General features: G+C 37.0%; 11 protein-coding genes and 3 long non-coding RNA genes across 24 annotated transcripts; 4 read left to right on the forward strand and 10 right to left on the reverse strand.

The window, feature by feature from the left end:
* Positions 1–20,733: 20,733 nt before the first annotated feature.
* Positions 20,734–22,601, reverse strand: LOC147485241 (remorin 4.2-like). Its single transcript, XM_086570526.1, has 2 exons — positions 21,803–22,601; positions 20,734–21,161 (listed from the first exon to the last, which is right to left on the reverse strand). The coding sequence occupies exons 1-2, from the start codon at positions 22,433–22,435 to the stop codon at positions 20,970–20,972; spliced, it is 825 nt and encodes a 274-aa protein (XP_086426652.1). The 5' UTR covers positions 22,436–22,601; the 3' UTR covers positions 20,734–20,969.
* A 2,575-nt stretch (positions 22,602–25,176) lies between these two features.
* Positions 25,177–33,276, forward strand: SVR3 (elongation factor family protein). Its single transcript, XM_086573468.1, has 14 exons — positions 25,177–25,599; positions 26,150–26,259; positions 26,900–27,103; positions 29,453–29,629; positions 29,746–29,898; positions 30,203–30,292; positions 30,762–30,896; positions 31,009–31,125; positions 31,263–31,414; positions 31,491–31,575; positions 31,745–31,839; positions 32,206–32,371; positions 32,455–32,650; positions 32,758–33,276. Exons 1-14 carry the CDS (start codon positions 25,374–25,376, stop codon positions 32,889–32,891), a joined length of 2,040 nt encoding a protein of 679 aa, XP_086429594.1. The 5' UTR covers positions 25,177–25,373; the 3' UTR covers positions 32,892–33,276.
* A 352-nt stretch (positions 33,277–33,628) lies between these two features.
* LOC147485243 (peptidyl-prolyl cis-trans isomerase FKBP42-like) lies at positions 33,629–38,185 on the forward strand. Its single transcript, XM_086573469.1, has 6 exons — positions 33,629–33,968; positions 34,064–34,153; positions 36,113–36,297; positions 36,475–36,600; positions 36,698–36,841; positions 37,743–38,185. The coding sequence occupies exons 1-6, from the start codon at positions 33,818–33,820 to the stop codon at positions 38,079–38,081; spliced, it is 1,035 nt and encodes a 344-aa protein (XP_086429595.1). The 5' UTR covers positions 33,629–33,817; the 3' UTR covers positions 38,082–38,185.
* Positions 38,186–38,393: 208 nt separating this feature from the next.
* LOC147485244 (zinc finger AN1 and C2H2 domain-containing stress-associated protein 13-like) lies at positions 38,394–40,111 on the reverse strand. Its single transcript, XM_086573470.1, is given in 3 exon segments — positions 38,394–38,685; positions 38,688–39,350; positions 39,870–40,111. Coding segments are annotated over 3 exon segments (867 nt in total). The 5' UTR covers positions 39,969–40,111; the 3' UTR covers positions 38,394–38,580.
* Positions 40,112–48,689: 8,578 nt separating this feature from the next.
* Positions 48,690–61,520, forward strand: LOC147485245 (disease resistance protein RGA2-like). Of its 11 annotated transcripts, none has more exons than XM_086570758.1 (12): positions 48,690–53,472; positions 53,722–53,919; positions 54,540–54,639; positions 56,364–56,435; positions 58,540–58,875; positions 58,947–59,104; positions 59,354–59,487; positions 59,570–59,707; positions 59,789–59,860; positions 60,710–60,936; positions 61,122–61,172; positions 61,248–61,520. In XM_086570758.1, exon 1 carries the CDS (start codon positions 49,307–49,309, stop codon positions 53,420–53,422), a length of 4,116 nt encoding a protein of 1,371 aa, XP_086426884.1. In that variant the 5' UTR covers positions 48,690–49,306; the 3' UTR covers positions 53,423–53,472; positions 53,722–53,919; positions 54,540–54,639; positions 56,364–56,435; positions 58,540–58,875; positions 58,947–59,104; positions 59,354–59,487; positions 59,570–59,707; positions 59,789–59,860; positions 60,710–60,936; positions 61,122–61,172; positions 61,248–61,520. The 11 variants fall into 11 exon arrangements, with proteins under 11 accessions (XP_086426884.1, XP_086426885.1, XP_086426883.1 ...); XM_086570759.1 differs by having other exon boundaries at positions 53,744–53,919; XM_086570757.1 differs by lacking the exon at positions 54,540–54,639 and having other exon boundaries at positions 59,354–59,707.
* Positions 61,521–62,504: 984 nt separating this feature from the next.
* Positions 62,505–65,230, reverse strand: ATAB2 (RNA binding protein). The gene is made up of 5 exons (XM_086569743.1): positions 64,419–65,230; positions 64,236–64,305; positions 63,560–63,731; positions 63,108–63,251; positions 62,505–62,833 (listed from the first exon to the last, which is right to left on the reverse strand). The coding sequence occupies exons 1-5, from the start codon at positions 64,928–64,930 to the stop codon at positions 62,574–62,576; spliced, it is 1,158 nt and encodes a 385-aa protein (XP_086425869.1). The 5' UTR covers positions 64,931–65,230; the 3' UTR covers positions 62,505–62,573.
* LOC147485247 (folate-sensitive fragile site protein) lies at positions 65,162–69,220 on the reverse strand. Its single transcript, XM_086569744.1, has 11 exons — positions 69,074–69,220; positions 68,935–69,002; positions 68,578–68,659; positions 68,417–68,500; positions 68,127–68,166; positions 67,982–68,027; positions 67,777–67,835; positions 67,098–67,165; positions 66,690–66,779; positions 66,534–66,586; positions 65,162–65,587 (listed from the first exon to the last, which is right to left on the reverse strand). The coding sequence occupies exons 1-11, from the start codon at positions 69,127–69,129 to the stop codon at positions 65,502–65,504; spliced, it is 732 nt and encodes a 243-aa protein (XP_086425870.1). The 5' UTR covers positions 69,130–69,220; the 3' UTR covers positions 65,162–65,501.
* A 687-nt stretch (positions 69,221–69,907) lies between these two features.
* LOC147485248 (Leucine-rich repeat protein kinase family protein) lies at positions 69,908–73,919 on the reverse strand. Its single transcript, XM_086569745.1, has 2 exons — positions 70,854–73,919; positions 69,908–70,531 (listed from the first exon to the last, which is right to left on the reverse strand). The coding sequence occupies exons 1-2, from the start codon at positions 73,198–73,200 to the stop codon at positions 70,206–70,208; spliced, it is 2,673 nt and encodes an 890-aa protein (XP_086425871.1). The 5' UTR covers positions 73,201–73,919; the 3' UTR covers positions 69,908–70,205.
* Positions 73,920–74,543: 624 nt separating this feature from the next.
* On the forward strand, positions 74,544–75,433 carry LOC147485249 (uncharacterized). Its single transcript, XR_015201756.1, has 2 exons — positions 74,544–74,902; positions 75,095–75,433. It is a non-coding gene; the product is annotated as an uncharacterized LOC147485249 (long non-coding RNA).
* An 11,123-nt stretch (positions 75,434–86,556) lies between these two features.
* Positions 86,557–96,780, reverse strand: LOC147485250 (uncharacterized). Its single transcript, XR_015200822.1, has 2 exons — positions 96,588–96,780; positions 86,557–86,742 (listed from the first exon to the last, which is right to left on the reverse strand). It is a non-coding gene; the product is annotated as an uncharacterized LOC147485250 (long non-coding RNA).
* Positions 96,781–99,873: 3,093 nt separating this feature from the next.
* On the reverse strand, positions 99,874–101,042 carry LOC147485251 (MLP-like protein 43). The gene is made up of 2 exons (XM_086571604.1): positions 100,805–101,042; positions 99,874–100,201 (listed from the first exon to the last, which is right to left on the reverse strand). The coding sequence occupies exons 1-2, from the start codon at positions 100,995–100,997 to the stop codon at positions 99,927–99,929; spliced, it is 468 nt and encodes a 155-aa protein (XP_086427730.1). The 5' UTR covers positions 100,998–101,042; the 3' UTR covers positions 99,874–99,926.
* A 3,916-nt stretch (positions 101,043–104,958) lies between these two features.
* LOC147485252 (UDP-glycosyltransferase 92A1-like) lies at positions 104,959–106,954 on the reverse strand. Its single transcript, XM_086573367.1, has one exon. The coding sequence runs from the start codon at positions 106,692–106,694 to the stop codon at positions 105,207–105,209; it is 1,488 nt and encodes a 495-aa protein (XP_086429493.1). The 5' UTR covers positions 106,695–106,954; the 3' UTR covers positions 104,959–105,206.
* A 6,585-nt stretch (positions 106,955–113,539) lies between these two features.
* Positions 113,540–114,408, reverse strand: LOC147485253 (kirola-like). Its single transcript, XM_086571308.1, has 2 exons — positions 114,387–114,408; positions 113,540–113,814 (listed from the first exon to the last, which is right to left on the reverse strand). Exons 1-2 carry the CDS (start codon positions 114,406–114,408, stop codon positions 113,540–113,542), a joined length of 297 nt encoding a protein of 98 aa, XP_086427434.1.
* Positions 114,409–114,789: 381 nt separating this feature from the next.
* Positions 114,790–115,863, reverse strand: LOC147485254 (uncharacterized). Its single transcript, XR_015202223.1, has 3 exons — positions 115,689–115,863; positions 115,149–115,199; positions 114,790–115,012 (listed from the first exon to the last, which is right to left on the reverse strand). It is a non-coding gene; the product is annotated as an uncharacterized LOC147485254 (long non-coding RNA).
* Positions 115,864–144,179: the final 28,316 nt, after the last annotated feature.

The following is a 144,179-nucleotide window of genomic DNA, read 5'->3' on the forward strand; positions in this document are numbered from 1 at the left end:
TTTATCTTGAGGAACTGTGCTGGTCGAAGGAAGGTGCCTCGCAGCCCGCAGAACAACGCGCATACCCGTCTCCTGAGTACCATCTGCCTTAGTCAGCTGACAATACCTCTTGTCCAGCTTGGCATACTCACTACAGGCCGTGGTATACGCGCTTTGAGCTTTACGAGCAACCCGCTGACATCGCTTAGCATACTCAGTGACTTCTGCCACCTCCATTTGCAGATCAGCCATCGCAGCTACCAACCTAGCGTTCTCATCAACAGCACCACGGTGATTCGCAGTCATCGCGTCAAGTTTCCTCTTGTCGGCCCCCCAGGCAGCTCGCAAGCATCCTAGCTCGACCTGGGAGTTGACGTCATTATCAGCACGTTGCACAGCGTTCTTAAGTTTATCATACCCAGCCAGAAACTACAAGGACAGAAACATAATCAGAATCACTTAAGAAACAAAGCGACAAAGCTGATAGAGAAATACTCACCAAACAACTCGCCATATCCATAGTCCCCAACAGCGTGTCCATGTCTTCATCTTCGACCTCAGCTCGGTCCCCATCTAACACGATCCCCTTCGCCAGACTAGTCGCCTATGGGCCGAAAGGAAGCTGCAATCGAACGTTTTCACGGACGCTTCTTCCCCTCCCCCCCACGTAGAACTCACTCCCCGCCCCCAACATGAGGGAAACTCTCACTAGCGACGTGACGACCTTTGCTCCGTGTCGTTGCTTCCACGAATTTTCTCCGCCGCGAGGCGACTGAACACAATGCCGCCCGACGAGCCGACCCGACCCTTTGATCGCTTTGCTCTTCCGCCACCGACACAAATAAAACGGTCCCCATGCATGAGGATTCGGAACTCCATCTCCTCTATGAGCGGGGGAACTCGCTTACAAAATACGGCACACCGAGCCATAATGAAAGCTACACACGAAACAAAATAAAGACGCCAGAGCAGCCGGTAGCTTCTATGTCACAACCTAAACGAAAGCAAGAAAACGCATTGAAAGGGGAAAGCGAGAGAAAGTCGGCGGTAGTAAGGAGAGCAGCGCAGAGCAAAAAGAAGAAGGGCAAATGCCGTTGCTCTCCCTAGACCGGTCGATTTATACTCACGAAAACGTCTCTTCCCCAAGGCACCATTATGGCATCGAGACACCAAACGCCAACCAACTGGCGGGGCATCATTTCCCACCCCCCCGATCGCCCATTTTTCGAAAATTACGCAATGTAGTTCGTGGCCGCCCGGTCTGAACGCCCCGGCGTTCTCATCAAGCTGAACGACCTGCGACATTTAGTTTATACCAGCAGGCACACGCTTACAAATATAAACATTCCTCTCATACACAAGGCCAGGCATAAAGGGCAAGAGCAACAAGATTCACATTCAAACAAAGAGCGACCTAACGATAAAAAGGACGCCCCAGTTCATAGATTAGCCGTGCTGCTGAGAATACTCAAGAAATCCAGCACAAGTAAACATCCAGTATCATAATCAATAACAAAGAAGAAAAGCGAGCTGCCCAGGTCAACCTAGGAAACTAGCTCTAGTGTTTACGGCCAGAGGCCCATTACAACCGCATGTAATAAACAGATGTCTAAACATTTTCGCCCAAATCTTCTCCAAGAATAACATTCAAAACAGAGACGGAGCTTGGATCCCTGGAGGACGCCACAACTGCCTCAGCACCAACCACATGGAGATCGCTGGACCCTTGAAGCTGCTCACTCATCAAACCAGTAAGGGGGGGTGGCAAGACTACAGGGACAGGGGCGGCCTCTTCAGTATCCACTTTCGAATTAGGTCGTCCATTTTCCTTTCCAGCTCCTCCACCTCAGCACGGATGGCGAGATAGGCCTCTCTGGCTTGCAGAGTGGAAGTCTTACATCGTTCAGCATAAGTGTTCGCCGCGGCTAGTTGGCCCCTCAACGCTTCCACCTCATGCTTCAACTCGATTGACTCGTTCACCGCAAAGGTCCTCTCCAGAGTCATGGCATTGCCGCGGCTTTCGTAGATTAAAAGCTCGTCCCTCAAATGACTCAACGTCCGCCTTCTCCCAAAGCGATTAGCCACGAAAATCACCGCGGCGGCTCATATTATATCACGTTATTATCAAACGACAGCGTGTAACGCGATAACACAATCAAGTAGAACACAATGGTTACTTACCAGGCACATAGCCTTGTCCATCCCCCTCAGGTTCAACTCCAGCTCCTTAGCATCCAGGTCATTCCTATCACCGTCAAGGGTCATCCCCTCCAACAAGCAAGCAGCTATGGGTGCGGACTTGTAGCTGCGGTCCGACCTCCTCACATAGCGCTTCTTCCCGATTACCTCGTCGATGTACATCAGGTTGCGCCCAATCTTTTCCAAGATCGAGTGACTCTTACCGGTATCTCTTAGCCAACCTTTCCCTTCATCTTGCCGGAGGGATCTCCAACAACCCCGGTCGAAACCGGGGCGTCCTCACCTAAGACACCGAAGTCGGGCATCGGCCTCGACCTCGAAGTTCGCGAGCCGCCGCTTCCCCGGTTAAGACTTCACCCCCCTGCGGTTCGAGCCACCCTCGCGAGCCTTCACAATCGATATCCGGAAGGTCAAAGGGAACGTCGTCCACATCAAAGGGCGTCCTCTCGACCCGCTTCCCCTCCCAAAAGACTTCCAACGGGTCGCTTCACCCAATCGTTACTGTCTTCCCCGCGTCACCGAGGATTTTTACGCTTCTCCATCACAACTTTCTCCGTCGTCTCCCCACTCACGTTACCCCGCGCTCTGGCTTTCTGCTTCTTCCTCTTCTCCCGAATGGCAGGTCCTCCGCGCTCTTCAAAGAAATGCGCAACTTCCGGTAGCTTTGCCTGTTTTTCAGCTCGCGACAGCCTAGCAAACTTCTCAATCACCTGTCGACTTGACTCCTTTTTTAGGCAGATATTTGCATAGGCAACAAGACAACAAATTCAGTAAAAGTTCAACAAAACCAAGTTAACCTATTCAGACAACGCGCTGCTACCCACCAGTAAAGTTGCATATTTTATGGTCCACACTGAACCCTCTAGCACAGTAGCGTCCTACAAGGAGTAGCGGTCGTTTGTCCCACGACTCGTTACTCTTACCATCCAGAACACCCGACAGCGTAGCTCGAGTTTGAAGGCTAAAGTTTAGCGACCTAGATCGCTTTACGAGGTAGTGCTCGATAACATCAGCGACCTCAATTCGGTAATCACCACTGGCGTTCAAGAGGTCAAAAACCTTAAATAATCGCCACGTGTTACCCACAAACTGAACAGGCGCCTTGCCCGCGTTTCGAACTCAAAACCAGCTTGGAGAACGATATCGTCATGTGCGCCCTCAGCTGTCCCTCACAGATTATCACCCCATGATTTGGTGGGGTATACCTATCACTATACACCAGAGCGTTCTGACCAGGCTCATGGATCTCCAGATCGCTCACGGTTATCCCATACTTCTTTCTCAGATATGGGAACGCCCTCAAAGCATGTCTATCCATAGCCCTAGGCGGCAGGCCGCTTGAAGACGACGACCCCTCACCGCGACCTGAAGTGCTAGCTTCAGCAGCTACAGACGCAGATTGAGCCACATCTTCCTCATTGCCAGCCCCCTCAGCCGCCTCGCCTTCATTATCACTCTCAACCATCTCACACACGGACTCATCCTTCTCATCACCTTCGTCATCCCAGCCAAGAGAAGCTTCGCGAACCTCATTAGATCGAGTGTCATCGGAGTCCGACATTTTCTCTTCTAAACCTAACAAATCTAGCTACTAGTATCTAACAGAGTATCCTAACAACTCTAGCACAGAGGCTTAGCACCAAACAAGAAGAACATGTTCAAAAATGGCAGAGAACTAACCTGAAGGATGATGCGGTAATGAAGTTAAATCTACCGGGCGGCGACCAAATGAAGTCTCAATGAGCAAGTGAAAATTTTGAGCAACCGCCCCTCAAATAGCTGCCCGACTTCCAACCAACCGCCCCGTTTTTCACATCCCGAAAAAGCGGGCGCCGCGTTTTTTTCTCTCAGAATCGCCAGATCCTCGCGTCTTTGCCGCGTCAAACGTTAAGCACCCACTAGCTCACATGGTTAACACGAGCCTTTCCTCATAGGTCGTTGGAGATTTCCACCTCTCACATACTCCACGCCGAAGATTCGCTTTCACAACCCACCGAGAGGGGATCGTAGGGAGCGATATTCTATATCCAAAGACGCGCCCTAACATGGTGGAAATGACACATCGACACGGTATCCGTTCGCATCCAATGAGCTAGTAGAACGCTACAGACAGATCGCAGTATCACGCGAGCTACACGAGGAAGTGACACGGATTCCCTATCCATAAGCAATCATGACTAAAGGTGTCTTGACACATATCTTGACCGTCACCGATCCGCGCCGAGAAGCTACTTGTACAGACTGCCACTCCACATCATTACAGCAGACCTAGGAGGGCAGTACCCACATGTGATCCTAATCTCCACCCCTCATTTGGGACATCCTTAACACGTGGAGAGCAAGGATACACTCTCACTCTCTATAAATACCTCTCCTATGAACTACGCCAGACCTGATTCTACTCTCCCCAAAAGAACCCAGAGTAAGATACGTAGGCAGTTCGCTCTCAAGTCGAACTCGGTCTCATCCAATAATCTATTCTAGTCCCCCAGTGACTGTTTGTAAGGGAAAACCATATCACACCTTTACAAGCACTATCTTGCTTTACAACTATGCTTGAAACCTGGACAGAAGGTTTGCTCCCTTATGCAGATTGCAGTAACACGATAGTTTTCTCTTGTTAAACATGTTTACATCTTCCAAATAGGTGTTGGACGTGGGATGTGGAATTGGTGGGCCACTCAGAGAAATCGCGAGATTTAGGTAAACCATATACCATGAAGAGTTGCATATTTCTATACCATAAAATTCTAGAACCATTTTGTTCCTATGAATTACGTTTTGTTTCCTCCCACAGGACACAGTTGTTTTCTATTATCTTTGTAAAGACAATGAACCATGCATTAAGCTAAATCTGATAGTTTTAATTGATGAATCATTAGAATGAGTGCTACTATGTAGTTTATAGTGACTATGGATGTAATCTGGTAGTCGGTAAATCACGTTTATCAGCAGGACATATTTTTCTGGTAGAGTGGTAGACATAATTAGCCTTGGCTTTGATAGGCTCTTAGGCTTAAGCCTCGTGACCATGACATATTTTTCCTACTTCATTTCAAATGGCATATGGACGAAGGCTTTTGAGGAGTTTAGGGTTGTATTATCTGGGCACCTTGTGTATATGTGGGGTAACATGTATTGAGAATTAATATCAGAGTGACTAGCTTGGAAACAGGGAAATAACTTGTTTTGTCTGTTGATATGACTCTATATTCTCTCAACTTGACTACTTGTCCACTATTTGAACTTATTTTTAAATTTAAAGAGGAAGCGCCAAGACAAAGCTCTTGAAGAAACATAAAATGGATTACACGATAGGGAGAATACATCAAAAATTTCGAATGGAGAGATGACAATAGGTAGGTTGAGGATGGTGATCAAACTTGATTTTACTTGTACATGCATAGATTTTTAAACTTTCTGTTTTAGGAACCTTTGCCTACTTCTCTAGACTTAGGCAGACTTATCTGTGCTAGTTAGTGCTGCTCACCTGCTCTTCGCCTTTGCTAATCTAAGTAAAGAGGAACTTGATTTTTATTTTTTTATTTTTTGCTCTATGAGAGGAACTTGATTAACCAGCTGAGCTATGCGGCCTAGCATATATACGTTGCTTCAAGAATTGGTTCTATCGATGTATAGAGAGTTCAAACCGATGCTGTGTGCTTCTAGATGTGGATACTTAAGATTCAGACTCACTGAATGAACTTGACAAGTGGAACTTTTACAATATGAAACAAGGCAACAGATTGAATGTGTGCCATAAACAACTCAAGGTAATCAAACAAAATTTCCTGTTAGATATGTAGACATGCATGCACAATGTGAATATATAGTGCATTATCAGAGCCTTCATAGTTCATTATTAAGAAGCCCTTATTGACTGGTGCGCGCCCCTCTCCTTTTCATTCCTTGCAGTTTCCTCTCTCCTCTAGCTAAGACAAGAGAGATGTTGAGTGCCGCTTTATAAGGAGGGAGATGTCGTTCTACCCAATTCAACTTACAAGATTGAGAAATGGACTTACAGACAAGCGAGAGTCACATTTGGAGTTGGTTTTTGAAACATGAGAGCAAGGGATAGCATTACACATTCAGAAATTTGTAATTTCTTCCTTGCGTTTGCGGATTGATGGAAGGCAAGCAAGTAACACCGCCTGGGGTCACAGCAGTTGCCACCATAACTGGACATAGCGAAACCATGTTTTAATATGCTTTTGCAAGATGTACACTAAAGAGTCCGTTTGTATGAATATATATCAAACTGACAGCTACTTATCTTTGATTGTTTAATGGCTAGAATTATCTTCGATTACAATAATCTATCCTACATATTCTAATTCATTATATTCAAAACAGAGTTTGATCTAACTCTGGAAATTTAGTAAGGATGCACTTTTGAATAAGAGATGCAACTCAATCAAACCTGAAAAGAATGAGGGCAATATGACTGTCATTTACTTTTATCGAACAGTTCTAAATTCACTTAAGATTAATAGTCTCGGCTATATAAGCTACCACGGGGCTACAGCCTACAAGGAACGTATCTTCAACGATAAAGGTCCCTTTTACTTTTCGTCGATTTAATTATTATGTTTCTGAACCATTTTGATCAGTTCATAAAACAAGTTTGGTTCAGAATCTTGTAGTTTAAACCATATTCAGACTGCAAGAATTAAAACATATAGATAGCTGCACAAAATTCTATCAAAGGATAAACGATGATACAAAAGAAAGAAACAGAGAAAAAGTCGTAAGAAATCGGAATACGGAGAAGAAGTAGTAACTTTAACTCACTCTGCCGATTTTCCAAGGTAACTTGGCAGCAAAGAAATTAAGTTTTGAGTCCGAATTGGAGAAGTGCGTGAAATGGATGTTGCATAGAAACTAAGCAGAACAATCCTTATTTTTCGCTTGGAGAATAAGAGTTTGTTGGGAAAATACACGTTATATGATTTTGATTAGGAGTTCGATCAATATTAGTGTTGAGAGACTTGATCAAATGGATGAAGAGGACATCAATATAATGATGAGAAACTAATCGGATGGATAAAAGGACACCAACACATTTCGGAATCACCAGAAAAGATTATTCACCGATTGACATGGAGATCAAACGGCCAATGGTAATTGCTTGGAGAAAACAATAGCTTACAGAAGTACAAACTAACGTACTCTTCTCAGATACCTCTTCTAACTAGGACATGTAGAAATGCCGACATCACCAAGTGTACGTACGTCTATAAATATACGACCACCTTATATCCTTTCTCACAAAAGCCTCTACAAGCTATAGTTAGGTTTAAGTACAAGCAAAACTCATTAGGTTGAGAGCAGATTATAGAAGAAGAAGTCAGAGTTGCTGTTTGCTAGTATAGAAAAAAACTGATATTTTGTTTACAAGTAAAGATGATCCGCGTGGGATTTCGTTTTGTTCCTAGCGACATCGATCTCATATGTTACCTATGGGAGAGAGTCTATGGAGAAGGTCCACAAGGGATAATGAAGAACATCATTGTGGAACGTGATCTTTATGGAAGCGAATCGCCAACAGAAATATTCAATGGGACTACGGCGACAGAGTTATATTTTTTTACAGTCCTCAAGAAGAAATTTAGTCATGGAGTGAGAATGGATAGAACCGTCCGTGGAAAAGGAACGTGGACGGCACAGTACAATGGCAAATCAGAGGGAGGATGCAAAATCCCGGCGATTTATGACCCTAATGATAAATCTGTAGAAATAGGATATCGGAAAAATCTGAGTTTTACGCCAAAAGGTGAGAAAGCAAGGTTCACAGTGAATGGTAAGAAAGAAAGTTGGGTTATGCATGAGTACACTTTGAAAGAATATCCACCTGGCAAAGACGTTTTCGCTCTTTGTAGGATCAGCAAGGGAAGGAGCGATAAACGCGCATCTTCAAGTTCATGTGCCTCTGTTTCTTCCGAAGGGCTAGAGGAGAATGATGAATACCAAGCAAGAGAAAAACGTCCCAGGACAACTACAACATTGGCGTCCGTACCACATATGCCTATGGCAAGCCTAGACTCTGTGAAGTCATATCTGGCAGACGGCTCATTAGGATCAACTTCAGGAGTGGTCGCAGTGCCATTGGATGGCGGACTTATGCAACAAGCTGGCGATGAAAATTTTGCATCTCAAGAGGCTCCTGAGCCCAGTGATATGCTAGATAATGCCTATGATCCTTCAATATTTTGTGAAGACCTTGATTGGAATTCTATGCACCTCAGTGAACTTCCAGCGCTCGAACAGGATCCTCAACCTGTTAACATGCTTATGGACTTCAGTGAACTTCTGTTCGAAGAGGATCCTCAACCTGTTAATATGCTTGGCGGCAACAGCAACGTTGATTCGACATTATTACACAGTATATTGATGCCGAATTTTTCCTAATAAACGCTATTTACTTGTAACAAGGAAATGTACAAAAACATGTTTATATTATAACATGAAAGAGTTCAATGTTTATATTAGTCTTTTGTTTTTCCCTTTTGTATATCAAATATTAGTTAGGGAGCAAGCCAATGTGGGTAAGGGAAGGTGTTAAAAGATGCTCACCTTGAGAAAACAGTACAAGCAGGTGACTAACAGCATGAAGTACATCGACATTTTGAGCATGAAGTACGTCGGGCGACCCAAACAAGCAGCGGATCGGACCACCACTAAAATTCACGAATTGCCAAGGGCGAACCAAGAACCTATTGCATGAAGTCACTCTTCCTCGTCCGAACCTAGACTTAAACCCCTCGCTTACCTTTCAACCACCGAACCCTTTCTGTGTCGTCTACGATTATATGCCATGTTCTAAATCGATATAAAAGATATTGATGTTAAGTACGTGTCTCTTTCCTTTATAACACTTATATTAACGAGTTATCCTACATTTTGCGCAAGTACTTTTAAACAAAGAAATGATCTCCGTAACGTAATCAGATGGCATCAAGTTAGAACTGGTTTCCATCTAACTAATGGTTTCAGAGAGAGAACTTAAAAGCACTGTGTTACCACTCAAACACAACCTTGCTGTTTGAGAAGGCTTAAAGAAATCAATACCTCTATGCTCAGGAAGCTAGCTTGGAGCTTAGAAACTGAAGACACTAGTGCACTGATTGGGTAGTCTTTATGTGAGGCAAATATACGAGCTCGGCTGCCATGTGGTTTGACACAAAATACTCTTCTATGTGGAATGGCATCGTGTGGGCGCTAAAGCAAATGGGTGAACACCAAGGATCGGTCATTGGCAATGGAAAATCTATTGTTGTAGCAGCCTTTGAAGCTACGAGAAAAAAGTATGAGCAACAAAGATGGTCAAAATTCCTTTGGTCAGCTAAAGTCCGCCCTAGTACAGCTGGTTTCGGTTGGAAAATCATGCATAGAGATGATAGACTACGAAGTATGAAATTCAGGTTGGCCTCGAGTTGTTGCATCTGCTTAAAGGAGTGTGAATCTCAGAATCACATCCTCTTGTCTTGCCCTTTCGATGCTAAATGTTGGAACTATACTTTGAATTTCTTCACTACGCGCGGCCAGTGTACTAAACATGGAGGCCGGATCTAACTCAAAGAAGTAACGGCATGAGCCCACTACTCCAGGATCTATGGAAAGCTGCTGCTATATCTATCTAGCTTTGTGGCAATCTGGAAAAATAGGAAGAAAGTCCTATATGACAAGGGGCAGTCCAGCTATGACTTCTACCGCATACATATTAGGAAAGCCATATACAGAGCCTATAATATGTCTAAAGGATTTATGGACAACTCAGTTCATGAGTTGGCTATCCTACACAAGTTGAGATTGCAGATGAATTATAGGAAAACCCCAAAGATGAGTGAATGCTATTGGCTGCCACCTCCACTCGAAGTCACCAAGATAAACACAGATGAATCTTCATGGAGAAATCCAGGTGATGCAAGTTGAATTGGGGATCTTTGTTTAGAGAGAGCCATGGTGTTATACTAGGAACATATATAGGTGGGCTGGGAGTAGAGACAAAATATGAAGCTGAGTGCATGGCCATAGCTTTTAGCTTAACCAAGGCAATTCAGTTAGGATGGAAGAAGATCTGGATAGTGTCAGACTCAAGTTCTGCAGTGAAGGCCTTCAACTAATTAAAGGCAGGTGCACTGGAAGGTAAGGATCCTATGGAATTCCTAGAATTCAAGGACAAGGCAGACTGGTTATTGATTTCATTTGGCTGGAGAGAGGTAAACTTTGGAGCAGCCTCATGCGCTAAAAAAGGTGCACTTCTCCCAAAGGGTAACATGTTAGTACAAATTTAATAGTGTTTAGAGGATCATGAATCACGTATTATTTCACATAATATACATAATATAAAGAATGTAAATAATGAATCAATAAAATATTGTACCTTAATCCATAGCAAAATTAATGTGTAGAATCCGATAATGAATAACAAATCACCGTTTCTCTTCTAATGCCTTTATAAGCTTTAATGTGTTGATTGTTGTAGTAGTCGAGAAATATGGGGTTAGTTTCTCCTCTTATATAAAGAAAGTCCTTTAGTCTTTCCCCTTCCCATAATTGGTGGAGTAAGTCATTTAACCTTCTTCTCTTAATTAGCCAATGCAATTAAGGCATGAGTGTTAAGGAGTAACCCACACATCAATTTAGAAACCGAAATTTTATAAAGTTTTTACTTGTTGACCACTTTATAGAGGATATGATATAGCGGTCTTTAGACTATTATATCATATCTTACATTCTCCCACTTGGTCTATATGACAAAACTATATAATGATTTTATTTTATTAAACGTTTTGTAAAACAACTTGTGTGGGTTAACAATATATAAAACAACATAATTGCGATCGCGTTTTGAAAATATATCCAATACATGCCTTTACATAATTTGGTTATCATAATATCATTATCAAACAAATTACTAATGTGAGTCATGGCGGTATTATGTCAAATATGCACGTGTGTGACATCAATTTCCTTCTATATATACCACGTCACTAGCAACTTGCTTAATACGATCCATAAGTGAGAAGTTAGGCAAAAATTTTATTGCCTATTAGTGTCTAATAATAATATTTTGTTTCATTCATAATAAGTACGTACTCCCACTAATGAAACAGAAATGATAGAAACATGATAATTGAGCTTTTTAGGTGTTCGATGAAATAAATATAAAATATCAATCAAATTAACCATCATAACGTCATGGTTATATCAAATACTCTTATTGTTGACGTTTCATAATTGTTCGTGTTTGATAGAAACCGAATGGTTAATGGATCAATTACCATAAGTTGGTGCTATTATCATCAGTATACACTCGATGTTTCAACATACAATCCATAAATGATTTCCAAATCCAATCATGCACCTAAATCTTGGGTATAACTCTTGGAGAAGATGTGCAACATAAGTTTTAGTAATCCAAGCTCTAAGATAATATGCACACTATATATCATAAATTGTGGCCTCAAAACAAACCACAAAATCAGCAGTAACAAGACAATCTGTTTGATCAATCTGAGTTTGAACATTCAATCATAGGAATATGTGATAAATCATCATAAATGTGAGCAGATAGTCTCACCTATTCATATAAAGTACGTTAGTAGCTGAACAAATCAATATAGATAATCTATAAGGAAGTTTACTAAGATATATATGCTTTCTGAGACAACTCCATAATTGGTCTCTTCAATATTCTTAGTTTTGTGTAATAAACCAAAATCACAATTGCTTAGCGTAAAAGTCATAAACATACAATATTGAAATTATAAACTAACTCCCATTAACCTTCAAGTATATACAATCTAAACAGTATTTTCCATGCAACCGAAGGAATTAATGATGTCGTTAAACTTAAGCTATCATTGTAAGAATTTTGTTTGTTCATACATATTATGGCTCTTTTGTTTGCAATACTTACATAAAGTTTCATGAAGGAAGGCGGTTTTACATATATTTGGTGTAACTCAAATTTAAAATGAGCTATCTAGCCATGAGATTCTATATAGAGTCATTTTATGATACAAATAGAGACTCATAAAATAATCAACATCTTTCTTTAGGATGAAATCTTTAGAACAAATCCATCATTATTTCTCTCAATATTACCTGTTCTGTCGAGCTTAGTCTTGAAGCTAGACTCAACGAACTTTCTTGTATTCTTTAGGCAATTCGAGAAGATCCTAGACGTCATTATGTTCTGTATATTTCAACTTTGCTTTATAGTGTTAATCCATTTAGTAGAATCAATACATACTGTGGCCTATCACCATAGTATCCGCTTACCGATCTCCTATGTGTGCAGTTCATCCTCTCGGCTATACCATTGTGTTGCGGAGTCTTGGAAACGGTCTACTCATGACGAATCTCATAACTCTTGCAATACTTTTCAAATAGCCCAATGTACTCACCCCCCATTATCTGAGCGAATACACTTCAAAGATTTCCCTGTCTCTATTTCCACCCTGTTATAGAAAATCTTAAACACGCCAAGTACTTCATCCTTGGTCCTCAGACTATATGCCCTTATCTTTCTTGACGCATCATCAATGAAAGTCAAGAAGTACAAAGCTCCCTCATGGGACTTCACTTTCATAGGACCACATAAATCTGTGTTCTCAAAGACATTGTCCTTTCTGTGAGAGGGGAATCTTTGGAAAGACACCCTGTGTTGCTTTCCTACCAAACAATGAGTACATCTATTTAAATGCATACCTTTGATGTTTGGCAAGGCCTTTTGATTGGCAAAAACTTCCATACCTTTTTCTCCCATATGACACAGTCTCTTATGCCATAGTTCAGAGGAAGCTTCTTCTTGTGCATCATTTAACTCTGCTTTACACAAACTAGCATGTTTTTTTTTCCTTTGGCTACTATAATGGAACCTCTGCTCAGTTTTCATACCCCGTTACCAAACGAGTTTTAAAAGTCAGCATCATCTAACTTCCTGGCAGAAATTAGGCTTAACCGAATGTCAGGGACATGTCTTACATCCTTGAGTGTCAAGGTATAGCCGACATTGGTTTCTACATGAACATCCCCAATGCCTACAATCTTCGAGACTTCATTGTTGCCCATCTTTACCTTACCAAAATCACCCGATTTGTAAGTAATGAAGAAACTCTTCTGGGGTGTGATATGGTAGGAAGCACCTATATCTACCACCCACTCTGTATCATGCATGAAATGCTCAAGCATAACTCGTCACAGTCTGACACAATTCCTACTTCACCTTATGAAGCGATGTTTGTGGCGTCTCTACTCTCTACCAGTGGTGCTTTCTTTCAACTCTAACTTGTTTTCATGTACGGTACTAGTCTTCTCATCCTTTTTCAATTCTATGCATTCATACTTGAAGTGGCCATGAATACCGAAATGATTACACGACAAGTCTTTTTTAGGAGATCTGCTCACGCTCCTAGATTTTCTTTTGTCATCACCTCTAGAATGAGATGGTTTTATGCTTTTGCCTATCTCGTGCTTTTTTGTAACAAGGATCTCTGAGTGACAGAAGCTATTCTGTGTGTCCTTTCTTGTCTTCTTGTAGAGGTTTTCTAATATCTTCCACAAGCTGAAAGCGGTGGTCTCTTAGGATACAAGGCGGATTACATTGTTGTCAATCCGTTGTCTAATACACCCAATTGCTTTTTCATCAAACGTCTTCCACTTAGCCGCTGCAATTGCGTCCGGTTTTACTCCTCTATTCTCAATAGGTTGTGTCAAGTCCTTGTAATAGAGCAAGTCTTCCATCCTGGCTTTCCAAATAGTGTAGTTATCTCTATTTAGACTAGTCATGCGAGTGTTTACAGAATGATCCATCTTAACAAACTATTTTAACTCAAACCTCATCTCAGGAATTTTATCATACACCTTCTGGGCAAGATTTGGATAACAACCTTGTTGGGCTTAATCCAACCTGTCTCTGATACCAATCATACCACTTGTTGGGAAAAACGATACCAATTAATCCCCACTAAGATAGCTTGTACTTTGACAATCTACTATTCCAATAAAAAATATAATCTTTCACTACAACCAACAACCACAATCCTAATCTATGGATATAACTATCACAAACAAGCAATAGAAATATAAAACAAGTAAAACATACCACAACACAAAAATGTACTGTGGTTTGGCCAATGATGTCTACTTCCACAAGAGCTAATCCTTGTATAAGTATGGGAAGGAAGATTACAATCACTCCTCTCAAGTCTCTCCACCTTACTTGATCACTCATCTCTCTTTACAAGTTTTTTTCTTTGCAAGAGTTTTCTCTCAATTTTGATTGCTCTCAAAATTGGGTTTCTATTTCAAGACTTAGTTTTCCAAAACCTAACTTTTGGTTTTATAGTAATCTGAAATTTCTACAAGATCACTGCAAAATTTCGTGGTTATTCTTGTAGGAAAAATCGAACCGACTTATTCAGGGCATGAGCGTGCATGCACTCTCTCAGATAGGCAAATCTGAGAGCACGCGAGCTCTCTTATTTTCCCAGCTTCAAACTTCCAGTAGACATATTTCGTGAGAGGGCTGGAAAAAAAAAACTATCTTCTTTTTCACGGCAAGGGCGCGGGCGCGCCTTGGTCACGACCAATCTGAACGCGTGCGCGCTCAGATTTCTACACACGAATAGTACCAGTTTCTCTCCTCTCCTCTTCCTCATCCTAATGTGATGTTATTGTAACTTGTAAGTCTGCAAGGCTCTAACTTCTAACCACTGGTAACAAAGAGCGTACGGGGAAAAAAATAAAGCCCGACACGCATGGTCTAGAATAAAGGGCACCACTTAATTTCACTGTCAATGAGATTTTCATTAAAATACATGGCTGTGAGGAATTTAAATGTGATAAGTTCCTAGAGATTATGTAGCTCAAAAGTGGGATAACAGATTGACTAAATTGATAGTAATTGACTGTTTGTGGTATTGTCGTGGAGCACCTACTCAGTAACTCAGACAGACGGACCACCAAAAGCCCTTTAATGTTTAACACCTTAAATCAACTTCTACTCTAAATTCACATGTTTTTGGTAAAATACTCTAGATTCCCATGCCAGCAGGAAGGGATCGGTTTACTCTCCCAAATTTACACATTTTGGTAAACTACTCTACTGGTTCATGTTTTGCTCAGGTGGCAGCTACTTTGGAGTTGAAACTGAGAAATAGACCTTGTACAAAGCCGAGCCATACAAGAAGTACTCCTTTTTCTTTCTGCTGCACTTCGTACTTTTGTAGTCAAACTGGAAAAACTAGCTCCACTATAAGTCTTGGTCTTCCATCAAAAATGGTCAAGAAAGAAAATGAAACTATTTAGTTTCCTTTACTCCAGAATTCTCCAAATTTAATGAAGAAATCGATACTTCCAATGAATTCCACAAAACCTCTAATAACAATTTGTAACATTCCATGTGAGGGGCTTATTCATTCAAAAATGTGATTGGAAATTGGAATGGGCTCTAACTTTTGTGAGGAATTCCTTAACTGTTGCATCTTTTTTTTTTGAACAAAGCTTATGGTTAAGGAGACCCCAACCTATATTAAACTCTGATATAAATCTTGCCAGCTTTGTCCTTCTCGACAATTTTCTTGAGATACTCATCAAGAGGAGGTACATAGTACAAATACTCTTGACCTCTGCCTAGACTTGCTACATAGTCTGCTGCCTTATTACACTCCCTATAGACATGGTTAAAACTAACATACGAGAGTGTTGCAGCAATATCTAAAATGACATTCGATATATTGAGACACGTCCATGGTGGCTTGTCTTTCCTGTTCAGAATCTGCACTGCCTTCAGAAAATCCGATGCTACCATTACTTTTTTTTTATCCATGAGAATACAGCCCTTCAGTCCCTTATAAATTGCATTTAGTTCTTAGAATAAAACAGACCTTGTTTCACTCTCCCCATTGTAACATAACAAGGTATCTCCATCAACATTTCTTACTAACCCACCATATCGTGCTCCCTCAGCAGTTAGGGAGCCATCAATATTAAAAGCTTGCAAATGTCTCCAATAGGCTTGATCCATGTGCATTTTTTATAGCTTAACTCTCTATATTCAACTCTGATTCTCAGTCTTCTCAGAAGAACTCTTGTTCCTGTTGTACTCTTCACTGTGATCAGTTTCTCTTGCAAGTATCTTTTCATATCCTCTAGTAATCGATCTCTCACCTTTTGCCAAGGTTGTTTAGTGTTGCGAAACCTTCGATAGTTTCTCTCAGTCCAGATGTGACTGATGGTAGCACATACATATGCTTTCAGAATTTCTACTTCCATGTCATTCCTGATGCATAGTTTCATCAGATGATGTCACTCACTATTTACATCATTAAAGAAAAATCTCATACCGAGGGCTTGCTTAACACTTTTCCAAATGGGCAAGCTATAAGAGCAGCTGAAAAACAAGTGTTTAGAATTCTCCCTTGATTGCTCACACAAACAACATAAAGATTCCTGTAAAATTTTCCTTTGTATGAGCCTGTCGTGAGTTGGTATACTTCCTGAAAAGAGCTGCCATGAAGTAAATGAATGTTTGGGGATCACCAACTTGCCCCATATCATGTTATACCATTTTACTTTAGTTCTTGGAGTTCAAATTGCATCATATGCAGATTTGGTGGTGAAATTCCCATTTGCTGACGGTGCCCATACAATTCTATCTTCTCCAACATAGTTATTGATCTCTGTTCCTAGAATCAGAATTTTCAATGTACCTTGCTGTAGATTTTGAACCATTGCATTCCAGTTTCCATCCGTAATCAAAACACTTACTCTTGCTTCTTCTGGAAATTGAAAACTGTCTCTGGTTTCCTGACAGTCAATGAGTAGCCTTCCTTCTAACCATGGATCATGCCAGAGGGAAATGGTTTCACCTGTGGCCACACTATATTTTATAAATTTCATTGCAATGGGTGTATATGATGAAAACGAAAGAAAAAGTGTTTGAGACATTTAAGAAGTGGAAAGTAAGGGTTGAGAATCGCACAGATAGAAAGGTGAAGACTCTACAGTCTGACAATGGTACTGAGTATATACCTATGAGCCTTTCCAAGAGTTTAGTGCGCAACAGGGAATTGCCAGACACTAGACAGTCAGGGGCACGCTTTAGTAGAATAGAATGGTAAAGAGAATGAATAGAACTTTGCTTGAAAAAGTGAGATGTTTGTTATCTAATGCCAGTCTAGGCAAAGAGTATTGGGCATATGCAGTGTTCATGGCATGTTACCTGTACAATAGGTCACCAGTTCCAGCTATAGATTGCAAGACACCTTATGAGGTGTGGTAAGGTATAACCCAGCTGATTATAGTATTTTGTGAGTGTTTGGATCGACTGCTTACTACCATGTGAGAGAAATCAAGCTAGATCCTAGAGTTAAGAAGGCCATATTCTTAGGCTCGCAAATGGGGTAAAAGGATACAGATTGTGGTGTCTAGAAGACCACAAGTTCCCGGTCAGTAGAGATGTTACCTTTGATGAGACTTCCGTGTTATCTTTCAGTAAACCGGACAAAGTTGGGCAGAATAGTGAGTCTATAGAAGTTCAAGCTACTGAGTTTGAGTTGTCTGATGCAACATATAACTGGTTAGTTCATGATGAGGTACCAGATCATGGAACCACACAACAATAGGAAGAAGAGCATGAGCATCCGCAACTTGTAGTGGCTGACCCTAGGCTAAAGAAACAAGTTAAAGAAGTGCACAAGTATGGGCACGAGAAGCCGGTGAAACATTATGGTCAGGTAGATTTAGTGGCATATGCACTGAATATTGAAGATGATGAGCCAGATAGCTTCAAGGAAGCTGTTAGAGATACTCATTACAGAGATTGGTTGGTTGCTATGCAAGAAGAGATGAAATCTCTTGATAAAAATCACACATGGGACCTAGTTTTATTGCCAAAGGGCAAAAAGACTATCGACAGTAAATGGGTGTTCAGAAAGAAAGAAGTCCTTCCTGAGTCTGACAGTACTGGGTACAAGGCAAGAGTGGTAGCAAAGAGTTTCTCACAGAAGGAAGGAGTCGACTACAATGAGGAATTTTCCCCGGTGGTCAAACATACTTCCATTTGTGTGTTATTAAGTTTAGTTGATCACTTCAACTTGGAGTTAGAGCAACTTGATGTGAAAACTGTTTTCTTGCATGGGGACTTGTAGGAAAAGATCTATATGAGACAACCATAGGGTTTTGTTGTTGCTAAGAAAGAAGATCATGTATGCAAGTTGAATCGGTCATTGTATGGTTTAAAGCAATCGCCAAGGCAATGGTACAAGCGCTTTGACACGTTCATGATGCAACATGAGTACACCCGAAGTAAGTATGACTGTTGTGTTTACTTTCGTAGGCTTCGTGGTAATGACTTCATCTATCTCCTATTTTATGTGGATGACATGCTTATTGTTTCCAAAAGTATGGTGGGGATAGACAAGTTGAAATCTCAACTTAGCTCTGAGTTTGAGATGAAAAACTTAAGTGGAGCCAAGAAGATATTGGGCATGGAGATTGACAGAGATAGGAAGAAGTGACAGATAGTTGTATCTCAGAAGAAATACCTTCAGAAAGTAATTTCTCGATTTGGTATGGAGAATGCAGAGTTGGTTTCTACACCTTTAGCTGGGCATTTTAGGCTTTTAGCTAAGTTCTCTCCTAGTTCGGTGGAGGAACAAAAGCATATGACTCATGTTTCTTATGCTAGTGCAGTGGGCAATTTGATGTATGCTATGGTGTGCACACGCCCCGACATTACATAGGCAGTTAGTGTTGTAAGCAGGTATATGACAAATCCTGGAAAGCAGCATTGGGAGGTAGTGAATGGGTATTGAGGTACTTGAAGGGTACCTTGGATGTGGGATTAGTTTATGGTGGAGGCACTTGTTATGTAAATGGTTTCGTGAATTCAGATTATACAGGTGATCTAGATAGATGACGATCGACTACTGGTTATGTGTTTATGATGCATGGTGCACCGGTTATTTGGAGGTCTATGCTACAGGCTACAGTTGCTCTATCTACTACTGAGGCAGAATATATATGGCAGTGGCAAAGGCAGTGAAAGAGGCACTATGGCTTCGAGGTCTTCTGAATGATATGAGTATTGAGTAGAACAGTGTTGCTTTGTATTATGATAGTCAAAGTGTTATTCATTTGGCAAAGAACCCCAGTTCATCATGCTCGGACCAAGCATATTGATGTTCGTTACCATTTTGTACGGGATGTCGTTGAGGATGGTGATGTCGCACTTGAGAAAGTGGACACCCATGACAATCCTGCTGACATGCTGACGAAGGTTGTCACCGGAGTTAAGTTCCAACACTGTTTGGACTTGCTCCAATCCTACATGTTTGATTAGAGCCCTATGTGGGCATGGCCCTTTGGGGCAGACGACAAGTTCCGAGATGTTGTTTTGAAGACTAGTGCTTTTTGATGGATGTGTTCGGCTCGGTTTTATGTGTTAAAACCTCACCGAGGTGGAGAATGTAAAGAAAAAATGAGTTTTTTTTTTCTCTCTCTTTGGCGAATAGGTTGTTAGCGCGCCCGCGCTCTATGTATGCCTGGACAAGGGTGCGCCCGCGCTCCTCTCTTTGGCGAACGAACAAAGGGTTGTTGTTAAGCTACCGATTTTTTGCTGCCAAGGGCACGCCCCCATTCCCAATCGTATTTCAAAGGACTCATTTTTTTCAAAAACAATATAAATATAAGTTTTTTATGTAAAAACTTAACCTAACCAAAAGAAAGAAAGAGAGAGATTGTAAGAGAGAAATTCTTAGTGTGTTGAGTATTCATTCTTTGTAAGTGAATTGAGAGCTCTTGTAATCTGTTACTCGACCGCGCCCCACATGCAGTATTTCAGCAGGACTTCGACTGTTTTAGGAAACAATATAAATATATAAGTTTTATCTGTAAAAACTTAACCTAACCAAAATAAAGAAAGAAAGAGATTGTAAAAGAGAAATTCTTAGTGAGTTGAGTGTTCATTCTTTGTGAGTGAATTGAGAGCTTTTGTAATCTGTTACTCTGGACATCTAGTAAAGCTTGCAGGAACTCGCAGTGTGGACGTAGACAAATTGCCGAACCACGATATATCCGTGTATTGTGGTTTGTTCTTCTTTTACATTAATTGTTTTACTTTATATGCTTGTTTAATTGACATTAAGAAGTGTTGGGATAGTACTTGGAGGGTGTTGAAGTCTTGTCTAGTAAGAAATATCAATCCTTATGTAGGATTGATCTTTTTGCATATTTGTAGTGGATAACGTGTTGTTTTTCCGTATTGATTTGTCCGCAACATAAATATTTATTGGCAATAAATAAATAGGATCCAAACACCTCCTAAGTTTGTTGGCTATCGTATAACAAATTCAGATTTCAAGAACACCAATCTGGTATACATATAAGGTAAATGGTAAAAACTCTCCTTCCCCACAGTATACAAGGTACTTATACGGTTACACCAAGTCACTAATCCGCACACTGCTTGGCCTATCATACAATGTTATACATTAATTTTCATAATAAGTACTCGTAAATACCAAAAACAACCAACAATCAAACTTCACACTACAAAACCTCAATCATATGAAAGTTTAGTATTGTCACTAAAAATACACTTGAACAGATTCAGCATTCTAGCACCCCATAAGTTCATAACTTGCTACACGTACTCTTAGCTAATTAAAGACCGACATAAACAACCCTTTAGACTAAAAATTAAAAGGTAGTTGTAAGCCAAAAAGCGGTATATCCAAAATATGTAGAGATATATTGCAGTGTGTTTACTGCATGAAAGGCTAGAAGAAGGAGCGCTTAATGGGAGGCCTTCCAAGAGTTCTCATCAAGTTGGCTATCTCCAGTACCCTAGCAACCTTTGTACCTCTCTTTGCTCCAGCTGATGCTCTCCTTTCCTCTGCTTTTCTATGTGCTTTTGCCACTTCATTTTGCATTTTTTCAAGGGCTTTAGCTCTTTTCTCTTCTAATTTCCTCTGCAAACAACAATGTGCAGCAACTATAGATTAGAGATGTGTACAGAACTATTATCATAGATTTGAAAAAAAACAAAAATGGTCAGAGACGCGCATCAGGCAAAGGATGGCAGGTGCTAATCGTGGTCAAGTATCCCCAGGAAAGATATGTAGCGTGATCAAGGCAAAGTTATGTGATTCCTGATTAAGAAGTTGAGGCTTCTGTATCACCCATTATAATTACTAAATTACTAAATAAGCTATTATGTGCTATTTGTGAGTTTGTGACTGGCCTGGAAATCAAAATGTGGCTGTCCGATGCTCCTTATCCATCCCCAGTTTAACTTCCAAAGCTTCCCAGATATGGTTAGCCAAATGTTTTTGTGATGCTACTAAATTGTTTTTTCGACGTTTTTGTTCTGCCACAAGTTTATCAAGGAAAATAGAAGTGGATAAAATGCTAGGGTCGAAATTCGAAAGTAGCCAACTAGAAATAACACTTCAATTGTCTAGTGCTATATCAACTGTTAATTTTTTTTTTGTGAGCATATCAACTGTAAATTTAATACTTCGATGTAGGAATCAAACTCGAATTGGCTAAAGTGGCATGGGCTTTAAATAAACTCATACAATACTATTGACTATTGAGATCTATATATTACCTCAACTTTCTTCATCTCAGATGAAGCCTTCTCGACCTGCTCACCTTCCCATCCATGAATTATTGCATCTTCTCTTTTGAACCGATTGTTAATCTTTGAGATCTTCGATGTTTGCCATGCATATATCTTTGATTCTATCTCTTCCTTCTTCACTTGATGCATCGTTACTCCCTCAATAAGATCATTCCTCGACGTTGATCCAACCCCATGAGTAGTACTAGTAGTCCGGCGAGGTGATGCTTCAGGTCGGTCCTCTAATGGATTCATATATATACTGTCTGGAACAATAGCCAATGGATTCACTTCTTCCTCTTCTTCGCCTATACGCCTAAGATTAATAGCATAATTGTCACTTCCATTACCACCATCACCACCGTTAGCATCAATGTCGTTGCTGCCACGATTTGCTATTGTCGATCCTGCAATCACTAGATTATTGAATTCCCTACTCATAGTAGTGAAATTATTTTCACTTGAAACACCTTCACTAGTACTTGATCTAGTTTCCCAATTATTCTCTCTTATATGAGCTCTTTGAGGATGAGGTGGTGTTAAAGCATGAATATCTCTAATTACCTCCTCTTCTTGAACTTCGGATACATTACTAGTGATAGCTCTTTGATCACTCAACATGCTTGTTCTACTTCCAATATAGAAATGATAAGCTAATGAATGAAGATGATGGAAATTAAGGTTCTCTGTTTGTGAACAAAAAACATATAGTACCTTGCTAGTGATTGTTAGTTCTTATTTTAAGCTGAACCATACACACATAGGAACGTCACTTTTTAATGACCGTAATTAAGAAAAGTTAAAATAACAAACTAAAGGAAGAATCCATGCAAGTGACATAGCACCCATATAAATTTTTTAATTAAAGACTAAAGTTTTAAGTGGAGGGTTAAAAGTAAAATTCCTGTGATCCTGGGAATTTGTTTATAATACCAACTTTCGGTCTGTTTCTACCCTACATGACATGCACTTTTGGGACTAGTTAATAAACCTGCACTTAGATACTAAAAGAAACCAGATCCTCTCTGTTTTGGGCTGTCTATCCTTCAAGCTTTCTTTATTTTCCTTTTTAGTGCACACATAAAAAAGAATTAAAAAGAAGATTTTCATGAAATGAAAAGTATTTGTTGCGCTGACCTCCCACATTTCAGCTTTCACAATTCACACTACTGTTTTATATGTTAGGGAAGGAGGAACTTTTCCTAAGTGGAAATTATAGGAAATACATACTACCATTGAGTGTTTAACAAATAGTGCGAAACGGCCCGTTTGTTTATTACCATTTTCGCAATCGATACTATAAGAACACTCATTCTAAGATCAAAATTAGTATAAACTACATTTTAACCTCGTTAATGTCAGCCTCAAATGAACAGAAAATATCCACTAGACTAACCAAGTGAACTAGACACGCGTTCGGTAAAGAAAGCTCACTTCAAATTATTCCGTGAAACGTGTTAGAATAACATTGATAGCCCAACTTCATGGTCTACACCGATCACTATACAAGTGAAGTCATTCATGTCCAAAGAGCACACTTGTGAGTCATGTATTGGACATGCTTTAATTTAATTGAAATATCCACGTCTAATAATGATAATGTTTTGTCGTAAATAAACTAATCTTATCTTCTCTTTTGGACTTGAACATTAGGTTGCCCACAGAGAAGCGACTAGGAACTTGTACCTTTCGTTCTCTTATATTTGATATTTGGATGTTAAGGACTTGAATTTTAAGTATGTGTGACCGACCGTGTGTGTAATTGGATATGTGTATCTTTTAAGGAAACTCCTCGTAAATCAAGTTTGGTGTATCCAGATTGTGTTAATAAATCAAAGAATGACATTCATTTTAGAGTGCCGTCATGGGTGATTGGTGATAAACCAAATTACAGCGCATTATTAACACGGAGCTAGTACTGATCACAAAATATTGAAATGTAACTTATATCTGCAATGTGGATATGTTTGAAAGCATGCATTTTCATAAAACAAATTGGAAGGGCTAATTAGATTTAATACATTGTTTATCACACTTTGTAATTAAGCTATTATTATCGATAGCAATATCCAATAACCAATATCACGAGACTTATATACACTCCTGATGTAATGGAAGTAAAGGTGGGAATGTGGGATGAAGAATGAGACAAGTGTTCACTAAACAATTATTACGTGTATACTTAGTGGCTTTAACACGAAAAAGAATATTTCTTTTTGATAATGACTTCCCGCGTTGAAGTCACTGGGTACTAATAAGAAACTTGATAGTTGGGTTAGTTCTTTGGTCCCATTTAAATCACACCTGATATTTTTCTTGTCACCATTCACCAAACAAGATAATTAAATATTTCGTTTTTTCCCCTTTTCTTTTATGATATGGAGTAGTGGTGTCAAATGGGCCAGGCTGGGCTGACATGGCTCTCAAACAATGAATCCCTCATGCTTTGAGGGCCGGGCCAACTCTAGCCTCATTTACCTCGAGGGTCGGGTTGGGTCGGGTTAATGCTTAAATCTCAAAGTCTTTACTTTCCCCAACCTCCTCGGTAGGGCTTGAGCCAGTGAAAGTGAGGATATTATGTTATACATTTTGATTTACAAAATAAATTTAAACATTAGTTAAAAATGATAAAATCAATACACTTTTACAATTAAACCTTCAAACTATTAAAAAAAACTTTGTTAAAGTTGTATTAGTCAATTAAGATCATTTAAATTTATTTCATAAAATATTATAATGAAATTATAAGGTTGGCAAATTTAATAGATAAATGTTCTTTTAAGTGATTTTTAACATATTAATGTTAAAATAAAATATATTGTAAAAAAATTTATTAAAATATATATAATAAATGTTGAGAGCCTAATGAGGGCCGGGCTTAAGGGATGACTTAAGTTTCAAAGTCTAGGCCCTTACCCTCCCTTCAAAGGCTTAAGGGCCGGGTAGGCCTAGTCCACAAATATATGAGGACCTCATTTTGAGAGTTTTTTCGGGGCGGGTCGGACCATCATTTTAAGGGCCATTTTTAGGGGCCCATGGCTATATCCGAATCCGAATCCGAATAGTTTTATAATATCCGAATCCAGGCAGGCTTTAATATCCAAACCCGAGGAACCCGATTATATCCGACTAACCCGATCGGATAACACTAAAAATTCAAAAAAAGCCCAAAAAATATATCCGAATCCGACAGACCCGACCCGATTCCCTGCCCTAATTTTGACACCCCTAATCTGGAGTCTGAAATCTGAACACTGGATTTCTCCAAAAGGGACCATGGGCCAGACTATGCAGCCCATTTAGTTTTGGGCTTGATGGACTCATGCATTACAAAAGCCCAAAATCTGTTTCACGTCAGCACCACAAATAGATGCATGGAGAGCAGGTGAGCAGAACACAAGAAAGAGAACCATACACTTTTCAGTGTCTTTGATATCTTCGCAACCTATAAATATCAACTCTATCTTTTTCTATTGTTTCAATAACAACCTCACTTTGCCACATATCTCCTTTTTTTTTCCCACTCCTCAAAACTTCATTTTGAGTGAGTGAGTGAGAAATGGAGATGGCAATATCTTTCCAAACCTCACTTAAACCCTCACTCTCTCTCAAAAACTCAAACCTTAAAAAGCCCATTTCTTTTTCTTCACTACTTACTAACCAAATTTTTGGGTTGTCTTCAGCAGTAAACACTAGGAGAAATTTGAGTTTGAGTAATGGTTTGAGGTTTTCGGAACGGTCTTTGATTAAGTGTTCTGTTACAGCTCCTACAGAAGCTACTACTGGTATAAATTTCATTTCTTTATTGCTAATTTTACTTTCAGTTTTGTTATTATGTTGATTTCATTTAAGTTCACTTTGTATGTATAGTTAGAAGTTGTTGTAAGATTGAAATTTGAAATTATAATCTACTGAAAAATACAATGTTTTAGATAAGGTTGTTGGTAGCTAAAAAACCATGCTAATTGGAATAATCTCAGTTCAGGGAGTTGAGCAGGAGTTTAGTATTAGCTCATATATACAATTTGCACCAAATTATCATTTTTTGTGCAAATCAAATTTCATTAGAGTGCAAGCAGAAGAGGTTGGATACTTGTACACAAGCACCCTGTGGGCATTGTTATGGAAAAGAGCAATGAAGTGATGTTATAATAGTAGCTCGAAATAGAGCCTAAAGAGTTCAGATTTACCATGATAAGAGAGATGAGAAAGACAAAATTAAAAGTATACAACTGATAAGTGTACAATTCAATGAGTATATTGACCTATGTACTCAGTATTTTGATAATTCCCTGTACGGAAAGTTTGATTTCTTACTGTTATGTGTTTTTGCAGAAGAAAAGACTCAGCTAGTTAGGAGAGAAGATGTACGGAATATAGCGATTGTTGCTCATGTAGATCATGGGAAAACAACTTTGGTTGATGGAATGTTGAGACAGTCAAAGGTAGAGTTAACGAAATTTATTCCTTAATGACTAATGAGTTCTCATTGCATGTGCGTTAATTTAAAGTACTGAGCAAAAAGTAATTTTAAGAGAAAAGGTATCTAGGATCGCAATGCTTCATATAAAAATTTATTTGCTTGAATAATGCACTTTGGGACTGTTGGCTGGTAAATGAAGCAACTTTCTTAAAAAAATTGCAGATACTGTACATATATAGGTTTGAACAAGAAATACTCCTCGTTTAGTTCTTTTTACTTACGCATCATTAAACATAGACTTTTTATGCTTTAAATCTTTGGGGAACTAAGCAATCTTAGCAACTTAAAAACTGACCTCTGGACCACTACTATTTACTATTACAGATCTTTATGCTTAATTAATCTTTTGAATTTGTATCTGACTGGGGCTGATGAATAACATTTCATGTATTGATAAATTTGTATTAATTTGTAAACAAGACGATGTTTCAAGTCTAAGACTGATAGGTTACTTGATTACTGCAGTTCTGCCTATCTATTCTAAAACTCTGAAAAACCAACTATTTTGCGCTATTTTACAGGAGTTCAGATATGGTGAAGGGTTGTATTGCAGAAAGGCTATGGTTTCGTAGTATTAATTGATATTTTTTCGTTTTGTGCAGGTGTTCCGTGACAACCAACTTGTACAGGAAAGGATAATGGACTCAAATGATCTAGAACGAGAAAGGGGGATCACGATACTTAGCAAAAATACTTCAATATTCTACAAGGATACAAAGATTAACATAATTGATACTCCTGGCCACTCCGATTTTGGTGGTGAAGTAGAACGTGTACTCAATATGGTGGAAGGGGTTCTCTTAGTGGTACATACTTCCTGAGAATTATTGAAAACAAACTCTCCTAACATAGTTTTTGTGTAGTCTTAGTCTATGGATACAAGCTGTTAGTTAAATGAAAAATGATATTATATCCCTACTACTGCTGTGATTATCGTGTTAAATATATTCCTTAGATACCCTTTTCTTGTCCAAAACCTAGATAATTAGACTCTTGGTATTATGCTTCCCTTAAACCAATAAAAAGCAACTGGAGTTGCTTCATTTTTTCCCTTAACCTCCACATCCTGGAGGTTGGCCTACATGGGTCCATCCGTCCATGGAAGCACAACATTTTATTAATGCATTTATTCAATTCAGTAGTTTCTAACTTTCTTCAGATGCTCAGCATAATTCGTAAATAAATTTGTAACTACTGTTTAGAAAATTTTGTACCTGTGTAACAGTGTAATGGAAATGAAATATTACTGTTGCATAGTTCTACATGTTTCTTAGGAAGTGGAAACAAATAACATCAGTCTCACCACTGAACTTGTGAATTTGTGCATGAAATTCTTGTTATTAATCAAAGTATGCAGGATGCAACAATTAATTTAAATTGTATATTTTTTAAGGTAAAGAAAAAAGAATGTTTCAATAATAATACCCCTGATTCTTCTGTTAATTGGTGTTTACATGTTGTTGTGTTATTTTGAATAAAACAAGTGGTGAAATTGGGGTGGCTTTGTGGTGGTTTGATACCTTGACCTCTTTGTAAGATAGTGGTTTAAGTAAAGAACTTTAATCCCACATTGGAGAGGAAACACTAATGAGTAGTGTTTATAAGTGAAACCCCCATACTAAGGGCACGCCCTTAGAGTACAAATGCTTTTGTGTTAGGAAGGAGGACCCACACAAGGCCACACGCGCACGCCGAACCGGGCCGGGCTTGGGCTTGGGCTTGGACTCTTTGATCCCTTATCTTCTTTTTGGTAAACTTTTTTCGGTAGTGGACTCCAATCCTTATCGGGAAACTGAAACAGTTCCCTACAAAAACGAATCCACTAGTGCTCCACGTTTCTACACCGTTTTTCCTCTCTCTATATAAACGCCTCTTCCAACAGCCTATATAGTATCTGCAAAACCTTATTTTATATTCTAAACTACGTTTTTGGGCAATCATAATATCAATCTCATTGTTCGTCCTTTTCTTCTTTGTTTGAGTGCAATAAACACAGAAGATTGATAATTGGCTGTTGTATCCTGGAGGTTGGCGTGGTCTGTCTGTATAGAGAAGAACAGACGCGAAACAACTTTATGATCCGTGCCTCAGCCTTCTTATATTCATTGTTTGTTCTTGTTACAAAAATTATTTTCCAATAATTTTAAAGTTGTTTCGTGTCTGTTCTTCTCTATACAGACCACGCCAACCTCCAGGATACAACAACCAATTATCAATCTTCTGTGTTTATTGCACTCAAACAAAGAAGAAAAGGACGAACAACGAGATTGATATTATGATTGCCCAAAAACGTAGTTTAGAATAGAAAATAAGGTTTTGCAGATACTATATAGGCTGTTGGAAGAGGCGTTTATATAGAGAGAGGAAAAACGGTGTAGAAACGTGGAACACTAGTAGATTCGTTTTTGTAGGGAACTGCTTCAGTTTCCCGATAAGGATTGGAGTCCACTACGTTTCTGTTTCCCAATCTATATCCAATTCTGTTTCCAAACCTATCAGGAAACAATTAAGGAAAAAAGTTTACCAAAAAGAAGATAAGGGATCAAAGAGCCCAAGCCACAAGCCACGAGCTCGGCCGCGCGCGTGTGTGACTTTGTGTGAGTCCTCCCTCCTAACACAAAAGCATTTGTACCCTAAGGGCATGCCCTTAGTATGGGGCTTTCACTTATAAACACTACTCACTAGTGTTTTCTCTCCAATGTGGGACTAAATTTCTTTACTTAAACCACTATCCTACAAAGAGGTCAAGGTATCAAACCACCACAAAGCCACCCCAACTTCATCACTTGTTTTATTCAAAATAACACAACACATGTGAATCCCCATTGACTCGATGTTTTGACTATTGTTAAGTTATTTATGATGCCTATTTCTCAGTTTTTTGAATTATTCTTTAATTAGTTCCCACGCTTGCAAAAGCTTGGTAATGCAATTGATTCTTACGTTTGTAGTCAATCTCTCCTGTTATTCTTTTTCTCATGATTAGTATTATTTTTGGGGAAAATTAATATCTTTGAATGTTTAATGATTCTTTTTCCATGAATATATTCTTAAAGAGTTATGTCAGATTTAGCATGGTACTTACTGTTCTTTCCACCTTTTCCGTTTTTTCCTCTTTTCCTCTACTCAGTATCTGTTTGCACTTTTTTATGTAGGTAGACTCTGTAGAGGGTCCAATGCCACAAACAAGATTTGTCCTAAAGAAAGCTCTAGAATTTGGGCATGCAGTTGTCGTTGTTGTTAATAAGATTGATAGATCTTCAGCTCGTCCAGAGTTTGTGGTCAATTCCACTTTTGAACTCTTTATCGAGTTAAATGCCACTGATGAGCAGGTGCTTTTTTAAAAAGTTCACCTCTACGTTCTTAGTCAGAATAACTTTGTTTTTTTTTGTCTAGCAAGTGTTGCTTTTAGTCTATAATCACTCTAGCTCTAATTATTTTTGTGCAGTGTGATTTCCAAGCAATATATGCAAGTGGTATCAAGGGAAAGGCTGGACTATCTCCAGAGAATTTGGCTGACGATCTTGGACCGCTTTTTGAGGCTGTCATTAGATGTATACCTGGGCCACGCATTAACAAAGATGGTGCATTGCAGATGCTTGTTAGTGATTTTCTTTCCCCCTTTTGTTTTAAATCCCCATCGTCACTGTTGATAACCTCAGACGCAATATTTGAATCCTCTTTCTTTTTGTATTTTATAGTAGTAAAGAAAGATTAAGAGCTAAAAAATAAAGAGCTACAATAGTGGGTTGAGATGACCCACAACAAAGATTAACAGTTATAGGCAAGAGATTTAAGGTTTTCTGGTCTTCTAGATGTCATGACCATTTGGTTTGAAGTATAAAACTTTTTACGTCCTTTATTCCCATCTTACAGACACTGGAACTAATGAAAGATTGTTTTAGGTGACAAATATTGAATATGATGAGCATAAAGGACGAATAGGTATCGGGCGCTTGCACGCAGGGAAGTTGCAAAGAGGAATGGATGTGAAGGTAAGAACAATAACTTGTTGTGTGAACTGGTTGTGATGTATCAATGTTATATCTAGTGTTGTTGTCTGTATCTACTACCTACGTGGAGTTTCTAGTCCTTGCACCTTTGACAACAGTGAGGATTGTGGGTATCGGTAGTTTCCTATTCAGAATCGATGGTAGATTGTAAAATTCGAAACAAGAACTCATCATCTGCAAGCCTCTGGTTATATCACAAATTCTACCTATAATGGATTATTCAATTGATGATTTTACACAACATTCTTGGTGATGACTTTGTGTATTGATAATGCTTACTTCATCAGGGAAAGAATACAAAAAACTTTGGCTCTGTCTGCACCTTTTCATTTGTCAGTGAATTAGCGTTCTAAGTTACCAAATAGCCTACTGTGTTTGTTGGTTTGATGGCTGTTTGAGAAAATGAGTTTGTCAGTTTTTGTTAATCTTGCTTGTCATTTGAAACTTGTAGGTATGTACCACGGAAGATGCATGTAGGTATGCTAGAGTTAGCGAGCTATTTGTGTATGAAAACTTTAGCAGGGTTCCTGTGGACAGTGTGGAGGCTGGGGATATTTGTGCAGTCTGTGGTCTCAGTGATATACAGGTTACTTTTTTTTGTATCCCGATGCCAATTAACCAGTTTGGTGAGAATACTTGTGATGGGATTCCGTATAATTTTAGGACTACAAAGTCACTATGCTCATTTATCTATGCAGATTGGTGAGACAATTGCTGATAAAGCTACTGGGAAACCATTACCTGCCATTAAGATGGAAGAACCAACAGTGAAAATGGCGTTTTCTATCAACATTTCACCTTTTGTAGGCCGTGAGGTATTGCTTAAATCTATGAAGAATTATCACCACTAACATTGTATTCAGGCTGATTATCTATTTGCCGAATGTGCTTGCCTGTTTGTTCAATGTACTAATCACCCTTAATGTGATACTCTTTTTGATGATTCTCTCAGGGAAAGTATGTAACCAGTAGAAACTTGAGAGATCGTCTCTACCGTGAGCTTGAGAGAAATTTGGCAATGAAAGTTGAAGATGGGGAAACTGCAGATACCTTCATTGTCAGTGGGAGGGGTACTTTACACATTACTATACTTATTGAAAACATGTAAGTTAGTGTTCAAAGTGCTTGATGTACTTCGTTATGTTGTATGTCTATATAGAATAATCTTCCTGCTTTCCAGGCGAAGGGAAGGATACGAATTTATGGTGGGGCCACCTAAGGTTATCAATAAGAGAGTGGACGATAAGTTGTATGAACCTTTTGAGGTGATTATTTTCCATGGTTGTTTGCTATGGCTTGTATTTGTTAACATATTTTTTTACTACACACACAAACAACTTGATGAATTTAATGGAAGTATATTTGTGTGACTTTTTTACCTTTAAATCTAATTGTGTTGCAAACTTGACTTTCCGTGTAATGCAATTCTCTCAGATAGCTACTGTTGAGGTGCCAGAAGACTACATGGGACCCGTGGTTGAACTCCTTGGAAAAAGGCGTGGACAAATGTTTGATATGCAAGGGCTTGGGTAAGTTCAATTTTTGTTTGTCGTGAGATAAAAGTACTTCACAGATCAATTTTCTTTCTGTCAGATTATTTTTGTGAAAGTTTATTTTTTTAACTTGACAAGTCTTGTCCAACCCTCGCTCACAAACCGATTTGTCTGCCTCCCCCCTTTTTTTCCTTCCATTTTATTGACCTAGGAAATCTTGGACACCGAAACGTGATATTTTTAATAGTTTGCATGCTTAGCCACTACAAAATAGGTATTTTGTAGATTGTTGCGTAGGTATTTTTCTGTATATGTTCCTCACCTTTGCTTATAATACCATTCTAAAGGTTCCTGTTGCTTTAATGTTGCTGGTCTTATTGGTAAACCCCATTTTTCTACCAGATCGGAGGGAACATCGTTAGTTAAATATAAGATACCGACTCGTGGTCTCCTTGGGTTGCGGAATGCGATTTTAACGGCTTCTCGTGGCACAGCTATTCTTAACACAATATTTGATGGTTATGGACCTTGGGCTGGAGAGATTAGCACCCGGGATCAGGGTTCCCTGGTCAGATTTCAACCGATATGATCACTTTGTACTCTTCAAACTTATCAATCTCTCATCTGATGTGGTTAAAAATTGATGTTCAGGTTGCATTTGATGATGGAACAACAACATCATATGCTCTTGCTAGTTCACAGGAGCGTGGTCAGTTGTTTGTGAAGCCTGGTATGGAAGTATACAAAGGTCAAATCGTAGGCATCTATCAACGTATTGGTGATTTGTCCCTTAATGTGTGCAAGAAGAAGGCAGCAACAAATGTTCGTTCCAACAAGGAAGTATCAGGTGAGAGAGCTCTGGAACTGTATTCGTTGTCCCTTAATCATTGAATTTCAATTGTGCTTAATTAACACCATTTAGTTCTTTGCTTAATTGTATTCTTCTTTGTGCAGTGGTTCTTGATAGTCCACTTGAGTACAGTCTGGATGACTGCATAGAGTACATTCAAGAAGATGAACTGGTAGAGGTCACTCCTGCAAGTATTCGGATGTGCAAAAATCCAAAGCTATCAAAGAAGGGGCGGTGATCCTATGTTTAGAGGAGCCGAGACTTCCTTAAAAGTGCTCGGAGTAAATGAAACTACAGTGCATTGTTCACTGCTGATATATTTGGGATCTCCCTCCCCCTTTATCTTGAACACTATATTTGATCATGACACTGCCATCTGAAACGAAATTCATAAGGGGGATATACAGGTTCATGGATATGATTCACTTCTTCACGGCCTAACGATATTATACCGATGTAAACTTCAATATTTGTGCACAAGTCATTGTATAGTCATCACTATCTATACAATGAAATGAATGAATGACACTCCAAATGACAGACCATATGGAGTTGATATACATGTAATTTTGCTACGTTTTGTATCATTAATTAATCAGAAAAGAATACTATGCCCTATTCTTTTATTTCATCTTTTACTTTAGAGCATCTCCAATGTCCAAAGTTTATATCCCAAGTGTTAAAAAACTCTAACCAATATCTAATGGGGGTGTTAAACCGTAGGTAATAAACTATTAGTTGATAGAGGGGGTGAGGAATTTTCCATTCTCACTATTAGTTCAAGTATTAGTTAAAGTGTTATCCGAGTTTAAAATCAAACTTTTTAACCGTTCAAGTGTCATCTATTATACACCCTACTTAACTTTTTAATCCTTTTCCATTGAAAACAATAGAGTGTAATGACACCTATGTGGAGCCTACCTCTAAAGGTGTAATTTTACACCCTACTTATTATACATCACATTTCATAATCTTGATATATTCCAAGCCACAAAGTTGCTAAAAAACGCAGTGTATGCCATGTGTCATCATCTCACTTATGCTTACGTGGCAAAAAGAAAGAAAGTTGTAACAAAATGATGAGAGAGAGAGAGAGAAAAAAAGAGGATCGTCTTGTCGATCGTTTTGAGGTTTGAATTGGAAAACCCTAATTCCGAAGTCGGAATGTTTACTTCATTTGAGGGGGAACCTTCTAAAGGGAAAGAAGGTATACCAAAAGTTAATTCAAGAGCTGAAATTCTTCATGAGAAAGTCAAGAAGCAAGTCATTAAGGAAACTCATGGTCAAAAACCGTCAAAGGATTCCACATGCTTCTGTAAGTTTCATACTTCAATACAAGATTCATTTATATATGTCTGACATTGTAGGGGAAAACTAGTTCTAAGTTGTAACTTTGTTTTGTTTCAATAGTGAATTGCAAGGCATGGATTGAAAGCACGCAGTTCAAGTTCAAAGATACATGGTTTGAACGCCAGCCATTTAAATTGGAACTGGGGAAAGGTATATATATATACACAGTTTTCAAGTTACAAATTAGTTGTACCTATGTTCAGTTGCGGAGCCAGGAAATTGAGTGAGGGTGAGCCAACCCCGATCCGCCCCATTTACATCCCTTGTCCAACACAATCACACCTAGAGAACCATATATACCAGCCCTTTAAAAAACTCAAGACCAAAAATTTGCTATGGATGCAAAAATCCTAATTTCAAAAGTTAAGTTTCTGATGCTCATTGCATGTAGTATCTAACATGCTTCACCTGCCTACACAAGCAACAGTAAAGAAATTCAGTTCTGTTTCCCTTTAAATGAAAACAGCTTTAGTGTTTAAGCTGTACAATAAGTACTTTGGAGGAATCTAAGTATCTAACTGGAAAGAATAAATTGACAGTAAACTTAGATTAATACAAGATGAGGTTATATACCCCAAACTTTAGATCACATGAGAATAAGATAGATTATAATACATATGGATTAAAAAAAATTACATATGAAACGCCACAACCAACACATCCAAATAAGATAGATTCTCGTTAAAACAGATTTCAAAACTTGAAACTGTTTTCACAAACATACTATATATGTTAATAGACTGGCCCTATTAGTTACTACGTGTTGTAATGACTCCTTCAGTGAGAATATAATTCACGCCATGAAAATCTTGACTGAGATGAAAGAAAACTGTGTAAGGATGTTAATTGTTTGAAAAAAAACACCCGAGTAGGTTAGTGGCTTAGTGGGAAAATCTAGAGTGATCAATGACAAATTGTTGTGTGTGTGTGTGTTTTTTTTTGAGAGGGGGAGCAAAATAAATATAGCAAAGGAGATCAGGTAGAAAACTAAAAAAGAAGAGGAGAGAAATACGTATGGGCTTACTGTTTATTTGGGCCTTTGTTTTTTTTGGTTGAATACAGTGATTAAATTTTAAGTGATAACTATTTATATTTTTTTTATAGAATGTTGAGGGTACGCCAGGGCTGGCTCCACCACTGCCTATGTTATTACATATCAATTATTTAGAAATTGATATATGTTATTACATATCAATATATCATTTTAGAACAGGCATTTAAATTGAGAATAGATTAAGGACTAAAAGTATGATACTTAGGGCATTCTCCAATGGGGGGTGTAAAATTACACTTCCACCTAGGCTCCAAGTAGGTGCCATTAGGATTTTACAACTCTAATTGCATACTATTGTATAGCCTATAAATATCCACACTCTATACTCCCCAATAGAGAAATGTAAAAAAAAATTGGATTTTAAAACTCGGACGTTTCTTAAAGTGACGTTTCTCTTTAATTTAAACTGGGACGTCCGAGTTAAAAAATTACAAATTATGACTTTAGAATTAGATAGGGACGTTACTTCAAATGACGTCCAAATTTTTTTTTGTTCGGACGTTGGTTAAAATGTCGCCTCGAGCTATTTATCAACTGATAGCGAGATGGGGAATTCCCCACCTCCTCTATCAACTAATACTCTATTATCTACGGTATACCACCCCCATTGGAAATAGTTTTTTGACATTTGGAGTGTAAACTTTACACTCTATACGGTTTACACCCACCATTGGAGATGCCCTTATAGTGGAAGGTAAGTATTCTTTTGTGAAAAACTCTAAGGTGAATTTGTTCTCCTTCCTTGGTTTTATAGTGGAAGGTAAACAGTGTGTGATTTGGTTGCTATGAATCTATGATTAACAGTAGTAGCAAAAAGGTTTTAAAGTAGCAAGTGTGTTGAAAATAGTTGATGTTATAAGAGCAATGCCTAAATTCCATGACACTGTTTCCCTAAATTCAAGCTGTTGTCCACTACAAATTTCTTGGCACTGAAAGAAGATGATCGTTGCAGAAGAACTTGTATATATCTATCATTGTTTATCATATAGAATAGATTGTTGTTGCTATTAAGTTGTTTTTTGGTTAACTCCAATGAAATATGTTTTTACTGACAGAAAACAAAGAACTGAAGGGAGTGACTATTGGTGTGCTGAGCATGAAAGCTGGTGAACGGGCTTTGTTACATGTTGGTTGGGAGCTAGGTTATGGAAAAAAGGGAAACCATTCTTCTCCATTTGTTCCACCTATGGCAGATCTTGTATACGAAGTTGAAGTTATTAGTTTTGAAAAATCTCGAAATGTAAGCTGCTCCATTTCCCTACTATCGGGGATCTGATATTTATTTCTAGAATAGCTGCATTGCATTTGCCTCAACTTAAATCACAATCCTGCGATAAACACATTTCTTTGAGAACTATTATTATTCAATATGTCAAAGATTAAAATGTCTGAAAACTATAAATTTGCAATTTGTTAGGGGAATGCTAATGATGGCGTTATGTCCATGGAGAAAAGAGTCCAAGCAGCAGAAGAGAGAAAGACGGAGGGGAATGCTTTTTTCAAGGATGGAAAACTGAGCGAGGCAATGCAACAGTATGAAATGGTTGCAAACTCATTGTTTTCTTGATTGGGCCTATTCAGTGTAAATATTTAAGAATCTCAGTTTACAGAGTAATTGCTAATGCTTCTTACTACTTTAGGCAATATCATACGTGGGCAATGACACCAACTTCCAGTTATACCGGGAAATGGGTTTGGCTGTGAAGAATCCATGCCACCTCAATATGGCAGCATGTTTATTGAAGCTCAAGCGTTATGAGGAAGCCGTTGTGCACTGTGGTACTGTAAGTTTCTGTTGTCACTAAAATAGTTGTATTTTTTTTTTTGTAATTCAGTGACATCAGTTTCAGATAGTAAGTAATGATTAGTTCATTCAATTGCACACGTTGATTTCTAGCAAAATATTTTGTCAGATTTTTCCATTTGCCTCATAATATTAAAAAAAAAATCCATTTCAATTATTTTCCTATAAGTCCTATATATGTTGTGTAAGTATTCTGCTTTTCTCATCTTGTGTGTTTGATTTGTGGAAAATTCTGGAAAAACTGAACCCTTTTAGTTGTAGGATTGACATATTTAGGAAAAGAAGAAGATGAGGTTGAACTTCTGAAAAATGTATTTTCCATTATATATGCTGTTACAGTTTCCGGGTCACATTGGTCAGTATTCTGTGGAGATTGGCAAAATCTAGCTAATAAAAGAAGAGAAAGGAGAGAGACACCTGGCAATGTGGAAATGTTTTATAGAAGTATGTGAAAGAGTGGTAGAATATCAATGTTTCCCTTTAAGATATATATATATATATATATATATATATATTTTATTTATTTATTTTTTTTTATTATTTTTTTTTTTTTATTTTGTTTGCCAGTGTTGAGAATGGAGAGTATCTGTATCTGATATCTATATGCAAAACTAGTTTTCCAAAAATCAAAGGGACCCATAGTTTTTCAGTTAATCAAAAATCAAAGGTTATAATCAAAGGGACCCTATTAGGACCTAATCTAATTAGGTTATAATCAAATGGCCTTGTAAACAATCATAGCATTTTTCAAAAAATCAAAGGTTATAATTTAGTTGGTTTAACACTAATGTGTATTGTGTAATATGATCTCTAAATCATTTATGAGCCCTAGAGGTTTAAAACCAAACAGATCCCTAATTAGGTTGAATTATGACTTTCAGGTCTTGGCACATGATGAAAACAATGTCAAAGCACTATTTAGACGAGGAAAAGCTAGAGCAGAACTCGGGCAAACTGATGCTGCCAAAGAAGATTTTCTCAAGGCACAGAAGTTTGCACCTGAAGACAAGGTGATCGTCAGTGAGTTACGTTTGCTTGCTGAAGACAGTAAGGCTGTTTATCAGAAGCAGAAAGAGCTTTACAAGGGGATTTTCGGTCCCAGAGTTGAACTGGAGACACTCAGTAAACATGATAATGATGTACTTCCGGAACTCAGTTCCTTGACGCCCAAAGTAAATCTCATTAGGAGATCTCAGAGGCCTTCTAATTACATGTGGTAACTATATGAGGGTTTCCATATATTTAAGAGGAGATTTATTTTTCGATTGCATTTGTAATCTTATAGGAAATTATTACTGAATATATATGTGTAACTTCACATCAATTAATCCTGGCCAGAAGAAACATGAGCACTTATGTCAGAACTCACCAAGTGCTTAACTGACCAAATTTTAAAATCATGAACTCCACAGATATTCTGTGCCCCTGGTAAAGACATCTTCTCACTGTGAAATTGTTCAGTTACATGAAAAAGTGTGTACCACTGCTCCAGATATCGACCAAGAACAATTTTGAAATCATAAAGGCGAATGTTTAGGAAACTGTCAACACTTTTTCACCATTATCTTTGTTCATCTATTGATTCAACCTGAGTACCTGACACCAGTTTCTGTAGAAAAGTATTTGACTGTATAGACCAATTGGCCTTAAAACAATGGAAGCAAAAAACAAAGGGTACATTCTTTTTTGTTGATGTATGTCCTGATTGTCCATATCTTATTAAGCTTTTGAATACCCTCCATGTTCCTTTTCAACATGTTCAACTAACGCAACTGGATCTACAAATCCTTTACTACACTTGGGGCAGGCATCAATTGTTGCCTTTTAACACCAGCTCGGCTGTTGCCACGTTCATGAACTTTCTCCACATGCTCCACCAGAGACGTAACAGAAGAGAACGTTGAATGACACTGAGGGCACACCTCAACTTGTCCAGTACCATTGCTGCTGCTGCTGCTGCTGCCCCATCCCATCCCATCCTTTGCCATCTTACTCAGTTTCTCCATGCTTGCTTCAGCAGACGCTCGGACAGATGAAGCTGCACTTAAGAAGCTTGTAGCCCAATTTGATGAGGATGCAGCTGGACTACATTTATATCTCGGCTTTTCTTTCTGACTCTTACTTAAGAAAGACGTAAAGGAGAAGGCAGAACTAGCACTAGGCTTCTTGGGTCCTTCACACTTGTGATCAGGTCCAAACCGGTGCTTCAAGCAATGATCTACATTACAATCCTTGCACCTAATCGTGTTTGAAAATGTTAAAAGCTCTCTGCATCCAGGAACAGGGCATTTTTTCTTTTTTGTTGCTTTGGCATAGTTTGATTGGTCACAGTCAGTGTTCACATGCGTCTCCCAAGTGATGTTTGGATCTTCATCTGGGATCAGGCGGACTCCTTTAGCACAGAGTGGGCAGATAACAACAGTGACATCCTGTTTGTTGGCATTTGGGCACTGATGTCTAGCAAAACTTCTATGTTCCAAGCAGAAAACCTGTTCAAGATATAGAAATACTTTATACAAGGACCATAGACCCTGATCAGAAGTAAATCTTCTCCACAAACATTGGTAAAGGGAAGACAAGCCAATAATAAAGAATCGGTTTATTTCCTTCCAGCACCCCCTCCTTTCTATCACCCCAATAATATAAATACCATGCTTACAGATTGTAAATACTATTCAACTCATAGATTTTGCAGTAACATAGCTCACCATTACATTAACTAAGGACAAGACACAGGTCTGAATCCTTGTTACATACATGCCTCACATGTTTGACCCCAAGCCATTTTTCTTGAATCCATTATAAAAACAATTCTACCTCCAAAGAAAACTAATCAGCAAGTGAGGAACTAAAAAAAAAAATTGTATCATTCATTCCTTGAGCTACATTTCCTCAATTTCCAAGAAACTCTGAATGAAATTAGTACAAAACATCTAATTCCATTTACAATAGTCAACCATCGAATCTAACGAATCATTATATGAGAGAATAATATAAAATTATATTACCTGGTAGCAACGATCGCAAGTGAAAGGCAAGAAATCAATCTGTTTGCAAATATCAACGCTACAGTGTTTCCCAAGATCTGGGAATTCAGGAGTTCCCATTCTTCTTCTTCAATATAAAATCCAATAACAATAACAAGGTGAACCAAATTCAAGAATCAAATATCAAGATATCAAAAAGAGTTTGATGATAACAAATATCTTCCCTTTCGAATTCCGCGTAAAAGAAATGAAAAACCGCGGAAACGAAAGTTCTAAGAAAAACAACAGTTGACAGAAGAAGAAAGATTCCCTTTTCGCACGGACAGATAAAACTTCATATTTATTACTAGATTTGAGTTAGATTTTACGCGTGTTTTTTTCCTCGTACGTAACTATTTTGTTTGACCAACCGCACGAACGCTCTCTCATTTGACACGTGCACGTACAGCATTGTGGACACGGTAGACTTGGGCAACTCATCTAAAATGTTTTCACACAAATTCATTATTCGTCTTAAAAATACAATAATAACATGTGTAGTTTGTAAATGTTATAATTGGGCAAACTTTATGTGTGTAGGAAATTTGGGGAGAATGATGTTGTGATTGAGTTCGAAGGATCGAACTGTCTACGTATCCAGTTCTCTGACGAATTGGAATAAAGTTAAACGTAGTTCATTGTTTGGATTATATGATTAATGATCGATGGTGAATGGAGAAGATAGAGAGTGGAGAAGAAACATAAAATTCTCCCCTTTTTGTTTAGAGAGTAGAGAGGAAATGTATAGAATTCCATCCCCTCTTTGGTGCTCTATTAATATGAATTAAATGAGATCCACTTTTAGTGTTCCATTCATTGACGATATTTAATGCTTATGCGTAACCGAAGGTGCTTGTTTCTTAGGTTGCCTGGTTGACTACGAACTGAGTGTAGCGTAGCGATCTTATCAGCTATGGCTCTGATCACTCGTTCTAGTGTTCTGGAGATGGTGACTCTAGTTCATTTAGTACGAGCTAATTGTCTTTGGTGATGGACGCGTGTTTGATATTCATTGGACATGAATATTAGGTATTCACACAACCCCCTATTTTGAAGTCACTGAGAGAATTGAAGAGACTTGAAAATAGATAGAAGAGAACACGTGACCAACACGAATATGTCTCATTTGAATCGATTTTATATTGATGACAATATATGTCCCTCACACAACCCCCTCTTGTCTTTAAGAATGATCTAATAAGAGAAATAACTTGACTCGTGTGGCGTGGGTCGAGGGACCCTTAGTGCTTAAGTAAGCGTTTTACTCGAGTAGGTCAAAGGACCCTTAGTGCTTAGGTAAGCGTTTTACTCGAGTGAGCATAGGTCGAGGGACCCTTAGTGCTTAGGTAAGCGTTCTACTCGAGTGAGCGTAGGTCGAGGGACCATTGGTGCTTATGTAATCATTCTGCTCCAGTGAGCATAGGTCTAGGGACCATTTAACACTTATGTAAGCATTCTGTTCCAGTGAGCATATGTCCAGGGACCATTGGTGCTTATATAAGCGTTTTGCTCCAGTGAGCATAGGTCCAGGGACCATATTGGTGCTTATGTAAGCATTCTGCTCCTGTGAGCATAGGTTCATGGACCATTTAGAGCTTATATGTAAGCGTTCTGCTCCAATGAGCATAAGTCTAGGGACCATTGGTGCTTAAGTAAGCGTTATGCACTGAGTTGATCCTATAAGTTGTACATTTAAACTAGTGAGAAGTGGTGACGCTATATAGCGTTTGAGCTCAAGTGAGCGTTATACTCAGGTGGGCGTCATGACCCAAGTGAGTCTGCCTGCGCTAATGAGCTGGTGGCTCTAGTGAGCGTCCTGATTTGGAGATCGCCATCGATAGCTAGTCCTAGTTTATTTTTGAAATTTTAATTGCCCTGTAAAAATGCAAGCTAGCACCAAAGAGTTAGTACCAACTAACGATAGTAATTCTGGAGATGAATAGAGCATAAAGCATAGAGCTCAAATAATAACTGAATTGAACAGTTTTAGATGGCAATAACTAGCCCCAGTTCGAAGATGGTTGTGGCTAGCCTCCAGTTTGGAGCTTGTTTGACCTGTACTCCGAGGCATCAGATGGCTATTGCGAGCCCCCAGCTCGGAGTGTAATCGACCTGCAGTAGATCGAGCTGTAGAAAAAGAGATTAGTAGTTATGTCGAGTTTGTTGTATTGAAACTGAATGTGGTAAAAGTGTTGCACGCAAACTTTTCTGAAAACTCAACTTCAAAAGAGACTCAAATTCGGATGATGAGTTGCCTGGTAGGCCTTGTCAAAGTTTGATTGAGACTAGCTGGTGGGGTTGCTGGTTCATCAAAGTCGATAGTTTAATCGAACATTTGAACATGGGGGTCAATATGTGGACGACCTGGCAAAAATCGAACTAATATAACAAGAATTAGTGCGTATCAATGGTACTAAAATTTGGAGCCATTGCACCGTCTGAGTCATAGCTCGAAATGTGTAGATGGTTGTGCCGCAACTTAGAGTGTATCCGGCCTGCAATAGATCGAGCTAGCAAAGGGCTGAGTGGTATGTGCTAAATTTGGAGACTCCTCTGTATCCTCCAGTTTGATTGGCTTGCAATAAACTGCAAGGGGGTGAGCTTCTACTCTACGATTTGAGCGACCTACAACGTATTGGGAATTTGATCGACTTCCAACATATCGGTCGGTTCTATTAACAGTGATGCATTTTAAAAAAAAATGCAAGTGTACTGCATAGATTATAATAGCATTCCAAAGTGCTCTCTCACGAACTGATAAAGCCCAAGCGTACTCCAAAGCAACTGAATACGACCATCAATTTCTTTGATGGTTCTTCCACCCGTTATAGTATACAATTTTGCAAATTTGTCTGTATATAAATTATAAAGAACTGCAGTAGAAATGTTAGTTCTGAAATTTGAAATGAAAATTTCAATTACGTAGCTGTATATATGATGTCAGTCGATCCATATGGATTAGCATGGTCCGATCCATAGGTTAATATAACCGAATAGATCTGTAATATAAGCTTTTGAAATCTGGAGATCGTTACATAGCCCTTTCCGCAGCTTGGATTATAATCCACCTGTAACAATTTAGCTATGCAAGGAGAAAAAATAAAGTAGTAGTCACGAATTAAAATGCTCATTCCTGTATGAAAATGGTAACTCCCAACTCGCTTTCAAGCTGTTCAAGATCTATCTACTAAACCAATAATTGTAATCCGCTTTGGATTATCACTTGCTATCTAAAATTCTAAATCACTTGATCTATAATCCTTCAATCTTGTATGACATGGTGTTTAATGAACATTGTGCATTCTGTGGGTACCGTCAAGTTGAGTCAAAAGTCCTGTTTGATACTAAAAAACGCTCTGATTTCAGGTTTACGCCACAGTCATCAAAGATGATGATTCATGTGATTTTTCATCATTGAGTCAATAATAATTGAGCCCATGCATGAAAGCTGAACTCCAGGTCATAGATTGCTAGCCAAGTGCCATCAGGTCGAGTGCTATGTTCTGGTCGGCGTGCACAATAATCATGCGACCTCACTGTACGTACTGTGTGGTACTTGGTACTAATGTACTATCCTTACCAACTAATAAGAAATTAAGTAATCCATGTAGTACAAGGTTCTTTTAAACAAAAATCGATAACTCTGTTGATTCTTTTTCCTACTGAACTTTTTCCAGTAATAATTGACAACATTTACCTCACCTGTAGTAGTTGTTTTCTTGTAAAAGATTGATAACAGAGTAACTTTGATTAATGAGTCACATTCATTTTCCATTTTCTCTTCCCATAAACTAATACTTTCTTTTCCCATATTTTTTTTCCTCCTCCTTTTTCTACGACCACTCTCTTCAGTTTTCTTATTCATTTCCATCTCCATTTGAGTGTGAATGAGTACCACATCAGGTTCCTCAAAATCAGCAGCATCATGCTGACCCACACTGTTCTGATCATCATCTACAGATGCCACAACATCTTCAGTGCTTGAACCTTCTGATGGTGATAGGGCTGGCAATTCGGTTATGTTAGGGAGTTCTGCACTTCCAGCCAATAGTGAAGCAAAACTGATTTTTTCCATTTCTCTATTCAGGACTGCTTCCCCATCAAGATCACCAGGAGGAAGAACTAAAGCACAAGCCAAAGGAGAGTAAAAGGGTACATGGTCAAGCATTGCAGATTCAGCATAAGGTACTATAGCAATCTGTACCCCCACCAGGTCCTTCTCCAGCTCCACAATATGTTCTTGGTATGTCCCCTTTGGTATGATCTCACTAATCTCTTGCAAAGCACTTGTAGCAACTGACTCCGAATCATTTTGCCCTTTTTGTTGTTGTTCAACATCTTCATCTTCATCTGACTCAACTTGAATAAACTTTCTTCTCTGTTTGGGTGTCTCTGCTTCCTTAAGTTTCATCTCCCGTTCCCTTATTCTCTCACTGATTTGATATTTTTTCTTCAAGTTTTGCCTCTCACTAGCCTTTATAGTCTCATCTTTGCTTGCCCTTGATGGCTGAACTCGGGTACCACAAATTTTGACTATTTTCCTTTTCTTTATTTCATACTGAGCAGGTATTGAAGTATCTCCCAGAACTTCAAGGCTTTGATCCTTGTCCAATGTTTTTTTTATTTGATATGAGGAATTAGGAGAAACCTCAAAGGTAACTTTCTTAGAAGCAGATGAACTCCCTTTTTTAGGTTCTGAGTGAACCTTCTTCTGGGAAGACCTTGTTGGTGTTTTCCGTATAGCATAAGCACCTACATTGCTTGGCTTCTAGTTCTAGCTCCCTTCATAACCTCAACCTTTAAACTTCTACTCCTTGTTCTACCCTTTGTTTTATGCCCTTTCACAACCTCAACCTTTGAGCTTTCCATACCACCTTTCAATCCACCATGAACAATCTTTTGAATTATTATTTCCATGCTAGTCCTTATTTCACTTTGGAGTATATCCTCAACAACCCTAACCTCCTTAGTAACCTGTTTTAGATTAATCAGAGCATATAACAAAGAATATAATTAAGATCCCACTTCACTATTTGTAAACCACAACAGATGCATTGTTGTTGACATATATTGTTCAACAATATATCAATGTAACATATTACTGCTTCATATAACAACATTTGCAATTCCAATTCAAGATTATATAATAGGGTACTCATATTATATTACAACTTCCATAACATTATAAGATTATATGAGTACTCCAAATATCAAAAACTGGTTACCCATATATTATCATTCTGGGATACAACATGCAACATTGTTGAACACAGTAAAGAAAACAAATTACTTACAAGGCCTTTAATTACTTTTGCCTGTCTTTGAATAAGTTCTTCATTATTATATTTCCCTGAAATTGCTGCTCCACTTTGCATGGGTTGTTGTGCCAAAGCATCCTTTATCACTTCTTCATTCAGTTCTCCTTCAGACAGATCTAGACTTTCCAACACCACTGCCTTCCCCTTAAGAGGCTGAATCTTTTTCTTATAAGTATGTAGATGTATATTTCTTGAAGGCAAGTCTACCCAATTTAGTATTCTTGGGAACCTACCATCAACTTGTCTTTGAGCCCCAAGAGATGGGATGTGAAGATATACCCAAATAACAAAACAAATTAAACAACCATAAACTGCGAAAAAAATCATTTCCGACACTAACTAAATTAGACATGACTTCCAAAGACTCTTCCAACATTTCAAACAGAGGTGTGCCCCAAGGAAAGCTGTCAAATGCATTTAAATTCACGGCTAGATCAATATACCTCCCCTCAACCGTCCTAGCAGATCCTGGAAGCATAACCTGCAATAGTACATACAACCTATTTAGCCTAAACACATCATTCTGACTTTCTTCACCAACAGTTGATTTTGCCAAGTTTCTAGCTTCTAATATTTCTGTTTCAGAAACCGTGGTTCCTTTAAAAAACCTTGCACGAAATTGGGATGAGATCTTCACGTCTGCCATGTAGAATGAATTAGAAATCGGCTTCACACTAAGACCCATTATAAGAGCAACATCACTTTTTTTAAACACCAAATCCTTCTTACCGATTCGGTAGCAAAGTTTACCCACTTGGTGTCCCAATACAACATACACTAGCATAGTAGTAGTGTATGTGCATTCTCTCGTTAATGCTTAAAAACTTTCCGAAGCAAGACTTCTCAAAATCTTCCTTCTATGTAGTAGTGAATGTCTTGAACAATTTATGCATTTTATCGAGTGATATACGAACAATCAAATTAAGCTTTCTAATTTTTGAAAGATTGGAAATGGTCGGAAAATTAGGGATTCAAGGGTTTCAATTTGGGCAATTTTTTTGGTCCCAAAATGAACATTGAACAGTCCTTATAGCACACACATATTACTATCGGCACGTGCTAGTTAAAGGTTAAAAAACCATCATTTCTTCAACTGTTCGGCGAATAATTAATGCTATCGTATCATTCCTAACACGTGGCAAAGATTTTTCCCGCCCAAACTAGATTATTCATCTCACCACATACAGACATATTCTTAGGTACTAACCATCAGCAACTTCTAATTTTGGTTATTTTACAAAGGGTGGGACTTCGAAACATTTTGGCTATTTGTATAAGAAAACTTTTTAAATATTGAACAATGGATAAGCTTGTAACTGAGTTGGATGGGAACAATGGTGAAATATGGCACTGAGATGCTAGTTACTATTTCTCAGTATCTATTATTAAATGATACACTTTTGCTTTACTTGGTATTGGATAAACTTATCAAATGTAACTTTTGTTTAACTTGTTATTGGATAATACTATTTTGTACATAAGTTATAGGTGTATATTAAAGTCGACCTGATAGTCTTAATTGTATTCTTGTTTATGGCTTTAGTTGCTGATGTATCATACATAATATGTTTGCTGGTTACCTCCGTTTAAAATGGCACGTCCAGCCCAATTTTGTGAATGCTAAATACATATTTTCTTATTGAGTTTACATACATATTTCTCTCTCATTTATTTCTTTATAAACAACAACACAGATATAAGGGTACCCTTGATATAATCACAAACAAAACATGTGAACATTAACAGTTACTGTGCTGACACTCAAGCACAATGAACCGGCCGTTTCACAAACCACAAAATATCGTACCATTACATCGATTCATGCCCAAACTTATACAGTGAAACGTACTTCCAAAACTCCATAAGGTGATCTGTGAAGTGGAAGGGGGATTTCCAAAGAAACCCAAGTTGCTGACAGTACATGTAAGTGTAGCTGATGGTGGCATCCACACAGTATTCATTGCTAAAACCTGGCAGAACCGCGGCTGAAAAGACAATCTAAGCTCACCACAATGACTACACAGTTGTCTTCTGTTTTTTGAATCATATTCAAGTAGTCAATTTTTTTATCGATATAGAACGGGACTTGTTCATCAAGTACATCACACAAAAACTCAATTTCATACGTTTGGACAAACCTTCCACAAGACACATGAATCCTTCTAAGAAAATATACACATCAAACACTCTCAATTTCACCTCACCTGTTACATACTTCTTCACTCCATGCAACAAAAACAAAATAATTATGAAAATGGTAAACACAACTATGGAAACCTTAAAAAACTTTATACACTACTACATAAAAACAAACCCAAGACGACCTAAAAACAAACCAACACTGAAGACAACAAACCAAAATTCAAAACATATCAATAAACAATGAGAACCATAAAAGGAGAGAGGATAATCAAGAAGATGAACCTTAGAAAAATCCATTATCAAGATTTGTGTTCTTGTCTTCTATTAAAAACCTTACCAAAATCACGAAGGAGAGGATAATCAAGAAGATGAAGTAAAAAAATTGGAAGTTTTGGAGGTTTGTAAAAAAATTTATAGTTTGGCACAAAAATCGAGATCAACGTTGTTTCATGTCCGTACAACAAAAACTATGAAACAGTTGCTGATAGTAGAGCAAGAAATTGCTACTCCCTCATTCCTACAATAGGTAATTCTACTAGTTTAAATGACTACCAGGTTTTCGTTTTTGTTGGGTTGAATCTAACGGTCAACAATTGTCAGTACGTATCGCGAAGAGAATCTAACGGGCAACTATCAATGTGTTTGTCAATATCAAAAGTACAAGAGGAGAGAGAGTGTGTTGCAGATGAAAGAGAGTGTGGCAGGAGGAAAGAGTGTTGTAAGGAAGGATAAAAAGGTCAAAAACCCGTTGAATTGGTCAAAATTAAAAGGCATGGCCGATTGGAGCACAATGTGCTTTTATCGTGGGCCGAATCAAGCAATTACCCAAAGAGTATTTACTTATTTCAACAAAGAGTATTTACTTCAACAAAGTATTAGCCAGCTTCGACCAAGCAAACTTAAAGGGTAAATTCCTGATTCGACCATGATAATGTCAATGTGTTTCCAATTCGAGCATTGTCAGCAACTCAATGCAAAAAGTTGTTGATATTACCCCACTAGTTGCTGACAAAATGCGTTGAGTTGCAATTTAGAGAAAAGCTTCGGTCCTCAGCGCTTAGGACCGAGATGCGTCCAATTGTCAAAATCACCTTGACACTACATATTTGTTGTCCACATCAGTAATTTCACACATAAATCATCAACAAATAATAGTAAAAAAAAAAAAAAAAAAATGAAATGTGTGGTGTCGAGGTGCTTTGGACGCACCTCGGTCTTAAGCGTTGAGGACCGAAGTCTTTTCGTGCAATTTGTGGTCTAATTGAGAATAAATTGACATTATCATGGTCTAATTGAGAAATTATCCAAACTTAAATATCTAGAGGGTGGGGACTCTGTCTCTTCCTTCATTAAAGCATATACGCATTTTGCCACAAACAGCGTGACTTCAAAGGTTCAACCATAGTCACTTTGCCCCCACCTTCAACTTGCATGTCAGAACTAATACTCGTCTGAAACTCTTTAGTTGGTTAATCAAAGTCAGTTACATTTTTGTAAAAATAAAAAAAATAAAAATAGCACATAACCAGAACAATAGTTGCAAGCGAAGCTCATCATTGTAATAGTTGCAATCAAAGTTTATGCTTTCTTTAAACTTGTCTAAGCTACGTTTGAAAATGCTGGTAATGCAAATGCATGTTTATGTCTTATTCAAAAGATACACAACAAGGTTTTGTAAATGATAGGGAATATGATACCTATGTTAGGTGTGTGTGTGTGAACTTCTGAGAGAGGCGAATAAGTTGGAGTGTTGAGAGAGGCGAATAAGTTGGAGTGTTGAGAGAGTAAACTTCTCTTTATTAAACGTTACACTCAAGTGTGATCCAGTTTTCTTTTTTCAACTATCTTGTTTTTGTCACAATACTTGTTTCAACTTTCAACTAATATTACCAATTCAATTTCGCAAGTTGAAGTGTTGGGTGTCTTCCTTTGTTGTTTAATATCTCTTTATTTTTCTAAATGGCTGATTCTCTAATTTCCATTGTGTTGGAGCAATTGGCCTCGTTTGTCCAGCAAGAGGTGGAACTTGTCGTAAGTGTTCGCGAAGAAGTTGCAAAGCTGATTAACACACTCAAGATGGTGCAAGCTGTGCTCTACGATGCGGAGGAGAAACAATTTAAGGAGCAAGCAGTGAAGGTTTGGTTGGAGGAGCTCAAAAACATTGCCTATGCTGCTGACGATGTTCTGGATGAATGGCATACTAGAACTCTCATCACGCAAAACCAAGGACCTGATGTCCAAGTCAATCGTGGCACCCGCAATCAGGTTCTTTCTTATTTGCTCTCTCCTTGCTTTTGTTTTAAATCAGTTGTTGTACACCACGACATTGGTAAGAGGATAAAAGAAATACGACAAGGCCTAGATGTGATTGCCCGCAATAAGGACCAACACAATCTCATTGTCACTACCCACCGCGAGGAACCTAGACAGCTAACTAGCTCTCTAGTTGATGTATCCGAGATATATGGTCGTGATCATGATAAAGAAATTATATTGAATAGATTGTTAGATGAAAGTAGCCGTCAAGAAATACCCGTTCAAGTCATCTCCATAGTTGGAACTGGTGGTTTTGGTAAGACAACACTTGCCAAACTAGTCCTTGAAGAAAACAAAGTGATGGCTTTCGAGAAGAGGATGTGGGTGTGTGTCTCCGAGCCATTTGATCTTATACGGGTTGCCAAGGAGATCACTGAACAAGCTGGAGAAAAGGTCCCAAATGACTCTGGGTGGGAAACTCTGCATAAGTCTCTGCGTGATTCAGTCAAGGGAAAACGGTTTCTTATAGTGCTGGACGATGTTTGGACAGATGATGCCAAAAAATGGAACCCGTTGAAAATTTCTCTAGACAGTGGTGCTATAGGAAGTAAAATCTTGGTCACCACGCGTAATGAAAAAGTTGCAGACATGATGGGCTCTACATATAAACATAGGTTGGGAGAATTGTCTGAGGATGACTGTTGGTCGTTATTTAGTCGTATTGCTTTCCAGGGAAGAGAAGAAGATCTTAGCAAGTTTGAGGAAATTGGTAAGAAACTTGCAAAGAAATGCAAGGGTGTCCCTCTTGCTACCAAGACTTTAGCAAGTCTTATGCGCCAGAAGAAAACAAAAAAGGATTGGAACAATGTTTTGACAAGTGAAACATGGGATATGGAACATATTGAAAATGATATTTTACCTTCTCTTTTCATGAGTTATAACCCTTTGCCCTCAAGTTTGAAGCATTGTTTCATGTATTGTGCGATTTTTCCTAAAGATACGGAAATCTCGAAAGATTTGGTGGTGAAATTATGGATGGCACAAGGTTTTCTCGGCTCAGAAGGAAGCAAAGATCTTGAAAAAATTGGAAATGAATATTACGATGATCTCGCTATGCGCTCATTTTTTCAGGATTTCGAAAGAGATTCCGAAGGCAACATCACACACTGTAAGATGCATGATCTTGTTCATGATTTTGCCCAATTTCTCTCAAAGAGTGAATGTTGCGTTCTAGAGACAAATGACACAAAATTTGATGAAAGCAAAGTTCGTCATTTAGCTACTACGGGAAATATGGAGATTTCCTCGATGATATGCAAGGTGAAGAACTTGCGAACCTTGTTAACATATGAACAAATATATACGGTTCCTATTGAGCTATATCAGGAATTAACATGTCTTAGGACACTAGATTTAGGTGGTAGTCACATCGACAAACTACCAAATGAAGTCGGAAGATTACTGCATCTCAGATTCCTTAATTTATGGGGTACCAATTTGTCAGAGTTGCCCGAGAATATATGCAATCTGTACAATTTGCAAACTTTGGAGCTCTCTCAGTGCAAAAAGATCCAGAAACTACCTAGCGGTATTGGAAAGTTAACTAATTTGAGACACCTTGGTATTGGAGGAACTGATGCTCTGGGTTACTTGCCACAAGGGATTGGGAGTTTGCGCTTCCTTCGAACATTAAGTAAGTTCATTGTGCGTGGTTCAAGCATGGGATGCAATCTAGGAGAACTTAAACTTCTCACTTTTCTTCAAGGGAATTTGAAGATTGAAGGATTGGAACGAGTGGTAGAAATGAATGAGGCTGCTGAAGCAGAACTGAGGAAGAAGAACCGCCTTCGTGGACTCACTCTAAATTTTGGAGTCTTAGAACAAGCGGGTGTGGAAAAGATGAAAGGTGTTCTCAAAAACCTTCATCCTCATGAAAATTTGGAAGAATTGGAAATAATGGGGTATCCTGGCCTCCAGTTTCCTAGTTGGATCACAAGCGGGTCGAATCTAGTCAGTTTAAAACTTCACAGATGTGGAACACTTACAGAATTGCCTGCTGCTATGGGGAAGATGGAATGCCTTGAAAAGCTAGAAATAGTCAGAATGGGTTCGGTGAGACACATTGGTCGTGAGTTCTATGGGGTTGGCATTGGTGGCAGCAGTAGTTTTGTAGCATTCCCAAAGCTGAAGTCACTTTTATTTCGTGATATGGTTGAATGGGATGACTGGGATCTCCCAATTTCTAAGGATATAAATGTCATGCCACAGCTGTTAGAGCTCCGTCTGGAAAATTGTTCAAAGTTGAGGAAACTACCTGCTCTCGGAAGACTACAATCCCTCGAACTTCTTATTATCAAAAGACTGGATGCAGTGAAACGAATTGGAAGTGAGTTTTGTGGAGTCGACAGCATTGATAGCAGTAACTCTGGTGAGGGTGTGGCATTCCCAAAGTTAAAGACACTTGTGTTTACAAATTTGGAAGGGTGGGAAGAGTGGGAGCTTCTGGTTTCAGAGAAAACGAAGATTTTTCCACAGCTGTTAGAGCTCCGTCTGGTAGATTGTTCAAAGTTGAGGAAGCTACCTGCTCTCGGAAGACTACAATCCCTCGAACTTCTTACCATCAACACTCTGAATGCAGTGAAACGAATTGGAAGTGAGTTTTGTGGAGTCGACAGCATTGATAGCAGTAGCTCTGGTGGTGAGGTGATAACAGCAGCATTTCCAAAGTTGAAGAAACTTTTCTTTAGTGATATGAAGGAGTGGGAAGAGTGGGAGCTTCCAATTTCAACAACCAGCATGGGGGATACCCCACCGGCAATAATGCCTTGTCTATGCGAGCTTGAATTGTCTTTTTGTCCAGTGTTGAGGGCATTACCAGGTCTTGGAAAGTTAAAATCTCTCGAAAGCCTCGAGATATGGAGATTGGGTGCCGTGACACTAATGGGTGGTGAGTTTTTGGGAATTCCAGACGATGACGATGACGATGTACACAATGGTGGTTGTTCTACAGAAGAGGAAGGTGTATTAAGCAGTGGAGGCGGAGAATCAACATTCAGAAATATATTGGGGAATCCTCTGCGAAGTATTGGTTGTCTCTGTTTATCAAAATTGGACACAGAGGTAAAACGAATGGGAGGTCTTCTTGCCTGTTTCGGAAATTCTGAAACAACAGGAGGAGGGTCTGCACAGGTGCAACAAGAAGTAATATTCCCAAGTTTAAAAAATCTGAAAATCGATCGATTGCCAATGTGGCGGGGGTCGAATTTGCCTTCCCAGAAAGACAGAGTGGTTATTATGCCTCTTCTCCGTCAACTTACCATTCTCAACTGCGATAAATTACAAGTAATACCTCACTACATGTTTTCTCAATCTTTGAAAGAACTTGTAATAGGGGACTGTCCAGAACTTGGAACTGTTGGAAGGGCCCAGCCTTGCCTTCCTCCACTCCTTGAGTCCCTCGATTTCAATGGAAATGTAGGTTTTTTATCAAACTCACTACCTGTATGTGATGTCGAATGCTCCCACAACAACAACAATAGTTACCCATATCTCAAAACTGTTTCCATCTGTTTTTCACCGCACTCGTCACTCCCCAAGGGTTTCAACAAACTCAAAGGAATTCAAATATTGTATCTTTACTATTGTGACACACTTGATTTCGAGCTCAAGGAGTTGAACCATCTCACCATGCTTCAACATTTGCATATCGAGGGCTGTCCTATTCTGAAAGAGCGGTTTGGAGAAGGAAGGGACTGGAGCATCCTTTCCCATGTTCCCAAAATCACCATTGATGACAAGGAGATTACGAAAAGCAACTGAACTCTTTGTGGAGGAGGAGGAGCTCAAAGGAACATCAAAGCCGCAAACAGGTAACAATTTCTGATTTTTTTTTTTTTTTTTTTTTTTTTTTTTTTTTTAATTTTTGGTTATCAAAATTAAATATGCAGGAAACTCAAATAGAATTCGAATTAAATGCTTGACACTTCTTCTTTTCGACAATTGCTTCCAATCTTTTACTTTTTCTCCTCTTGCTTTCTTGGTAAATAATTTCTATTGCTAAGTTTATTGATTCACAGATTTTTGTTAGTCAATTTTCAACTAATACTGCTATTTGACAGTTTGACACGGGCTGAAATGCAGATGATGGTAGTGGGTGTTATGGTTGGTTAGCTCAAATGTGTCTATGGTGTCTAAATACACTATTATTTATGCACGCATTGAAACAACTGGGAAAAAACATGGAAACAGAGTGGTGAAAGCAACTGACCTCTATGTGGAGGAGGAGGAACTCAAAGGAGCATCAAAACATGAAATAGGTAACAATTTCTGAAGTTTTTTTTTTGTCCCAAACTTCATATCTACTAATGCACGTTTATTCAAGGATTTAGCAGTGTCAAAATTAAATATGCATGAAACTGAAATAGAACTCGAATGAAATGTTTGACTGCATAAGATAAGTTGAAACTTCAGGGTATAGCTCACAGATAAAATTAGATAAGGTGAATGGAATAGAACTTGAATGAAATTAATGCATATGATAAGGTGAAACTTTTTAGCTTCCAATGCAGATTTCTTAGCTTTCCAATGCAAAAAAAAATCAGAATTAGAAAAGTACTTGGCTTTAATAACCCTGACCCAGAATAATTTGGCACAATATTTATATATTTAAGGATATTGGTAGTGCTGGATGTTGGGTACCATTTTCTTTTAGCTTATTTCCTTTTTTGAGTGGGCGGGGTTCCCAAATTTTTAAATCAAAGTTGGGCCTTTTCATGTCTTACTTTCTCTTTTTTCATCTTTTTGTTCACGCCCCAAGAGTGCAAATCTGACCATCTAATTAGATTGAATAGTGTATCTTCCTAGTAGTTTCTTTTTTATATGGTTCCTATTGAAGAGGCCCAGATTTTTATTTTAAATTTTCATCCCTCATTCTTAGCCAGGAGAAAGCTTGGAAGAAGCATTGTGGAGAGAAACATGGAAAGAGAGTGGTTTTGAAGTAGGCGACGTCGTCTATCACAGTTCTCAGCCATGGCCTGGTAAACTTTTTGCATCTTGTCTTGAGTGGTAATCGTGTTTATTGATCCGTTTCATTGCATTATAATGGCAAAGTAGGGCAATTTGTATAGATAATCATATTCCAGTTAAACATGCAGTTTTCGCAAATTGTGCTAATTTGAGACTGATGTAGTCGTTGCTGGCAATATATTTGAGTCAGAAAAATGGCACCAAAATTTGAAAATGTTACAATAATACCATTATTATTGTCATCTTATCTGGATAACCAAGTAGGTTTGTTATCATCAATGAATTACTATTCTGGATAAACTAAGTCAATGAATTACCATTCTCATATTCTGAAATCAAACTAAGTCTAAATATGATGTCAAACATTAAAATCAGTTATGTTAATAAATGAACACCAAACACCACCCCCATTTCTTTTCTTTCATAGTTTAGGGTCTATATTTACTTCTTTATCGTCCATGCACACATCATAAGTTTCTCCTCTAATGGAAGTATAAAGTAGGTACATTTCTCAACACAACGTAAGCTGGGTCAGCTACCTATTAGTTTCTCTGTACACATGAATGAAAGAAATTTTGCAACATTCTTGTATATTTTTTGTGATTTCTAAGGCTGTATTCAAATAGTACCAAGGTGTCTGTTATTAGCCCTTCAGGATGTTTATAGCCATCTGAGAGTCAGCAGACACCACTTTCTTTTTTTACCTAGTAGAACACACTTGGTTTACCATAAAGTATCCCCTGAATCTCTTGGTATAAGACTGATCTCATGCCCCCTTCTTCTGTATGGGCAAGTAATACTTCTCCCTCTGAGTTTCTGATTACTCCAACTCCAGTTCTAGTATCTGTCATGGCTCCATCCGGGTTCATCTTGACAGCATCCTACTTGTTTGATCCATGAACAAAGGATAGGTTTTCTTGTCTTGTAGTTGACCTGTAGTCCAATCTTGTCCATGAGGACTCTTTCCTCTATTGTGTCTTTCAATTCTTATACTTGGCTTTGCAGGTAAGTTTCCATTTCACTGATCAGTTTCTCTCACTATGCTGCTAGGTTGACTTCTCTTTTTTGTATTTGGGAATCATGTCGGAATGTAGTGAGCCATGCTTAGCTCCTTGCTAAGTGCTTGCTATCTTGTTTGTACACTTTTATTGCTAATGAAATATAACTTTTCACGGATGAAAATAAAAGGTTGACTTGTGTTTCTAAACCTTCTGAAGTTTCTTTCTGTCCACAAGTGGCTCACAGTTGCATAAACGTAGGTTTTAAGTATCTGAGCTTCTAAGCCTTCTATATCATTTCTGGAACATAGTTTCATGAATATCGTCCATTCTCTGTTATGGTCTCTTTGTATTCTTCCTCCAAGTGCATTCTTAACACCTTACCAGACTTCCCTGCTACATGGGCATTCCAAGAGGAGGTGTTTGGAATTATCTCGAGTTGTTGCATAAGCTGCATTTGGAATTCTGTATGACCTTTTTTCTTCTTCAATCTATGGGCATTCAAAGAGAGCATTGAAGTATTCTTTGGGCCAGATTTTTTATTATAATGTTGTTTGATGCTGTTATGATTCACAGAGCTGCAGAAGTTTGGTGGTCATAATGAAATAGAGATGGTACTGTTGCATATAAGATAGTGGAGCTACAACTGCAGTACTAGAAATGTAAATATGATAGCATGTTATGTATAGAATCTGCCCATTGCTTATACCACTTGTCATGATATCGAAATTTTGCAGAAGCCTTTAGTCAATAAAATGGTTCAAGTCCTTAACGATACCACTGGTCGAGGACGGTGAAAAGAAATTCAGGTAACTAAAACCCTCAACCTCAATGTGGCTAGTTGAAAATGCAGTGGTAGATGTTTGTAGCAACTTATAAGCCCAAAGTGTTACTAATATATAAAAACGTATAATGGTTGATGTCTTTTACTGATCAGTGTATATTTACCGATAGTCTACTTGATTGATAGTCTAAACTTAATGTAGAACGGAACGCAAAAAACGAGTAGATCGTTATCATAGCGAATAGCTAGGATTCACTAGCAAGTATAGTGGGGAGGAAGAGGAAAAAAGAAAAAAAAAACAATAAAATGGATAGTCTCTTTTAACCCTTTGTGCATGTATGAACTATGGATGTTGTTTGCGAATCTGAAGTTTGTTGTTGTGGGTTATTTCATTCCTTATCAATAAGCAGGTTATAAGTGACAACCATACTCTAGTTTGACAAGGTTCACTAGTCTGACTTATTCATTTTAGTTCAAAAATTCAAACAAGGTTGCATGTGACAACCAAACAGTAGTCTGATTTATTTTAGGGTGTCCTTCACTGGACTTTGCTGACCTAAACATGGTGAACTACTACCAAAATTGTTGGTGCAAAACTGAGCCGGTAGTATTATGGGTTTTAGTTGTTATTCCTGCATGGCATATATATTTTTGTGCAAGTTAGTTGATCTGCTTGTTGTCTTTCATTAAGAAGAAGCGGGACTCTAGTACAATGTTTAAGAGCTTCTGAGCTGAATATGCTTCCAAGTCCAGCCATTATCCTTTCCTTAGTACTAATCGGTACTTGTATTAAGACTAGGTGGCATAGGCAAAGCAAGAAAGAATATATCGATTAGGGCTAACAAATGAAGTTGGTATTTGGTGTGGTTTGTTATGATTTCTGATCAATGCCTGCATGGCTGTTTTATTGACAGTGAGCTCTGTAAGAGTAAGTTTACTTTGAGTCATTCTCAATCATTGTGAAGTAGAACTGTAGAAGTGGGTGTCACCAAGAGGCAAGAGTACACTCTAGCTGGCACATCTGTAGTGAAGGTGAGTGTAGCCAGCAAAGGAATAATCAGATTATGTTTTGCTCACCACCTTTCATCCTATGGTCCATTCAAGTTGAATATTTCAGGTTGCTTGTGCATGGCAATGAAGGTACTTGGACTTGGAACCAATTCCTCCATATAACAATATGACAGAAGAAAGATTCCCTTTTCGCACAGAGAGATAAAACTTCATATTTATTACTATATTTGAGTTAGATTTTATGCGTGTTTTTTTTCTCATACGTAACTATTTTGTTTGACCAACCGCACGAATGCTCTCTCATTTGACACGTGCACATACAACATTGTGGACACGGTAGATTTGGGCAAGGCCCAAAATATCGATATCGATGAATATATCGGTGTACCCAAAAACTGATATATATATCGATATATCGGAGAATATATCGGTGTACCCAAAAACTGATATATATCAGATATATCGGATATATCCAATTTTTTTGGTGACTAGTCCAAACTATTTAAAATATCGGAAATATCGGATATATCGAAAATATAATATCGGAAATATATTGAAAATATTGGATTTATATTAAAAAATGATCAAAAAGTCAACTAATATATATCGTAAATATTAGATATATCGATTATATCGGTGATATAAAGTTTTATATCCGAAATTCTAATATATATCGGAAAAAAAGGGTTCTATATTCGGTAGATATATATCGGAAATATCGATGTCGGTGTACTAAAATGCTGATATATATCGATGATATATCGGATATATCAGTGATATTTTGGTCCTTGGATTTGGGCAACTCATCTAAAACTAGCCATGCAGCCCGACGTGTGGTCGGGCCTGCTATTTTTTAAACCTATCATGTGGGTCTGTTATTTTTAATTGGGCTTTTATGTTATTCAATTTATATTTAATTTTAACGGGCTGGTCGGTTTTTATTTTGGGCTTTAGGCATTAGTCAAATTTTATTTGTATGTTATTACGGTTATTACCAAGTGTTACGATTATCACCACTTGTTTTGCATCTGTAAGAGAAGATAGCACGGGTACACATTTTGGAGAAATGTTTTTGACGATGTTTTGAGTAAAAAACCTTCAATTATCTTATTCCCCAGTTATCAATGGAGGCCCCTTCCCCAGCTGCCCTCCGCTATTTCTCTATCTATCTCGAGTCCCAGTCCTCCCCAGCTGTTGATTCTTCTGCACCGGAACCTAGCATGCATTAATAATGATTATTGAAGCAACCACATCCTTGTTTTGAGCATCTGATGAATGAAGTTTTGCTAGAAAAGAATGTAGAGCACCTTCCATGTTATCTTGTTGAAGGATAAAAGGAAGTGGGTGTTGAAGATGTTGGGAGGAGCAAGATGAGGAAGTTGGTGCCTTTATGCTACATGAGCCACCACAAAGAAGTGCAGATCATTGTGATTGTGCGACAATTTCTATGACAGGTAACTTTATTTTTTTGCTTTGTTTTGTTTGACTATTCCATTGTGGGGGTTTAATCATCTCATGGCTGCAGCACGCTGCCAATTATTGTGGAGTTAGAAGACAATGTGACAACAAAGAAAGAGGGGAAAGGTGATGAATTTGTAGAGAAGAATATGATGGAGAACATAGAAGGCAAAGATGCTAGAAAGGCAGCGGATGAATCTTCAGGGACTTCGCATCACTCACAAGGTTAACTTCATAAAATTTTCATAGAAGTGCATGCTTTTCCTTATTTAGGCTTCACCTATTACGATTTTTTTTTTATGATGCCATCTATCATATTGTCCACATTTTTGGTTGCTGAGGATGATGGTAAGGAAATGTCTGTACAATCTGTGATCAAATAAATTTTACCTGTCAATAAATTAATTACTGATGTACAGAGTTAGTGTTAGAACATAATGAGTTGCAACTTATTTGTGTTTTATTTTATTGAAGGTGATGGACATCAAATGAAGCTGGATCCACCCCTTAAGGTTTCCCACAATGGTAGTCTTGATGTTAATATGATAGATGAAGAAGGAAACATTGCGTCTTCTTTGAGAATGCTCTTCGCAGTCGAGGAGGCAGAGGTGCGTGGTATAATGTCAGAATCACTTGCAAAGAATGATGTAGAAAATGATATCATCGGTGAAAGCAATAGTCAATTTGCAGATTTATTATTAGCTGGTCGCTTGGGAAGTTTTGTCAAGGGTTCTTGGCTCAGTTCCAAAGGAAGTTCTTCCATCATACATTAATTTAGTCCATGATGCTATATCTATGTCTAGAAATAAGGAGCGTAGGGAAAAAAAGGTTAGTCTTTTTTGTCCTTTAGTTTAACTGTCAGGTATAACTTTCTGTTGTCAAAGTTTAACTTTGCTTGTTCCATTGCAGGGAGGACCAGTACTTATACCTGGATTCTGCCTTCCTAAATGTCTTCAACCATTACTTCCTGTTTTCCTTCAGGTTTGAGGATATTCTCGTTTCAGACTTAATAACTTGTAGATTAACATTTATCCTATACTTAATAAATATGTGGGAGCAGCTATCAATAAAGTTAAATTGCTTTGAAAAGATTTTAGCAAGTTATCAAGTTGCTATTAACAAAATACAGAGTATGTGGATGTGAATAAACTACTGAGCATCACCAAGTAATGACTCCGCTTCCAAAAAAGACATCTGAGCCTCTTGAAGAACTTCTTCAAGTTTCTCAGATATAGAGCACGACTCGTTTTCCTCATTAGCAACCTTAAAATTGAGAAAAAAACTGTCGATAGTAAGCAGTGTTTAAAAAAACGCATCAGCCCCTAGAGTCACTAAAAATATTAAAAAAACTAAAACTAAAAAAAAAAAAAAAAAATCAAGAAAAAATAGCTGTAAATTCAGAAAAACTGAGAAACATATTAATGAATTACTATAGCATAAATAAAATGGAGAGGGGCTTAAGGTTGCTAATGGAGGTTGATGATTTCTAATTGAATAAGGTGTTTGGATGCTCAAAACATGACCTAATTGGGGCATTTAGCCCTTAAAAAATTTATAGGGTTGATGTCAAAACCGTGGGAAAAAAATGGACAAAAAAAAGTCAATATAAAAATGGTCCGGCTGGGGTAAAACCCGACTTCACGCACGCCTCACACCATTGAGGTTGTAGCTTCACAGTAAGCATGTATACATCTGTGAGTCTTAAGCCTTAAGGCGCAAAATCCCTAAAAGGCTTAAACCTCAATGCATTTTGTAAACCTTGATAGCAAGTATTTTTACATTCTAATCCTATGTTCCTTCTTGTTCTTTCTTGATTTATTGCAAGTGCAGACGGCCTGGCGGTGATCGGATTTATGGAGTTTTTGACAACCAGCTCACTGCTGCTTTGAAAAAGCTTCCTTTTGATCAGCATCTTTCCATAAATAATGTAAAGAAAGTGGTTTCTGAGGCAGATGGTTACCAACCCCACTTGATTGCTCCAGAGCAAGGTTACCGGCGTATCATTGAAGGAGCTCTAAATTATTTCAGAGGTCCATCTGAAAGCTTCAGTGGATGCTGTAAGTTATATTGCTGCAAATGTTTTACTTGTCTTTGAATATCAGGTTAACTTACAGCCATGCTCTAGTCGACTGTCTTATGGTGTGCGTGTGTGTAACTGCGGCAGAGAATTTCTGCTGGAGGTGCTAAGGTCTTTAATTACTTGAGTAGACATCTTTCTTTAACTAATGAAGTGTTCTTTCAGGTTCATTTTGTACTGAAGGAACTTGTCAGGAAGTCTCTTAATGAGACGCAGGTGAGGTTTGGTTTACCCTTCCCTAATTCTTTAATAATTAGCGTGATGGAATAACTGACACTTTAAATAAAACAGGAGTTAAAGACTGACACTTTAAATGAAGCTTTGGAAAGGTTCCGCGAAGACCGTCGCAAGACAACCTTGCGGTTGGTAGAAATGGAGTCTTCTTATCTGACTGGATTTTTTAACGATCAGGAATTACTTTGTTAGGGAGGTGTTTGGAAGTAACACCGTCGATTGTAATTGGATCCAATTGATTGTAGATATGGACTTAGAAATGGCAATCCTAGAGCCTGAGCTGTTGCACAGTTAAAAATGAATTAAAGGAGTCATTTAATCTTCATCGAATTGACCTAGCCGGGGTGTTGTTTTTGTTTTTTGTTTTTTTTTTTAAATGGGTTTTGTTTCTGTCCAGATGATAAGAAGACGAATACGAAGGGTTGTTTTTTTTTTATTTTAATTACAAATAGCCCACAGAATTTAAAAACGACAATTTTTTTATTTTATATTTTCCAACACAAGAAAAGAAATTTTGGGTTATTTTTAGTAGAAGGCACCAAATTTAATTATTTCGGTTCAAGTAATTACTTTTTAAGTAAAGACTATTTTAAAAACTTTGCTAATGTGGCTCACTGTGAGCATTTTGGAAGAACCCATATTAATATAGGTAGGATGTTTTCACACAAATTCATTATTCGTCTTAAAAATACAATAATAACATATGTAGTTTGTAAATGTTCTAATTGGGCGAATTTTATGTGTAGAAAATTTGGGGAGAATAATGTTGTGTTCTCTGACGAACTGGAATCAAGTCGAACGTAATTCATTCGTTTGGATTCTATGATCAAATGATCGATGGTGAACGGAGAAAATGGAGAGTGGAGAAGAAACATAGAATTCTCCCTCTTTATTTAGAGAGTAGAGAGGAAATATATAGAATTTCTTCCCCTTTTTGGTGCTCCATTAATATGAATTAAATGAGATCCACTTTTAGTGTTCCATTTAGTGACGATATTTAATGTTTATGCGTAACCGAAGGTGACTTGTTTCTTAGGTTGCTTGGTTGACCATGAACTGAGTGTAGCGTAGCAATCTTATCAGCTATGGCTCTGGTCGCTTGTTCTAGCGTGCTGGAGATGGTGACTCTAGTTCGTTTAGTACAAGCTAATTGTCTTTGGTGATGGACGCGTGTCTGATATTCATTGGACATGAATATTATGTACTCACACAACCCCCTATTTTGAATTCACTGAGAGAATTGAAGGGACTTGATGAGAGAATTGAAGGGACTTGAAAATAGATATAAGAGAACACGTGACCAACACAAATATGTCTCATTTGAATCGGTCTTATATTGATGACAATATATGTCCCTCACATAGTTGATAGAGGAAAAAATTATTATACAGGGGGTGGGGGTAAGTCCAATAGAAGCCAGAAGCCAACACAATCATCTGAATCAAGGTTCTCTTGAATGGCAAGAAAATGCAGACCACCACAGGCTTTCTTTGCTGCTTCCCAAGCTTCAGCTTCTTGGGTTGTAGTCACAGATTTCTTATAGGTAGCATAAACATACCGCGTTGAAATTCCAACTGATAGAATCAAGCTAGCTTTAGTCAAATCAGCTTCTACTGAACACACCTCCAAACCATTCATCCAAGCTGGATCAAGTAAAACTGTTTAGCACCAATACTCAATACTTCTACTTAGATGGATGTTTAAGTGTACTTACTCTAACAAGAAACCAAGTTCAAATCTGTTTAGTGAATCTATTTAGATTGGGCAATGGCCATGAACAAATTCAGTACTACACAACTTCAGCTAGATGAAGGGATTCAGACATTCAGTATAGTCTTATGTTCAAACAAATCATTCTGCAGGTTAAGAGCTTATTTTGTTTCCATGCAACGAGGAGCCATTATGTTCAAAAGTTACCTGCTAGAGGTTGAGCGCGTGAAGATGCAACAGCGATTCCTGGAATTAGTGTCTGATCGTCAATTTCGATTCCCAACAGATCCAAGTCTAGGCTTGAGCCGAAAGCGAAATTTTTCTCCAAAGATGATACCTCTTCTTGAACAGCTGAGAGTAAGGAAACATAATTAGTTTTGTATTACAAAACATATGGAATCCATGATAAAGAGAAACATGGAATTATATAGTTGACTTGAGGAGAATAGAAACTTAAGCAGTATGTCAAGGTTGTGAGAACAGAAATCTTTGAAACAGCTTGACTATCATTCACTGTTACATCTATAAACTCACAAACAGTACAACATACACAATGCCTAAATAAGCTATAAGTACGCATTTTCCATGGTGCCCATTCGTATATGGTTTTCAGCATTCAATATATGGATGCCATCTTCAGAAGGATCTGATTTGTGTACCTGAGAAAGGTAGCTGAACAAAAGCCCACTTCTCTCCGATAAGATTTTCAGGAAGGTCCATTGGGAAAGGATTATCTAATGCCAGAAGCGGCTTAGATCCCTGTTGGAAACCCGGATGACGGATATATACAGTCTCATAACGCTCCTCCAACCATAGAAGTAGCGATAAACACTGCATGTAATAGCATAAAATTAAGAATAAAAAAGAGCGGAGCAGATGCAGTAAGAACTAGAAGCTGACACCAATGCCTAATTTCAGCTAATTAACTGGACAAAACACATTAACATAGCTTAGAGACGTGTCAAATAGCTTCAGCAAAGAAACGAGTAAATTGCAGCTACACCATTTGCATTTACAAATATAGGGGATATTACATCCTCATTCTAACTGTCGTTCAACCATTGCAAAACTGTTTAATTGCATCATATCACTATACAAACTTAGTTTAGTGAAAACCATTGTAATATCATTAGCTCATTACCAAGACAAGAGTGCAAAGAGTTTCAGTTATGATGAGCTAGTCACAATTCAGACCACTTAGTAAAAGCACTGAAAGTAGTCCTTTACCGAATCAAAACATCCTCCAAATTTCATGCACTGGAGATACTTTGAAAGTTGAAAGTTGAAACTTATGTGGAAGTTGACTTACAAAGGATGTAACCATCCAATACTTACCCGTTTACTGGGGACAGGTTTTATACTAAGTTCCTTACAGGCTTTCGTTATAATTGTCTGCATTTGTGACCTGTTATCAGTAAAAAGAGGCTGAGTACTGAAATTTATACTACATAAGCATTAAGCAAACAGTAGTCCAGTAAATTTAGTACCAAGTAAGTTAACTAAACAACTTAATCAAACCTGAAAAATCGAATTTTCTCGGGCAATGGGACACCAAGTTCATCACTGATTGAGACCAACGCATCCTTCAAAGTAATACTATTGATAACATTGTTAGGGAAATACTTAGTAAACTGAAGAGAAAGTGAACCATCACAAACAACAAGCTCCCAAATCTTTTTTCCTCTAATATCCAAAATTGGTCTTGAGCAAAAGTCTATCTCCCACTCCAAAATGCTCTCAGGGTCCATTTCTGGATCAAAATATTTCACTTCTGAAGTGGGATCATCATCAACTTCATCTTCATTGAAGCTGTTTTCTATAGTTGAAGGGGTGGAGGGTTGGTCAGTTGGCAATGAAACTGAGCTTTCTGAGATAGAGTTTAGTCGTAAGTGTGAAAATTTTGATGGAGAGAATGTGGAGAAATGAGATGAGGGGTATAAAATTTTGATGGGTTTGAAGAGAGAGGCTGGTTTGTGAGGTTGAGGTTTATGGTTTCTTAGTTTGGATGGATTGTAGCTTAGAGTTGCCATTGAAGTTTGGCTTGGAGAGAAAGTGAGAGGGAAAGATAGGAAAGTTATCCACCACAAATATCCGTTATTAGGATGACAGTTAAAACTCGAGTGGATTGTTTAACTGTAAACTTTTGAATGTCTGTATCCCCTGTACCAAGGAGGAGCTTAATGAAATATACGTGTAAATCCTTTTTGTCTTTACCATACTTTTGCTATTACCCTACTATACAATCCACTGCAAAGAAGAAATAATCAATTGGGGATTTGCTTTAGTTGTTAAAAAGTTAATTAGTTGTGGTTTACATTAATTCTCTGAACTTCATGAATTTACAGTTTTACACTATAAACATAACTAAGAAAGTAAGAAACACAAGTGTTTGAACAGTAATTTTTCGCCATTTATGGAGTATGCCAAACCTTACAAGATAATTAACAATCACGGCAGATGATGGGTAGTGAAGGTGTGTTGAGGTAGATAAACAATGACGACCCGTCGAGGTGTGTTGAAGCTGGATGATGATTTCTTATCTTATACCTAAATATAGATTTTCTAGCCCTGTATTTGGTGCGAATGTCCACTATGACAACGTCATGGAAACATTCCAGTGAGGAATTCGTCAAAGTTTTCATTATCGTCATTCTTCTGATCATCTGTCGAAGTTGAGGGTTTTTTCTCTGTCCACAAAACCCAAACAAGTAAAGCTTAATGGAACAACACCAAGAGACTGACAAGAAACTAAGTCAAGTCGTGAGAGATCCTGGCACATAGTAGCATCCACCGCAAGTTCAGAAGCATGTAATAATACATAAATGACAATCAAATAAATCAAACATGAATATTATCTTGTACAGAACTTAGATAAATGCACAATCTACAAAACCTTGAAAAGTTCATAACCTTATATGCTACTTTGCAGATTACGGTGATTTAATAAGTTATTAACATCATAAAAACTGCTCGTGTGCAGCTTTAACATTTGTAGAGGACCACCCGAGTCGGTAAAAAGGATTTTAACTTTCTTCTATCGAACTCCACAGATAACAAAACTGACCATATTCTATTTATTTAACTTTGGCAAGTTGAAACTGACCATAATCTAGATATCGATCAAAAGAAGTTCATCATTTTTGTACGTTAATTGAATCTGTCACAACCTTGTAAATAATTTCACTCTTCCTGAACAAAGTTTGCTACATACAAAACATTTTTGTATGTTAAGGATGCCAAAAAGTGAACGCCGCATGCACGATCATGAAGATAAGGCTGAACACTTCCATTTCTACAATTTACTTTGTTAGAAAATCTCAGTTCTGCAGTATATATCTTGCAACGACTCTTAGTGCACTATTTGGATTTTGGCATCCTAAACCAATTGTGAATAGACAATCTCATGATCAGACTCGGTTCTTTAATGCAACCCCTTGTGTTCTACAATGAAAATTTTAAACTTGTGCAAAGCTAACCCTCAGGGTCCACAAATAATAAGGCAAGCAAAGACTAATCAAACAATGAAAAGAAGGAAGCAAGTGCACAGGGTTCAGAATGACAATATAATGCATGTGCACTGAGCACAGTGACAATGATATTGCATGCAAAAGGTAAACTAGTAGGAAAACGAACCTCTTCTGTTCTCATATTCATCATCCTTATCGCTGTGGCTTGAACTTCTTCCCCTAGAAGTAGGCTAAAAGTCAGTTCTATTAAGAGATGAGCATCAACCTGAAGAGTTTGCCTCCATGTTTTAATAATATAAGCAAAAAGAGGACCGCCAGTTACCTTTTTCTTCTCTGCTTCTGCTTCTCATTCTCCCTTTTCTCTCTTTCCTCCTTTTCTTTCAGTTTTCTGTACACAAGCTTCTCTGCGCATCTTAAGAACATCACCAAAAAAAGCATTAAGCATTTAAGGGCAACTGTGCAAGTGAAACGACTAACGTGTTTAAGAAAATTCATGTGAGGTAAACTTCACAAACCTACTTGTGGCATTTCTTCTATTTAAATCAAAATTTTGACCAGTGGTATAACAATATAACTTTATACACTTGTTCTACCAAATCTTATGTTTATCAATAGAAAACCTGGTCATGCTACTCGGGACACAACACCATATAAATATGTGATCACATCTCCAGCCCGACACTATGGCAACTACACTAACAATGAGACAACTGGATAAGCACCAACTCACGTTTTGCAACAGACCAATTTCACAAGGGCTTGTTTGTTCTCACCAGCTTCATAATAGGAGAAGTTTACCTGTAGAAAAAATTGAAGGAATATGACCAATAAATTTCACATAAGAGCAAAAAAGTAATGTTTTACGTACGAAAAGAAAATGTAACCCCAAATTTTATTGGATGACAGAATTTTTGAAACCCCTCCTCCTCTTTGCTGTCTTTATAACAAGTTTTAAGACCTTGCAAGGTGTTTCCTCAACAAAACAGATCCTTTTGTTTGTAGTTAACTTCAAATTCTAGACCAAACCAACCTATGATGAGATTAGATATGTATATGAGCAGTATCTCAGTAGTATATTTTGAATATAATAAAATGTTCTTACTGCTTATAAGGCTACATCAAGAAACTCATACTTTTAGGCTTATAAGGATTGATTCTGTTCAACATGCCTAGATATAATGTATTTTAGCATCTCTTTCATCCTTATAGTTTTGTTTTGAAATGTTCTCATTGCTACAACTGTTTTAGCATTCTCTCATTCAATATTACACTAAGCCTTGCATCTCCTTAAAGGTTATGCCTCACTATGTTCTGGAATACTGTCATAATATTTTAAAGCATAACCCTATACAATAATACAATATATTCAATCACATACCAGAAATGAGAATATAAGGAGAAGCACTAACCTCGTAACTTGCTAATCCATCTTTTTCGTCACACTGTTTGCTGCCACATATGAACTGCCCTGCCAATTAAGTGCAATGCAATGAGTCATTTGATCTTTTGGAAGCATTACTATGTTCAAATAAAATAACTAACAAAAACAAAAACACTATAAGTTTGATGAGAAAGAATGGGGTCCAAAAAAGGAACATGAAAATAATAAATTACCTTTACCAGATATAACTTCCTTCTCTATCCTCCACCTTAGCCCAATCTATCAAAAACCATTATAAAAAATACCACTTAATAACGGTGATGGTAGAAAATCAATGCAGCATTGACACCATTTTATATATAACGAAGTGAGGCATACCTTTCCCTTTTTGTATTTTGACATGTCAGCAATGCAATATCTTCAACAGATTTAAGGATAAACTAAGACCCTTCCACAAATTTCAAAATACCTATGTTTTATAAGACATGCCAATAGGACAGGCTTGTTTATTTGAAACACTACTGTGTCAAATGTTGAGAGACACAAAAGAAAAAAAAAATGAATTCAACATGAATTTGGTAAGACATAGATGGTAAACAGCACAGAATGTCAGAATCCAAACAAGAAAGCCTTAAGAATGCAAAGCATCATCTATTTATTCAGGATACTCCTTAAAAAGCTTGTTATAGTAACGTTTCACCAGCCGTTGCTCCCATGAGGAATCCATATCATCTTCTTCAGAACGTATGAACCTAATCAAAGTAATAAATCAATGTATCAGTTAGAGTCAATAATAATAAGAAGTTGTAGCTGCAGTGTAGTGACAAACCTATAACCCTCTCTAAGAGTATCACGATCCGTTTTGATAGGCAAAACATCACTAGTCTTTATTCCTTTTCCATAAAAACCAGCTGAAAAACAAATAAACCAACTCTTTAAAATAAATATACATGACGCAGCGTATAAAATGTAAGGACGCGTGTAGCCCCCTTCCTTCCTTGTTGGAGGGGACTGTTCATCATCCAGTTTATTTAGGAACTAGGAAACCACAAATAAAAAGCTTATTATTTGTGACATACTTTTTCCTAGTTTCCATTTGTCAAATCCATCAGTCAATTGTACAAAGGCATACACACAAAAGCAATTCAAGTAATCAACCATATAAAAATAATGGTCTTTACTTTACCATAATCATTTAAGAACTTCTTATGACGATCGTAAGCGTTAAGTCCACGAATATGAGCTTGATATTGTCTGCAAATATCAAAACTTTCTAATTAATCTTAAAAAGAAGACAAATTTTTTCAATTTCAAGTAAAGCTTACTGTTTTCGTTCTTCTTTATCAAATATCGCTGATTTAATTGATCCAAACGATGCCATTTTTTTTTTCTTTTTTTTTTTTTTTGAGCTTAAAAAAACTCAAAACCCTAATCACAAATAATTTGAAATTTTGAGAAGGGTCGCGGGCCGGGCTTTTATACTTTTGTGTTGTGGTTTGGGCCTTTTGTGGGCTTCTGGATAAGGGTGGAATTTGAGCCGGACTCAGCTCGAGCTCGCTCTTTTAAGGACTCAGCTCAAATTAAAGTTTGTGTAACAAATGAGCTTGATGAAGCTGGACTCGTTTAGCTCAAATAACATATTTGTAATGTAAAATAACCGAGCAGCTCAGGCTCGGCTCAAGCTCGATTGTTTAACTATATGAGCTCGTGTAATTAACAAACCGAGCTTGAGCATGATAAAACTCGGCTAGTTTAACTCGAATTCCACCCTTTGGGGGCTCCAGTTCATTTATATAATCCTCACATATGACATACCTCATCACTGGTGAAGTCTTCTAGGGAAGTTTCAGAGTCAACATCATATGAAAGATTGAAAAGGGTCCAAAAATATTTGTACATCATCCGCGTATATTTTCAAACATGACAGAAGTCTTGTTCGAAGGTATCCCTCAATATAAGTTGACTTACGCTAGCTTGTTATTATGGAATATGAGATTCTAGCTAGTAACCCGTTTACATCTAAAGTCAGCTTTTATTCAACCATGAATAAATGTGGATATTGATGTTTTAGTAAAATAATAACCCTTGTATAATGTATACTATACTGCAGTGCTGTAGGCATAATAAAGGCCTAATGGCTATTGTTATCAAACATAGAATTGAAATAACAAAATAGCAAAATTTTATACTGATCTGTTTTTACTTGGAAGTTTTGGTCTCATGGACACACTTCTCAATAGAGTTTGGTAAGAATTACAAATATTCATTTCTTACATATTAATACAATACAAATTGATGATTAATATATGGAGTAACCATCTACGCACATTTCTGCTTCGAGATGCATTTGTTCTACTTGAGCCGAAATCTCCAAAGGATCGAGTCACCAGCCACAGAGCCACAGGATGTGTCCTTGATTCCACGGATTCAGAAATGTCGTGAAAAGATTATATTACATCAGCTTTCATTTACTTCTTGCAGCATCTCCACTACCTTTTTCATTTTAGGCCGTTTAGCTGGCGTAGTTTCAGTACAAAGCAATGCAACCTTTAGTACTGCAAGCATTTGTTTCCTCCAAGCAAATGAAACAGTGCTAAGTTTTGCATCAAGAATTTGTTCTGGGGTTTCTCCCCTTGCTGGCGCATTGTGAACCCACTTTACCAGATCTATCCCCTCACCGAAGGCCTCATCAACTGGTAATCGAGTTGTGAGGATCTCCAATAACACAACGCCATAGCTATATACATTTCCTGGTGCTGTCATTTGCATTGTATATGCATATTCTGATTTCAAAGAAAGAAAAAAACAAGAAATAAAAAGGTCGATCAGTAGGCCATATTGTACATAGTGCCTGAAGGTTTTTCTTTAGGAGGGTCATCTACTCGTCGTGGTAAAGTACCACAACGAGTGCAATGTTCGCGTTGGCTTTTTTGTCTGCTGTTCCATGATTTCATATACACCTATAAAAGACTAGTGTATAACATGTTCATTATTTCTCCATTTTTCTCTCTAATTGTTGCTATATACCAGTCCTTAACATGTCAAAATAGGATCATTAAACCATAACAAAGGAATATATGATCAAAAGTCAGCAATGATTAGTACCTGGCGGTATATAACCAAAGGAGCCTGCCACTGCACTGATACTTGCAGTGCCCCTCGACGGATCCAAAAGCTTCGATATCTCAATCTCCCCAACCAAAGGCTTGTAATGAGCATCCAAAAATATGTTACCAGAAGAGATATCAAGGTGAATAATGGCCAGATGATGAAGAAAACTCAACCCCTCTGCTACTCCAATAGCAATGGAGAGCCTTGTTGTCCAGTCAGGCTTAAATTCAGGTTTTGCAGACGATTCATGTAGGAGCTCAGCTAAGGTTCCATTAGGTAAGTAAGGATGTAGCAAGAGAGCAACATCTTCATAAATCACGTACCCAATGGGTCTCATCAGATTCTCATGACAGAGCTTCCCTAGTCTTTCCAGCTCTCTAATCATCTTGTGCTGATGATGAACTATTGTTCTGTCCATTGATTTTAGCCTCTTGACTGACAGAATAAACCCAGAAGGCATAACAGCCTTGTAAATTATGCTGAAAGTCCCACCGCTGAGCTTGTTTGAATCCTTCAGAGTTGCTTTGACAACAGCATCAAAATCAATAGCTTGTTTGAGATTTTCGACGAAAACATTGCCTGCTATGATCATTGGCGGATCACCATTTCCATCTTCAGCAATTCCTGCAGCCTTGGAAGCCTTTTCTTGTCTCTCTCTCATCATAAACAGCACAACAACAATTGTTACCGTAACAAAAACTGTCAGGCCTGAACCAACAACAGCTAAAATGATTTTATAGGAAACTTTGTGATGGTAACCATCATTGCCTGGTCCAACAGGCTTCCCACAAGAGCTCAATGGCTCTCCACACAGTCCCTTGTTACCTGAAAAACTTGAATTTGAACTCTTCTGGAAAGGCGTAAAGATGGGTATTTGACCTGTGAGCAGATTATTGGAAAAATTAACCTCTATTAAGCTCATCATGCCCTTCAATAGAGAGGGAATATTTCCAGAAAGCCGGTTGTTAGACACATCCAAGGAAACCAGCTTGTCAAGTTTTCCCAACTCCACCGGTAGCACTCCATGAAGATGGTTGAAGCTTAGATTTAGAGAGATCTGCAAGTTCTTTATCTGACCAATCTCTGGAGGGATACTACCAGTGAGATAGTTAATGCCAAGTTGCAATTGAAGCAACTTAACACAGTTTCCAATCTGGCGAGGTATCTCCCCTCGTATCGAATTCTGACCTAAAATCAAGAATTGCAATCTCGGTGTGATGCAGATTTCTTCAGGAATGGTTCCGTTGAGCCTGTTATTGCTCAGATCAAGCTTGCTTAGGTTCTTGGACCGAAGAAGGGATTTTGGTATATCTCCATAGAGACTATTGTCAGATAGAATCAACTCCTGTAGGTTTGTGAGATCCCCGAGCGCTGGAGGAATGGTCCCCGTAAAGCCATTAAAAGCTAAGTTGAGGAGAGTAAGATTGGAGCACTGACCGAATTCCGGGACAATCTCACCCGAGAGATGGTTGTTATCAGCTTCAAAGTAGGTCAGGCTACTGATATTGCCAATGGACTTGGGAATATTTCCTATGAGCATATTGTTCCCAACTCGAAAACTTGAAAGTCCTTTGCAATTACCGACCGATGTAGGAAGACTGCCATTCAACTTATTCATGGTCAGTACCAAACCTACGAGCTTTCCCATAGAGAAAATGCTATCTGGTATGGGTCCTTGAAGCTGGTTGGAATGAAGATTCAGTACCTCAAGTTCAGTAACAGAACCTAAATTATTTGGAATTGCACCGCCTAAGTTGTTCTCATATGCAGTGAAAAATTTCAGATTGGTTAAATTCCCAATCCAGAGAGGAATGCTACCATTGAACTTATTTTCAGAAAGTTGGAGATGTATTAAGTTCTTTAGACTTTGCAATTCAACAGGAATTTCAGCTGTAAGGTTGTTATTCGAGAGGTTTAAGTATCTAAGGTTTCTAAGATTACCCAAAGACGTAGGAATTGCGCTATCTAACTTATTAAACGACATATCAAGAAAAGCAAGCTCATTGAGGTTACCAAAGGCAGAAGGAATTGTTCCTTGCAGCATATTTGCAGAGAGGTCAAGCCACTTCAAAGCTTTAAGCTCGGAGATTATAGTTACATTACCTTGGAGCTGTTGATGAGAAAGAACAAGATGCTCCACCAGTGATTTGTTCAAGTTGCACTGAACACCAGTCCATGAACAGTAATCAGAACTGTTGCTACTCCACATAGATATTGAAAGCTCTTTTCTTAGAGCAACCATTGTTAATTGATCATTCTGCTGAGCAACAACTAGAAGTAAAACATTGCACAGAACCCAAACCAAGGAAAGAGGAGACGAGGTAAAGAAAGACATCATCATCAAGGCTTTCCTTCTGCAGGTTTTTTTTTTTTCGTTTTTTTCTCAGTGAGGTTTGAAGAAATCAAGAAAATGAACAGCAAGATATACCATTTCTAAAACTCCAAAGTTAGAAATTAAGAACTCCAACTTTGATTGCTTTGAATGAATGAAGCCTCAACTTAAAATTTTAGATCATCAAACTGAGCTCAAAGACTCAGTCTTTTATATCTCTTGAAGACTTTGAATTTATACTGAAAATCATTCAAACTTTTCTACCAAAGTCATCAAATCTTCCACAAACAGTACAATACCCTTCAAAACCCAACAACCCCTCCTTTCCAACTTCTCCAAAATAAAATTTTCAATTTTTTAAGCACTCCATCACTTTCACAAGAAATAAACTAACACCCCATTAAAGACTTCTTCTCCTCAAAACTCCAAACACCCAAGAACAAAAATCAGCTCAAATATTCCAAAACCCACTCACTCAAAAAAAAGAAAATGATTTTATGCACTAATGCACAGAACATTGAAGACTGAGGGAAAAAAAAAAACCCACCCTTTTGTAGAAGAAACAGTGAATAGTAAGTACAAGCCTACAGGGCAATGGTACTATAGCTACACTGACCAGATGTTTTTTCTTTTTCTTTTTTTTACTGTGTTTCACTGTTTCTTTAATAAACAAGACAGGGTTGAACAGTAGCTTTTTGGAGTATGAATAGATTGAAAATTCTTCTTTCACGAGAATTGAACAACCAAGAATTTAATGGACATGCTTTTCAGTCAGTCAAAGTAAATTTTCCTTATTTAAAGTCTTTAAAGACAAACAGCTTCTTGACAATTCCCATTCCTATGTTTACTTGTTTTTTTAGATTGAGTATATAACTATGACAACAGACAAACGTTTCCAATGGCTAAATTTTCTTCCACTTTGAAAGTTCAGTCAAATCTGTTGGAGAAAAATGCTATCGTACGAGGTAAATATTTGTGGTAACTTACTAAACACGGACAACAGAATATAACATTACAACAGAACAATAAAAACTGTATTCAGTCAATGGAAATTTCCTGAGACAGAAGTTCAATTGCTAAAGTTATTCTAGTCTAGCCGTGTTGGTCACTTATTCGTACCATGCTTCTGTAATGTTGTTTGACTAACTAGGAAAGATTGAAAGAAGTACCAAGAAAAATAAATGAATAACCAAGAAAGCCCATTTTTTGGTGCAGGAAGAAACTTATGCTGGTACGCGCTTAGAATCGAATCACATTAGTTACTTTTTGAATTCAAAGTATCCGAGTGTTCAAACTTATAAACATGGAGACATGGAGTATGTAAATTTGACATTGGAGTGAGCACTTGATTCGTGGTTCAATGTTCAGATAATTGAGTTGGTATTTTGTACCAATTATTTCAACATACATGCTTTGGATGAGTGAGCAAACTCCATTATTAGCATTTGCAACATGATCATACACTAAAGTCGATTAGGCCCACTCCTCTTTCCTACTCTTCTTCACTCATCATCGTGATGCTAAAGAATTATATTGAAGTGAAGTTCTTCCCAAAAAGTTTTCAGGCATACAAACTTTATTTCAGTTGTTTTTTTTATACAAGCTGGCAAACTTATGGGAAAGGGGTGGTAGAATTATGGGCGGCCCTTCCATTGTCATGTGTACTCAAGAAAATGCAATAACTTAATAAACAAAGAGTTAGTTAGGCAAGGTACTTTTATGTTTGAAAAATAGACATAATTTTGTAGTTGCAAAGGGTAAATGACATGACAAATTGAGATTTTATATTACAGATATATTATTTTCTCAAAACTTTGTGCTCTAAGTCAATTCTAATCATCGATTTTTGCTTTAGTTATGCTCTTTAATCTCTTTTATGAGCATTAGCAATTTTGCATTACAGTGGCGAGCACCAGAGCACAAACAATTCCATGGGTGCTACTTTTTATTTTTCGAACCGCGTCCTAGCCACACTGGATGAATGTAATAGCCTCCATCTCCACTTCACGCATTGAGCCAGCAAGAAAACATGGACATTCGGGGAGCATGCCCAAGGCCAGGTCAAGTCATCTATCCACGCTGGTTCGAAGACTAACTGACCTGTAAGTTGTTATGTAAAACTTAGGCATATGAACCCCAGAGCCGTTCTGATACTTGAATGTATTGTTTTAAACCAACATAATGTATGATCTTCAAGTGCTCACCATACTTATTTTGAAATGGAAAATAGTTGTAGCATAAATTTTTTTTAAAAGAGAAACTAATTACGTTAGGGAAAGTTTCGTTGGGCATTTCATAGGAGTCTTCCAACAATTAAAAGCATTAACGTACTCATATATCCTGAATTCATTGAGTTCGATCATCAGTTCCAAAATGGTCTAAAATTTTGGTAGCAACTAGCAACGGGAATCTTTCAGCTAGCGGTAACTGCTAGTCTGCTAATACATTTTGACATGGCCCTACATCTCGATTACTAATAGCAAAAAAACACCAAGAGCAAAACATTTCTCCTGATAAAGAGCTTTGTCTCCCTCCCATGTCCTCTTCCTTTTCCACCTTCTTATTGACAAAGGATATGACTTCAGTCACATCTTCTCCAATAGCATGTGCTTGGAAAATGACAACCAAAACCACTTTTGCCCATGATCCAGTGGGATTGTTAGTTTGTTACAATTTTTTTTTCTTTTTTCGTCACTCCTGAAAAAGATATCGCGGTTGCTAGTTTATTACATTTTTTTTTTTTTAAATTGATAAAATGCAATAAAAACCGGGTCTTCTATTGGGCACTCATCAAATTGGATTGGGCAACCCAAAAATAAATAAATATTATAAGTGTGCCATCAAATTTCAGGCCCAACAACCAATCCAACCGGTCTTGCCATAACGAAACTCTCGGGTCGTTTGAGTGTACACTCAAACGGTCTCACTATATCGTTTGAGTATATACTCAAACGGTTTATCCATGTCGTTTGAGTGTACACTCAAACGATCTCGTCATGTAGTTTGAATGTATACTCAAACGACCTCACCATGTAGTTTGAGCATACACTCAAACGATCTCGCCATGTAATTTGAATGTACACTTAAACGACCTCACCATGTAGTTTGAGCGTACACTTAAACGACCTCACCATGCAGTTTGAGTGTACACTCAATGGTCTGTGTGTGTTGTTTGAGACAAAACTCTTGGTTTTTAGCTAGATGATATGGTGGGGTTGTTTGGGCAGTCTTCAGGACAACATGGCAGGGTCGTTTGGGGACTCTCTTGGGCAACATGGTTGTGTCGTTTAGACATAAAAAATTTGGTTTGTTTGTCACGATGTTCATTTTAAAAATTAATTTCCACTTAATCAATCCAAACTCGAAGCGACTTCATCAAGTTTGGGCAAACTCGAACTCAAGTTTAATCAATCCAATTTTCCACCCAAACTTAAAAAAAAACATCAAGTTTGAAATCATCAAGTTTATTTAACCAACCCAATCTTCCACCTCAATCAAGTTTAATTCACCCAATCAAATTTAATCAACCTAATAAAGTTTAATCAACCCAACCAAGTTTAAGTATGTACTCAAACGGGACACGACTCGAATTGGATGAAGTCACCAATTTCAATTCCCATTGTTGATTCATAACTCAACACTCGAAGTGTTTACACTCAAAGTATGAACATGATAGAAAAATAAGTCCCAATTAATATAATTTGTTTTTTTTTTGGTCTCTAATGTCAGACAGACATGATAAAACCGGCTAAAAAGTTTTAAAAAAAAATAGTAGTCGGTTATCTGCATGTATTGGGTTATTATTGTTTACCACTTAGTTGTATACTAACTATCGCTTGAGCGAAGGTCGATCCTAATGCAATTTGATGAGTACCCGATTAAATCACCTAAAAATATGATAATTTTCTTTACTCTTCTTAACTAATATCTACACTATATGATAGTCGGATCTTTCAAAATACCCTTCCTAATATAGAGTAGACAATTTAAGATCTCTTTATTTACTTAATTTAGAAACACCTTCTTCACGAAATTTAGAATAAGTCCCACTTTTATTAATATAATTTGAACAATATCCCTTTTTTTATTAATAATTTAGAAACACCTCTCTAATGTCACTTACCTGGACATTGAAATTAAAACAAATCCTATTTTATTATTGATAATTTAAAAGAACCTCCCTAATATCACTTAAATAACATAATTATCTCCCATTTTGTTTAAAATAAATAAATAGATGAGTCTCTCCTATATAATTATAATTACCATTTACAATTAGAATCTAAAGAAACCATACTAACTATCGATCTCGAGAGACGGATTTCAAGACTTAAAAAAAACCGATGCGTAGCAAGATTTGCATACTTTTCTTAATATTGGTTACAAAAAAATCCTGAACTAACTGACGTATTGAAATTCAGATTTTATCTACAAAAGTTGATTTGAAATCACCACCAACATTCTATAGACTACTATCTATAAATTACCAATTGCAAGCACCTTAACTTTTGGTTATGAGCAGATAATAGTGTTGGATGAAATCTCAATTGATTGAGATGGGGAAAGTTCTACTTTAGTAGACATGTATGATGGGTTATGCATCATGCACTGTCTCACCTCTTCAAGTAGCAAGGGTCCCATGTCACGCCCTTTGGCTCAAGGTTTTATTAGTTTTTTTGGGAACTTTTGGTTAGATTCTCCAGCAAAGCTTCACTCCATATGTATATGTATAAAGAATGATTCTGACCATTTTAATCCATCAAATACTTAAATTGTAATTCATAGTCTACAATGAAAAGCATTTTTTTTTTTTTTTTTTTTTTTTTGATAAAGAATGACAAGCAATTAGAGTTATCCACCATTGCAAAAATAACACTAATTTTTCTTTCTTCTCGACCAGCAAATGTTCAAGCAAAATATCCCTGTTAATTGTTAGTGGAATCAAGAGTCTACTAATGCCTTTTACCATTGGTCCTTAGCTCACTTGTGACTTGTGAGTTCCATTAGTTGTTAATAATGTTGCATAACATTCTCTAAAGCACGTAGCACCAACTAATGGGTTGTGTCTGCTTCGGATGCAGACGCAGATGCTGAACACGCGTCCGACATAGTCAATATGGTCAAGTCGCAGAACACGGGTCAAAACGCAGTCAGGACGCGGCCAATATGGTCACGACACGGATTTTAACTCAAAAAATAAAAAATAAATCAAAATAATATTATAAAAACTAAAATTTTCCACTTTTTGTTTTGTTAAGACTTATGACATGTTTTTAAAGTTTGATTAGAAAATATTAAACTTAATCTTATGGCTATTTATCCCGAATAGTTTTGAATTTATGAATGTTGATACATTTAATTTAGTTTTTAATGTTCAATTTATATAAAATAAAATTATAAATATTAATTAATTTTCGCGTCCTTTGTCGTGTCCGCGTCCCACTTTTTTGAGATATATCCGAGTCACCGGGTCTGTATTCGCGTTCGTGCAACATAGAAATTAAGTACCATACTGTTAGTGGAATCTCCCTCCTAAAAAAAACAAGGTCAATCCAAATTGATTTTTTTTTTGTACTTGGAAAGAGATAAAGATCCTAATTTCCCCATTTAGTAAGGGAGAAATTCTAATTGTCTCATCTAATCTAATGAGGGTAATGCTACTAAACCCTTTAATCAAAAGACAAGGTGGGTACTGGGTAGTGGGGCCTTCATTGTGAGACCAAATCTATGTGTTAGTTTGGTCCAGAGTCCAAATCAGAGACCTCTACTTGCATAGTTGCTTTATAGAAGCTCGCTATCCACTTGTATAAGGAAGGCTAGGCCCAAATGTGATGATCCGGGTTTATACACTACTTGGTAACAGCAGGAAGCCCAACATGATTTCCCCAATAGGAAATGCGTGCCCATCTCATACTTGTAGAATTATTGATACAGAGTTATACTTCTCTTTCCCCCTCTTATCCATTTGCATACTTCTCTCGACCAAAGAAAAAACTTGGAGCTTTTGGAAATTAATTTATCTCTATCTTTCGGCATAACACCACTCTTGAACAGAAGTTGGTTTTGCTATAACTAATGTCTCTTTCAATCCAGATGATGAACTCTTTCTACCATAAGAGCAACTTTACTATAAGACCAACTTCAAGACCATATATCTCATGCTATTGTCAAAGTCATGAAACAATCAGATTTTCATTAGAACCAAAGAAGAAGAATGAAGAGGAGAAGGTAAGCAGGAATATGTTTTTAAAACTTTATGCTAGTTTAGAAAATTTTGGCAAAAGATTGAAGGATAGTATGAGTCCCAAGACTAAAGGTGATTGGAAGGACGTGCTGTTGATGAGTATTTCATTTGCTGTATATGTTTATATGTCTCAGAAGATTGTCACTGCTTATTGTTCTTGGATTTCAATCCTAAAACAATGAAGCATTATATTGGTTATTCTGTAGAAATTTTGTCTAAGCTCGTATTTGATTTGATATACCTTGGTAATTCTGTATTTTTTTTATTATCATATGTATGATTTGCATAATTGTATATGGCCACTCCTTGTCATCATCAGCCTAATGCCTATTATAACTTATAAGATATATTTTGAGAGCAAAGTTACAAAGGCAATTTATTTCTCAAATAATAGCGTCGAATTAGGACAGAACAATAACAGGGTGCATATTTTTTTACCACATCTACAATGCGCATAACTTTGTATGCACTTCACCAGTACTTTTACTAATGGGTGCATCGCATAACTGTATCCAAATTAATCAGAATAGAAAATTTTTCGATATATATATCATGAGAATTTTTCGCATAACCGTTTACCATACTTTTTATACTATGGTTTATACTATGTCCCATAACTTTACCTACAATGTGAATTATAACCTAGCTTTTTGTAGATATGTTCAACTAACCATGAAAATCACTTCTACAAATTTTCAACTAATTTGAAAATATTTAACTATGTCAAAAGATGATTGCAAAATCGAAAAATTTGAGCCGTTTAAAAATAATCAAAATTGACAATGATTTTTAACTAGGTTATAGATTTCTAAATGAGACGAATATTTGTGGAGATGCTATCAATACTTAACTTATTTTGTAGGAGAGTGTGGTATAAACTATAGTATAAAAAGTATGGTAAATAGAACCTGCTTGATATCAAATATGTTTAATTTAATCAAATATTATTATGAAATTGGAAAATTCTTTACCGCGTGCTAGATAAATGTTCAAAATTGAACACTAATTTTCACAAGGTTAGACATATCCAAATAGGAAGAAATTTTGTTGGCATGATATCTATTGTGAGAAGATCATTTCCACAAAATAAGGTTTTAATTCAATTTGTAAGTCGATGGAGTGACTCTAATGAGAGTGTTAACTATCCAGAACATATAGCAAGATAGCAGTCAATGTGGTTTTCAACGTACAACGAGCTGCAACAAACCTTTTCATCAATAAGTAGAGAACTGAGAATGAAGATGCATGTATTTTGCGATAGATAGCAAATAAAGCCTAACTTGGACCTTACTTGTACACGTAGTCTAGACTCTAGAAGATAATATCAACCATTTCTAGTGCTCGCTTTAGTCAAATTAAACATCATCCAAGTTGGTTTGGACTTTTGATATTGGGAGGAAAAAGTATTGGAGAATGGAAGATAATATGAGAATATATTATTATTCTAGAATGGTAGATTAGGACATTCTAGAATAGTGGAAATCATAAATTGATTTGATTATGTATTTATTAAGTTTATTGGCTATTTATATAAACTCATTTAAGGGATTGATGTAATCATTCTATTTACAATAATAAAATCCAATTATCAAGTTATTTAAAAAAAGGATCATAATCTTCATGCGTGCATGGTGCATTATTTTGGTCTTTTGTGTAACTTTGAGTGAACTTTCTTTGTCTAAGTATTGGATTTAGCTAGAATATTATTCTACTTCCTAATTTGGACATTTGGTGCACCCTGGTTCTAATTACTCAGAGGGCAGACTTCCTATACCCAAAAAAATCTTGCAAAAGAGGGGAGACCGTACCCTCAAATCGTATTCTATCTCTCTGGCCTCAGAGCATCTTTAATAGTGAGACCTCTCTAGCACCAAACACCAAATTCTTGAAAATTTGGTGTTTTTCATCTTTAATGGTGAGATCTCTTGAGCACCAAACCAAAAAAACACCAAACCAAATATATGTCGCAGTTTTGTGAACATGGCGCGGTTTTGTGGAAACCGCATGGGCTTTGAGTGAATTATGGGCTTCAACGATGCGGTTTTCTAAAAGTAGCGTGGGTTTTATATTTAGGCCCATGCAACTTTCCTAGTTTATAAGGTGATAGCACGTGGTGGTGTGAACACTGCGTGGTTTTCTGAAAGCCGTGGGTTTGGGCCTGTTATTTTGGCTTATATGGCACGGTTTTTTGAAAGCCGCATGGGCTTTTTATCGCGGTGTACCCAAAGTAGCGGGATTTGATGTCGAATGTCGAATATTTAATGTCTGGGCTGAAGATGTTTGGTGTTTATTTGGTTTGGTGTTTATTTGCTCAAAATATTTGGTGTTTTTTAGGTCTCACCATCAAAGATGCTCTCATAGTACCAAATTTTCCGGCTTCTCATATACCAACACTTAAATTTTTGGGACACTGAAATTGCACCCCTTTGATGAACTTTTTTTGGTCTTTTTTCCAATTTATTTCTTTTACATTTATTTATAGCATTTTATTAGGGTGATCTTGGACACCCCATAAAAACACTCCCATACCCCTTAACTAACTAAATTTTTTGTCATACCCCAACAATCATCTCAATCCAATAATCTCCCCCAAATTAATTTTGGGTATTGTCAACTCTGGAACCTTGTCAACTCGAGCAATACCTTTTGGACCAAATGGGTTACAAAGAATTTGATCCGAGATAGAAATATTTGGCAACTCAAGATCCCCAATGACTGCTCCTGGGTATGGCACAATATACTGAAGAATCGGAAAGAAGCTCATAACATAGTTCAACACCAAATTGGTGATGGTAGAGGTACTCAGTTCTGCTGGCTGGATCCATGGCACCCCAAAGGTATTTTGAAAGACAAGTTTTCCTTATCTCTCACATATAACTCAACATATCGATTGAATGCATGTGTGAGTAATATAATAGTGGATGGATAGTGGAGTATGTATACCCGCACGTGTCAGAGCTCACATACTTGATATTGTTCTAGCCATTGAAGAAGACCTAAAAGAGGGACATGGGACTGACAAGGTGATATGGACAACTACAAAGCGAGGTGATTATAATCTCAGAGAGACCTATGACAGCATAAGAACCACCAAAGCTTCAAACTCTTGGCACCATCTCGTTTGGTTTGCTAATAGAATTCCGCGACATTCGTTCATTGCATGGCTCATGCTCAAGGGGGGGACTGAAAACGACAAACAAGTTGAAAGAGTGGGGTACTGTACTTGATGGATATGACACGTGTGTTGTGCTGGAGGGAAAAGGAAACCGAGGAACATATGTTCTTTCAATGCACATTTGCTCAATTCATATGGCAACACAGTTTGAAGCAATAAGCAGGCTATGATAAACCAAGAAGTGCGAATTGGCAGACTGAACTTGAGTGGGTGGAATTGAGAACGAAGGGAAAAGTGGTGCAGCAGGACATATTAATTAAGGCTTCTATTTAATGGGTTTATTTATTGTGTGTGGCAAGAAAGGAACAGATGCATCTTCCAGCACAAAAACATGATAGCTCTACAGGTTAGTAAATTACTTATTCAAGTTGTGTCCACAAAACTCTATTCTCTTAAACTGGAAATGGAAGAAGGGATCGAAAAGGAACAGGATCATGCAGATGTGGGGTTTATCTATGGAACTGATACAACATGAACTAAGGCAATGCGTATGGGAGAAACCACCTACAGGAATGTGTTCACTCAAAATAGATGGGTCTCTACAGGGTACACTAGGTGGGTGGGCAACAACAATTCAGAATTGTCAATGGGAAGTGATTGTGGCTGCACAGGGAAGATCATAGTACACGACAATCGATCTTATTGAGCTACAAGGCCTCAAACTTGTTGTGGATCACAGGTGTCTCAGGATTCAAGCCTAGACATACTTTGCTAAAGTTGTCTTGTATTTGAAAGACAAGGACAAACACCTATGGCGCGCCAACCATCTGATGGGGGAGATTAATAGCTTAACATCACAATTACAAATGTTTACTCTCAAACATGCATGTATTCCGATCCGAGAAGTGAACAAGTTGGTCGATATTTTGGTAGGAAATATACTATCCATAAGTTACGTACGTGGTAATTATACCTAGCTCTTTTTCTGAGGATGTACGAAAAAAATTGTATGATGATGCCTCGGGCAAAATATATGTAAGACTCTAATCCATATAACCAAGTTAGTGCTTTCATTTTAATAAAATAGGGGTAAGGGACCTCTCAAAAACCCTGCTTGCCTTTCAAAAATAAAAATAAAAATGGGTATTTCCAATAGGGGCAAAAAAAAAACACAACGCATGCATTTTTTTTCCAACAATCTTCTTCTTTCTCCATTCGTCAAAATTTGATTTCGATTTCTTTTATTCATCCTCATTAGGTTGGTATTCATCCTCATTACTTTGGTATGGTTGATTCAAATAAATGGTGGGTGCTTGCATGTTTAATAGTGAGAGAAATGTTGCTAAATAAAAGGTTATTAGATAATAAGAACTTGTTCTTTTTCAATTACAAGTGAAAAACTTAGTATTAGGTCATTAACATATTATAATAAATGAATTGTTTTGTCATGTGTACGCCTTAATTAAAAAAAAAATGTAATTTAGGAATATAAATGTGTCTAAAACAATTTTATTTATTTATTTTAAAATTGGGGTATGGGAGTGTTTTTATAGATATGTCCAAAATCACCCTTTTATTATTTTTATTATAGAACGTACAATTCCAACCTTCCGAAAAACAAACACTAAATACAAAGTTAGGTGGAGACAGGATATTAGGATAATAATTATCTCCCCAAGAGTTAAAATTAATTTCATTATGCATATATGTATGCACATTTCATCCGACAATATCCGGATAAGAACTGCACCCTGATCGATCAGCTGCTTGTGCTGAAGATTCTTTTTTGTTATTTTATGTTGAATCCAACTTTAAATTGACAAAAGAAATACCAAATATTGATCCAACAAATGCATATATATCATTCACATAATCACATCAAATTTCCCCTAAAGTAGCCAATTTTTTATTCAAGATATTTATATAAAAATATATATGGCAGATTGGTACTATATAGAGAGAGAGCATGTTATGTTTATCATGCATGCCAATTTAATTTGATGTACAATTCCTATTTAAATTGTTTTAGCTTCTTTCAGTTGCCCTGTTCAAATGATCGTGTTTAATTTGAACATTTAAACAAAACATTGCATAATTGTCAATAATATATGTTTCAATTATCTAATAAAATTCATATTTGTAGGGCTACCAATTATCATGTGATTTTGTGCTTCAATTGTAATTGTTTTTTATGTGTCCGAAAAAACCAATGGACCATAAGGAGTTTCATGTATGTGCTTCCTAAAACCCAAACCGTGCATTAGCTCGTCAGTATTACTATAATTTTGATCCTAGTTAACAAAATTTATAAAAATTGTTTTTACCTTTGATATTTTCTGTTAAATTTTGAAGAAAACTCCATATTACCTTATATATTAATTAAGTTGTTTCTTGACTCTCTCAGTCCATCATTCAAATTTGATTAATCTATTATTTGAATTTACCTAAATCAATTTGGATAGTTTATGTGAATTACTACAGTATAAAGGAAAAGACTCTTACGTGAAGCCTTAAATTTGGAATTGAAGAGGGATTTTATTTCCTTAATAGTTGTGACTTAGTACAATTGTAAGACCGTTATTAATTATGAGTTTGTATCATATATATATATATATATGAACTCTGATTGCTTTATCCCATTTTGAATCTTCGGATTTTTGAGTCATAAATTATTTGTATACATATCTCGAGACATTAAATTAGATCTAAGCCATAAGTTAATTTTGAGAGTTTCAATTAGGACCAACGCTTAACACTCAAATTCCTCGAGATCAGTCTAGCTTCTCTATTATGTTAGATTGATACTTTTTATACCACGTCCCATAACTTTAGGTACAATGTGAATTATAACCTAGTTTTTTGTAGATGTGTTCAACTAGCCATAAAGATCACCTCTACAAAATTTTAACTCATTTGATAATGTTTAATTGTGTCAAAAGATGATTGCAAAATCAAAAAATCTAAGCTATTTAAAATAAATCAAAGTTAAGAACGATTTTTAACTAGGTTCGAGATTTCTAAATGAGACGAATTTTTGTAGAGATTTTATCAATGATTATTAAATCATATCCACAAATTATTGGCATTTAACTCATCTTGTAGTGGGTGTGGTATAAACTATGGTATAAAAAGTATGGTAAACGGAACCTGCTCGATATATTATATGGGATAGTTATATGAATGACTAGCGTTATTTTTTATGGATAGAATGGAGATATATGTGAATATAATATGGATGATCGATGATGGATGTCGTTGGTCAAAACCACACAAGATCAAAACCTAATATCCCTCTAAAGTAAATGATGAGTAGAGTATCAATCCGATTATAGTTTGTATCACTTATGAAGGACGAGAGTGGAAAAGGGTGTCAAGGGATTAAAAACTATATATTATAGAGATTGTGAATTAAACTAACTAAACTAATATTTATAATACAGAGAGAGAGAGAGAGAGAGAGAGAGAGAGAGAGAGAGAGAGAGAGAGAAGAGAGAGAGAGAGAGAGAGAGAGAGAGAGAGAGAGAGAGAGAGAGAGAGAGAGAGAGAGAGAGAGAGTTAAATCCACCAATGCTTTTGATTCCATGACATTTTGCTTCATGTTGTTTTTACAAATAGACTATAATCGGGCAATCAAGCAAATGTTTATGCTTTTTTGGATGAAACATCGTTAAACAATTATTTATACTTATATGTTATTCCTATGTATGTGTTATTAATATATTCTTTCATTTTATATGAGCTTGGCATGGGCAACCCACTACTAAAAATATGATTTTTTTTCGTGGCCATTTGTGGTGACTAAATGTCCAGAATTCGTGGCAAAATGAGAGAGAGAGAGAGAGTTAAATCCACCAATGCTTTTGATTCCATGACATTTTGCTTCATGTTGTTTTTACAAATAGACTACAATCGGGCAATCAAGCAAATGTTTATGCTTTTTTGGATGAAACAATGAGATCCCACATTTACAATTGAATCGAATATTCTAACAATGAGATCCCACATTTACAATTGAATCGAATATGGCTTTGCCAAGTACAAAATGTCACTTGATCAAACAAATAATAACTTGGTACAAAGAAAAACAAAATGTACTAGGAAATAAGAAACCCATTTCCAGTAGCCACCTATCTCGGTCTTTCTTGAAGTTAAAGAGACTCTTGAAGTAATCCTTAAATGCAAAGTTCAAGGCCTAGTACAAATTACAGAAACTTTGTTAGTATACAACACCCAAGATATAAAATAACTTTGTTGATGTTACTTAAAAAGTCCTGTTACTGACAGACCCTGATTTGTGTTGGGCAAACCCCGAGTTGGGCTGAGTTGGGTCGGGGTCTACCCATTGTGTTGGGCACAACTTGACTCCATACACCCCCAACCAAAATACTCCTAAACTGTGTAACCGGAAAATACCAGTTACATAAAAACTAGCTTCGTCTCCAGCCCTTCGTCTCCATCACTATCGCCCATAACAGCCCTTTGTGTCCATCACTATCGCCCATATTCGTGTCCATCAAAAACAGCCCTTCGTGTCCATCAATATCGCTTGATCGATTTATGCTCTCGATCAGATTTGTGCTCTAGATCAAATTTGTAAGTTTTCATTCTATTATTCTTGAATTTTTAATGTTGTTTACATTTGTTAAAGGTTTGTTTTTCTTTAGTGACACCATTGTACTCGCTCCCCACTAACCTCTGTATAGCTCTTTGTTTAGTAATAGTATGAAGTTAGGCTGGGATTGTATTTAACAATGTGATGTGTTCATCTCGCAGTTAAACTGCAAATGATACTTGATTAAAATTCAATTTTTATTCACAGTTTGTGTTATTAATTATGTTTGGTGTAGGGATTTTTTTAAACAACTAATATGTTGTAATGATAGGGTTGGAGATTCTTGGAGCAGTAATTGGGGCTTCTTTCATTTCATCACCTTTATCATATACAAATAGCAGAGAGAGATTTCCATAATTTCTTTGTGGTGGTCTGCTTAGTTTGGTCGATCTCGAACTAGTGCTTAGCTTAACATCACTCGATCAATTATATTATATATAAGGTCAGTTTATTACAAATTTCCTTCTTCCTTGTTAGTTGCTATTATACACTTGATTATTACTCTTGTTTTTTAATTGGGTCATTCGTTGTTAAAGGTTAACAACATAACCATGTTTTGCAAACTTTAACCATGCTTAGAATGTGCCTAGGATCAATGTTATAAATAAGTTTTCTTGTTTGTTGTTTGATGTGAATTTTTAATTTTATTGCAACCTTTACCCACCATAAGAGTTGAACTGTGAAAACACCATGCGTAGAGAAACTGTGTTTGCTATCACGTTCTTTTTAGATTTGTAGAGGTGGATAACATACATATATGGGGCCATGATGCTTTTGTTTCTTGGTTTTTGGGTGTGCTTTCTTGGTACGTGTTTGTGACGCGTAAACTTGGTAAGTGTTTTCAGTCCTTTGTTTTGGGGGGGGGGGGGGGGTATGGTTTTCCCCTTTGCCTATTTAATTAGTTCTTCTGATTGAATACACAACAGACTCTGGGATTTATGCACTATTCTTTTTGACTTGAAATTTTACTACTTCGTCTTTTCCTTTTTAAAACCTTTGTTTTCTTTTCGAGGTGGTTCAGAAGTTGGTACCAAAATTCATTAAACGTTTTGTCATATCATGTACCTCCCCATTTTTCAGTCTTAGCTTCTTCCTTGCCCCAAATGGTTAAGTGCTATAATTTGTTGTTGTGGAATATAGGCGTGTTGGCTTTTCCATATTTGCTTTGTGCAATTATGATTTTGTTGCAACTTAGAAATGGAGTGCAATTATTAATGTTTTGAGCTATAATCTTGGTGGGATGGGCTGTAGTGCTGCTCTTATATCTGTAGTAGACCTTGCCAAGAATCTCCTAAAAGTAGGTTCCCTTTGAATTTTTCTTTTTGTTTAAGAATTCCTCTTAATCGTGAAGCCATCATCATGCATGCATGCATAAGAGGGATATTGTTGTCACAATTGTGCTTCCATGCTTGGTGCCGGCTTACCGGCTATATGAAATTATGGAACAAATAAGTATAGTGAACGAATACTTATATTGGTTGAATTATATTGGGTTTTTTTTTCTTAGTGTGTGGAGGGGGGATTTAATAGAGGAGTATAGTTTGCCTAGATAGCATGCACACCTTAGATATAGATTGGCCCGCCTTATTTCGTTCTTTGTTTTTTCACGTTGGTATTGCAACAATTTGAATTAGTTGAATGTCTTATTTTTAACTCCTATTTATTTTGTAGCAATGCCTCGAACAAAGAATGTGAATGTGAAAAATGTAGCAAAAAGTATTTTCACGGGTGCTAAGAAGTTGTTAGGTGGGGGGAGTAGTAGTTCGGGTCGCGAGGAGCCTGAGAAAAAGAGAGAAAAGGCAACAACCACCTCGGCATCAGTCCGTAGAGGGGATCGGAAAGCGGATGATCCCAGTAATGTAGTAAGTGGTGTAGAGTTAGGAAATCAAAAGAGAAGAAAGCGGACAGTTTTGAGTGATGTAGATGTAGATGTAGATGTAGATGTAGATTTAGATTTAGATGAAGATGTAGATGTAGATGATGTAAATATGGATCGTGGGAAGAGTGTAGCTATAGGTGATGGTGAAGAAGATGACGAAGAGGGTGTTGATGATGCAGAAGAGGAGGACGCGGAGGATGAGGAGGACGCGGAGGAGGATGACGAGGAAGTCCCTGAAGTCCTTGTACCTGTACCTCCAGTGAATATTGTGAGAAAGTCCAACAATGACTTGGAGTTCCAGAGAGGTGTTTATGGAGGTGGCCCTCGTGTGTCACATCTGTTGTATGACTATGCGGTGCACGTGGCTCGCGATATTTAGGAGGGGCAGGTAATATTATTATATATTGTCTATTAGTATTTAAATTTTGTATTACGAAACCTTGTGCATCATTAATACTAAGTTTTTGTTGTTTTAGGCGGAGTGAGGGGTGTTGAAGTGTCATGGGCACCTAAACAAGTTGGTATAATGGGATATCGTTGGAGAGTGTTCAGACTGTTCTAATTTTCATGTGGAGCTTCAAAGGACCGGCTTATGTGCTCTGGTCTTAGGTGTATATAGGCATCAAGATCCTGTGTTGGTATCTGCGTTTGTGGAGAGGTGGCATCCAGAGACCAACACATTTCATATGCCGTGGGGCGAGATGACAATCACGCTGACGATGTTTCCAACTCTTAGGAGTTCGATCGAGAGGCAAAAGCAGTTGGATCGGGGACACCGATTTGACCACGAACAGACAAAAAGACTCTTCCACCAAGGTCTTGGCATACCCATGGACAAGATAGATGCGGAGATGAAATCCAATAAGTTCATTTCCAAAGTTAGGATGGATTTCTTGATGAAGCAGTTTGCTAGGAAGGTAACGGATGAAGATTTACGGGATGAAAATGGGGTTGTTGTGAAGAAGGCGTCAACCCAAAAAGAGTTGCGGTTTGCTATGAGAGCTTATTTGTTGTTTTTTTTGGATGTACTGCCTTCACCGACACGTCTGGAACTGTAGTTCCAGTTTGTTATCTGAAACTGCTTATGAAATTTGCCGAGATCAGAGACTACGCATGGGGTGCAGCCTTACTAGCTTACTTGTACAGGGGTCTTGGGACTGCCACAAGTGCCAAGGTGAAGGGTGTTTCAGGCTATTTCACTCTCTTACAGGTATTAGTTTTTTTGTTTTTCTTTTCAATGTCAATTTTATCTATCTATTACAATATTAACTGGGTGTCTATATTAATCTAGGCATGGATTTATGAGTACTTCCCGATGTTCAGGCCATTCCCAAACAATGACTATCAGTTGAGCATGTCGCGTACTCATAAGTACTCAGTTACTCAGTCTTTTTATGCTAGCACAACAGCTGCATTGAAGCATACCCGAGCGATGATTGATAATATGACTTGTACCGATGTAAGCATTTTTGTATGTAAATAGTTTTATTTATTAATTTATATTATTAGTATGTGGTTAATGATTAATTTCTTCAATCATATGCTATTTGACAGGTTGAATGATATCCCTATGCTGAAGTCCGAGCTATACGGCCTGTGGATGAAATAACATTTTTCGAGGGATTTATATGCTTTATTGATAATGTCGAGCAGTACAATGTTTCGAGGGTTGTGCGTCAGTTGGGTCATATGCAGTTTGTACCTTCAGATCCCCCAAGACCAAAGACCTCGACGTGAACTACTTCCGGACGTGGGTACGATGTGAAATTTAATATTGTGTATTCCTATTGGAGTAAATGGCAGAATCACTTGATACAACTTGAACATCGAGGACCCATTCCGTCTTATCCATGGGAGTGTGTTAGTAGATACATGAGTTGGTACGAAAACAATAGTCATATTCGAATGATAAACCCTGATCATCTTAATCACAACTCCCTACAGAGTCTTCCATATCATAATCTAGTGAGTTAATACCTTACAACGTTAGTTTTTTTTTTTATTTTTTAAATGTAAATGTATATACTAATGTAGTTTTTCGTTTTAATTTTGACAAAGACCCCGTCGTCGATGAAATTTCTCGCTTGCTCAATCAAGGCCTCGCAAATGGGTGGGATCATGATTCCATTTATGCACGGAACAATTCATGGAGGCATACAATTTGACCCGGTGCAAGTTTATTGGCGGACGATATCGTTAAGGAGCATTGGATTTAGCAATGTTGAGTTTGGTTAGTTTAGGGTTTAGTGTGTTGGAAGTCTTGTTGGAAGTGTGTTATAGAGGCAGTCTTTTGATGATGTTTATTTAGATCCTTGGTCTGTCTTGTACTAGTGTTTTTATGTGGAGAAGTTGAAGAGAGATTGATAACTGAGCTGTTTAGTTTTTTGATGTAAGTGGTTATCTTGTGTTGGAAGAGAATGATGTAAGTTACTCTTGCTGGTTATGTGAATGGTTTGTTTGTCAGTTCTCAATCTTATGTGTGCATGCTAGTGTTTAGTTTCCTCATAGAGTTCTGAAAGAGTTCAAATTGTCCGGCTGCTGATCTATTAAGCGAAGATAACTCTATTAATAATCTAATGCAGAACGTAATGTTTAGTGCCATTTTTTTTTGTTACATGTTAATATTTGAAGTTAGATGATATTGTATAACAAGTGCTCATTGTTGTTTATGTGAGGGTTAACTGAGAATGGAACTTACATGAATTAAATTTTCACACGAGTTCTTGTATTTTGTTTCGTTTTATATAATCTTGTTGCCAATATGCCAAAACACCCTTTTTTTGCCAAAACATTGATAAATTAGATTATAGACTTATTGTTTTTTTTCTTGAACGGTGTGGCCACACCGTTCAAGAGGCAAAAACGACAAGTCTTTTTTTTTCCAGTTTTAGTCTCAAAAGCGACATGGCCACACCGTTTGGGACCTAGTCCAAACGGTGTGGTTATGTCGTTTGAGACTAAGTCCAAATGGTGTGGCCACACCGTTTAAGAGCCAAAAAAACAGACAAGTTTTTTTTTTCCAAGTTTTAGTCTCAAACGACATGGTCACACCGTTCAAGTGGCAAAAAAACAGACAAGTCGTTTTTTCCAAGTTCAAATCCCAAAAGTCATTTTTTCCAAAATCAAACAAACATACATACATCCATACAATTAATTCGACCAAAAAATACCATCAAATTTAATAAAATTGTATCAAAAACCAAATTACAATTCTAACCACATGAACATTAATTACATATACTTATTCCTAGTCAACATCTATTATTGGTATTTCAGACCCATCATTAGTGTGCTCGTCTTCCAATACTAAATTGAGAATGTTCAATGCCGTAAATTGCACTTGTCTTGCTTGTAATGCAGTATCCCAACTATCTGCAATTAAGTGTCGAGCTCTACGCCATCTTCGCATCGGTTTTGGAACCGGACAATCATCAACAAGTTCAACATGGACAAAATGACATCCCTGTACGTAAGCGGTACCCAACACTTTCTTTACTCTCCCAGGATTTGCTTGGGTTTTTAGTGGCAAAATAAGATGGCAGTACATACTTCCTAAATGTACGAGGACGACATTAAATCTCGAAGCAAATAGATATCCAGCAAAGGGCATGCTCATCCACTTACCAGGGGGTGCCTAACCGCATTCATGGGAAATTATAGGTTTCACGTACCTAATCTCACTGTGAGTGTACAATGTATAGTATAGGGGGAGGTTGTCATTAAGTTCTTGTAACAACTCATTTCTCATCCACGGCCACTCTTCCTGACTTCTTCCTAGTGCAATGCACATTGCTCTATACCCCCAATTGCCATCACCCACAGGGTCATCCACTTTAACAATATATTTTTGCAGTTCTTTTGGAATGTCCAAACCGTAATGTCTCGACCCCCTCAGGATGCCAATGTCTAACTTTTGAGGTGATTTTTGAGAAAAGTTATTCCGTGGTGTGGTTGTTTTAGGTGGTAAAGGTGATTTTTGAGAAGAGTTATTCCGTGGTGTGGTTTTTTTTTGTGGCAAAGGTGGTTTCGGAGAAGACTTCTCTGCAGGTGGGTTTGGAGTAGCGTATTTCGATGGTGTGGGTGTTTTATGAGAAAGCTTGGAATTTGGCGTACATTCCGATTGTTGCGACGAGACCCACTCTTCATGCTCACGTTGGGAATGTTCAAAACCAGATGAATCTCGCTTTGAAGAGTTCTCATTCTCGGTTGAAAGCTTTCTCTTTGCAGCTACCCTTAGGCGACCTTTGGTTTTAAGCCTCCTCATGAGGTGGTTCTAGCCATGTACTTTTCGGCACGAAGAATCTCCATAAGTTTTCTAACCATAACCCTCTCGCTCTTCTTGAAGCCATTTCATACCTTTTCATAAACATATCCATCGAAGGTCTACAATCGGGACCAACACCCACCGAACACACTTGGAAAAAGCAGAGTTTTCCAAAGGGATCGATAGCACTCAAAGATATGGAACATTCTTGCTTTTGAAGTTCAATGATTTCGTGAGCACATGACAATCCATGACTGGTGCGCAAATAACACCCACAAATGAACTCAGAGTCCTTAGCAGCACGGCTTACACGAGTATCTAGTTATTCATAAAGCAAGTCCAAACATTTTCTTGAGACCAGGTTTCTGAGTTCACTAAATAAAGGAATCTGGTGGTGGTGCTGGGTTACAATCAAACTCTTCTCGAACGTACCTCTAATCTCAGACAGCTGGATCTCTAAAATCGGGTGGATCAAGTAAAACATACTTAGAAAATCATGTATGTTTGTGTTTCCTAGAACACGTTTCACATGAGCATGAGACCCTTCGACTCTATTGGTCGTTGTACTCCCAAAGTGAATGTGTTGATCTGTCCAACAACATACGAATCGATCCTTGTAAGGCAACCAAGTCTCTCGCAGATAACTAACAAAATTGGAGTACTCAACCCTATAGTGTTTTTCCAAAGCAGCAATTCTACGGTTGAAGATATCCTCAGTCCTCGATTTCACTACAGTGTTCCACGAGGACTGGCCTTTATCTACAAGTTCTGTGGTGGGGAAAAAATCATTGCATTTCTGAAGGACGCACATAGAGATATGCCATCTACAGAGATGCTTGTGCGCGTCAGGAAACACAATATCAGCGGCACTCATCAAGGCCAAGTCCCTGTCAGACACGATCACAGATGGCCTTTCTTCACCTAGCAAACCGTTAAACTGACGCAAAGCCCACTCATAGTCTATCGCTGTTTCGGACTGGAGCAATACTTGACAGACCGTGAAAGACTTCCAGGTTGAAGTCACCCCCACAAACTGTACAAAATGCCACCGATACTTATTGGTTTTGTAGGTTGCGTCTATGATGAAAACTTTTGGAAAAGTCCGAGCCATTTTAACACCGTCCGGATGGGCCCATAACAATCCCGTTATCTCATCCGTATTCATATCCTCTCTCACCTCCTCGAAATAATGGTTTTCTGCTAACAACTCACGCAATCTCTGCATTTGTGAGCGACCGTTCATATCCAATGTCCTCACCTTGTGCCTGGCATTGTAGACTTGATATATGCTAGATAGGTTATCAAGAAACCTATGTCTGATGGACTTCAAAACTTTTTTAGGCTTAACTCCATTTTGAGTCATCTCTGACAAGAACTCGAATTGTGGAACAGTCAGTCGAGTAGCAAATGCATATCCTTCAAGGGTTTTCGCCAATGGATGGTTGTGAACACCATTAAGAACGACAATTTTCCAACTATCGGCAGTGCTGCGTTGGAAAATACATCTTAACTTAAATGGACATCCACGTTTCATGGTTCCCGTATTTCTCTTATTAGCTTTCTCTGCTTTTTTGTGTGAACGATACACGCCCAAACTCTCGCAATCTAAATCCAGCCTTGGTACTCGGTTCCCGTTAGCATTCTGTGACTTCCCAATTACCACAACCACATTACATTGTTTTCCTTGAGCAGTTGCCTAACCAATTACGTCACTACGTGTATGAAATACCTAAAGATATGAAATAAAACAACAATCAATAAACTAATATAATTTCATTTAGAAAATAAAAACAAGTGAAAACAATGCCTACTATGTACCTCTTCCGTAGTAAATATTTCTGTTGTATCCATTGAAAGCGGTTGAACATCATCCACGTCATTCGAGTTTCTAGAGTTCTCGAAACACACCGAAGGATCCTAAATAAAGAACAGTTGTTAATTGATGTTTGGCTTAAGTACCAAATGCCACAAACACACCGTTTACCACTGTTTGTGTTTTTCTATGTTCAAATCCTAAAACGACATGGCCACACCGTTAGAGATTCCAAAAAATAGAACTTCATATTTTTTCCAAATTCAAATCCCAAACGACATGGCCAAACCGTTTGGGACTAAGTCCAAACGGTGTGGCCACACCGTTCAAGTGGCAAAAAAACAGACAAATCTTTTTTCCAAGTTCAAATCTCAAACGACATGGCCACATCGTTTGGGACCTAGTCCAAACGGTGTAGCCATGTCGTTTGAGACTAAGTCCAAACGGTGTGGCCACACCGTTCAAATGGCAAAAAAACAGACAAATCTTTTTTCCAAGTTCAAATCTCAAACGACATGGCCATACCATTTGGGACCTAGTCCAAACGGTGTGGCCGTAATCGCTTGAAACTAAGTCCAAACGGTGTGGCCATTTGTTCAAATGGCAAAAAACGGACAAATCTTTTTCCCAAGTTCAAATCTCAACGACATGGCACACCGTTTGGACTAGGTCCAAACGGTGTGGCCATGTTGTTTAAGACTAAGTCTAAACGGTGTGGCCACCGTTTGGCCACACCGTTCAAATGGCAAAAAAACAGACAAGTCATTTTTTCCAAGTTCAAATCCCAAACGACATGGGTCTAAACGGTGTGGCCATGCCGTTTGGGACTAAGTTCAAACGGTGTGGACACACCGACAAGTTTTTTTTAGTCCATATGCCAAATGACATGACCACATCGTTTTGGACACAATCCAGACGGTGTGACCAGACCGTTTGGTGTGAAATACAAACGACCTAGCCGGGTCGTTTAATTACTACATGCATAATTATTACATGTATAATTACTACATGCATAATTACGTTTAATTTAGATTTATCTTATTCTTATTAAATGCATCATCATTCATTCCTCTATTTTCTTCACTTTGAACTTGTTCTACATTTTTTTCTTGAATGGGGTCACTTGGAACTTATTCTATATTTTCTTCTTGAATGGGGTCATGATGCATTATATTTTCTTCGTCATTTTCATGTTCTAAAATGGGGTTGGGCTTTTCCATTAGTGTTTAGTGTTAGGGTTTAAGAGTTTATGATTTTTGATGGTGAAAGAGAAGAGAATAGAAGAGAAGGGCTGAAAATGTTGCAACAAGTCAAATTCACTTTGGTTTGGGGTCTGCCCAACACAAAACAACTTTTCGGACCAATGGCACATTTGTAATAAGTGTTTTAGTTTTTGGGGTCTGCCCAACACAATATGGGTCGGGAGTAACAAACACCTACTTAAATTATGACAAGAAAAGAAATGTCACCTGAGTAGGGAAGTAACAAATCACATTTGCAGTGTTTCCGGCCTCTCCACAATGACCCAAATCCTTCTTCCTTGATTATTCTGCTGAAGCATTCCGCAGCGCCCTTGTATGGCGTAGAGACACCCTAACTCGATCATCTCATCTTAGTTTTAGATCAAAAGCTTCACACGTTCAATGGGGGCAGCAACAGTTTTGGATACAGCAACAGAGACACCACCCATTAGAAAGTCAAGGGCAAAGTTATCAAAGTCTTTATAAGAATGTCCTTGAACAAAGACAGGTGAGGTGTGGCTAGTATGGTAACAGATGATAAGTCAAGACTACCCCGGCAGGGCTACTGCATTCCAGGATATTGTAGACCCCATTTCTATATTGTCCTCCAGCAATGCACCTCTCATACAGACCATTGGTAGACCTGGTACCATTACGTGCATTGTGGCCAAAGCTGGAAAAAAGAAGTAGCAGGAATGTAGCTGCAATATTATGTAAATTGGAATTTAAAAACTAGGCAGCAATCGATAGCTAGCGTTCAAGGAGAATAACATCACGCAATCATAAAAGACAAGGAAGCTAAGGCAATCGTCTACTTAAATTTGGTGACATATAGCTTATCCTTGAGGGTCATATGAGAGTTCAAATATATTGACTATTGCATTCATAAAAAACTGTTACCTCTTTTACCAAAGCTTTATAACTTCAATTGATTAAATTTGTTAATACAAGTAAAAGCAAGGATAAGGTGTAGTTGTGCGCAATTTTCTCCACATCCAAAAGTATTATTTTCTCCTCACTTTAAGCTCAAAAGTATGAATAAACCTCAATTGAGTTGGGTAAATGATCAATGAGCTAGTGCTTTAAATTCAACTCTGAAATATCAATGTTTACTTCATTTACACTATGTTCATGTGGGAAGGTCTGCATAAAATAATGATGAGAACACGTAAGCTCCCCAAGCGACGTTGATCACATGCACATTTCAGAATATATCAATATACAATACAAAGTTGCTTGTTTAGCCCATGTAGAATTAGAGGGTTTAATTAGAAAGTAATACTATTGAATGATCATTCAAAAAATCTTTGCCTCCATTTACTTCAAGCATCCTGCATATATCTCTATGCCCATAGAGTCTCGCATCTGTCAAAGGCTATTAATAACCAACACCAACAACATTGTTTATGTACATACATCACTTATACTGCAAGTATGGGAAATATGTGTTTGAGGTAGAAGCTAGTACTAGAATCAATCTAACATAATAGAAGAGACTGATCTTGAAGTATTCTATTGTTAAGTGGTGGTTCAAATTTAATATGAGATAAGGTAATTTGTGATTGAGATCAAATATATATATTGTGTCGAGATATGTGTTCTAACAAAGTTTTTAGAATTTAAGTAGGAAACAAATCCTACTTCTGATTCAAATAACCGAATTATTAGGAAACAGTGCAACAAATAACCGAATTATTAGGAATTTATAATTTTTTACATATCACATACCTTACTTGAACGACCACAAGATCTGAAATGCATGTATATTGCTTTACTTTAGTAATTAGTAGTTTTTTTTCCTTCGATAAACTAGTAATTAGTAGTTGAATGAAACTAAGGCCTGAAAGGAATAGTGACGAAGTCACGGGTAATTTCTAGTATGTAATATTATAGGGGCTGAGACTCGGGATCCTCGTGCTACAGAAAATATTGGAAATTAGACAAGTTAGGAAATATTGGAATAATGGAAACCCACATGATGGTGAACTCATGATGCTGGCGTGGATATATAGTTTGCGATCCACCATTCCACACTTGGCCCTCGGAGAGATGCCATTCCAGTTCTCCCGTAATCTATATGGCTAAAGTATCCACTATCATGCTATATCAAACCAAAATTGTATGTGATGTAGGAAAAAATTGCAAAATTGACCAAAAGAGTGAAAATCGGTGGTTATATATTAAGAATTTCGATATCTGCTACCTGATGATTAGTTTATCCGCGTGCCTACTTAATTTATCTAATTCCACCCTGCCCCTTAACCCCACAATTGAAATTGAGAATTGATTTTGCAATTAAATTTACAAAATAATTATTAAAAAATGGGCTCTAGCTTTTCGTTGATAAAAGCATATGCCGATTCTTGTCTTTCCATTTTATGCAAACAAGTGTCAAGTGATACACTGATTAGCTAACAAACAATGTTGAATGAATGAACCTGAACTGGGAATTTGGTCTAGACTCCAAACCATGCTCGTCCCCCAGAGAAGCTTTTTTTTTTGGACTTGAACCTGAACTGGAATTTGCAACAAAAAAGAAGTCTCACAATAAGAATTCACAGTTTTGAACTGTTGACCTGGGCCGCCGTTCTATCCACTAAACATGTTAAGAAAATGGCTCGGGAATTGCTACAATCACTATTTTATTTTCTTTGATATTTTTTTTATCAGAAATCCAAAAATTACCATAATTTGCCTCCTATATATTTTGCAACAATAATTTACCCGTCTACCACTATGGTTTGTTTTTGCAACAATAAGAACTCGGCTCCGAATCTTCAATTGAAATTAGCCTTGGGGAGGGAACATAAATAACAAATCGATCTCGGATTGGAATAGCTAGATAAGCAAATTGATCTTTAAAATGGAACAAAATATGGATAAAAACAAAATTGATTCATGTATATCAAATTTTAGTTGGCATTTTTTTTTAACTAACATGCTTGTCCAATGTGCCACTACATTATTAGTTGGATTATTTTTCCTCAACTAAAACTAAATGAAATATTATGCTCGCATTGAATATAGCTAAGCTGTCCAACTTAAAAAAACAAAACTTAAAACAAGGATTTCTAACCATTAAACCGACCAATTAGAACATATCTAAACCGGAACAATTCTTAAAAAAACGCCATATGAATTATGAATTGAAACATTAATTAAAAAACTAAAGCACAAAATACTTAAATTACTGACTGCCGGGAACAACAAAATCAGATGCCTTACAAAAGAAGCATTATTTAATTTTCCCAAAGTTACATACCATATTGACTCATAATTAGTCATAACAACCACAAATTACAAGCACATTATTAAATTGAGCATGTCTTCAGTGCGCGAGATGTATGGTACGCAGGTAATGTGGGCTTAGCATGTCTTCAGTGGGATATATGATGCGATCAAGGGCTTTTGGATCAAGATTTTGCCATGCAATACACACGCATCCCTTGGTATGAGTGGCCCAGATTTGATAGCATACCATACGACCTGCGCACCATAGATTTAGCCTATTAAATTACCATTGGCAGACATAAATTTTTCATCAATCTTTATTATATTTTACTTCATTTAAGCCTGGGCAATAAGATGAGCCTCCAACTTGTCAGTAATTTTAGCAAACAAGTCCATATAATGATGTGGATCAGAGACTCCCTCTTTAGCCTTTCCATACTCAAGAGTCACTTTCACTAAGCTCCCTTCACCCTTTGGAATAACTTGTATCTTTATCACAAACCGTGCATAACGATCTGTGTGATCTCCTTCATAAATGTCAAGAACTAACAACATGTTTTCATCATCGATTACTTCAGTTTTTTCCTTGCCTTCCAAAATCTCAGTAGTCCCTGTAGCAACGACAATAAATAGTACAACAATAAAAAAAAAAAAAAAAAAAAAAAATCGAGTTAGGAAAAAGAGTATAATGATCACTCATTCACTATATTTTTTTTAGTAAATCATGGTCAAGAACCATGATATATATTTGGGTTGAAATTTTCCATTTTGTGAATGCCAAATAGACAATGTCCATCTTGAGGAGGGTGGGTTGAAATTTTAGAATTTTGTATTTTTGTCACTGCAAAATAGCTGTCCTTCTTCAGGAAAGATATTCTCAAACTCAATCAAATTAAGCCATGTGGTACGTCCTGAATCAATTGGTTGGGACATTGATCACCTAAGATTTTTGAGTTCTCCATAAAACAGCCCGAGATGTTCTGGCCAATAATAACGGCGTGACATCTCACATTAGTGAAGTTAATTAACGTGTGTAGATTTACTTCAAAGTTGAAACTGACCATGCACTGTTCATGTCGAAAATTCGTGGAGGGCGGGCTAATAAAGTAACCAGACCTCGCGGGATCTAGATATATGGTCTTGATCATCAAATTGAATCAAGTAGAACTAACATTTCTAATTAGTTAATAACATTAATTGAACTTATATTTTACCTGGGATAACATACTTCCATAGCCTAACAGTACCTACACTCTCACCATCTCCTTCAATAATATCAGCACCCGGAACTAACTCAGGGCATACAGTGGGAAGGTGATGAAGTGTGTATTTAATCATTTCGTAGAACTTATGTGGACTGCACTTGACTTCCTTTGCGATCTCAAGCTTACTGGTTTCAGTAGCCATTTTTCTAAAGAAAGTTAACTTTGCATATGCACTGAACGATGAAAACTGCAATTTATAATAACTAGTTTTTGAGCCCGTTCAACAAACGGGATCGTTTTCATGAACAAAATATCTCAACAAACATAATTAATTTGATTTATGACAAAAAATTATGGAAAAACAGAGAGTGATTGAGTATAGTAAATTATTATGACAATGGTTAGTAACTATGTAGAGCTATGATATATGAATATTATATTGGCTTTCACAAATTTTTTGATGTGGACAGTTCTTTGTCTTCTCCAATTCGGTTGTGTAACTGTTATCCACATGTTATGCTTTATCAAATAATTCCTCCGTTTGTGAAACATAAATAGTGTTGAATGGGGATCGTTTTCATGAACAAAATATTTCAACAAACATAATTAATGTGATTTATGACAAAAAATTATGGAAAAACAGAGAGTGGTGTATATTAAATTATTATGAAAATTATTAGTAACTATATAGAACTATGAGATATGAATATTATATTGACTTTCACAAAATTTATGATGTGGACGGTTCTTTGTCTTCTCAGTTCGCGTCGGTTGTGTAACTGTTATCTACATGTTCTGATTTATCATATAATTGCCCCGTTTGTGAAACATAAATAGTATCTTGCAAGGCCAAATTAAATTCTCATTGTTATATCGGGGAATACTTAGCATGAGTTTGGTTTCAAGTCTAACGAATGATGGGTTGTTTGACTTATTAGGATTAACAACTATCTTAACTTTGCTGATATTATTTTATATTAAATTATTATGAAAAATATTAGTAACTATATAGAGTTATGAGACATGAATATTATATTTATCACTCATATAAATTTATTTGTTTAAAGTAAGCAAGTAAACTACCGACACAAGTAAGGATTGCATGTGCTATGAGTTTCTCTTCCTCAATAGTGATCTAAGGTATGTAGAAATTCCTTTTACTCAATAGTGGCTAAGGCAAGAAAGTATGATCAATGATCTTTTACTAATCCTAGTGTCTTTTTCATCTCTAATCTCATCCATATTTCAAGAAAAAATTTCACCTACCCGCTAATAATGAGTATAATTAGATAGTGCTCTCCTTAATTTCACAAAGAATTGAGTGGTTTTTGTATCCACTTTTTGATAGATGCATTTATATCAATTTTTATTTATTATTTATTATTTATTTATTTTAAAATGTGGGTCATATACAAATGTGGACTTAAGTCATAAGCCCATTTGGTAATCTGTAATACGAACTAAATTGACGCATACAATCCAATTTTATTGCTTAGGCCCATAGTGCACTTCTTAGGGCTATAATGCATCTTAGACATAACCTATAATTATAAAGTATGTTAACCCATTTAATTATGGTTGAGTTAAATTTTTTAATGAAAATGTGTCCTTGGTCAGAGTATTATTTATTAAGAACTTTTTGTTAGGGTTGATGTATAAACTTGCACTTATTAAGACTTTTGATACATCAGTAGATTTAAATAGTAGGTTAAAATGTTAAATAAGTGGGTCGGTGTAACATTACTGCTTTGAAAATAAGACACATTGTAAACACTTGTCTATGAGCTTTCAAATGGGCTATGTTATTTTGGTTTGGTCTCTGCTTATTTTCAATTTCGTTTTTTCGGTTTATTTCGTTTATTTCATTTGTCATTGGAAGACCACGTGAACTAAGATTTAATTGTTCAAACACAAAAAAAGAGGAATATCTAACGTCTAAAGTTTGTTTCGGTGAAAGTGTAAAAGTTCTTCCTCATCGTTCCTTACACATCCAGTCACAAACCCATTTCCCCTAAACTCATAGTTCTCATTCTCTGCTCTCTTGGTTTCATATTCATTGTAGTCTTACTTATCTACTATCGTAGGCTCCATGGATGGGTAAGTTGTTTTAGTAAAATATTGTTTTAGTCCAATTGCTTAAGATACTTAAAAGACAAAATAGGTTGAGTTCTACATGTGCATGTGTTGGGGACTTGGGTGTTATCTTTCTCCTAATTTTTGTTTTGGCTGAATTGAATATTTTATGATTGATTTGACAGGTTTAGTAGTAAACCTGCATCAGGAGTAATATGTCAGAGTATGGATTGGGAAGACAAATGTGTGGTTTTCCACACACAGAAATGGATAGCAAAGTCCAAGACTCAAGAACATATCTTTGTCACCGAGTTAGTTAGTGAATATTGTTAAGAAATACCAACTGCTATTTTGTTAGTTTTAGAAAGTTGGTGTTAGTTTTTTTGTTTTTGGAGGGTACTTTTTTATGTTTTGAATTGTGATATGTCTTGATACTTTGCAAGTTTGTGTGTTTCAGTCAGTTAAATTATTTTCTAGCTGATGGTGATCACAGTGTAATGTTTCTTGTCCCTTTTCTCTCTTAGCAGTAATCAGGAATATGTCAGGAGCAGTTTTTTTTTATGTTGAAAATATAATATCACTTTAGAAACTTTTGTTGCAAGTTTTTAGGATTGCATGTTTTATTTTGTCAGTTGAACAAAGAATTGTCTATATGTTTCCTGATTAACCACTACTGCATTACAATATTCAAATAGAGAGGAGATCATGAAGATATCTCCATTTGTGTTTTTCCATTGCTGCTAATTTTGGGTTGCCACAATGTAGTGGACCTATAGACAGTCCCTTTTGCTCATACGCATCTACATCGACTTGGCGAATGACATTAGGGACTCTATAAATGGAGGGAGGCACTCTATTCCAACTGTTCCAAGGAGCAGGATGAGATTGCTTTTTGAGTCTCTTTCTTATGGAGATCATACATGATGCATCGAACGTTGCTACACTTGCACTTCCTTCAACATTCATGGTCTAAACCGATCTCTCTTATTTTGATTGAATTTTTCAAGGCTCATACCCACGATTCCAATAATTTGGGGAAGACCTATTGTTATCACGTGAGAAGTGTGTGCGTGTGAGCCATGTCAGCATGTTTTTATTTTTCGAAAAAAAAAAATAATACAAATTAGAAACAGTGTTAGAGAAATTGACAGAAGTTCCTAAATTGCAAAAATCAAATAGTTTTGGTCCCCAAACTGTCAAAAAAAAATTTTGGTCTCCCAAACTGTCAAAAGTTGTAAAGTTTGATACCCTTCTTAGTCGTTTTTCGAAAATATTATAAACCAAGAGATAGAAAGAAATACAGAGATTTCTTGTAACCGTTTCTCACAAACCAATAAACTTACTTTAAATTCTCATACAAACATCTTTTCAATCTCCATTCAATATTGTTCTTCATCTATCGATCGTATTCATTCATCATTGATCGTTGTTGAGTCATCATTGATCAGTGTTGAAGACAACAACCACATTGGCGCCGTCTGTGATTCAAGGATCAGAAAAAAAAAAATTAGTTTAGTTTTACTTTTCTTCTCTTTGGAAGATCGAATCCGTGAGAAGAGTGGTTTAGTTTGTTTTCTTTGCTTCTTTGTTGAAGATTATATTCATTAAAAGAAATTTCTAGTAAAGAGTGGAGTTTGTTCTTCATTTTTAACCGTTTAAAATTTTCTTAAATCTGTGAGTGGTGGATCTTCTTTTCACAATGCCTCCAAAGCGTGCTAAAGGAGCAGCAACAAATAGAGAAAGTACATCTCAAGTAGCATCCAAAAATAAAGAAAGACGAACAAGACGTTCGGTAAGTAGAATGCTAGATGAAGTGGAATAAATACATGAGGAAGAGGTGTCTTTGAGAGTCTTGCTAAAAAGTTTGAGGAGTTAGTTAGAAAAGCAAAATAAGGCTTTGACAGCAGAGAATAAAACAATAATGGAAGATAAGGAAAGATGTGAGGTCGAAAAATTGTATGAGAAGGATGGAGCTGAGTCGAGTTCAGGCACTCATGTGGCCAAAATGACTCATCTCGAGGAAACCATGAAAAACCATCTCGAAGAGGTGCAATCAGTTAGGAGAACTGTTCAGAAGCAGTATAAGCAGCTTTTTCACAATCCAGACGCATATTTTTATTAAATGCAGTAACTGGTTTTTGTTGAAAAGCAGTGACTGTACTTTGCGAAGTTACTAATCCTTGATTACGTAACTACATATGCACAAGAATCATAAGAAATCTTGCATGTCCTCTTCATGCATTAGGAAGCAAGCTAAAGGCAAAAACATAGAAAACAACAGAGATGGAGATAATTCCATAACAATAAGCGAACTTCAAAAGCAGTTTTGTTTCATCTTTCACTCTCTTCTTCTAGACAAAGCTGTATTTATGAAGTCTTCAATAGCTTTGACAGAGCTACCTTTGAAACCCTCATCATCCCTAACAGCATCTTTAATCATTTCTTTAACTTCATTAGCCTTCTTTTTTATCTGCAAACCCTTTTCACTGTCACCCATTACTAACTCAATTGCTGTTTTTAAGTTTTCATGCTTGATCTCACAAGTAGTCCCTCTACAAACCTCAACAGCAACACCAGTCTCTTCCTCTAAAAGCTTTGAATTGTTGAACTGTTCACCAGATAGTGGCCAACCAAGTAGGGGCACACCATTACTCAGGCTTTCCAACACTGAGTTCCAACCACAGTGAGTTAGGAAAGCACACGTTGACTTGTGTGACAAAATGTCCAATTGCGGTGCCCACTTGTGTACTATGAGTCCCTTGTTCTGCTCTTTTATCCTGTCTTCATATCCTTCTGGTAACCATTCCGATCTGAACTTTTCGGTTATTTCAAATTCAATTGGAGGCCTAACAACCCAAATGAAATTCTTGCCGCTTGTTTCCAATGCAATTGCTAATTGCATCATTTGTGTACTTGATATGGTGCTCTGTGAGCCGAAAGACACGAATAAAACCGAATTTGCAGAATGGGAATTGAGCCACTCAATACATTTTTCTGAACCAACCCCAGAATTGTTCTGGGGACGAATAGTATAAACAACACCATCACCACTTGTACCATTTTTTTGACACCTAAAGGCAGGTAAAATAGGCCAAACAGGTTTACCACAACTTTTTCTTCTAAAATACTTCAAGCCAATTTGATCCAAGTTTTCAATGGTACTTACCAACATACCGTCTGATTCAAACCAATATTGCAGCAACTTTTGTATAATTTTTGACCAACGATCGTTACCGTCCGCGTACTTCATATTGTTTGCAACCTGTGATCTATGGAGTGAAGAGACTTCAGGAAAGTCAGGTAAGGTGAACTCATCAGCATCTGTTTTACTATGAGGAAGATGTACCCACAAAGAGTAGAATACAGCCATACCATATGCACCGCTTGTCTGGAAAATTGAATGAAATATATTCAATTCACATGCAATATCAAGAGTCCAACCCGTGAACATATCTGCAATGATACAAAGAGGAGGGTGGCCTTGTTTGTTGGTGATGTCCAGGATAAGTTGATCGAAGTATGGTTTGAGAGTTACTGAGGCTTCAAGAAGATTACAAATGAGTGGGTAAGGGAGACCATCAGTGTTTTCTGAATCAGGTGGAAGGCCGTGATCAGTGCTACAAAAGGGAAGTTCCGTGAGAGATATGGATGAGTTGGGAGGGATAGATGAGTGCAGTTTTTTGATGTTTAAAGGGGTGTTGACGATTATGATTTTGTAACCCATTTTTTGCTCTATTTGAAGAGCCAAGGCTAAAAAAGGTCTAATATGGCCTTGAGCCATGAAGGGAAACATTACCACCATCTCTTCTTCTCTTGTTTGTGCCATTGAGTTGAGGAGAGATAGACAGGCTTTTCCGATGTACTAGTGTGTTTTAAATTTTAAGATGCAAGATCCAAGCATGTTGTTGAAAATTTAAATGCTAGTCGCCTAGTCCTCCTGTGACGACATTCTAGCTGTCAAAAAATTATGACTGAGAAGGAGAACTTGACAGAATTCGACAAAGAGAGGCCAAAAGACGCTCATTGTCTTTAACCAAAACGTCGGATTTCTCATTTTTCTTTGTTTTACACTTTTACTTTTGTACTGAATTAGGAGTTGTTTGTTTTTCTAAGCCTCAGAATGCAGAATGCTGGATGCTAAATGGCTCATCCTCTAAATGCTAAATGTTTATTGCTGAATTCTGAAAAACATGTTTGTTTTCTATTAAAATAACCTGGTTCTGAAGGCTAAATATAAATCATTAAGACAATTTTATTCATGTTATCTATTTTAAACACTAACTTGATTTCTTGTAAAACAAAATATATATTATATTTGAGGAGGGGAGATGGATTATCGAAAAAAAGAAATGATAAATAAATTTATTTAAAATATACTTTCACAAATATATTTTAACGGTTTATTTTCATATTTTGTTTACTTTTAAAAAATATATATGTAATTCTCTTTTTAACAAAGTGGATATCATTCACCCAAAAAAATGAAAAAACCCGTGACACCAACATCAAATTTTGAAGCCATAAAAGTCAAAATAAGAAAGTAGATGGGTTATTGAGATTTGGTTCTTAAGAAAGGGCAAGAAAGAGACTTCCTCGTTTCAAGTATTATAATTCAGCCGTCAGGAGAAATTTTGGTGCTGAATGCTGAAAATACCACGGAATGCTTAAACTATTTTTAAAAAACAAACAAATTTTGAGCCTCTGAATGCTTAAAACTTAAGTTTAAGAGGCTTTGAATGCTGAATTAAAAAAAAAAATAATAATAATAACCCCTTAGTCTCTACTAGTTTTTGAGCCCGTCAACGGGTTGTTTTCAAGAACAAAATATCTCAGCAAACATAATTAATTTGATTTATGGCAAACAATTATGGAAAAACAGAGAGTGGTTGATTATATTAAATTATGAGGGCATCTATTGTGCGCAGGGTGCATGGGTGCACAAGGTATAAGAGACATTGATTGCAATACACCCTCACTCCTGCGTGATGAGTGTCCTAGATTCTCTCTCACACTCTCTCTCCTGCGCACACTAGCTTTTCTCTTAAATTATTATGAAAATTATTAGTAATTATGTAGAACTATGAGATATGAATATTATATTGGTTTTCACAAAAATTTGATATGGACTGTTCTTTGTCTTCTCCAATTCGGTTGTGTAACTGTTATCCACATGTTTTGTTTTATCATATAATTGTCCCGTTTGTGAAACATAAATAGTGTTTTGCAAGGCCAAATTAAATTCTCATTGTTATACCGGAGAATACTTAGCATGAGTTTGGTTTCAAATCTAACGAATGGTGGGTTGTTTGACTTATTATGATTAACAATTATCTTAATTTTGCTGATCTTGCTTTATATTAAATTATTATAAAAAATATTAGTAACTATGTAGAACTATGAGATATGAATATTATATTTATCATTCATATAAATTTCCTTGTTAAAGTAAGCCATTAAACTACTTTCACAGATAAGGATTGCATATTTGCATGTGCTATGAGTTTCTCTTCCTCGATAGTGATCTAAGGTATGTAGAAATTCTTCTTACTCAATAGTGGCTAAGGCAAGAAAGTATGATCAATGATCTTTTACTAATCCTAGTGTCTTTTTCATCTCTAAGGGCATCTCCAATGGGGGGTGTAAACCGTATAGAGTGGAAATTTTACACCCCAAATATCAAAAAACTCTCTCCAATGGGGGTGCTATACCGTAGGTAATAGTGTATTAGCTAATAGAGAGGGTGGAGAATTCCCCCTCTCGCTATTTGTTAATAAAAGTCGAGGCGACACTTTCACCGACGCCCGAAATAAATAATTTTTGGACGTCACCGGTTAGAACGCCCCTTTCTAATTTAAAGTAATTTTTAACTTTCGGACGCCACTCCAAATGACGCCCCAGTTTAATTTTTTTTTTTTTTACACTTTTCCATTGGAGAGTATAGAGTGTGGATATTTATAAGCTATACAATAATATACAATTAGAAGTGTAAAATCCTAATGGCACCTACGTGGAGCCTAGGTGGAGGTGTAATTTTACACCCTCCATTGGAGATGCCCTAATCTCATCCATACTTCAAGAAAAAGTTTCACCTACCCGCTAATAATGAGTATAATTAAATAGTGCGCTCCTTAATGTCACAAAGAATTGAGTGGTTTAAATCTAGTATTTTACATATGCAAATTTAAATTTATATATGTAATTTTTTTTTCATATATAAATTTAAATTTACATAAGACTTATGGCGAAATTAAAATTAAAGTAGGCTTAGAACCGAAAATATTTAGAAAAATTGGGCTCTCAGCCCAATTACTAGAAATTGAATGTGATTGACTAAGAAACATGATATCCGCGTGCCTACTTAATTTATCTAATTCCACCCTGCCCCTTAACCCCACAATTGAAATTGAGAATTGATTTTGCAATTAAATTTACAAAATAATTATTAAAAAATGGGCTCTAGCTTTTCGTTGATAAAAGCATATGCCGATTCTTGTCTTTCCATTTTATGCAAACAAGTGTCAAGTGATACACTGATTAGCTAACAAACAATGTTGAATGAATGAACCTGAACTGGGAATTTGGTCTAGACTCCAAACCATGCTCGTCCCCCAGAGAAGCTTTTTTTTTTGGACTTGAACCTGAACTGGAATTTGCAACAAAAAAGAAGTCACACAATAAGAATTCACAGTTTTGAACTGTTGACCTGGGCCGCCGTTCTATCCACTAAACATGTTAAGAAAATGGCTCGGGAATTGCTACAATCACTATTTTATTTTCTTTGATATTTTTTTTATCAGAAATCCAAAAATTACCATAATTTGCCTCCTATATATTTTGCAACAATAATTTACCCGTCTACCACCTATGGTTTGTTTTTGCAACAATAAGAACTCGGCTCCGAATCTTCAATTGAAATTAGCCTTGGAGAGGGAACATAATCTCGATCTCGGATTCGAGATAAGCCGGGCAAGTATATCAAATTTGTGGCATTTTTTTTTCTTGTCCAATGTGCCACTACATTATTAGTTGGATTATTTTTCCTCAACTAAAACTAAATGAAATATTATGCTCGCATTGAATATAGCTATAGGGTGATCTTGGACATACCCAACAAAACACTCCCATACTCCAATTTTAAAATAAATAAAAAATAATAATTTTAGACACATTTAGCTTCCTAAATTATCCTTCTTTTTTATTAGACGTACCCAAGATATTTATTGACTAAAACAAGTCATTTACTCTACGTGATTCTTTTATCTCATCAATAAACCTAATTGGTAAGTCTTTTCAATCATAATAAATCAGCATTGGTCGAAATTCTTTTAATCACACCAGTCATTGAGTCTCTCTCTCTTACCTGCACTTAAATAATTAAATAGCAAGTAAATCACAAAACCTCATACGTAATACTTAACAAGGACCTAGAGAAGAAAAGCCTGGAGGTAAAGGACGGATGGATAGGATATAATAACTAATAAGAGAGAGGACAAAAAGACCAAAACAAAACTTTTTTTAAACACAAACCTACCAAATTCATTAACAACCATGACAGTCTTTTGTCAACAACACTTAGTTAAGTGGTACGAAGTGTTTCTTTGCAAAGGGTTGACATATATGGCCGAGAGGGAGTAGGAAAGAAGATTAGGACAACTAAGGTTGGGATAAGTGGTTATTGATACTACGAAGATTTATTCAATGTTTGTGGAGCTGGAGTTTATATTATGATTACGACAATGATCACTTAGATACAACTGAGTACCAGCAACTGAAAGCTTGAATAGAGATTTACTTCTCTCTTATTGCAAGCATGGTTTTCTGCTTTCCAAGTCATTTGTGGCCCTCAATGATGTTATAGAGTTGACCCTGCATGCCCACTATACTTATTTGTCGAGTTGTTAACTTTTCCTCGACATTAATAAGCTCTTGATCTCAAATTAATAACTGATTTGAGATGTTTTGAAGCTATCACGTAAGGTTGCAGAATTAAAGAGAATAGGGGCTGCAGAGCAAAACAGAGGAACCCAAACTCAACAGAGAATGAAGTTATCCTGATTTGTGAATGTCCCGATTTCATCATTGAAAGAGAGCGAGTAATTTCTAGTGAGAAACTAAATTAAATCGTCATCGGTCCCAAACAAAATCCAATAACAATTTACATGTAACTGGCTCTCTTCGGGATCACATAAGATCAACACAATTTTCAAGTATATATTCTAGGGGTTGGGGATCTGCCACTCACATTTGTTGACTCAAACCACATCTAGACATTCATCTGGCTGACCGGCGATTGTATGTGTTTATTCCTGTTGCTTTATAAGTGTATGCATATTCAACATTTGGGGTCTCTAAGTGTGTTGTATAAGTGTATGTATATTCAACATTACATGAATACAAATGATAAGTATGTCTCTCCTCGGAAGTTCTTGGACCAACTTTTTTTCCTTTTGGAACTATTTCACACACAACCAATTTCCTTACTTATTGATCTCTCAATGTATTTAGCGTAAAACCATCTTACAAGATTGCGAGTGCTCTAGTTCTAACGCTTGATCCGATCCTTAACATGCCCTCGCAATGAAGCTTTTGGTAATCGGCCTAACCTCCGCAATGTGGGGAACGGCATATCTAACACCTTACTTAAGGTCTTTGGATAGACATGAATGCAAATTGGATACAAAATACGGAAAGATTTTCACTAAAAAAGGAACGCACCGACCATTATGATTGCAAACCCGGATGCCTAGAAGAATCATAAGGGCCTTTCAAGAGAGATTCATGAGGCTCGTGTTCAAGACCCGAGATAGCACAAGCTCGGTTAGTCGTAGAAATGAAACAGTTTTAGCTAGTGAAGCTTTAAGAGATAGGGCAAGTAGTCGCAAAAATAGACTCAACGCCGGAGACCGACAACAGGACTATGAAAGGTGGTTATTTAGAAAGAAACAAGCTATAAGCCCATTTCTCCCTAGACTTTGATCTCATTTTAGGACTCTCACTTGAGATTGGACCTTGAAGGTAAAAAACCGTGTTCTAGGCCATAAACGAATAGGCGTGGGAACAGTAGCTTCTATAACCTATAGGGAACCGAACGCAAAAGAGATAAAGCAAAATAGGCACAAGGAAAGTATGCTTGCAGCCTTGGCTTGAAGAATCTGTTTCTACGAGTGGAGTTCACCATGGCAAAGTGATCTTCTTCCTATTGATCAAAAGCGCCATGCTGTTTTAGAATTCTAAGGCTCCCTCAGCATCTCAAGTGATTAGGCGGGGACAGGATTCGAACCTGCAGTCTTCAGGTCATGAGCCTAATGAGTCGACCAATTCCTCTACCCCGCTTCTTCCCCTTCTATTCTCACCTAGGTCCCCGGCTTTGGTTGCTTGGCCGGGATAGAACCAGCGCTTAGTAAGCGGCATTGGCGCTCCATTCGTTAGGTTGGAGCTATGAAGAGATGCTCCTAGTTACCGAGTAGCTAGTTCGTTTACCCGCCTGCTCCCTTCCAACAATGAAAGTCAGGATAGGATCTTAGGCCGCCGGAGCTTTCGTAAAAGCAAGTTTGGGCAACGGTTTCTCGAACACCTTATTTCACATAATAAGGTTGTTGCAAGTTGCAACCATTTCTTTGTCGTTTTTACACTATTGAATCACTAGATCATCTCAATTCTCAATAAAAAAAAATCCTTATAGGAATAAATTTTCCAAAACTATCTTATGCAGTTGGAACAACTCAAAAGAGAATAAGGTACAATATATCCACAAACCAAAAAAAAACGTTACCCTGCTCAATGAATGAACACCCTGGTCCCTGGACACATTTTTTCGTCTCCCAGGACATTAGACAGTCATCTTGGGATGTGACATGATGATCAACAAATTCAAATCGTTCTCATGAATATGAATGAGTAATAGATAGTCATTTTTAGTAACATACAAAAGAGCTGATAATATATGGATGAACTTGCAAAAAAAAGGGCTTACAAGAAAACTGAAGCCAGTAACATTGGTAAGCGATGTGGCAAACAAGATTAACTTCACCACACCAAATCTGTGTTTGCAAGGCTCGAAAGAATTTTTTTTTGGTATCTCGGTAGAAGATAGAGCAGGGAAGACGAAGAAGAATGGCGAAAAGAAACTTTCACAAAAAAATACGGGTCCAAAAAACGAAAGACGTGTTATTATTATTATTGTTTTAAATCTTTTTGCCCCTATTTGGAAATACCCCAGATTAATTTGGGTACATTATTGGATTGAGTTAGTTATTGGGTATGGCAAATATTTAAGATAGTTATGGGGTACGTGAGTGTTTCTATGGGTGTGTCCAAGATCATCCTATAGCTAAGCTGTCCAACTTAAAAAAACAAAACTTAAAACAAGGATTTCTAACCATTAAACCGACCAATTAGAACATATCTACACCGGAACAATTCTTAAAAAAACACCATATGAATTATGAATTGAAACATTAATTAAAAAACTAAAGCACAAAATACTTAAATTACTGACTGCCGGGAACAACAAAATCAGATGCCTTACAAAGGAAGCATTATTTAATTTTCCCAAAGTTACATACCATATTGACTCATAATTAGTCATAACAACCACAAATTACAAGCACATTATTAAATTACCATTGCAGACATAATTTTTTCATCAATCTTCATTATATTTTACTTCATTTAAGCCTTGGCAATAAGATGAGCCTCCAACTTGTCAGTAATTTTAGCAAACAAGTCCATATAATGATGTGGATCAGAGACTCCCTCTTTAGCCTTTTCATACTCAAGAGTCACTTTCACTAAGCTACCTTCACCTTTTGGAATAACTTGTATCTTTTCCACAAACCGTGCATAATGATCTGTGTGATCTCCTTCACAAATGTCAAGAACTATCAACATGTTTTCATCATCGATTACTTCAGTTTTTTCCTTGCCTTCCAAAATCTCAGTAGTCCCTATAGCAACAACAATAAATAATACGACAATAATATAAAAAAAAAAAAAATAGAGTTAGGAAAAAGGGTATACTGATCACTAATTCACTATATTTTTTTTTTAGTAAATCATGGTCAAGAACCATGATATATATTTGGGTTGAAATTTTCCATTTTGTGAATGCCAAATAGACAATGTCCATCTTGAGGAGGGTGGGTTGAAATTTTAGAATTTTGTATTTTTGTCACTGCAAAATAGCTGTCCTTCTTCAGGAAAGATATTCTCAAACTCAATCAAATTAACCCATGTGGTACGTCCTGAATCAATTGGTTGGAACATTGATCACCTAAGTTATTGCCGACGGTATTGTCACGGCATAAACCGTTGGATAATCCATGGCAAAAATCAGTTTTTCCTACGATTTTGATCTATGGCAAAAGGTTAGTTTTTCCTACAATTTGGGTCCATGGGCAATAATGTTTTTGTTACGGTTCTAGACCGTGGCAGAGTTTTTTTGTTTTTTTTTTAAAAAAAATATTGACATTTTAATTCTTGGGTCAGTTCACCCGCAATCAACAGACCTACCAATCACCTAGCAAAGTTCCCATAACCATCATACACCTCAAAATCACCATTTCCATTCATCCGAAAGATAAAATTCCAAGTGCACATACAAAAAAAACATAACAAAAGAAAAAACAAAAAGAAACAACTTAATAAAGGAAAATACAAGTCATTCAATTGAAACAAGAAAAGTATAAATTGCGTCTGACTCTAAAATAAGAACATGGACTTGAACACGCCCATCTTCATCATCCAGCCTTCACGATTCTAACCCTTCACGCATTTCATGCTTCCCATTATCAGTTTCATACCAATATAGACTGCGAAGGCAATGTGTATCCCATGCGACAAAGACCACTAGATACACCATAAGAGTTTCATGATAATAATGCTCTGTTGCTTTGAAGCAGTTTATTGCCGAAACACATATCTTAACCTCCTCGCAAAGCTTATTTTCCCAAGTATATAATCTTCCAAGAGTCAGAGAATGACTTCCTAAATCCATTCCTCCACAATCGGTAAACATATCATTCTTGAATTCTATCAATGTAGAAAAACTTTACGAACTGGATGCGAGGAAACTCTTATGGGAAGAAGAGTGAGATGAAATTGACCGATGCCATGTGATAGATTGTATTAGTTTAGTTGAGTTTTCTGCAATCACGGGTAGAATTAGCACACAAACTATAACATTATGAGTTCTGAATATACAAAACTAAGACTTATTAAATAAAACATTAAAAAATCACAATGGGATTAATGGGGAGAGAGGCGCATTCGCTATGCTCACTTGATTACTAAAGTCCACCATTTTCAAACAACCAAGATATCAAAACAAGATCTGCAAAGGGTATAGAAAAATATTTAGATCAAACTATTTACATTATTCAAAAAATATCAAGAGCTCCCAAAGTTCTAACCCATAATGAACAAGTAGCGTTAAAACAAAGATTCCGCTAGCACCAACCAGCCACATAACTACTAATAACACTATTTATACATCAATTCCTCGATGAAAATGTGTCGCATTAGAATAAATATTATTTAGTACCACAAATTTGTCTGGCTAGTTCAACGCAAACATATAAGTCTCAATCCTCAAAGACATTGTAATAGCAAGTCTGATTTCTAAAATGCAAGTAGCTATGATAGAACCTATTTTAAGCTATTGGAAGCAACATGTAACCACACACCCAAAAATTCAATACGTAATATGTGACTTTATCAAGAATATAATGCATGCGAGTACCCGAAAGCTTATATTAAAAGAAAATGGAACAAACACGGACATCTAAGCTAGAAACCATTTACCTAAACTAAAGCTACTAACCTATTAAACTCCCAACTCAAACTTGAAGTAATTGGGCATGAAAGAAATCAGGAAAGTAAAGCCAGTAACAGTGATGCTCCGCACACGACCTCCACAAATCCAACTTAAATATATAGTCCAACCAAAAGCTTTACTTGTAAATATTTAGCAACTAAGAAATTAATTGGAAAACTAAACAAGTTGGGAAAGGGTAGAGTTCACGTGTTTAGTCCTCTTCCGAAAGATTTCAAAGATGGAAAGCTAATTGTTTATCTAAGGTAGGCCGACTCAAGGAAATTTTATCTTTGTCCTGGAGCACCTTGTGGAGGATCGAATGGAGATTATCGAAGATCTTTTATGGGGCCATACACCGCCAATAAGGAAACTACATTATTTCCCCGTGGAAGTTAGCATGTATGTCAAAAAGAATAATGGCGGAGGGAATCAAGGAATTGCAGTTACAAAATTATGTTTTATTAGCAAAGAAAGGATGGGATCTTCCCAACATCATTATGGGCTCATCAAATGAAACAGGTACTTTCACAACTCCAGTTTCTTGAAGGCAAGTCAAATCTACTTCATCATTATGGGAAGAGGATCACACAAATGCCGGTTCATTCGAAGCTGGTACTTCTATTAAGGCATGGGAGGAAAAATGGATTCCACATTCGAAATTGCTTCACTTAAAACCACTTAACCGCCCTTTTCAATTTCCAATTGACATGGATAAATACATGGGATTGGGAGCGGTTGAATGAATTTTGGCCCTTAGAATATGTGGAGAAATTGTTTCCATACCTTTAACACCAAAATGAGAAGGATACTTTGATCCGAAATGGGAGGATAATGAATACTCGTGAAGTCTCTATGATGGTTGCATTCTTAAAATACTTTGGATCGATAACAATTTTTATAAACTTTGGAAGATGAAAGTCTCATTTAAACAAAGATTTTTCTTATGGCAATGCTTAAGGTGTCGTCCCAACAAATGATATTTTGGCATCTCATCATTTTCAAGTTTATCCGACACCATGTGTGATGCGGCTTTCTCTCAAACTCATGTTTTCTTTGAGTGTTCCTTTTCTAGAGCTATTTGGTGTGGAACAAATTTTAGTGGCCTCGTGGATATATGAATGTTGGCGCTTTAAGGACCGATTCTCGAAGTTTATTAAAATACATAAGGACAATGAAGTGCAAATCTTTGCTATTTTGTTGGGGTTTTGTGGATTATTTGGATCGCTAAATGATTCAAGGTTTCAAGGTAAGCGTCTACATCCATCTCGATACATCAACAGAGCCTTGAAACACATACGATGGTTATGGAAGTCATGTTCCGCCGAAGCATAAGGAAAAAAATGCTTGTTTATATTAAATGGTTTCCACCCAATGGAGGCGGGTTAAACCGAATACGATGGGGCTTCGATTGGGAATCCAGACATGAGGATGTATCCTCGTGGATTCCGAGGGTCGCTTTTATAATGGGAGCACCAATTTTCTTCGCTTAACCGAATGAGGCGAATTTGTAGCTCTATTATATGGAAAAAATTGTGGTCGGCGGGATATATGAAGGTGGGAGGTAGAAACAGATTCTCAATTGCTATATAAGGTTTTAAAGGATGAGAACTTGCACATTGGTTACTAGCTCGAATTATTTCTCAGATTAAGATAGTCTTTGAAAGTAACTTCCAAAAGTGCACTTCATTGGGTTTATCGAAGCAAATGGTGCCAACGCATCGCATGCTTCAAGTAAAGAACTTTCGTTTGTCACGGCAATCAACTGTACACTTTTCACTGGACACCGCCGACCCGCTCTTTCCTTCCGCCTTTCGCGGCAAAATGGTGGCATCACCGCCAATGGTTGTACATATGCAAGTTCTTTATGATGTCTTAGGATTATGTAAAGTACGTTCGATATAATAAAAGATTAAATCTTAACCAAAAAAAAAAAGCTGGTGTATCAAGGAAATTATTTGAGGAGCAATTGTGGAGAAGCGAAGTTTTGGTTGCTGCCATGGACACCTCTAGCCAAAGGGGTGGGAGATATTGATTATGAGTTTTGTGGCATGTGTCCCACACTTGTCACCAATTTCAAAACTTCACATGGGAACCAAATAAATGGCTTAGGCAAATAAATGGCTTGTTTAACAAAGTAAACCTGACTAAAAAGAAGTATCAACTTGAATAAAAGAAAATTCTAGTGGTCCTTAAAGTAACAGACTTAAAATGCTCTAGTAGTGCCGAAATGCCGATATCTACCGGCCGACACTATACATCAACGAAGACGCATCAATTTCTATTTACAAGTGAAGACAAGCTACAACAATATTCAAGATTTCGTGAATCATATAGAACGTAAGAACCCGATAAGCATTTATAAGTGATTCATCATACCAAAAAAAAAAAAAAAAAAGCTAGAACCATGGATATTATAGATATACATCTCTTTTCGGCAAAAATTAACAACGAATAACGTATCTTGATAGACAAGCTCATTTCAGCAACATTATTTAACAGCCCCACTTCAATAACAATAAACAAACCATTTTTCATAAGTAAATGCAATACCTCTGCACCACTACAACAATGCATTGCAACAATAGCAACAGGTACACGAACCCCCTGCCACAAATACGAGTATGATTCAACTCAAACACGCAGTACCAAAATCAGTAGAACATAATGGAAGATGTTATCAAGAACACGAGAAGCATACAAATACTAATCGATATAAGAAAATATTAACCAATATGAAAAATCATGGAAGAGAATATTATATATCGGTTTTTCATTAAAATCATGGTAGTGTATATTCCCTCAGGCTACTTTCAAGCCAAAGCTAAATAACCATTAAGTTTCAAGAGCACAAAATCCAAATAACAAGGACACTCAATTCTAGGGGGAGTCTACACTAAGTTCATGCACATAACAGGGTCCAAATATACTTGTCAACAGCCTGACACTTCCTTCCTTATTTTTGCTTCTCGGTTGTATTGCTTAAAAAGTCAAATACTTCACTAATCCGATTGTCAACCATGCATGTTTATAAAGATTTTGTTACGACGAGAGGAACATAATCATAAAGAAGGGAGCCGAAAACTCACCCAGAGATCCGCAATGAAACTACAAGAAGAATTGTACCCACCATCACCCATCACCTATTGAAAGGATGATCTAGTCAATTTAGATTCTACACAAGTTTCACATTTATGGTGTGGGTCTATATTTAATTTTGGTATATAGTCCAAATTAATTAATCTATGCAAAGTATCATAATTAACATATCCTAATCTACCATGTCATACAAGTAAACAGAAGATTCAACTTTATTGGCGCTCTTTGGCGCAATAGTAAAACAAGACATCCTAAAGAGCCCATCCTGAAGATAGCTCTTTCCCACGAATACATCATTCTTAGTTAGTACAAATTTATCAGAAACAAAGACTAACTTAAAGCCATTCTTGCTCAGTAGCGATCCAGAAACCAAGTTCTTGCGAATGTTAGGCACATAGAGCACCTCATTCAGAGTTAGTTCCTTCCCATAAGTCAACCTTATCACCACCTTTCCTTTGCCTTCAACCTTGGACGTAGAAGAGTTTACCATAAAGAGTTGTTCTTCCTTTTCCATAGCATGACAAGTGGTGAACATCAACTTGTTGGAGCATATGTGGCGAGTAGCACCAGTATCCACCCATCATTCCCTTTCATTTCCAATCACGAGACATTCAAAAACCACAGCAAATAGGTTTATGTCATTAATATTATCAGAAAGCGTGTCCATTGTCACATTTGCTTCAGTCTTTTGCTTCTTGTACTTCTTTGGCTTGCGATATTCACTTGCCTTATGTCCAGCCTTCCCACAGTTGTAGCACTTGCCATTGAACTTAGTAGGCGTATTACTCTCTTCACCTTGAGCTTTGTCTTAGCACTTCCTCTTTCCCTTAGCACTTGATTCAATTCTTCCACAACATTGGCCTTTGCCACCATGGGATCATTGACCTTCTTCTCAGATAGGAGGTTATCTTCCTTTATCCTTAGACGGACAATCAGTTCTTCAAGATTCATATCTTTACGTTTATATTTAAGATAGTTCTTAAAATCCTCCCAAGATGGTGGTAATTTCTCAATCATAGCAGCCACTTATAAAGATTCTCCTAGGGTCATTCCTTAAGCAATGACATCATGGAGGATTACTTGAAGTTCTTGGACTTGGCTTATGACGGTCTTACTATCCGTCATTTTGAAATCAAGAAATCTGCCAACTATGAATTTCTTCATGCCAACATCTTCATTCTTGTATTTCTTGTCCAACGAATCCCAAAGTTCCTTAGCATTCTTGAACACACTATACACATTGTATAATGAGTCAGCCAACCCACTAAGGACATAATTTCTACACAAGAAATCAGCATGAAACCAAGCATCCTTGGCCAAAACCTTCTCCTTGTCAGTTTCATCAGGGCTTACATCAGGAGCTTTATCCCATAGAAACCTTGCCAAGTTAAGGGTGGTTAGATAGAAGAGCATCTTCTGTTGCCAGCGCTTGAAATTAGTTCCATTGAACTTTTTAGGCTTTTCCCCATGAGGAACAGAATGGAAAACAGCAGTAGGAACAGTAACAACAGGAGTAACTGGTGATGCTGCCATATTCTAAAATATAATACACTTTGTTATTCCCTTAAACCAAAAAAGAAAAGAAAATATAAACAAATTTTGTTCGGTAAAGAAGAAGAAGAAAATAAGAATTTGTCTTAAGTTGTTAGGAATATACAACTTAATTGTTTTTACTTTTACCAATACCAAACTATACAAACCTTTTGTCTTTATGCGTGTCTTATACTTCTTAGTTAAATCCGAGCCTAAAGATGATACACTATGTCCTTAAGACAAATTTTTCCCCTCAAGCCTCAAGGTTGATGGGAAACTGTCTCCCAAGATAGAACGGATTTCCTTCTATAAAAAGATAGCACTTCAATTCTATAGAATCGTGAACACAACATAGTATTTGACTAAGAATAGGGGAGAAGAAAGATCGAACTTCGGTGATTCGGTGTCTTTCTCTCCAAATCATCCACTATTTATAGGTGAGTGGTACCTCTTCGAAACAACACAGTGACTTTTGGGAAAAAATAAGCAACTCTTTGAAAAGTCACATGTTTCGAAAGGACATACCATTTCGACATAAAGCACTGTTTCGAACCAGTGCCTATTTTGAAATGTCACACATTTTCGGCATGATACACTATTTCGAACCAATCTACATTTTGAAAGGTCGCACCTTTTTGGCATAATGTACTGTTTCGAACTAGTGCACCCTTTCAAAAAGGTTTTTCTCACTTTATGTACTGTTTCAAGATAAACTCATTTCATCTCAATGTGGGATAACTTGGGAGACAAATTACTCATTCATATCTTAATGTATTTGTGCAAATCCATGCATATCAATTTGATTTCTTGAGATATGAATGAGTAATTTGTCTCCCAAGTTACCCCACTTGAGATGAAATAGGTTTATCTTGAAACAGTACGTAAAGTGAGAAAAACTTTTTCGAAAGGGTGCACTGGTTCGAAACAGTGCATTATGCCGAAAATATGCGACCTTTCAAAATGTACATTGGTTCGAAACAGTGCATCATGCCGAAAAGGTGTGACCTTTTGAAATAGGCACTAGTTCGAAACAATATTTTATGCCAAAATGGTGTGTCCTTTCGAAACATGTGACTTTTCAAAGAGTTGCTTACTTTTTCCCAAGAGTCATTGTGTTGTTTCGAAGAGGCACCACTCACCTATAAATAGTGGATGAATTTGGAGAGAAAGACACACTAGATCACATAGAGTTCTGATCTTTCTCTTCTCTCCATGTTCTTAGTCAAATACTATGTTGTGTTCGCTGATTCTATAGAATTGAAGTGCTAGTTTTATAAAGAAGGAAATCCGTTCTATCTTGGGAGACAGTTTCCCATCAACCTTCAAGCACCGTGAGGGGGAAAATATATCTTAAGGACATAGTGTATCTACACTAGGCTCGGATTTAACTAAGAAGTACAAGACACGTACAAGACAAAAGGTTTGTATAGTTTGGTAATTGGTAAAGAGTAAGTATAATTAAGTTGTATATTCCTAACAAACTTCTCATCATGAAAACGAAAAAATATCAAACACCCCAAGTTCTAAAACTATCAAAAAACATCAAGTATCACTAAAATAATTATACCCCATCATCACTAGATACTTCAATTCAGAGAACTGCAACTTATTAAATTAAATCACTAATATGTACACTGAATTGAAGAGTTTGTAAGAGGAATAAAACTTAGACAAAATCTGCCTTCTTCTTCTTTGTGTTTTCTAGGTCTGTGTTGATGAATTTGGAGTGGGTTAGAGAGACGAGAGTGAGAGATTAGTCCGTGATGAGAATGAGAAAGAGGAGTTGAGGGAGAATTTGAGAGACATAGGAGGTATCGGCAGGACAAACAGGAGAGATTGGGAGAGGTTGGAGGCAAAGAGAGGTTGGAGGCAAAGAGAGGGAAAAACGGGAAAAGAGGAAGGGGGGGGGGGGGGGGGTATAGACAGACAAAGGGGAGGGTGACACGAAGCAAGTGGTTTTTTGGGAGACTTTTGAAAAGCGACCTCAAGAGTTTGCTACGCTCACGGACTAACAAAAAACTTAAGAAGTAACGGATATATATATATATATATATATATATATATATATATTGTAAGAAAACTAGTAAGAGATATATCCGTTAGAAATGAAAAAAATGGTCTGTTAGGAATTGACCATTCTGGTGTAGTAGGAAAGAAAAACATAAGACTAGGGAGATTACTTGATTAAGACTTGGCTAGTGAAAACTGAATCGTTTATTATATTAACTTTTATTTGCCTTAAGTTCAAGAGACAAGAATAATGTGAATTGGCAATTACAACTGACACTGAGGTGCTTCTTATACAAGGGTTACAATGAGCTTTAGAAATATCTGAAACATGGGTTTTTAGGTCCAATTAAGGGTGGAATTTGAGCCGAGCGGTTCGGGCTCGACTTGTTTTTAGCTAGCTCGAGCTTGCTTGTTTAGCTATATGAACCAAGCTTGAGCTCAACTTAAGGCTCGTTTATAAACAAGCCGAGCCTGAGTAGCTCGTGGGCTGGCTCGACTAAATACACTATAAATTACGGATCACCCAGACCCATGGTATATAGTTCATCTACCCATCTCATTTATAGGGTTCATTCACACCAAGAAACCATTTTCATTCTTTGGTTTCTTTCTGAACTCTACTCTTCATAAGCAAAGGTATCTATGGTCTCTCTATCTAAACCAAATTAATAAAAGTTTGGCATGTCTTCAATTCTTTCAACTAACTTTGGTTTCTTACACTTAGAGTGCTAGTGTGTGTTTTGTATTTGGTGCTGAGTATTGTGGTGGTGTGGAAAAGGAAGTGGTAGTGCCTGCTAATTAATACCAAAAGGTTGTTGTTGCCTTGTGTTTGAATGTTGCATATACTGACGTGATTATCACTTCTTGGTGTGCTAAAGCCTAGTGAAAGTGGGTTCTAATTTTGGAATAGTGGTGGTCTGTCTTATGTATAGTTGTCACAGCCCGAATTTCTAAACAATTAAAAATAATGAATATTTTAAATTTTAAATTGTTTAGAAATTTGGGCTGTGACATTTTTGGTATCAGAGCTTAGGTTAGCCTAGATAGTGAAAGTCTAGGTGATTCTCGGATTGTGGTGAATGGGTAGTAGGAGTGTTTATTTGTGGTATTTGGTTTGGCTTATTGTTTTGTGTGTACTTTTATAGTGGAATGTTGGGATATGATTAGGAAAATAAAATGCTTGTTTTAACGGTTAATTTTTATGAAATTTATAATCGAAATTTTTGCATGTTATAGTGTTGTTTTCCTAACGGAGTTTTCTATTTTTAAGTAAGTATTGACTAAAGAAGAATTGGTTATTTTAAAATTTCATATTTGAGTAAATTGGAATTATCCAAGGAATAAAGAAACCCTTTTGATAAAGGTTGGATTTGAAATATTTGATATTGTCCAAGTTATGTATATCGTTGGTGTGTGATCCAATATACATAACATCTCTCGGTATGCATCGTTGGAGTTTGATCCAGTGTATACATGTACATCGTTGGTGTGTAATCCAGTGTGAATACCACACATTGTTGGTGTTTGATCCAATGTGATGGTAGAGAATTAGTATGCATCGTTGGTGTGTGAACCAGTGTATACTTGCATATCGTTGGTGTGTGAGCCAGTATGCATGCCTCACATTGTAGGTGTTTGATCCTATGTGATGGTGGACATAGTGTAGGCCGTTGATAATATGAATCAGTCCATACATTTTATATTTTTATTTTCGAACATGTGGTGTTTGTGAGACACTGAGAGAAATGTTGATATATGTGTAAGCACTAAGGTGGTGGATGAAACAGATGAGCTTTTAAACAAATAGTTTTGATAGGGAAGATCGTTAAAAAGGAAATTATAATATGTTTTTTTTTAAACGCCTTGGATTAGTTGGGAAATACTAAGAGTGGAACTAACTGCCTCGGTGTGAGAGGAACTACATTGCCTTCTTAGTATGATTTAACTTGAAGAATATGGGTTTTGCTAAATTGTGAAATAATGGGTTTACTTAAGTGTTGGCAATTGAAGAAATTAATTACGTTTATTCTTTTGAGTTGTGTATGCTAGCGTATATACGTATTTCTTGGGTTCAATACGTATATAGACACACTTTCAAAGTTTGTGATTTGAATATTAGTATGTCTATCTATATGATATCGTATATGTGTATTCCTTTTAAGGTGTGTATACTTGCGTATACACGTATGTCTCATTTTAATTGTTTGACGTACTGTTTGTTTGGTTAATCTACACTCTACCTTGAATCTCGGGACAAGATCCTTTTAAGGTGTGTATATTATAACACCCCGTGTTTTATTATTTTATTTTCCTAATAATAATAATAATAATAGGTTAAACTGAATATAGATAAGTATCAGATACGGATAAAAGCTCGTAGGTAAATGGATAAGTGTTGTCCTTGTTTTTCGGGGAGTTTTCTCACGTAGAGTTTTTGGGAAAAAACACAGCGAGGGTTTTAGAAAAAAAATGGGAGTTTTACTAAAGGAAGGAAATGAAGTTTTTCCTGGTAGCTGGTTGATAGTCGGAGCGCGCTAAAGGTGAGTAGATTAGTTTTCTATTTCATATATAAACTTTACTGTTAAAGATTTCTGCTCATGTTTTCGATTCATTTTTCGGTTATTATTAATCGTCCTATCTTTTGGTTGTTTGAACCCTTGTTGTTTTGGATTTGTATCGAGTTGTTGACGTCGGGCTGTCGAAGCTTGGAGGCGTCAATGGCGTCTTGAGCCAAGATAAAGAAAACGTTTTTTTTTGTTGTTTTGTTTGAACTGAACTGGACGGTGGGGGATTGCTATCTTGCCCTTTCACTTTCTATTCTTTGACGAATAGGTAAGTAGTCTGAATTTAACGACAAATTCAAATCAAACCCCCTGTTGGTTTGAATTGGATGAAAAAAAAATATGATTGAACTGTTGGAGCTTGAAGGGCCGGTAATGGCGTCGCCTGCCCGTTTATATTTTGAACTCTTGTTGGTTGTTAGTCGATTGAATCGGGTTAATGGTTTGGGGTGTTGTCGAAACTTGAATGGCTTGACAGTAGGGCGGATTGGAGCTTGGAACAAGCTTTAATGGTGGCCGAAATTCTTTCTAGATCTAGTTTTGAATAAGATATATATTGAATGATTTGAGGGTTTCGGTTTTGTAAATATTGTGTGGTTTTTCATTCTCTTCATTTTCGGTTTGTTGAATTGGTGGTTGTGTGGAGGATTGTGGTGGTCGGTTTTGGTGGCTGTTGGAGGACAGAGTTTGGAGAATATGAACAGTAAAAATTTCGGGTTGGGCCTTGGGCTTAGATGGTGGTTGGGCCGAAATTTCATTTTTTGTTTTTGGGGCCGAAAACTTAGTTGTTTTGTATGGGCCAGTTCTAATATTAGTCTATGGGCCCATTTCATTAGTTTTGATTGGGCCGGTTTCAGGTCAAATTTTCGGGCCGAACTCAGTTGTGTTTTGGGCCAGTTCAGTTTAAAGTTTTTGGGCCAATTTCTAATATTGCTTAGGGCCAGTCTATAGGACTTAAAATGGATCTTTTTGGGTCTTTCAATGTTTAGACTTTCGGGTTCTAAGGTTTGGGCTTGGCCAGTTGGGTCCGAACCATGACCTTGGTCATGAGCCCATGAGCCATGCACATTGACCTTAGCCATGAACCATGGCTATGACCCTGAACCTGTCGAACATGGAAACGATAGTTTGACTTCGACCATGAGGGTTGACTTTGACTTTGACCGGGGTTGATTTTGACCCGAGTTGGATTTTGAATGGGTTGACTTTGACCATTGACCCAATTTGACCTTTTAACTTTGGATTATGATTTGGGTTATTAAGATAGGTCTAGGGCTATTAGCATACTTGACTTTAGGCTAAGACCTCTATATATACGTGTGTATGTGTATTAACTACTATGTGATTTTGCAAGATTTTTATGATATATGCAACGTTATGACACTAAGACATCTCTAAATTAATAACGCCAGTAAATAAAAAAATACAGAATCAAGATACTCATTCGCTTCCTCTATATAAAATAAAGTTCAATAATGCGTAAATAAATTTACCGCTCTTTTAGAACTCTCCACGCCTAAAGTTTTGGAATTGAGTTTTATTTGTTGATGTCATATGTTAGGTGGGCATTTATGGAATGTGCCATAAATGGCCCGTTAAGCGTTATCTATGGGTATTCATTGAATGTTGAATGACCCGGTATTCATTAAATGTGCCATGAATGACCCATTCTTTGGATCCCTGGGTGTGTTTGTTTAGTGGCAAACCTCTAGTGGGAAAATATTAGATTTGCCAGCATTTTCCCACTAGAGTTTTGCCAGGCTAATTTGTAGTGGGAAAATTTTAGTTTGCCAGTGTTTGTTTGCAAAAATTCATAGTGGGAAATTATAAAATTTGCCAGTTTTGCCAGCGTTTGTTTACATGGTTTTTTTTTTTTTCCGTGGCAAATGATTTTTTAACTTTTTAGAAATATTATTTTTTTTGGTTTCCAAACTCAATGAAATATAAAAATAGAAAGAACATTGAATTCCAACTGAACTTTCAAAGTATGGCGGTGAACAAACACCTCCATTGGAGAAACAAATTCAAATTCCAATATCCCGGACCGTAAACATCATCACACCACTAACATACTACAATATTTCTACAACACCATTTCATTAACTCATCATCTTGATACATCACCAAGGATCATCAACTATTGCAAAGATGGAACTACCAAATTAAACAAGTAAATTGGACAATTCAAAACCTAGTCCAACATAAGAATTTTAAAAACCAAACATCCCATTAAATTAAATGCTTGAAACCTCTACTCACATATGCAAAACATGGAATACCAAACTAAAAGAGCTCCTCGCGAAGCTATTACCCAACGAAATAGCAAAGAAGAATAAAGACGTAGTTGACCAACAAAGACACAACAAAGATTACACCCAAAGACCTTTGCAAATAAAGAATAAAGACACAAATAGCCGCAGAAGTGGCACCCCCAAAGACCTTTGCAATGCTAGTAGCGCGCGAAACTAACACACATCAACCAAAGCCGGAAGAAGAAGACTCCAAAGACGCTAATAACACCCCCAAAGACGCCAAAACACCCCAACACCTTTGCAAAGAATTTTCCTTCCACTAGCACCCCAAAGACGCTTTAACAACACCCACCCAACCATCTAAACCAACCAACGCAACAAACACTCCACCCAAAGAACAACAACACACTACCCAAAACACTCTCACACACACCACACACTCACATCACCACAACACACAACACCACAGTCACACACACACACACTCACCACCCAAATTAATAACACCACAAATACACCCAAAGACACAAAAAAACACACTCACACACACCACACACTCAAGACACATAACACCACACTACACACACACACACTCACACACACTAAACACACTCACACACTCGCATTACACACTCAAGACACAACACTACACAACACCACACACACACACACACACTCACCACCCAAAGACTCACCACCCAACACACAACATCAACACACACACACTCACCACCCAAACACACACACACTCACACACACCACACTTTGCACACACTCACAACACCACCACACCACACACACACACTCACACACACTACCACCACCACCACCACCACACACATCATCACACTACCACCACCACCCAAAGACACACACACTCATCGTCATAATATTGAATAGTTCAACCAAATCTACAAGCCTTGTTCAACATACACTATTTTCAGTTCAAAATCAAAACCAAACCAAACCAAATAATACCAATTATAGTGAGAACGAAATCAAAACCCCAAAAAGAAATCAAACCCAAAATCATACCCCGATGGCAACGAGTTAAATTTACAAAGAAGAACGCACCAAATCCTGAGAAAGAGAGAAAAAAACACAGGAAAATGAGAGATTGTAAAATTTACAACAAAACATGTCAAATTTTAAACCGTTGATGTCATAAATTGATTAAAGAGATTGTTAGTTTGAGTTATTTGATTTAGAAATTGAAAGTGAGAGATGAGAGATGTCGAGACCGAGATGCAAGCTTTAAGGAGATGAGTGTGATAGATTGATGGTGGCAAATGTTTTGGTCATAGTGGGAAAATTTCAATATTTTCATTGAAAAAGAGTTTGGGGGAGGTGGAATGACCACTTCTAGTGGGAAAATTTTGTTTCTTTAGGGAATAGTGTTTTGCCACTACCCTTAAATGCAGACCAAACACCGGCTAATGGTGCATCTAGTGGGAAAAAGGTATTTGCCACCCCCATTTGCCACTTAAACACAAACTTGGTATTGCCTTTGCGGGTTAGTTGTATTCCTTGAGTGTGTACGAATGTAAGGTTGGGTATTCCTTGAATGTGACGGGAATGACCTAAGGTACATAGGTTTTGTAATATGTTTATAAGAAAAGTAATTGATTATTTGATAAGAGACAATTGGTTTGATTGTGCGAGTGTGCTTGGGTTTACTTTTGAATACCTATAGGATATCGAAAAATGTTAGAAGTTCTAACTTTCTTTTGCAGGAGGGTAGGACTTAATAATATTTTTGTGCAGGGACGCGGTCCTACCCTTATACAGCAGTGGATATCGGTAAGTTTTAATTCAATGGTTTAGATATTAAAACGAGTTATGATAATGAGTTATATAATGGAAGTCTTGCTTGGGAAGAAATTATGCCGGTTAAAATGACTTTAACTACATGCCTTCCAAGCTGTGAATGATTAAGTTATGGGATAATATAAAGTGATTGTTTGAATAATTAAAGTATGATAATGGTTTTATATGGTTAGTCTACTCATACCAGCAAATTCCATTTTTGCTGACCCATGTTTGCTTTGTTTTGGCAACGTGGGTGTGTTCTTGGGAACACAGTGGAATGCAGATGGAACCGCTGGGCGCAGTGATTTGGATTTGATCCGAGCAAATTTAGTTCTTTTATTAGGTCCGTTCTTTTTTGGAAGTATGTAATAACGTAGTTTCCTATTCATATAGAATGAGAATACGATGTTGAGGACCTTTTATTCTTAGAATGTTATATTGATGATTTTTGGGATGGAAGATAGACTTTCATAAAGTAATAAAGATAATTTTGGAGATTATTTTTGTTGTTAAGATTCTTTATGATGTGGGTTTTAGGTTTTGACATGTGTTGTATCCACCCCGTCATAGCCTGGGTTTTTAGACAATTAAATATAGTGATGTTTAAGATATTTATATTTGAAATATTCATTTATATTTCAAATATTACATACTTCCAAAAGAAACAGACCTAACAAAACTAACGGACTGCTCCAGGCGAGAATCCCAATCACACGCCATGGTTCCATCCTTCCACCAGAAAAACCCAAGAACACACCCACGCTAAAAAACAAAGCAAACATGGGTCAGCAAAATGGAATTTGCTGGTATGAGTAGACTAACCACATATAAACATTATTATACTTTAATTATCCAACCCATCACGTTATATTTTCCCATAACTTAATCATTCTCAGCTTGGAAGACAGGTAGTTCCGTCATTTCAACCGGCATAGTTTCTTCCCAAGCAAAACTTCTATTATCTTAACTCATTCTAATACCTTGTTTTAATATCTAAATACCGGAATTAAAACTTACCGATATCCACTGCAGTATAAGGGTAGGACCGCGTCCCTGCACAAAATGTTATTAAGTCCTACTAGGGGTGGGAATTTGGACCTAACGACTCTAACCCGGGCCTGACCGACCCGACCCTAAGCCCTATAAAGCCCTTACTAACTAAAGCCTTCACAGAGTTTAGGGGTAATGAATTCGCCTTAATGCCTTCTAAAGTGGTCGTGGCTAAGGTTCAAACGTAGGGTCCGAATCTCTAACTAAGCCCTAACCAAGCCCTAGTTATAATTTCACTATAAAATACACAACTAAAACTATCTAACTCCTTGTTACATATTTTCAATTAAAATAGCACTGTCCTTTGTAATTTATCACTTACCGTATGGGTACTTCTAATAACTTGTCTTATATCATAAAAACTTGTAAACCTAATTGTTTCTATCTCACAACTCACGTACACCTCACAACTCCCCGTCTAACCTAGTCGCCAAGAACAATAATGAGCACTGGGCACTAGCCTAATGAAAAATAGGTTGACGTCAATAAAAACTCATTCCATACTCTTATTTGTCTTTGTGTTCTTCAATGTTAAATGTAATTTTGGTGAGATTTGAGTACAAGAAATAACGGATTTATGTCAGTGAAAGCTCATTCCAAAATGTGTCTTGTGCATTTTAACTGTAATTTTGAAATATAAATATGAGTCTTTATGTACTTCAGTTTATTAGATTGTGGATATGCATTTTAAATTGTTGGACTTATCAAGAATTATTACTAGATTGGTTGTTATTAAAATTTCAAAGTGGTGGGACTTTGAGTTTGCAAATCTTTGAATTTTTTTTGTAATATAAATGAGTTTTAAAACTGATGCAGTAAAAAGAATAAAATATATAGGCCCGGCCCGACCCGGCCCTAAACTGTTAAAGAGGGCTTAGGATAGGGTCAAGGCTTGAAATTTAGACTTATGACCCGGCCCAACCCGGCCCTATGAGGACTTTAGGGCCGGGCTGGCCCGACCTTAATAACTGAGAGGCTTTAAATGTTTAGGGCCGGGCTAGCCCGACCCGGCCCATTGCCCACCCCTAAGTCCTACCCTCCTGCAAAAGAAAGTTAGAACTTCTAACATTTTTCGATATCCTATAGGTATTCAAAAGTAAACTCAAGCATACTCGCACAATCAAAGAAATTTCTCTTATTAATTAATCAATTATTTTTCTTATACACATATTTCACAACCTATGTACCTTAGGTCATTCCCACCACATTCAAGGAATACCCAACCCTACATTCCCGTACACTCAAGGAATACAACTAACCCGCAAGGCGAATACCTTAGTTCCTCTCTAGGGTAGTCCAAACAATCTGGTCATTCATGGCACATTCAATGAATACCCATATATAACGCTAACGGGTCATTTATGACACATTCAATAAATGCCCACCTAACATATGACATCAACAGTCATAAAACTCACTTCTAAAACTTTAGACGTTGAGAGTTTTAAAAGAGTGCGGTAAATTTGCTTACGCATTTTTGAACCTTATTGCATATATTATTTCAGAGAACGAATGAGTATCTTGATTAATGTATTTTTTTTATTTACGCGTTATTAATTTCATTGATGTCTAAGTGCCATAGCGTTGCATATCATAAAATACTGCAAAATCACATAGTAGTAAATACACGTACACACGTATATATAGAAAGGTCTTAGCCTAAAGCCAAGCATGCTAATAGCCCTAGACCTATCCGAATAGCCCAAATCATAATCCGAGTTAAAATTAAGGTCAAATTGGGTCAACTGGTCAAAAGTCAACCCTGGTCAAAGTCAAAGTCGACCTGCCAAGGGTCAACAGCAGTCAACCAGTCTAAACTTATCTAACCCCAAAAGCCCAAAGCCTAAAGCCCATAGTCTAAACTTAAATCAAAATGAAAATTAAAAAAATAACATTCAAGCCCACCCACGAAATTAGGGCCCAAGCCCAACAACAACAAAAACACTGTTCATCTTCCTCTCTCACCCTCACCCTTGTCCAGCGCATCCACCACCATTCAACCTCCACCAGCCACCGCTAGCCACCACTAATTAACCTAGCGGTTTGGTTCCTTTTACCAACCCCTACATAACTATACCACTCAAATCGCGATTTCCCCACTCTTCCAAATCGCGATATTGACGACCATTGACATTTCTTCAAGCTTCAATCTCCACCTCTGAGCACCCAAATCCACCACCAACAATCAACAAAAACCCAACAACAAAAACTCACAACAAAAGTCATACACAACAACATTCAAGCAACACAAAAAAAACAGGACGGTTTGGGTTCTTGTTTGTTCAAAGCTTCCCAACGTTCATAACTCAATTCCACCACTGCTCGTCATTCCCCGGCAACCCACACAACCTATATAGATCATCCCCTTACCACAACACTTCCAATCACCCACCAAATTCCTACAGACCAACAATAGCAGTAAAACAAAACCCTAGTAATTGAATTCTATTCAAATCAAATTAATCAATGAAGTTGGTATTTACTAATATCTATTCTCATCCTCATCACATCACAGTATAACAGTAATGAAATTTAGATTTTTGTCAGAATTTTTATACAACTGTAGAACTTCAAAATTTGATCTAACAGCCGGCACCATTTCGGATATGATTAGCAGTTAACGAGATATCAATTAATGAAAACACTATTTCGGATATGATTAGCAGTTAACGAAAAAGTAAAAGAATTTCTTCGTACTACTCACTGTTTATAAACCGAACCGCGAGAAAAATCCCCAAAGACCGAAGTCGACTGTGGTGCGAAAAGACGATCTTCCTCGTTCAAAACCTTTTCAGTAAAATTCTTTTTTTTTTTTTTTTTTTTAAAACCCTCGTTGTGTTTTTCCCTCTAAAACTCTAATTGAGAAAAACTCACCAAAAACAAAAAACAACTTTATCTATTAGTTACGGGACTTTTATCCCTAAGCTGATAGTTATCCTATATTATTTTTATCTATTATTCATTATTATTATTATTATTAAAATAAGAGAACTAAAACACGGGGTGTTATAATATACACACCTTAAAAGGATCTCGTCCCGAGATTCAAGTGTAGATTAACCAAACAACAGTACGTCAAACAATAAAAATGAGACATACGTGTATACGCAAGTATACACACCTTAAAAGGAATAAACGTAATTAGTTTTCTTCAATTGCCATCACTTAATTAAAATCATTCTTTTACAGTTCAATAGATTCATATCATCAACGACTTATACTATGTCCACTATCACATAGGATCAAACACCTACAATGTGATGCATGCACACTGGCTCACATACCAACGATATACAAGTATACACTGGTTCACACACCAACGATGCATACTAACTCTCTACCATCACATAGGATCAAACACCAACGATGTGTGGTATGCACACTGGATCACACTCCAACGGTGTACATGTATACACTGGATCAAACTCCAACGATGCATACAGAGAGCTGTTATGTATATTGGATCACACACCAACGATATACATAACTTGGACAATATCAAAAACTTTCGAATCCAACCTTTATCAAAAGGGTTTTCCTTATTCCTTGGGTAAATTCCAAATTACTCCAATATGAAATTTTAAAATACCAATTTCTTCTTTAGCCAATACTTACTTAAAATAGAAAACTCCGTTAGGAAAACAACACTATAACATGCTGAATAATTTCAATTATAAATTTCATAAGAAACTAACCATTAAAGCAACCAACATTTTATTTTCATAATCATACGATAAATTCTTACATGCTAAGTACCAATAAAAGAACTAGTAAACAACAAATTCAAACATACCTAACATTAACCAGTGCAGTTCTTAGCATAGTGTCCCAACTGTCCACATTTATAACACTAATGCCCGTACTTTTTAAATTGGTTTTTTTCTATTTTATTAATTAATTAAATTATTTATTTTAAAAATTAGTCAAATCGGATTCGAATACGGGCGGGTTTTTGGGCCTTATCCACATGTTTACTTGTTTTGACCCATTATATAAACACATTTTTCTTTTCTCTAGGGTTGAGAATAATAATAAAATAATGAAAATGGAGGTGAAAGTCGGGGGTTTTGGGGCATTCTCTTTAATCTTCTCGGGTTTTAATTTAAGTATCCAATTTATATCTTACCATACTAAAATTATGATTTTCGAAAAGTTTATGAATTTATCGTCGAAGTGTTTCAAATAACTTTATAATTTATTTTGGTTAAACTCTAGGAAAATTGACATTGAGTTCTTTTATAACACCCCGGCCGTTTTTTTATATAGAAATCGTCTTTTCTTTTAATTAATTAATTTAACCCGTTTATTTTAAAAATATCATTGGATCGACATTGATATCGGGCTCAATTTTCTTTATTGAAGCTAGTGTATCTGTTTCAAGCTCAAGAGCGAATGGCGTCGCATTACTTTGTTCTTTGTGATTGTCGGCTTGAATGGTTTGTAGTGAAATGGTCGTGTAGGGTGTATGAGGGCGGTTTCTTGAGAGGTGGAGCAACTCCATTAATGGCGGCGAAAATTGGCCACGAATGATTTTGGATCTAGATGTTGTATGTTGGGTTTTTTTTTTTTATTTCACATTCGGGGGTTTCGATGGTTTTATGGGGTCTTTGTTAAAGCTTGGGAAAAGCTTGTTACAAGCATTAATGGCGGTCACGATTTTGTGTTAGATTTGTTTTATTAAATTTTATTTAAATGATTTTAGGATTTTGGCTTTTTGTAAAAGTTGGTTTTGGTTTTAAAAGTCGAACCGACTTGAGGAGGAGATGAAGGGTGGTGGAATCTTGGCGCGAAATTCATGAATCTGGAGTTTTGCCGGAGGAAGAAGATGTTGTTTTTGAGGTTGTGGTTGGGCCTTAGGCGAAATCCACTTGCTATTTAAACCTAGTTTTGTTCTTTTGGGCCAATTTCTATTTGCTTTGCTTGGGTTGTGATTTTGGTTTTATTTGGACCGGTTTAGGTTAAGTTTTTGGGCCGGTTTGATTAGTGTGTTGGGCCGGTTTTGTTTTAAGTCTTTGGGCGAACTTAGATTGTTTTGTGGACCGATTGATTTAACGCTTTTGACCGAACCACTTAATTTGATTTTGGGCCCGTTTGTAATTTGTTTGGGACGAAGATGGACTTAAAATAGATCTATTTTGGGTTTTCAACATTTAGACTTTTTTCTAAGGTTTGGGCTTGGTTTTTAGGTCCTAACCATTTGTTGAGCCCGGTGATTAATGGTGGCCATGGATGATGAATGTCGAACACCGAAACGATTTGAATTTGACCGGATTAGAGTTTGACTTTGACCGGGACATGTTGACTTTGAGTTTGACCGGAGACCGTTTGATTTGACCATGGTGGACTTTGACCGTTGACCATTGACAGTTGACTTTGACCATGGCATGTTGACTTTGACCATGACCTGTTGACTTGGACTTTGACCATGACATGTTGAGTTTGACTTTGACCATGATGTGTTGACCGTGTGACGTTGACCGCCGACTTTGGAAGGTTTGACTTTTTCTAGTTTTTCACATATTTGATTATATAAAATATTGTCGAGATTATATAACTTGGTTGGGCATTATCTAATTTAGATTTTGTTTGAAGTAGTGTGTTCTATATATATATTGGGCTTTGATTGTGGTTTTTGGGCGGGATTTTATTTTTGTTTGGGCCCGATGTTATATTATATGGACACATATAGGAATAAAATTAATTTAAATATATTTGGTTGTCATTATCTAAAAAGATTTGACATTGATGTTGTTAATTTTTTGACACGTGATTATTGAGATGTTAGGAGACATTATATTCCTAATAGGACTAATAAAGATCCAAATTGGGTCTTTAAATTGTGACATAATATAATATCTTTGGGATAGTTATATTAATGAATATCTTGGAGAAATGTATATACTTTCCATTATTTTATATGTGAGATGCTAATATAGTATTGGTGAATTTTTATGGACAAATGGTGTAATGCAATAATATATTAAGCGCGTGAAAGAATGAAAGTGGTTATGAGATATAATTGAGATATTTCTAAATATTATGGCTTAGTGCAATAAGGTAATTGACCGCATTGACGTGATATAGTGGATTTATTATGAGTCATTAATTTTATGACATAGTCATAAATTACGAAAAAAATAAAACCCCGACTACCACAACTCATGTCTATTGGCCCTAGGCGTTTGACTTTAGGCCTTGGCAAAGCCCTTCCGGCGTTAAATATAAATGGCCCCCCGGGCGTATTAATACTATGTGATTATTCCGTTCAGCAAAATTTTATGATGATGCAATATTTTATGCGAATAAGGCATCTTACATAGATTTAATAACGGATTTAATAAAAAATTCGGGAATCAAGATACTCATTATGTAAGGGAGGCATGTGGATGTACATGTTCAATAAATTTAGCCGGGAAACTAGGTAAACATAATTTGACGTGATATTTTAGACACTCCAAAGAAAACCTTAATTAATACAATTATGGTAATATGTTTGTTAATGATGTATCATAGATAGATGATTATATATAGTTTTATTGGAAATGGGTCAAACTAAGTACTTATACTATGTGATTGATTCATGAAATGAGGTATGATATAATCACGTTTGTTTGGTTATTTGTTTAGTTGAACCTAAGGTATGGAGGAACTACATGCCTTATCTATTATTCTTTGATAGTTTGTTGGGTGGTTAGTGTGAAGTTAAATACATCGAATATCTACATAGAAGTTAACCACAAGTTCTTTTTCTTATTGTGCTTAAGGATGTTGTATTTGTCGTTGAAAGTTAAGGTGCCCCGGTAGAGGAACTAACGCCTTATGGATTATGTATATTTTGATATAAAAGGATGTTATTTTTAGAATGAGTTTTTATAATGTTGGAAGTTAAGATAATTGCTTATCTTGTGTTCATTCAATGAACATAGTTGATAAGTTTTGACAGGTTTAATGTTGAAGATGATCGGTTCTTTGCCAGTGGTTTGATTGAGTTTCTCGATAAGTTTTGTTTTCCCTTGTTTGATATAGATTTTCGTAGATAAGGTTATTTGCATTTTCATTTTTAAATTGTTTTTTATAATGAAGATGATGTTGTTTAAGTTAAAATTTTTATTGGTTTTAATTATCCGCATATTTTAAAACTGTTTATGGATTTTAGAAGTGGAGAGCGCGAGCACCTCGGAGTTTAGTTTATTAATAATGTTTTTGGAATGATGTAATAATTGAGGTTACAATTTTATATGACTACTAGTTCATTTGGTTTTGGAAATCTTCGAATTCTATGCCCAACTTTGTTTAAACAATCACCATCAAATCTCTTTGGAAGAAAGTTTTTAATCCAAGCTTATTGTTTGCCTATTATATGGGTGATTTTTGGTTTTCTTGATCCTTGGCGTGGGTGACTAGAAATTGTAAGGTTTTTTTTGGGGCATTCTCTTTAATCTTCTCATCTCGGGTTTATTATCCAATTGTTCATATCTTAATGCCAAATCTAACACACGATATTTTATATTTCAAATATATCAAATAATTTTAATTTTAATGGCTCTGGCCACGGATGAACTTCGGTTCTTCTTTACTTGGGTATCCACTAGATAAGGAGCATACCTCGATAGTTCATTAAACTTAGTCACGTACTCCGTAACAATTTTCTCTCCTTGGGTCAGATGAAAGAATTCCTCAGTTAATTGCTTCTTAACAGCATTAGGAACAAACCTTCCCTCAAATCTTACCTGGAAATCCTCCCAAGTCATAGTTCTCACATCCACATTATCCTTGATAGACCTCCACCAAAATAAAGCTGACCCCTCCAACTGGTGAGAAGCCAACTCTTGCTTATGCACCTTAGTGAGTTGCATCTTAGCAAACACGGACTCACACATAGTAACCCATTTCTCAGCATCAATGGCCCCTTTCTCTCCCTTGAACTTCTGGCCTCCTAAAGTAGCAAAATCCTTGTTTCTCCTAGCAAAAGGATCCCCTAAATTAGCATGTTGACCCCTCTGAATAGTTTGCACCAACTGAGTTAATATTTATCCCAAATCAGCAGATATGGTATTACTTCCAGTACCAGTAACGTCATTGTCATCTCCAGCCATCACCTTAAAACAAAACGGACTTCTATTAGTACTCCAAACATCTTAAACTCAAACACACCCAATCACCACATTCCGAGGATCACCTAGACCTTCCAAATCTAGGCTAACCTAAGCTCCGATACCAAAATGTCACAGCCCGAATTTCTAAACAATTAAAAATAATGAATATTTTAAATTTTAAATATCTCAAACATCACTATGTTCAATTGTCTAAAAACCCAGGCTATGACGGGGTGGATACAACACATGTCAAAACCTAAAACCCACATCATAAAGAATCTTAACAACAAAAATAATCTCCAAAATTCTCTTTATTACTTTATGAAAGTCTATCTTTCATCCCAAAAATTATCAATATAACATTCTAAGAATAAAAGGTCCTCAACATCGTATTCTCATTCTATATGAATAGGAAACTACGTTATTACATACTTCCAAAAGAACAGACCTAATAAAAGAACTAACGGACTGCTCCAGATCAAATCCAAATCACACGCCGCGGTTCCACTGCATTCCACCTGTGTTCCCAAGAACACACCCACGTTGCCAAAACAAAGCAAACATGGGTCAGCAAAAATGGAATTTGCTGGTATGAGTAGACTAACCATATAAAACCATTATCATACTTTAATTATTCAAACAATCACTTTATATTATCCCATAACTTAATCATTCACAAATGGAAGGCATGTAGTTCCGCCATTTTAACCGCATAATTTCTTCCCAAGCAAGACTTCCATTATATAACTCATTATCATAACTTCGTTTTAATATCTAAACCATTGAATTAAAACTTACCGATATCCATTGCTGTATAAGGGTAGGACAGCGTCCCCCTGCACAAAAATATTATTAAGTCCTACCCTCCTGCAAAAGAAAGTTAGAACTTCTAACATTTTTCGATATCCTATAGGTATTCAAAAGTAAACCCAAGCACACTCGCACAATCAAATCAATTGTCTCTTATCAAATAATCAATTACTTTTCTTATAAACATATTACAAAACCTATGTACCTTAGGTCATTCCCGTCACATTCAAGGAATACCCAACCTTACATTCCCGTACACTCAAGGAATACAACTAACCCGCAAGGCAATACCTTAGTTCCTCTCTAGGGCAGTCCAAAGAATCTGGTCATTCATGGCACATTCAATGAATACCCGGGTCATTCATGGCACATTCAATGAATACCCATAGATAACGCTAACGGGCCATTTATGGCACATTCCATAAATGCCCACCTAACATATGACATCAACAGTCATAAAACTCAATTCCAAAACTTTAGGCGTGGAGAGTTCTAAAAGAGTGCGGTAAATTTATTTACGCATTATTGAACTTTATTTTATATATCATTTCAGAGAACGAATGAGTATCTTGATTCCTGTATTTTTTATTTACGGCGTTATTAATTTTAGAGATGTCTTAGTGTCATAACGTTGCATATCATAAAATACTGCAAAATCACATAGTAGTTAATACACATACACACGTATATATAGAGGTCTTAGCCTAAAGTCAAGTATGCTAATAGCCCTAGACCTATCTTAATAACCCAAATCATAATCCGAGTTAAAAGGTCAAATTGGGTCAACTGGTCAAAGTCAACTCTGGTCAACAGTCAACTCTGGTCAAAATCAACCCTGGTCAAAGTCAAAGTCAACCCTCATGGTCGAAGTCAAACTATCGTTTCCATGTTCGACAGGTTCAGGGTCATAACCATGGTTCATGGCTAAGGTCAATGTGCATGGCTCATGGGCTCATGACCAAGGTCATGGTTCGGACCCAACTGGCCAAGCCCAAACCTTAGAACCCGAAAGTCTAAACATTGAAAGACCCAAAAAGATCCATTTTAAGTCCTATAGACTGGCCCTAAGCAATATTAGAAATTGGCCCAAAAACTTTAAACTGAACTGGCCCAAAACACAACTGAGTTCGGCCCGAAAATTTGACCTGAAACCGGCCCAATCAAAACTAATGAAACGGGCCCATAGACTAATATTAGAACTGGCCCATACAAAACAACTAAGTTTTCGGCCCCAAAAACAAAAAATGAAATTTCGGCCCAACCACCATCTAAGCCCAAGGCCCAACCCGAAATTTTTACTATTCATCTTCTCCAAACTCTGTCCTCCAACAGCCACCAAAACCGACCACCACAATCCTCCACACAACCACCAATTCAACAAACCGAAAATGAAGAGAATGAAAAACCACACAATATTTACAAAACCGAAACCCTCAAATCATTCAATATATATCTTATTCAAAACTAGATCTAGAAAGAATTTCGGCCACCATTAAAACTTGTTCCAAGCTCCAATCCGCCCTACTGTCAAGCCATTCAAGTTTCAACAACACCCCAAACCATTAACCCGATTCAATCGACTAACAACCAACAAGAGTTCAAAATATAAACGGGCAGGCGACGCCATTACCGGCCCTTCAAGCTCCAACAGTTCAATCATATTTTTTTTTCATCCAATTCAAACCGACAGGGGGTTTGATTTGGAATGTCCCGTTCGTACGCCTACCTATTCGTCAAAGAATAGAAAGTGAAAGGGCAAGATAGCAATCCCCACCGTTCCAACAGTTCAAACAAAAAAAAAAAAACGTTTTCTTTATCTTGGCTCGAGACGCCATTGACGCCTCCAAGCTTCGACAGCCTAACGTCAACAACTCGATACAAAGCCAAAACAACAAGGGTTCAAACAACCAAAAGATAGGACAATTAATAATAACCGAAAAATGAATCGAAAACATGAGCAAAAATCTTTAACAGTAAAGTTTATACATGAAATAGAAAACTAATCTACTCACCTTTAGCGCGCTCCAACTATCAACCAGCTACCAGGAAAAACTTTCTTTCCTTCCTTTAGTAAAACTCCCATTTTTTTTTAAAACCCTCGCTGTGTTTTTTCCCAAAAACTCTACGTGAGAAAACTCCCCGAAAAACAAGGACAACACTTATCCATTTACCTACGGGCTTTTATCCGTATCTGATAGTTATCTATATTCAGTTTAACTTATTATTATTATTATTATTAGGAAAATAAAATAATAAAACACGGGGTGTTATAATAGTGGTGATGTTGATTAGTGAAGTTAGTGTGTGCTGTAAAAGAGCGCAAGTTATTGTTATGTGCCTGAAAACGTTGTTGCTACCACTGCTAATGCCGCCGCTGCTGCTGCCTAGACAATCCAATTATTACTGTTCAAAATGTTTGCGCTGAAATTGTAAAGTTTGTGCTGATGGAGTGTATACATGTGTGGTTTAAAGGTTCTTACTTGATCATATGGGGTCATGTGCTTTTTCCCCCTAACTTCTGCTGTTTTATTCAATACAGACCAAGTTTTTGTTACAGATCCTTAATGTTCTTATGATCTGAAGTTTTTGTTACAGACTCTTCAATAAACGACTTTATCAAAGTTTGAGCTCGGCTCGAGCTCGTTTAATAAACAAGCTTATTGAGCTTGAGCCGAGCTTTATATATATCAGTCGAGCTGAGCTCGAGCCTATTTTAAAGCTTGTTACCGAGCTCGAGCTTCTCTCTATATTTCTGAGGCGAGCCTGAGCACACCAAAGATTGGCTTGATTAGCTCGAATTCCACCCTTAGTTTCAATTACCTATTCCATCGACCTTGACCAAGTCCCAACTGACCTTGACCTTTGTTTGACAAAAAATTAGGGTTTTGTTGTTTCTGTGCGTCTGGGGCGCATTGCCTTTTTCACTGCGGGATGCGATTACTGTATCGTTTGAACCGTAACTCCATTTTTGAGGTGTGTGTGACCTATCAAAACAATCTCCGCGACGAGCTCTACATTATAGTATATGATAATACAATGTTTGATAGAGTATTGTGGTTGAATTCCTCATCAATGTCTTTGCCATATAACTTGGCTTCTAGAAAGGTCCATCTTTGCGGGGTTTAATCCAATCATTGAGTCCAATGCCTTTGGCTCCCAAATAATTTTTAAACAGGTCCAAGTCCATTCTTTTCATAAGTTTATAAAATTTGGGCCTTCTCTATAATAGTCCATGAGTTTTATGTGATCTTTAATGCTCCAAATAGATCTTTTTTTCCCTTTAACTTCAACATTTTGCAAAACTCTATTTTTCACATGTAAAGTCACAAAATCTAATTTACAAGTATAATTAATTAGTCCACTAAGTGGAACTAACAAGGGTTACAATTGAATGTTAAAATACATTTTTTAAACACTTATCAATGAACTCCACATTATAATGACTCCAAAGTCTCTCCATTATATTCCTAAAAGTGTACTTACAAATTGAATTAAGGGCTAATGTTTGTGGAGATATACATAATATGATGGAGAACATCCCTATAAAAAATCAACTCAATTAAATATGTTTAACCTTGTCAAAAGTTATAATGAAATTAAAAAAATGTAGGTCGTTGGATAATTTCATAACATTGTAAACGATTTTTGACAAGGTTGCACATCTTCAAATAAACTGATTTTCTGTGAAGATGATATCTATTGTGTGGAGAACAACTCCACCAAAAATCAGCTTTTAACTCGTTGCATTTATTAGTGGAGTAACTTTGGAGTCACTTTAAGTAGAGTTCATATAAGCATCCTCCTATATATATATACTTGTAAATGTCTATTTTCATTCTACCTGATTAAAATGACATTACACCAAATGTTTATGACTTAGCTCTTAATCTAAATGAGGAAAAGAGAATGTGTTGATGTGTGAAAATGATTGTTCTTTATGAGTAAGAAGATGCCTACGTATCCAGCACTTTGGGGTGAGACTGGAATCAAGGCAACATAGTTCTGGGGTTGGCTTTTATAGGTGTTGTGAGCAAGTAGTTGGTAGAACACGTGTGATAGTATGGACAAATATGCTATCAAGATGAGTGACACGTTCTCACAAACTGCACGTATGCGGTGATTCATGATATTTGATATTTGATCGAGCTGATACATATAGAAAGAGTGTGGTTAAGGAAGTGATGATGGCAATGATTTGATTGTTGCAGTGGGTAAAAATCTGATGCTAATGATAGCAATGATGAAGGTGGTTGATGATGATGTCACGAGATGAAGTCAAGTGATAAGTAGTTATTGGTGTCGAACCGATCTTAGCGAGTGTTCATGTGTTTGGAGTCGAATCGAATTGGCAGAGTCGTTATATGTGGACTGTGTGCATGCCACACATGCTTGAGAGATAGGATGTCCCTTACAAGTTACAATGCTATATATATACTACCAATATGTATTTCGATAATCGTTTGGTAGTATAATATATGCGATAGATAGGCTGGCGGGAATAACGAATTTATGGTACCTATGCTCATGACCACGTTAGCTGGCGTCCATTTTTTTGTATACAGTTGATCAATGCTTGCTCAACTAACCATATTAAGGAACCAAGATATCGAGACCAAAAATGAAAAATAGACGTAACTGATCGATCTATCACAGAAACGCTTAAATTTCGGACTAATAAGCTTAGTTGATCATGCTACATAAAATATATGCAGGTGATGTAAACATTCAAGATTTTCATATGTGCATCAGTACGAAGGCTATATAACATTTTTTTAAAGAGGTACCTGTGAGGTTTAGCTCTTAAGTGGCCATTCCCAGCTCTAAGTCATGTCGATTTACAGCTCCAGTGTCATTAATTATATCATTTTGGTACGAGGGTGCATGCATTTAGCTCATTCCTAAATGCGAACTAGTCGAACAATGCGCGCCAATACACTCATCACAGTACAACTGGATTCAGCGTTATTTACTCGGGAAGTATTCAAAAGAAGGAAAAGAAAAAGAGCTGAGGAAGGAACGAAGACCCTAGCTCCACATGCCCGTGTTATCTAGAACACTACCATATCTACGTGTTGATACCTTCTTGTGTCATGTTTGAAAGTTGGCAGAGAATATATGATTTTAACTTAAGGAAACGGGTTGAGTATTAAGGATTGTATAAGATGCACGTAACAATAAAGAGGATCACAAGAAAAACGAGCAGTACAAGTCAAAGTTGGGGACAGTTGAGGTTGAATCTGAAATTGAGTTGAATGTGAAGTTCAGAATTATATCTAGGGT

Source organism: Coptis chinensis, chromosome 7 (assembly GCF_015680905.1).
Source record: "Coptis chinensis isolate HL-2020 chromosome 7, ASM1568090v1, whole genome shotgun sequence".
In the NCBI taxonomy this organism is placed as follows: Eukaryota; Viridiplantae; Streptophyta; class Magnoliopsida; order Ranunculales; family Ranunculaceae; genus Coptis; species Coptis chinensis.

Bases quoted from the DNA above. Each gene is read 5' to 3' on its own strand.
- LOC147485241 (XM_086570526.1), bottom strand. From the start codon at position 22,435: ATGTTGAGTGATCAAAGAGCTATCACTAGTAATGTATCCGAAGTTCAA. The intron at 21,162-21,802 runs GTAATATATAGA...TGTTGTTTGCAG, and splicing joins CTGAGATGAAGAAAGTTGAG to AGGAAATTAGAAGAGAAAAG.
- SVR3 (XM_086573468.1), top strand. From the start codon at position 25,374: ATGGAGATGGCAATATCTTTCCAAACCTCACTTAAACCCTCACTCTCT. The intron at 26,260-26,899 runs GTAGAGTTAACG...CGTTTTGTGCAG, and splicing joins GAATGTTGAGACAGTCAAAG to GTGTTCCGTGACAACCAACT. The intron at 31,576-31,744 runs GTGATTATTTTC...CAATTCTCTCAG, and splicing joins AGTTGTATGAACCTTTTGAG to ATAGCTACTGTTGAGGTGCC.
- LOC147485243 (XM_086573469.1), top strand. From the start codon at position 33,818: ATGTTTACTTCATTTGAGGGGGAACCTTCTAAAGGGAAAGAAGGTATA. The intron at 33,969-34,063 runs GTAAGTTTCATA...TTGTTTCAATAG, and splicing joins AAAGGATTCCACATGCTTCT to TGAATTGCAAGGCATGGATT. The intron at 34,154-36,112 runs GTATATATATAT...TTTTACTGACAG, and splicing joins TAAATTGGAACTGGGGAAAG to AAAACAAAGAACTGAAGGGA.
- LOC147485245 (XM_086570758.1), top strand. From the start codon at position 49,307: ATGGCTGATTCTCTAATTTCCATTGTGTTGGAGCAATTGGCCTCGTTT.
- ATAB2 (XM_086569743.1), bottom strand. From the start codon at position 64,930: ATGGCAACTCTAAGCTACAATCCATCCAAACTAAGAAACCATAAACCT. The intron at 63,732-64,235 runs GTAAGTATTGGA...TATTACATGCAG, and splicing joins AACCTGTCCCCAGTAAACGG to TGTTTATCGCTACTTCTATG. The intron at 62,834-63,107 runs GTAACTTTTGAA...TACTTGATCCAG, and splicing joins ACGCGCTCAACCTCTAGCAG to CTTGGATGAATGGTTTGGAG.
- LOC147485247 (XM_086569744.1), bottom strand. From the start codon at position 69,129: ATGGCATCGTTTGGATCAATTAAATCAGCGATATTTGATAAAGAAGAA. The intron at 68,028-68,126 runs GTATGCCTCACT...GGTTTTTGATAG, and splicing joins CAAAATACAAAAAGGGAAAG to ATTGGGCTAAGGTGGAGGAT. The intron at 67,836-67,981 runs GTAATTTATTAT...CTTAATTGGCAG, and splicing joins GGAAGTTATATCTGGTAAAG to GGCAGTTCATATGTGGCAGC.
- LOC147485248 (XM_086569745.1), bottom strand. From the start codon at position 73,200: ATGATGATGTCTTTCTTTACCTCGTCTCCTCTTTCCTTGGTTTGGGTT. The intron at 70,532-70,853 runs GTACTAATCATT...CTTTGAAATCAG, and splicing joins CTTTGGTTATATACCGCCAG to AATATGCATATACAATGCAA.
- LOC147485251 (XM_086571604.1), bottom strand. From the start codon at position 100,997: ATGGCTACTGAAACCAGTAAGCTTGAGATCGCAAAGGAAGTCAAGTGC. The intron at 100,202-100,804 runs GTAAAATATAAG...TCGTTGCTACAG, and splicing joins ATGGAAGTATGTTATCCCAG to GGACTACTGAGATTTTGGAA.
- LOC147485252 (XM_086573367.1), bottom strand. From the start codon at position 106,694: ATGGCACAAACAAGAGAAGAAGAGATGGTGGTAATGTTTCCCTTCATG.
- LOC147485253 (XM_086571308.1), bottom strand. From the start codon at position 114,408: ATGGTTATGGGAACTTTGCTAG. The intron at 113,815-114,386 runs GTGATTGGTAGG...TTGTTGCTATAG, and splicing joins GGTTATGGGAACTTTGCTAG to GGACTACTGAGATTTTGGAA.